The following is a 111,373-nucleotide window of genomic DNA, read 5'->3' on the forward strand; positions in this document are numbered from 1 at the left end:
CTCTCTAAAAAATTCTCTGAAAATATTGTTATTCTAGAGTGGGGGGTGACCTGCTTTTATAGGTCACTAACACAGTCTCAATGGAAATCTACTTATAATCAGAACATGACTCAAAGCGGAAGGGGATTCTACATATAAATGGAATAGGACTCCACTAGAATAATCTCAATACAACTCTTCCCAAAAATATAAAACTAATAGAATAAAATAAAATAAAAATAATTCTCAATAGGACTCTTCCCAAAAATATAAGACTAATAAAATAAAATAAAAATAAATATTATTTATACCCTTCCCACACCACATTGGTGCAACCACAGTTCACTGCAAGCACCAAAAATGGAAGTTTATCAAATGCACCACTCGTCGAGAATCCCAAATCTGATAAAATTATTGTGCCTGATGTAAGTACGATTCAGTATTTGTGAATTTCTTTTGTGCTTTGAGTTTATCCTACGATTTTGGGATGCTTGCTTTGACGAGTTTAATTCGTAATGCGATTTTAGAGGAGAATGAGAAATAGGATTTCTTTTTTTGGTCACAAGCACTTGTTTGTATTAATGCTTTGTTAAGAAGGTAATATTCAATATTTTCCACATACATCTAGAACACTCGGGTGTTCAACTCAGAATTTGGTTTTTAAAATGAGACTCTGGCTTTCATATGGAGGCAACTTTGAGGAATTTCTATGTTTAATAGCCCAAAACAAAAGGATCATTTGCGTAAGTAGTTAAATAAAATAGTCTTGATAAATAAATCTTTTAATTAATATTTTGATCCAACAAAAATAATTTTTCTTAAAAATTATTTTTTTGAAAAGTAAATTTATTTGTTAATGCTTCATCTAATCTATCTTTTCTTTTTTTATTTCACTTTATTCATGAATAAAATTATTTTTTACGAATAATTTATAGTGCAAAATTATAAAATATTGTGAATCATTTGATATAAAGTTCTTCCATATCTCGTAAATCACTGTGGTACATATGTGAATTTTTAAATAAATCAATATATAATAAATAATAAATAATATTTAAAAATCATTTATCTGAATAAAGTAAGATTTGTTTGTTAACATAAATCTAAATGAGTAATATTTTCAGTTGTCCGCGGTTACCGGTCTAGCCAATAAATGAGCAACACGTGGAACACTAGAGATACATATGTTGAACTTTCCAAAAGGAGACAGATTAATCTGAGTGTACTTACAAATACACCCTAGGTTTCAAATGCGTACGTTGAGATTATAACCATCTTATTACAATCATTTAGAATTCATTCTGGAGTGCTTTTAAAATACACTTCATATATATATAATGCTTTTGAAGAAAAACCACACTTGTGATTAAATTTAGAAATTATTTTAAAAAGGTCAGAAAAAATTCACTCGTAATATTTGTCAAAGAAGCAACAGTTGACTTTCCCAAAAGCGCTCATTCGGAAAGCACATCAATTAAAAAGAGTTTCAAACAAAAACACTGTCCAACACGCTCTTACCATCCCTCGCACTTCAGCTCTTCTTTTGAAACTCAGAACGCAACATGAATTTTGAAACAATCAAGTTACCGGTTGGCATGCGTTTTACTCGTAGTAAAGGAGCTTTGAGGGGAAGAAAAAGAAAAAACTCCACAGGTGTATGGCTCCAAAAAATATAAAATAAAATAAAAGAACCGTCCCTTCTAAAGTAGATACCGCATCCAAGCAGCAGTTTTATAGTTCTCATCCTCGCACCCTCTTTGGAGAGCTTTCTCCCTTTGAGCCTATCCCCCATTTCAATTTGACTCTCTTGCTCACTCTCACACCCTATTTGGGTACAACTCTTAACCATTGAAGAACTGCAAAACTCAAGGTCTCCCTGTATTTTGTGACTCTAATCTCCTCATCTGCCCCTTGACCAATAGAGAGGGAAACTAGAATTTCTGTAGGATGCATTTTGCCTCTAAAAGATAAGCATAAAAAACATTTTTTTTCAAAAAAAAGACACGTAAGAACTACCGGTTTATAACAAGGCTAGAAAAAAGCATTTATGAGATGCCTCTTTTAAAACCCAATTAGCAAAAGAAATAAAAAATAAATAAAAATAAAAGACAAACGAAACTTTCCTCTAACTTGTAACAATCACCTTTGAATATATATGGTTCCAAATACCCTATTTTGGGAGCAAACTCAGCATCCGGTTGAAGACACATTCCCAAGCACTAATGCTTGGCTGGTAGGGGGAATGGGGAAGGAGATGGGCATTCAGAAATCTTGAAGTTGCATCAGAAGACACCCAAACTAACCTGCATCCTAAGAAAAGAAATACTGATATTATGATGAGTAAAGCCCCAAAATAAAGCATTTTAACTGCCCTAATTCCCTGCATATTCATATCATCTGTACAGCAAAGACTGAAACATCTTTAGCATCCTGTTCAAGTTCTTCATCATCTTAATTTATAAAGACCACCACTGCAGTAAGAAAAATAAAATTGGGAATTAAAATTAAAAGTATTTTAAATGAACCTGCTAATAAATCGAGCCTCCCTTGATTGACATACTTTGTTCTTTATGCAACCAATCCAGCTGCATCCTCAAACTGTGACTGAGAGGAAGTCCAACAACCTGGCGCCAATGGCTTCCCTCCAGATGAAAACCAAGTGAGGCATGACAGATGAAAACTTTTCACTGTCATTCTGTGTCATATTTCCTTCTAATTGAATTAAACCAAAATCCCGAATTTGCCTGCCTAATTCTCAACCTAAACCAGAGCTAGTCCCTGATACAGGCCTCATCATTGGATGATTGAGAGTAGGCTGTGAACTACCCGAATTGTTAAACATGGCATTTGGAGAAGGAGTTGATGAGGATGGCTGTATGGCTGCAAGGGGCAGGCGTGGTCCAAATGAAAACATTGGCTGCCGCGGCATGAACGACATGTGTGGATGCATTTGTTGGTTATTACCGTACCCAGAAATGCTTGGCTGTGAAGGTGAGGCTGATATGATTTGTTGCCTATTGTTGCCAGTGTTGTTACTAACCAAAGCAGGAGCAACACCTGGAAGATTCATAGGTGAAGTGACTCCGGTTGGTCCAAACCGGGTCGATATAATGCGGGCTCGCTCAGCCGCAAACCTTTGTCTTGCCCTCTCCACCTGTTCACATTCTTTCATCAACAAGGTTTCCACTTCTGCAAATTGCTTCAGCTTCAGCTCTAATCTCTTCAACTGTGTCAATAAACATGGTCAGACAAAGCTTCAAGTTATTCTGTATAAATCAAACCGATCATGCCAAAAACCACATTTGAGAGGCAACAAAAGTAATCCAAGAGAAATCATAATTGAAAGGAGTAGCAACTCTACAACTTTACCTGATGATTAATAATATTGGCAGAAAGCCTCTGAATTTCCCTTTCTTCATGATCAGCAAACAGTTTTGCCTTCATCGCTGCAGCAGCAAGACCAGCTTTTGCAGCAGCTCTAACTTTTTCAACAGGTAATGAAGCAACCTCTGCATCATTTTGACCCCATGAACCTTGTATTGCTATGTTTCCATCTGAAGTTTATTTCAGAGATATTTTAACAGAAACCACAAAAAATATAAAAAGAAAAAATATAGAATCAATGGACTACCTTGGTGCTGACTTGAATTTGTCAGCTCTCCATGTGGACCACCTTCTTTCATCCTTCATGAGTGAGGGGAAAAAATTAATTTGTTTTCTATAGTTTATAAATTAACAATTACACTATGCAGCATTTCCTGATCAAAAAACCTCCTACTCAGTTTCTCAAGCCATGGCCATACTCATTATTACAAGTAGAACACAAGCCATAATTCAAACTGGCAGAAGAGAAACACTAGTAGAAAAGAAACTATAACCTCCATCCGAATGATGAATCATTAGAAAATGATAACACTCCTGTTGAAGGATAAAAGGGCATTAGCAATATATACTGACCACTACATAGAAAAAAAAAAGGGAATCTAGGCCTTGTTTGGTAACTGTTTTTTAAAACAGTTATGAAAAACAGTTTTTTAAAATTGTTCTTTAATATTTTATAAAACAAAGGTATGTTTGGGAACATTAAATTTTTTAAATTTGTTTTCTATGTTTTTAAACATCTTTTAAAAATAACTTTCATATATAGTAATTTCATTTTTAACCATTCTACATATTTGTATAATTATTTTTTAAAACAGCCTGTAGAAAAAAAGTGAAAATAATCGAAAACAACTAAAAAACATTCTTTAAAAATAACATATTTTTTGTTTTTAAAAACAGAAAACTGTTTTTTGTTTCCTGGTTGTCAAATGTGTTTTCCTTTCTTTTTTTCTTTTTTTGTTCTAGAAAAGATAAAATTGTCTTCCAAAACAATTGCCAAACAGGCCCCTAACTTCCACCTCCATGATGAGTCTCTTGGAAACCATCTTCATACCATAAAGAAAAAAAAAATAACATAAACAAAGGGCAACATGTATGTCAAGTAGTGAGTTAAAAGAAAGAATACATTACCTATTTCCATGTCCAGATCCTTCCGGCGGTATGATGAATCCAGAAGCAGCAGCTAAAGCGTTTTCCTCAGACAATGCTATCAAGGATGCATGGGCACAGGCTGCGGCAACTCGTGGTCCAACAGCGGTGGCTAGAAAGGCAACCTAGAAAGTTATCCACAAATTAGATCTGTAAGAACTCAAGTTACCCACAGAATGAGAGAGAGAACAACTAAGTGTGTCATCTGCCAGGCTGCAGAGCCTGTCAAACTAAAGCCCAAAGATAGCACACAATCATCAGCTTCAGAACCCAGTATGATTTGCATTTTCCATAAATTGCATCCATACTAATTGTTCGGTTTTTCCATCAATCATTGTCAAAATATTATAAGATGGTAAAAGCATACTGATTCTGTTTTCTAAAAATTCCAATTAAAATATTAGAAATATAAGCAAAAAAATTGATCTTTTAAGAAATTGTTGACTTCTCTTCATGAATTTGTTCAAGTGTAAAATTTTAAGGTAATGCAATTTTAATGAATAAAAACTCAAGTGTGCTCTTTGAAAATTTTAATGAATAATGACTAAAGGAGATTGCTTTTAAGAGAAGAATTTCACTGTGGCTAAATTAGATTCCCGCCCTCCCTCCCCCACTCCCTTTCACAGCCCTGCAATCAAGCCCTATAAGATGATTGGTCTCTCTCTAATCAGAACATTATATGGTTAAATGAGAATGACTTCTTTCAAATAAATTTCATTCTCATTCCCTTTAAAAGTTGTAAATCGGTCCCAGCTGGTGGGGTGATACACCTTCCTCATATCAATTTGCTAATAATTCTAGGATCAACATCCCAAAATTTAAACTTCCTTGTCAGCTCTAACTGGATTGTCCATTCTAAATTAGTTAAATACTGAAGCTCACTCAACTTTCAGTTGTACACAATTCTTCCAGAAAAACATAAAAAACAATTAAAATTAAGATTTTTCTTTTTAAAAAATGGTTTTTCCTTCTTGTACTCTTTAACTTGTCAGTTGTTGCTAGTCCCAGTTAGCAAAGACATACACACCCCCTAGATAAATTTGCTAATTATATTAGGATTAGATTTCCTACATCCAACAATTAGATCAAATTTCCATCTGGTACTCAAGCATTACATGCAATTAACATAGCCTAATGTATATTGTCTTATTTACTTATTTTTCACCAGAAAAAAAAAAATATATATATATATATATATATATATATATATATATATATATATATATATATATATATATATATATTATTAATCAAAAAGGAGGAAAAAAAATTACAAGGATCAGCACTCCAACAAAAGGAGAAGAAAATGAAAGAATAAAGAAGCTCCCATAGCCTACTACACTCTACAATCACCAAAGGGGAAGAGAAGTCCCCTACAAAAACCTACAACATAGAAGCTCCATGCTTTACAAACCATTCCACTGCCTGTTTGGTTGATCTAGGCCTCCAGTAAAAAGAAACTCCCATCTCTCCAGAAAGATCCAACATTTTGCACATCCAAAAATTCGATTTTCAGGCACCCTGCTCCCAGAGACGCACAAGAAATGAAATAGTTGCATCCAGTTCAACAAGAAGTCTATTAATACCCAGAGACTTCACCTCCCATAGACCTTCCAATAAAAGCTCAATCTATACTTTTATAGCCACCCAAGAAGCTATAGGTTTTGAGTCAACCTTATCGTGCATAGCTATTGCAATCTCCGATGAAACCCACAATCCCCGTCTAGCCTGGATTTCACAAAGACCAGCCATCAAAATTAAGCTTACACACCTCCAGGGAGAGAGCTCCCAAACTACTGAAGCCTCAACCTAAGGCCTAACCTAAGATCACACATCACCTTAACCTCCAAAATTCTGGAAATTAATCTCTTTTTTTAAAACAAAATCTCAACAGCAGTTCCCAAAAAGAAGGGAAGAAGAGAAAGAAGGAAGATCTAGTGGACCATGCAACCAAGATCTTTTTTCTCCTTGTTTTGAATAGTCTCCCCTTCCCCCAAAAACATGTTTGCTTCTACCTTCTTTTTAGTGTCTCACAAGCTAATTAAAAAAATGAATCTAGGTTAGCCCAAATGGCAAAAGAGGATAATTTTTGTCAGCCACATAGCCAGGACTTTAATATTGTTGATGGTCCAGGACTTTAATTAAAGAAATAAATCAATTAGATTATTTGATGGTCTAGGACTAATTATGATCAACTAAATAGCAAGAAAAATCAGATTTCGGGAACCATTTGGCATGCAATCAAGAACAAGGTGTTGTACAAGCCAAAAGAAGATGGAAAACCCTTAGAAGGATTTGCTATGAAGCACCTCCCTTCTCTAGTATATTACGAAATTAGGCAATATTGCATAAATCTCAAGATACATGTACCATTATCTGATAGAAAACCCATAAGGGTCGAGAACCAAATCATGTTATAACATACCACAAGAGTTGATCACAAAGGCTCATCAAGTTTGAAATCCCCTCTCTCTCCCTCACATTAGTCACATCCCTGGCAATCATGCTCTACAAGTTTCTTTGGAAATGAAGTCTTATCTTTAAGGTTCATAGAGTATACCATTTATTGGTTAAATGACAAACTCAAGATACACTTCTTTAAACGAGATTGTTTCAAAGGCTGATAGAGCAATGAGTAAGCCTAAACTGCCCTGGTTCCTGCAGTAACCAAATTTTCCTTTCTAAATCAATTAGATACTGATACCATTACTGAATTTCCTTGGTTCATACTTCTTTTAAATATATATATTCTCCTCGTTTAGTTTACACTTGTCACATCTCCCAGTTGAGGAGGCCATATGCCTCATATCAATTTGCAATAATAGTAGGATATTTTTTATTAGAAAAATCTCAATAGCAGGATTGTCCATTATATATATATATATATATATATATATATATATATATATAGGTTCTATTTTTTAGCAGGCAACTTATACTTTTTCCATTTTGGTTTGTGGTGTATGCATGTGTGCTTTAATAGGGGAAGAGGATTGCCCATTATATACTAATTAGATTCTGATGCCTCATCAATTTTCATGAGTTTAAGATTCTTTAAAGAAAAGCTTCTTCCTTCTTGTTTGGTTTAATAGGGTTAGCTGTCAATACTCCCAATAGGCAAAATAATACACCGTCACAAATCGATTTTTCTAATCATACAAGGATTAACTTCCTTGAACCTAGGACCCCATACCATTATTAAATGGCAAGCAACTTCCCTAATTATATTTCCTTTTTAATATGAAACAAACATTTCATAAATCAAAAGAAGAAAGAAAATACAGTGGTCAGCTATCCTTCAGCAAATGAAGAAGGAAAAGTAGAAATCAAAGAATATAAGAACTCCCAAAGCTTCTCTTTTTTTTTTTTTGACAAGCAAAATGAGAAAATATATTAAAAGCATCTGAAAAATGGCACACCAAAATACACCTGACCTATAAAAGAGGTGCCAACAAACAAGCAAAAAGGAAGAGAAAGAACAAAAAACAACCTTCATCTCCCCACTTGGAGCCCAACCAATCTACAAAGTCTATCATGGTTAAGGAATAGCCATCTATGCACACACTAATCTCGAGCCCAATACAAAAAAATACATATAAGGGGAGATTTGATTGTTTGATCCAACACTTAGTATTTGCAAATGGCCTCCTATTTCTTTCCATCCAATCATCCAAAACAGACATAAAGAAGCAGCCCTCTGAAGAACTCCGAAAGCCTTTTATACTCTACAATCACTCAGAGGGAAGGAGTCCCCTAAAAAACCCTCTAACATGGAGGCTCCATCCTTTACCAACTGATCTACTACCTGGTTAGCACATTTAGACCTCCAGTAAAATGAAATTCTAGATCTCTCCAGGAAAAACCTAAATTCTTCAAATTCAAATATCTCCTTTCCAAGCACCCCTCCTCCCTAGAGAAACAGAATAATGATAATTGTTGCATCTCCTCCCACAAGAAGTCTACTGATACCCAGAGACATCACCTCTGACAAACCTTCCCATTAAAGATAGAATGTCTACCTTTATAGCCAGCCTAGATCCTACAGGTTTCGTGTAAGCTAAATCACACTGCAACTGCAACCTCTAATGCATCCCAGAATCACCATGTGGCTTAAATTACATAAAGACCAGCTGCCAAAATTAAGTTTTAGATTCCTCAAGGGAGTAAGCCTTAATTACACTACCACTGCAACCTTTGATGATCCCAGAATCTCTGTGTGGCTCGAATTGCATAAGACCATCCATCAAAATTAAGTTTTAGACTCCTTAAGTGAGCAGGCTCCCAAACTGAGGAAGCCTCAACTTAAGGTCTACTACCCCTGCAGACCTCTCTCCACACAGCAAAATCAAGTGAATAAGAATTTATTATCATAAAGCACCTGGGAGGATGACATAACTGAGTCCAACGGACCCCTAGACCAAGATCTCCAGAAGAGATTCTTTACTCAGCTCACAGTGCTGATAGAAAAGTAATCCTTCATTATACTAAATGTCACTTTAAGAACTAAGTGCTGAAGTGCACCTGAGATCCTCCAACTTACTCTTCAAATTCCAGAACTTGTAGTATCTTTTTAAACAAAATACCAGCAGCTGTTGCAAAATATAAACAAAACAAAAAAGAGTATAGAGCATTTGCACCCAAGATTTTCTCTCCTTTTAGAAAAGTCTCCCCCCAAATCCCTGCTTGCTTTTACCTTCTTTTAGTGTATCAAGCACTAGCTAAAGAAATTGATTTAGGCTTGCTCAAATGACAAAGGAGGACACATTTTGTCAATAACAGACTTGGGAATTAATGTTGATTTATCCAAGCAATAAGGTAATGTACTGTCTAGAATTAATTATGAATAAGGTAGCCATTGAACTAACAACTTTCTTAAAAGTTTAAGCTACTCAAACATTCGCCTAAACAACTGTGGGAGGCAATAGTTGCAAACAAATCACACATTTGTGATCACAAATAATTAGACAAATCAGGGAACAACTTGAACCTGGGCCTTCTAACTAAATTGAGCTTTGATATCATGTTGAATTACCAACTTTACTTAAAGCTTAAGCTGATTGGATTTAGCCCAAAATGTATATCATGCTCTAACAGTTTTCTTATAACGACTATAACCGTCTTTAGAAAAAATGAGAGGCAAACATGCAGGAGAGATGGAAGAGATAATGTGTCTTCTTCAGTATATTGAAAAGTTCATTTAGCCCACCCCAATTTTAGTTAATGTTGCATGAATCCCAAAATATGTGTGTTACTGCATAATAGAAGACCCAATATTGGTTTAACAACAAAAAATTTATCCTAAAATACCACAATATTTGATCACACATGCCCATCAAAATTTGATGTTCTCTCTCATTCAACAATGTTTGATATAACTTTCAATCAACTTTGACTAGCATGAAAAACCATTTTAATGTATATTGGGCAAAATTTACATGAGCAGGACCAGCTCAAAGTGAGAATTATGGTGATATGGTGCATATGTTATCCCCAAATGGTTCAAAAGAATGACATCTTGCAACAAAAACTAACACTAGGAAGGCACTTGTCATAGATGCACCACCAAACACATAAAAATAAAAAATAAATAAAAAAAGCTTTCAGTGGGACCAGAGATTTCCAAAAGTGCAATTCATGAGAAATTGATCACTTCTTTTGGAACAAGGGGAGAAATTATCTTATCATAAGTACTCCAAATTCAGCTCTCTTATTAAAAAACAAAACCCTAGATTTGACTAAAAGACCATCTCTTCACATCACCTGCTCCAGACCCAACCTTACACTCACCAAAGAATCATGTTAGGTGTTTATGAGTCAAAAATTATGAAAATTGGCATTTTACACAAAGGATTAAATTGTACTATAGCGCCAATGTGCATCCTCTGTTCCAATCCATTAAGACTAAAGATTATGAAGAGAGCAGTAACACTGCATTTGAAGAGGATTCACCAAAATTTTAATTAAGTACCATTCCTAGCAAAGCCTTTCCAAGAGATTTAATCATCTAAGTGCCCCCATTGTTTAGGTGTCCATTAAATACTGTTCTCTTCTGCCTATCAAAGATATTCACTTAGATATCTTTTAAAGAAATTTAACTCAACTTTTGGTTCCAAAAATAACATTAGGACCATTGCTAAGTTAACTTAAAACTCAAAATATTTTTGTTTAGGCCCTGAGGTTTTAAATTGAATAGGGAATTTTGGACTGGGGTGAAAACTCGGCCTGGTTTAGTTGAACCCTACTTCAATTAATCGAACCCTTGAATACTGTTCCATTGATGGAGCCAAGCCAACCATTCTTATAGAATCTATATTTTGCCACAATGACTCCTGCAATGCCTCTCACCTCATTCCCAAACTTCAAAAACTACTTGACAAGCAAAGCCACATCAAGGGACACCTAAATTCTAGGGCCCCAGACTTCTCAAGTTCACAAACTTTACTCCAATTGACAACATAATATTGTTGCCCCGCCCTTGCCAGCATATTGAAAATCTCTTTGCATTTGTCTAATTCTTAGAGCTCCAGAAACTAGAGAGAGAGAGAGAGAGAGAGAGAGATGTATAATAAGTACACAAAAGAAAAAGAAGCTGGATCATCATATCAAGCTCTTATTGAGCATGTGGAGAGCTTCATTAATGAAAACCATCTTTAACCAATAACAAATTAGATTATTTTTGGCAATTAAATCACTTCAAACAGTGTATTAACACTCAAATGCTCTAAGTAAAATACTATTAAATCCAAAACCACGTATAGTATAGGATAGTATAATCACATACCATGGACATAACTGGATTTCCAGAATTTGCAAAAGGGAGCCTACTATAAGAATCAAGGCCAGGGAGACAAGATCCTGGAATGAAAGAGAAATGCAGATATGAAATGTTATAGATACGTCATTGTTATGTAAAGGGAAGAAACTATAAGAGCGTATAATCACCTGCTAAATTCCCATTTGAATTTGAATGTGATCTTTCCTGATCAACTTTATTCAAAGAATTAGATAAAGTTGGCATGCTTGGAACTTCAATATTCTCAAGTAGGCCATCCTCCATGGGCATACGAATAAAATGAAGGATGCATTGTGCTTTTGACTTGGTACCAACATGCTCTGCAATGTCATTCCAGTTCTCATTATAAGATTCCATTGCTTCAAGCAGGAGTAAAGTCTCCTGATCACTCCAACTTTCGCTATCAACGTCACCATAATCTTTTGTGGAATCCAACCGTATAAAATCTATACTTGAATGACCAGTTACAAACCTCCCTTCATAGAAGCAATCTGTGCATAGCATTACATCGACCTGTTCAACGAAATCAAGTTCCAGGTTTAACACACTACTCATTTCAGAGCTACAAAGCTTTAGATAGTATGTATAAATGGATCAAGTCTTTTTAGGTACAACCATCAAACCAATTTACACTAGAGTTGTTCAAGGTGCACCCTTTCTGCACAAAGAGTATGCAAGAATCAACAAAAGAAAAGATTTAAAAAAAAAAAAAACACCTAGCTGCACCAACAGCAGCAACAAAAAGACACTTAAACCCAATTTAAACTAGCAAAAAAATCCAATAATGAGCAATTCATCATCCCTCATGGTGTGCATCCTTGACCACTCCATAAGGGAGATTTGATAAAGGCCTCCTTCAATTTTGATTCCAAAGCTCCTTCTGAAGTCTGACTATTATGCTCTCTCTCCAAATGCAACAAAACAAGCAAATGGGAGCTATTTGTCACACGTTCCTTCACTGCTTATCCAAACCCTAAACTGCATCCATAAGAAGTTCCTCAACTGACTCTAAAAAGGCCCATTGCATTCCAAAAATGGTCAATAAAAAGTCCCATTGCATTCCAAAAATGGTCAATAAAAAGTCCCTTAGCAACTGGGCTCTATCATAGTGAATTAGAATATGATTTGTTTATTCACTAGACTTGCAAAGAAAACATTTACTCGCCATTTAACAAGCCCCTCCTCATCAGGTTGTCGACAGGTAAAAAAGCTTTCCCCACATCATCCTAAGCAACAAGCATGCCCTCAAAGGAGCACCAGCACCCTATACATTGTTAGCAAGGAAATGTTCTAAAGTCCCACAAGGAGTTAAAGTACGATCTTGCCTAGAATTTCCCACCCTTCCCCTCCCTCCATAAAAGGCTATCCTCCCCTTCTCCATACAAGCTCACTTCAGGAATGCACGCCATAAACTACCCCTCCTTCTCTAATTCCCAATCTTGGAAATGCATATGAAAGTTAGAGCATGAATCCTTTAGCCTCCCCACCTCTCTCTCTCTCTCTCACACACACACACACATGCACAAAAAAAGACCAACAACTCCTCTAGCATTTTTAGCACATGCAATTCTAAAGAGTGATGGAAAGGTCTCTTTCAAAAAGAAAGGCCCTACCCATTTTGAATCTAAAGGGAGTAGAGCTTCTCCTCAAACCACCCCATCCAACAAAATTGGCGAATGATTTGACATTGGTCTAAGCAAGATACATTGCATTATTCCACTGAAATGGCCTTCTCACCCCCTTTGATACCAAAAAATGGTCTAATCTCAACTAGGACTAATTATTTAAGCTCCCACTCCAAGTAAAAAGCCCCCTAAGCAAAGGAAGGTCTCTCAACTAAAGGCCCTCAATGACTTCTAAAAATCTTCTCATGGCATGGTCTACTAACACCACTTCACACCCTTAGAAATTTGACGATATTTTTTTTTTTGGATCAATAAGCAAAAGAATTGTATTGCAAAGAGACGCTAAAATAGCAACCTACAGAAATACAGTATAGAGACACTCACCCCCTTACAATTGGACCCAAAACAAGGAAAAACAAAAAACCTTCTCCTCATCGTGAACCCACCCAATCTACAAAATCTATTAAGGTCGAAGAACCATCTTTCATCCACAATTTGGCTTCCGACCAAAGTAAATACACAAAAGAAGCTTTCAGCTTATAGATGGAAAGCACGTTATTTTCAAAAGCAATTTTATTCCTTGCCTTCCAAATGACCCAAAACAAGCATAACGATCCCACTTGCCACACCTTCTTCCTCTTCTTACCCACAAAAGAGCCCCTCCACCCTAAAAAGGTTTCCTTTACCGAAAAAAGGAAACACCCAAGATACTCCATGGGTTGTGGAATGACCCGTGGTGCATTGTAGGTGATTTTAATGACGATATTAAAATCACCTACAATGCACCACAAGTCATTCCACAACCCCTTGATGACTCCCAACTCCTCTCATAAGCCCTCTCCATCTTTTCCAAGGGAGACCATACACCCCATGAAAAGCAAAACAAACCCGTCTTCACAGTTCTTAAAATAGCACAAAATCGAATACCCCCCTACTTCCATGCCCACCAAATCAAACACTCTAAAAGAGCTTGTATATAGGAATGATAGGGAAAAGGAATGAAGCTGGAAATCTAGTCACTTCCTCCAAAAGGGCTTTCATTTTTATTTTTATTTTTATCAAAAACAAACAAATGTATTAATAAATAATAAAAACATAAGAAGAATAAGAGGTTCTCGTCATGAAGTACAAACCTAATCAAAAGCAAAGATGAAAATATCGATAATCATGGATATATTGGTACTTCGATTTTACCTATATATCGGATATATCGGCGAATATTTTGCAAAAAAATATCGATAAACCTAAAATTTATAAAAATATAAAAAAAAAACTTCATAAAAATGTAATTAGAAGTATAATGATATTTTTAAATTGTTTTATTAAAATAATTTGGCTAGCAGTGTGCAGTTCCAATGGGACGGTGTAGTGTCATGTTATTTTTTTGTGTTGTTTAGTTTTACTTTTGGCGGGAGGATTTTTCATCCTCCTTATGTACTATTTTTTTCTATCAATATATTCATGCGTGGTTTCCTATCAAAAAAAAAAAAAAAATTGTTTTATTAAATAATTTGATATATGTATAATATGATTTATCATATTTGATAATAATATCGTATGTGCTAATAAAAAAACTATAAATTTCATAAGTATATATTTATTATTAAATTATATCAAATATTATTCATAATAATATTTGTGATATTTGATTATAATATGTCTAATTTTAAAATATATTTAATATTAAAATTATAATTCATTTAATTTAATTGTATTAAATGATATAAAATAAATGATGATATATGTATAATTTTTAATACTTAATTAATATAGTAATGGTATTAAAAACACTATGAAGAAAATTATCACGATAATTTTTATATTTTTGGTATTCAAATAGATGAAAAAAAATTATTTAATTATAAAATAATTATAATTAATTTGTTTTTTAAAACATTTGTTTAAAATTATGTCTATATGATGAATTTGACTTTATATATATTTGGTGCACGTTATATATCAAGGGGCAAACTTGCCCCAACGGTTGGCTCGTTGCCAGCTAAACCTTCTGGCTTGGGTTCGAGCCCCCGCGACGGAAATCTTGAGGCATTTTTAAAAGTTTGACCGCATTGACCCTCATTTGACCGCCTAAATTATCGCGATATATTGAAGATAAAATGCTAATAAATCCCGAGAAATAGGTGAAATTCACGATAAATTGATAAATATTGTGGAAGCAATATTTCTCTTCCATATATTGTGTCGAGATGCTCCGATATTCGATATTTTCCTCCCGTACAGTAAGCCCAAAAAGAAAGAAACAAAAAAATGAAGCAAATCCCAAAACAATTATGGCGTCCTCCAAGTGTTCCACTCTCTCCACATAATTCACAACAAAGAGAGACATGCTATCCTTCAAAGGACTTTCATCAATGAGCCGATAACGGTTTGCTAACAACGAGGGCGCCGGTAACAGTTTGTCGATGACGAGGGAGGCGGTAACGGTTTGTCGACAACGAGGGAGCCAGTAATTGTTTTCTAACGACTAGGGAGGCGGTAACGGTTTGCCAACGACGAGGGAGTTGGTAATGGTTTGCCGACGTCGAGGGAGCGGGTAATGGTTTGCCGACGACAAGGGAGTCGGCACTGGGAAATAATAGACATTCTACCAACATCGAAGGACCCATCCACAACCCTAAACTCCAACCAAACCTCTTAGCCCAACCAGACCCAACCCAAGCAACAACACCCATTTTTTAAAAAAAGAAGCAACTTCTTCTCCATTGGACCTGTACAACACCATTAGGAAGACAGGCTCTATTTAGATCTTCAAGGTCCTACCCTTCTCTTCCAAAAACAATCTCCCCTTGAGGATCCTTAAAACACACCACGTCCAAACAACCCCTGTTACTACCAATTGGTCTCCCACTATCATCATTACCTAACTCCTTCGCAAGCACCTTTTCAAGAACATCAGTTGTCGCCCTTCCTATCGTCCTACTCTAGCAATCAAAAGACAACATGCCCCCTACTTCCCTTTGCACCAACAATCCTTGCCTTCTCACACCCTCACCAACACGTGTTTCACCCTATCTTTCACCCCTAACCTTCAAGCCACTGGTCACACCCTTCGACACCACTTGAGAAATCCATGGCGGTACTTTCCACCATAACTAAATAGTGAAAACATTTTATCTCACCAATACTCTGGCCCACTGCAAATGATGAAGACGAGAAATTTCAACATCCACTGCAACAAAGCCTCCATGGCAATCTCCATTCTTTTTTAAAACCTCCCAACGCCAAAGGTAAAAAAGGAGCCCCACCACTCTCAACCACACTCCCTTAGCATGCACACCTTTCTAAAAGCATCCTACCTTTGAAGCCCACCGATCCAAATGCAACACCTTTTCGATAAACCTTCTTAAGCCTCTTGAGAGCACCTTTTTAGCATCAAATCTATCCTCAAAGTCAAATAAAATAAGGGCTACCCTAACAAAAAAATCTTCACTCCCCTACTTAGTGGTCAGTTAGTAACCCCCCATCTGTTCAGCAAGCTTAACTCTAGACCTGGATCTGAACACTCAACCCACCTCCCAACCAGACAGCACGCCAACTGTTCCTTTCTACTCTGAACCTCCTCAGTCCCAACCTAAATCCAAACAGCTTCCCCCACCCTACCATGAGAGTTTTTCTTGTAGCATCTACATGAAAACCTTTCACCGCCTCCACTTAAATGCCCCCTATCTCCACTTACTTTGACATGACTGTGAATGGTAGCAATCTTGCCTCAAAAGAAGAAACTACACCGAGATGATGAAGCTTTTCAGCCAAGATAATAGACCACCCCCTAAGTAGACTCCTTAGTTCAGCAAAAAACAGAGAGTATCTCTTAGCCTCCACAGAACTAACCGTGCAAAGAATGTACCTCCCTACCCTATTTAACCGACTCTCCAACCTAAACTCCCTACCATTTTCCACTTACACTTTGTTGCACTGCTTCCCATCAGCTTCCACACCTTCCAATAGGTGACACAAACTCAGCTCCCCTATCCTAATCCAAGAAGAGACACCTTTGCTTCTCTCCAAGATCTTAACTATTAGCTTCTCTCCATCCTCCCTTATTGAGATTTCAAAAGATTTGGATTCCATAACAAACCAACTTCTTCCTCCTCTTGTCTATTCCAATGTCATAGTTGCAAAGAATTGATGATGAATAGTTCTTTTTAATTTTTTGATAATCCAACTTTTGTCAATTTATTGATAAAGGACACAAGCAAACATGTGCATTGCTTCTAGTTCCTAAAGTGTGGACATACTTTGCATGTGGAAAACCAAGAACACAAAACCTAAGCTTTAAATATGAAGTAAATTCCATAGAGCAAAAACCCATAATCTTATACAATAATAACAATAATATGAAAATTAAAAAATTAAAAATTATACAGAAAATTTAAATTTTAAAATTAAAAAAAAAAATACTAATAAAACCATGATCAAAGGTAACATCTTAAGATCCATAGATCCAAAATCTCAAGTGCTTCATGCATAAGGTTCCCTTTGCCATGATAAGCACTTCCAAAGGTTTAAGAACCTGACTTGAAATTGAGCTCCGGCTACAGCTTTCTCTTAATTAAATTCTATGCTTTACAAGAATAATACATAACTATCATGAGCTTCACAAAAACAAACTTATGACTTGTCTTTTACTCTTGCCCAAGTAAATTACACATTCCCTTCGCATTAGTCCACAAACAATAATTCTCATGAAATGCACTGAGCAAGTGAATTATACTATGCCTTTGCTAGCTAAAGTCATAGGATATTCACCCAATATAAGGCTCCCTAACTTTTGATTGAAGTTCACACTAACTCAAGATGACCAGATTTAAAGAATTCCATGTGTTTGTGTGCATGCATCTCACGGTAATCATATATGCTGAAAATCAAATAGATCTCCCTAATTTCAAATGGTTTATTGAAAAAAATTAAAAAAAAATCATCTCCCAAATATTCAGTGCATAGTGCATGGAAGGAAGAAAGACAGACAATGAGAAGATAATCAAATTAATGAAATAATGAAAAGAAACAAAATAAGGAGATAAGAAAATAAATAAATAATGAAATTCACCTCCTTCTGTGATTGATAATACCCAATTGGAAGAGGTCGAGAGCAATAATTGCAACGATTATCAGATAACCTCTCTCGAATTTTGCAGTCCAAGTCGGAGTCCTCGTCACCGTTACATGACAAGGATGAGTACACCTCAGCCGCCTTGAGCCTACATTTGGGCTTGTCGAATTTGATCAAACTATCAATGGACTTCAAAGCAGCCGATGGCACATGAACCTCACCATTCGAATCCTCCCTTAGGTAGGATGTGCTACTCCAAGGCTCACGATTTGGCACAGAAGAAGCACAGTAATTAATGATTCCCCAGTGATCCAGGAAACGAACAATTCGGGTCAAGTCTTCCTCCTGAATGCCAGCCACAAGGCCCTTACAGTCAGAAACCGATAATCTTTTCTCTGGATATTCCATGTACTTGGCAACAATCAAGTTCCTGCATTCCATGTATAGCTCTGCCGTATGGTCTGGAGACTTTCCAGAGAAAAAATGCGGAACCACTTGTCTCTCCAATCTGTGCACTGTGTTAGGCGAAAACCAATCTGCTCACAAAAATAGTTCAAAAACAGCAAATCAAAATTAAATCACAATTAAACAAACAAACAAAGACGTGTGTTTGACCTAATCCAGATTTCTTGAATTTGAACTCGGTTTGACCAATCTATATATCGATTGCACGGTTTTGCTTTAAATTTAATTGATTTTACTCGTTTATATGTAGAGATAGGCACGAAAAAAAGAATTTGTAGAGAAGAGGCCAAAACCGAATTAAACAAAATTAGGGCATAAATAAAGACCATGTACAGAGAGAAACCAAATTTGTAAAGAGATAAAACCTGAGTGCATTGGAACAGCATGAACCCGACCATTCCAAAACCGCTTAATCACACCACGCCCCTCCATGATCTGCGGTGGCGCCACCACGTAACCACCTCCATCCGATCTCTCCTGATCCGACGTCGCCAAAGACGGACTATCCGCCGGCACGGCGGACAACGCCTGGAGCTGCCCATGTGATATATTCTCCAAAAACATGGGGCTTTGCTGATTCCTAGTGTCCCCAAACTGAATCGCCCGCTCCGTCCCAACAATGGCTAGCACGGACGAGTGTGGACGATTCACGGTGTGCTTCACCACGCTAGGGAAGTCGGAAATTCGAACGGCGCCATCGGAAAGCACCTCCCTCATCAAAGGGGCAGGATCGGGTACGGCGCCGGACTGCGGACCATGCTGAGGCTGTTGCTCGTTGTCGTCATCCGCGTCGGCGTCCAATTCGTCGTCGACGTCGTCATCATCTTCCTCGTCCTCCTCATGCTTCTGACGGCGGGAGACATGGGGGTCTCGCTTCCTCTTTCTCCATTTGGTGCGAGCGTCTGATGAAGGAGTCATTGGGGGAATTGAAACGTTAGGTTTTTGAAATTGGGGGTAATGGAGGGTTTTAGGTATGCTTACCAGAGGGAGAAGCTGGCATTGTTGATTCGTGGGGTCTTTGAATGGAGGGTTTTTGTCCTACAGCCTTGGGAAGAGAGGTCGGGCAATAGGGCACGATTGGGGCCTGCTGCGCCTCTGCCTCCCGAGAGATTTGTAAATTGATTCGAATAGCTGTGGCTAAAAAACCCAAAAATAAAAAATAAAATAATGATCAAAAGAAAAGGAATATAATACTTTATATTTAAAATATCTATGCTTATTTTTTAAAATGAAATCATAATGTTTTTATTTCCTCCATAAAACAAACATTCATTTTTTTAAACATAGTTGTACAAAAATTATATGAATTACAAAATCCGTTTTCTCTTTTTAATAAATCTCAATTTAATCATTAAACATTTTTTTAATCGATATCACCTATAAAATAAACTCAAATGTCCAATAAACTCTTCTATTGAGATTGCAATTTTAGTGGTTTGATAGAGTAGAAAACTATAGTTTTATTTGATAACTTTTGGTGTTATGCCAATCGGATGCAGGGTCATCTAGCTTTCACTAAGTCACACAAATTATTTCCTTGTACAAAAAAATGTTCGGACAAATGGTCTTGACATGCCCCTCCGAAGCTTAAGTCATAATCTAACGATAATAAATCAAACTTTTGAATGGCTATGTACGCATACCTTTTTCATGCCTCTAGAGAGGTTTTTGTAGAACATATGGCATTATCATTGCAACTTAGATTGTGCATTCATGTATTTATTACATTGATGATTGTTGTCATGGCAAATATTATACCTTAATAAGGCAGTCGACGTCATTATCTTAGCGCGAATTGGGCAATCATACCAAATAAGAGTTACTGATTAGCGTCATTTATTATTTGTCATGCAAGAATCCCAGATCATGTCGTTAACTGTACATTTACGTTTGTTAATGTCACTGATTGCACGTAACGATCGAGAGACATTGATTTTTGGGTGTAAATGTTGTTTTGAGTGTCGCTTAGGCATTGGCGGCGATTAATCATCCGCTTAATGCCTGAAATTTCCAACTTGTTTGGTTTGTTCGTTTGAAAGTCCCCAGTCGGCTTGGTCTGTCTATTTCGTTTGGCATTGGGAAATAAGGAAATTTGTTTTTCCTCTTACGCTAGATGGAGTTTGTCTTGGTCCAGACAGATTATTTGTTTACCTTGGACGACCAAAAGGTCTTGAGCCTGTGAATGACACGTGGAGGGAAGCTTCCCATAATGTTCCCTAATCCATTTACCTCTGTCTAGTCGAGTTGTTGATTGGTTGGGGTAAGACAAAATGTCTGTTTTTTCAAGTTTATGGGTGTCGAGGAATGTGTGTCATTTAGTGCTTTAATGATAGGTCACATCGATCGAGGTCGGCTGCCAGGCGACGTATCATTTCACTAATCTTGGTAAGCATTCCCAGGTGGTGTGTCTTTTGGTTTGCTTAGGTTTTCGTTCCCTATAAATAGCAAGGTCTCATCATTTGATTCATATTTTAGTTTTCCTCTACATAGTGTTCTCTCGCTTGCGCTGCTCATTCGTCATTATCGTGTTTACTGTAGGTTGTGCCTTTTCGCCTCCATTGCCATCGACAACTGATCTGATACTAGAGGATTTTTTTCATCGCATAAAAACTTTTTGGTTTTGGCTTTGGTAAGTTTTCTACTATCAGTTTGCTTATTTGTTATGTTTGTTTGTTTTTTTTTTTTCTCAATTGTGTTAGTGTTGCTTGTTTGGAGAGAAAATGGACATAATAATGTCCAAATTTTGGGTTTTTTTAGATTTTTTGCTTGCTTCTACATTATGATTGTATATGTGTTGTCGTTTCATGTTTTCGTTGTCGTCGCGATGGTGCAATATGTGTGATTATGTGTTCATCATTGGTAAAGGAGCTTGCTCTGGAAGTTTTTGCAGTCAAATCCTTATATATTCAGATTATAATTCGTTTAGGTTTAGATGTCCATCACTAGGGTAACACCACACGGCCGACAAACCGGGTGATTAGTTCTGACAACTGCGTTAATCTGCGTAGGTTTCCACATGGCCCAGATTCGTTTGATCTAATGGACATAGTAGGGGTTACTTATACTAGCGGAAGGCCTCAGCAAAGTAGACAAAAAAATGCTAGAGTTCGACGCTCTAGGCCAGATAGCCCAGTTGGTGACCTATCCGAGTGGAAGTTTTAGGCTCGTTTTCGCATTCTAAATACCATCTCGATTCAGTTATCAGACGATGAAGCTTTATCATCAATCGATCTCACGAATAACATGATATACTTTACTAAGTAGCAGTTTTTCGCAAGACTCCATTTTCCTTCCATTCTTAAACAATTTATTCACTTCACACAAATTTCTCATGTCTTCCTCCATTCAAACGTCGTTTGGATCCTAATAGGGTGCAGTGTGTTGGACATGTTTTTCCAATTAGATTTTTCTCTACTGGAAGTCTTGTACATCTATACTATCAAAATGAACCCAAATGAGAGGTTTAGTTTATATGCCTACATCTCTTATCTCCAGTTCATGACCAATCTTTCATACACAAGCAAATACTAGGCTAAAGGACATGTTTTGGTGTCCGGCCCCTAGAACGGTTCGTCTGAGGGTCTAGACAGAGTTTTTGCTCCTTAACGTTCGTTGAAGATTCCAAGTAAACTATGTTTTACCACTTTTATTTTGTCTTGTTATTATTCCATCATTGTTGCTAACTTACTCATGATCTTTATGTTCATATAGTGTAGGTAAGGAGAGACGGGGACGTCTTGTAAAATGGGTGAAGAATACTTTATTTGCTCGTCTAAACAAGTTCTTCAAGATTGACATTGTTGAATGGGCTCACAACGTTCTTCTATCGGATAAAAACCTCTAGGCCCTAATTGAAAATCCAAAGCCTTTCATCATCTCGGTGTTTCCTTGGCTAGCTCATCCATCTTTAGTGCTTAACAAACATTTTGTACTAAAGGATCTACCTTTCTATAAGGTTGCTCGTTTAGCGGATTCTGAAGTACGTCAAGCTCATATAGAGGAATGTGAAAAGAAATGCTAGTAGGGAACACTGAGGTAAGCTCAAGTTGCTAGCCATCTAGTTTCCATTTATGTTGTCCATCTTCTTGCCCAAAAGAAGAAACCCGTGACTCGTCCCATTTAGAAAGCGAGAACTCCGCCTCTTGCCTCGCCGTCTTCATCGCCTTTTTCGTCTCCTTCTTTCTCTTCGTTCTCCTTCTATTCCAACGATGAGACAAAATTAAGGGAGAGTTGGTTAGTGCCCCCAATTATTTGCGAGGAAGAAGAGAAAATGGCTACCAATTTGAGAGTCGAATTCTGCAAGAGGTAGCATAAGTACCTATCCGAATCTATTGATATGAACCACTCTCCTTCAAAAAAAGTTCGTCCGGCGCTTGAATTGGATTCTCCGTCTAAGTCAACACCATCGACTCCTACTATAGTCATCGTCTTGGATTTGGATAATAAACTCTCTTCTGTTGGCGACATTCCCTACTACAATATGAGGAAGCCCTTTGTCGTCTCAAGGAGCATCAATGAGGATTCATTCAAGTGTTTAAACATTTCTCCTCATCGCCCAAAGTCGGCCTACATTCCCGGTCGGGAGGAAGTGTCTGAGCTTTTGAGGGGTATTATTTTTTTTTTTTACCGAAAGTTAACCTCTAATACATGACATAGGGGCACTCTTTCCGACTATGCAATGAATTTCGATTGAGGTAGATGAAGACCTTCACCAGTATTTCATGGCACAGCTTTCTTATAGTACTCTGAACACTGCTATTGTCTACATCATCCATATGAAGGATTATACTGCTTTTGAGACAACAGAAGTGGTAAGTCGTCCCATTTTTTTCACTTGTGGTTTTTCTCATTTTTTCTTTAGTTTCTTATTTCATAATGATCTTTGTTGCCCCCAGATGATAGCCAGAGTTCATAACTGTGAAACTAAGGTTTGGTTAATTTTGATTTTGATGATAACAAAACAAGGTTTAGAACTAATGATTATATTTTAAGTGTGATTAGGCAAGATGATTTTCAAAGTGGCAATTACAAAGACATATCAAGCCAAAGAGAAATCATGAAGAAGAAGACCACCTCAAAGAGAAGTGATTTTCAAGACCCAAGCTTCATAAGATCTCTTTGTAAGGTTGTTGGTGCACTAGGTTTTTTCACGTATTACATTCTTTACTTATGCACCAAAATCATCCAAGAATTAATTCATTTTAAATCCTTTTAAAATTGGATGATTTCATGTTTTCAATTAAAACCTTGTGTCAAATATTTTCCAAACTTGTTTTAAAGGTTTTAAGTTGAAAAAGTTGGGTGTTGAGCCAAAAATGGCTCAATCGGTTGAACCGGATGAACAGTAACCGGTTGACCCCCAGCTCAACCGATTGAGGGGTATGAACAGTAACCGATCAACCATTCGAAAAATGCAAAAATTTTCTCTTTCTTCCAGAACGGTTGTTCAACCGGTCAAGGTTGAACCTCGTCCGGTCGAGGTCCGGTCAAGGTCCGATCGAGGCCCAACGGTCACCTGCCAAACATTAAATGCTAACGGCTAGTCAACCGGTCGAACCCCAAACGGCTAGTTTGGCTTTTTTCTTATATAAAAAAGCTCTAATCTTCATTCTTTCAAGAGCTTAACCTTCCTAAACCTTTCTTGAATATATTTGAGCCTTTGAAGAAGTGTTTTGAGTGCACCATTATTCTAAAACTTGCATATCATTAGTGTACCATTCAATCCTAGTTTCTTGTATCATTTGAGCTTAAAGCTTTTGTACTAGGATTTTGTGAGATCTTGTAATTGTAAATCTTTGAGAGGAAGTTTTCCAAGAGTGTGGTATCTCTTGAGAAGTGTAAAGAGTGCTTGGAGCCAAAAGTCCAAGAGGGTGGATTGGAACCATAATCCAATTGTATTGCTTGAAGGCTTGGTTTGGAAGCCTTGAATTAGTGGAACCTCAAGCTTGGGATTGAAGCTAGAGGAGAGTGGATGTAGGCCGGGTTGTGCCGAACCACTATAAATCTTGTGTTTGCATTCTCTCTTCCCTACTCTTTTAATTTATATGCAATTGTTTTTATATTGTTTATTATATATACTTGTGTATAATTATCTCCTACATTCACTTAGTTTAAATTTGCAAAAGAGACCATCACCCTATTCACCCCCCCTTTAGGGTGATTACCATAGGTTGGATTAGCCTAAAATTCCTAACAATAACCTCATGCGACAATGAGTGCATCTCTTCCAACAATTGGAAGCAGTCAAAACCATGAAGACATACATTACCCATAACATGGACGGAAACAAAGAGCTCTTAGCCGACTTGGAAATGACAAGAAGCGAGGTTGTTGCTGCCCAAAAGCTAGCTAAGGAAGGTGTATGTCTGTTGAGGAAGGCCAATGAGGAGAAAGAAATGTCTCAAGTCGAGGCTCGTCGACTAGTTGAGGAAAAGGTGACTATGGTGGCTAAAAATGAGAAGACTGTCTGGCTAAGGCGATAGTTACAAGACCTCCGGGTAGTGCTTGTTGCTCAAAAGAAAGATCTAGAAGCGGACTACCAGAAGCAGATTGATGACATATTCTTCTATGCCTACTAGTGTTGTATGAAAAATCATGACATTGCCAATGATACTTCCATCTTCTTTTCTGATGATGAGGATGATGAGTTTTTGGGTGGCCCTACCTAAGGAGACGAGCCTGCACTAGGAGACGGACATGTACCAAGAGGCGGACTTTCCGCTAAAAACAACCACCACGACAAACAAACTTTACTTATTTTTCATTTCTTTTATTTGGCTAGTTGTGGCTTGGATTTTTATGTCTGCACAAACAATGTATGTTTTTTTTAGTTTTTTATTCAATATGATTGCACTTACTAATTTTTCTTCAAGTGGGTTATATTTGACTATTTGTTGTCGATTGTCTTGTCTTCTACCACCTTGCCTTGTTTGGTTAGAAGGCTTAGAACTCCTTGCCTTATCATTCTTGGTCGGCTGATTGGTGACCAAGACTTGTTGAGAAGATGCTTGCACATCATTTTTTAGTATAGAATACTTGTCTGCCTGCTTGAAAAATGGACTGCCTAAGCTGATGCTTCGCTTCAGGATCTGCAATATGACATCCATACTGCATGATTCAACTTGAAGCATTGCTTGCCCGAACCGCTTCATGAAATCTCTTAGTGTTTCATTTTCTTACAACTTGATGTTCTGCATGGTGCTTATGTTTTGTTTTTGGCGAGCGAAACATAACTAGTGGCCTATAAAGACTTCTATGATGTCCCAAAATGTGTTCACTGCATTTTGCAGGAAGTAGTGGAACCAGAAAAAAGCTTGACAATGTAGGCTGGTCGGAAAAACTTTGCATATCAGTGCATCGTTCCCTATATTGAGGTCATGAGCTGCCTAAAGTGCATGATGTGGTCAAACGGGTTACTCGTTTCGTCGTACATTATGAAGTTGGGCACTAAGAACTCTTTGGGTGACTCATAACTAATGATATGAGGGTCGAACTACATGGATAGCATGTCATCCAACCGTCGACTTATAGAGTTGGGCGGGCTTGCGTCGCTAACACTTCTACCTATTGCTGCCTTGGTGGTTGAGAGAGTCATCCAGATGTGGTTAATGCGGTTGATTGACCTAAATGTGCCTTTAGGGTCTCTGACATGTGTGGTTGTCTTCCACGCCCAGTGCTTAGGGTCCTAGTCGGGCTTGCATCGCGTCAGATAAATGTGACCCTTTGGCACGCCTCATTTTCCTTGATGCCCGGGTAGAGCTGGTGCTTTCGTCCAGCTATGTTTGAGGAGTTGACGAAGACTCTTTCTATGATCATCTCGAGTAACTGTCGGATGAAAACTCTATGCCCTTGAGGAAATATGCCTCAACAGTTTGTCGTGAGGCTGTTTGGCGGCTTTGAGTGTGCCGACTTTAAGAGAGACCCATTGTTAACATTTAAGCCCACAACTCTTCATTCTTTTCTCTTAATCTTTTCATTTGACATAATATAGTTTGCGTCTGCCGCTCATTTTCTCGTTGGCGTCTCTCCATCATTTCACGTCATACAAAATAGTTTTCGTCATCCATGGCTAATGATTGGTTTCTAGATGGTGTTAACATCCTTAGTCGATTCCCATAGACAGCGCCTATGTTGGTGTTGTGCCAATTGGATGCAGGCCCGTCTAGCTTCACCAGAGTCAAATGGATTGTTTCCATGCACAAAAGGATGTCCGGACATGTAGTTTAGGCATGCCTCTCCGAAGCTTAAGTTATAATCTAGCGATAGTGAATCCAATTTTTTAAATGGCTATATATGCATACCATTTTTCATGCTTCTGGAAGGGTTTTTATAGAACATATGGCACCATCGTCGCAACATGGATTATGCATTTGTGTCTTTCTTGCATTGATGATTGCCGTCGTGGCAAATATTATGCCTTAATAAGATAGTTACCGTCATTATCTTAGCGCAAATTGGGCAATCATACCAAATAAGAGTTGTTGATTGACGTCATTTATTATTTGTCGTGCAAAAATCATGAACCATGTTGTTGACTATGCATTTACGTTTGTCAATGTCACTAATTGTGTGTAACGACTGAGGATCATTGATTTTTTGGTGTAAATGTTGTTTTGATTATTGCTTAAGCATTGGTGGCGGTTAATCATCTGCTCAGTGCATAAAATTTGTGACTGGTTTGGTTTGCATGTTTGGAAGTCTCTAGTCGACTTGGTCTATCCATTCCATCTTACATGGGGGAATAAAAAAAAATGTCTTTCTTTTTACGCCAGATGAAACTTGTCTTAGTCCAGATGGATTGCTCCCAAACGAATTATCTTCTTACCTTGGACGACCAAATGGTCTTTATCATGTGAATGACATGTGGAGGGAGGCTTCCCACAATAACTATTTTTAAACACAAATTATTATTTTTTTAAATGAAAAAAAAAACACGTTTTACAACCTAAAAACAATTTTTCTTTTTTTTCTTTTTAAATGAAACAATATACTTTCAAATAACATATTTTAATTGTTTTTACTCGTTTTCTTATTGCTATTTAAAAAAATAATTATACAACATATAAGAGTTATCTTTAAACCATAAAAATAGGTTAACAACATTTCAAATTCTCGAATAAACGTTTATTTTATAAAACATTTTATAACAATTTTAAAAATTATTTTTCATAACTGTTTTAAAAAACGGTTACCAAAATAGGGTCATACTCACGTCAAACTTATTATAAATATATCCAACTTACATCAAACCTAACCAAGTGTTGTGTTGGGAATTCTCAACCCACAAGTCCATGCACAATTTGAGTTCTACCGATAATTAAGCAAAATAATTATTTAATATTATACGACATGTAAATAATATCATACAATAACATTTATTATAACCCAAAACTCATATTTCAACATTATATGATAATCTAACAATTAAATAAAAACAATAAATATATTAGTTTAAGACAATTAAAAGTTGGAAAATATAAAAGCTTGTTCTTTGTCTTTTTAATATATTTGTGTATGGTGTAAATAAATAAATAGTATAATTTAAAAACAATGATTAAATAATAATATATGAGTTTGGATTGTCGATGTTCAATAAACCTTATTGAGAATAATTCAAACCTCAAATTGTTGGTTTTAACTTATCCAAATTGCAATCCTACTTCGAATAATATCTTTTGTTATAATTTGATAAAAAAAAATATTGAAAACCAAAACATTTACATAAGCTTTTATCTAATATGTTGTGTGTACCCAAATTATTTACATATTCATCATGCAAATTTCTTCTTTAAATATTTATAAAATATGTTAAAATAACTTATTTTACATTTTGGCATTACATAAGAATAAAGTTGATTGAAACAAAATTTGTGTGCCCTATGCATGTGATGTGAGAGTATAAAGGTGCAAATGTAGGCACGCACAATCATTAAGTTTTCCTTCTCTAAAAAGATGAAGTGCTTAAAATAAAAGTAAATATTGTATAGATGATACCAATCAAACCATTGATACTTAGTTCAACCATCATGAGCCATATCATCTCAGAAGGGGTCGAGCCGTCTTTTGAAATAAAATTTTGATAGTGGAAAGGGAGGATACATGAATGATGTGAAAGAATGCATTAGATAATGTTGAAAATTGATATATTTTATTTTGTAAATAATATTGTATATTTGTATGGGATGTTTCTTAAGTTAATATATTATTATAATATTATATATATTTTTAGAATAAATAAAGTTATTAAAAATATCTTATTTGATATTACATACTATGATAAAAAAAGTTATGAAATGAAGATAAGTTTATAAAAAATAATGAGATTGAGATGAATTTATCACAGGGATGCACCAATGTATCGACGAAGCTCGTGATTCAATGTGTAGGTACAAGGAATAGGGAGATATGAAATGTTTTGATAATTTAATAGTTATGTTTAATTTTTGTCCTTAATTTATGATATATTCTCTATCATTCGGATATATAAAAATAGTCTGGTTGAATCACATTAAAATTCTAAGTGTCTTTGTGTGAATTGTTTTACATTTTGTATTATTTAGTTAATATTATTCACATTAAAGCCTATATTGGCACAACAAATTGGCATCCAAATTCGAGTAAAAGTTTTTGGGAAGAGTGAAAGATAATATAACATATAAGAGGATGATAAAAATAATTTTAGTTGAAAGTATAGTTGATTGTTATTTGGTCGAGATGTAATATAAAAAATGTGTATTACGAATAAATCAAAGTTTAACGTAATGAAATTTGATTTAATGTGAAGATTGTTGGAAAACATCTTAATTTTATAAGTAATTTATAATTTTTTTTTTATAAATAATAATTGTATGAAATATTTTATAAGTTGATATATCACAATAATCTGTAATTTAATTCTAAAACAAGGAAAGTTATTAAGAATATACTTGTAGACATTTTATGTCACGAGAGGAACATGGAAATGGACTTGTGAATAAAATAAAACAAATATATGATACAATTAAATGACGAAAAAATATAGAATGTTTTTAAAAGACAATAATTGTATTTAGTTTTTGTCATTTTTAATATTATCTATCACATGGTAGAATGATCATCTCTCGTTCGTGATGTATTGGTCAAATAACATTAAAACTCTACGTACCTTTGTATAAATTGTTTTTGTATTTATGTTGTTTAACTAATGTATTTGTATTGAAGTTTTAACTAGCACAACAAACTTGTATTAGAGTTCGAGTTAAAGTTACTAGGAATATCCTTATAAATATTTTAGAATACAATTGGAAAAATTATGAGATGAAAATAGATTTATAAATATCATAGGAGGTGGATGGAAATGTAAGAAAGAATAATGGGAGACATCCGATGGAGTGAGGAGTACATGGTTTAGGATAGAGATATAAAGAGTATAAAAATATGAAAATTTATAGGAACGTAATAGTTATGTATAGTTTCGTGCTATACAATAATGTATGACGGTAAATTGTTTATTTCTCATTCATTATTATAAGCATGATTAGTTAAAACATCATGTTTTATCTTTATATTATTGAGTTAATATTGTTTATATTAAAGTTTCCACTAAGATAACAAATAAAGTAAGCACGATAAAAATTTATGAAATACGTATAACATATATGATAAATGTCAATAAAAAAGCAAAGATACAAGAAAAAACAAAAAAACCATCATCGATTCACTCAAAATTCAGTTATTTTATAAAGGCCACGATATTTATAAACAATCATTTACTTGCTTTATAACTCAATAAAAAAAACACACACACGTAATGGAATATTCGAATGTTTGATTTAATTGTATCTTCGAATGATTTACAGAATTCAGAATATATACAAGTGAGGGACGTTCAAAACATTCTTCCTCTCCTTTCCTGCGAAAAATTAAAAATGTCATTCCCCCAAAATCTTTTATAGGCACAATAGCCAACGGCTCCCATTCCCCAAAATCCCACTTTCCATATATATATATATATATGCTCAAGGTTCTAGAACTCGTTTCCTTACATTGATGACGCGGAGAGAGACGAGTGGAAGTGGAATTTATTAGGGTTTGAAATTGAAGGCAACGGCCACTGGAACTCACGTCGATTCAATCCATCTTCTCTCCCAAATTCCAATTAACAACACCTATTTGATGCACTCACTGAAACTGCCGCAAACAATGAAGAGAAGAAGACCCATTCCACAACCGCCTTCAACCCCTCCAACCCCAACCCTCCTCAAAACCCTAGCTTCCAACAGCAAACCCACTTCAAACTCCTCCAAGAAACCCAGGATCCTTATCAAGACCCCACAAACGCCACCACCCACAACCCCAATATCACCCAAATGGGTGCCTCTCAATATTGCCAAATCGGAGCTCTCCCTTGCACTTACCTTCCCAACTGGCCAAACCTTCAGGTGGAAGCAAACCACCCCTCTTCAGTACACTGGCGTCATTGGATCCCACCTCATCTCCCTCAAACACCTTCAAAACGGCGACGTTGCCTACCTCATTCATCAGAGCCCGTCGGAGGAGAATGCCAGGTCGGCTTTATTGGATTTTCTCAATGTGGGTATTTCTCTGAGCGAAATGTGGGAGGTGTTCAAGGCTTCGGATTCGAGGTTTGCGGAATTGGCACAATATTTGGGTGGTGCAAGGGTGCTTAGGCAGGACCCACTTGAATGTTTGATTCAGTTTTTGTGTTCATCGAATAACAATATTGGGAGGATTACCAAAATGGTGGATTTTGTTTCGTCGTTGGGAAATTATCTGGGGAGTGTTGGGGGTTTTGATTTTTACGAGTTCCCATCTCTGGATCGGCTATCCATGGTTTCAGAGGAAGATTTTAGAGAGGCTGGCTTCGGTTACAGGTTTAATGTTTTGCTTCTCTTGAGCTATTGCCTCTCTTGATATGTCAGATTTCTAAAGAAAACTCTAAATAAAGACGCATCATATTTTAATTCTTGTGAAATTTAAGATCTTGAATTTCTTAGTCTAAACTAGTTCCACCCCAAATGGCAAATGGTAGTCTTCATTTTTTTTTTTTTTTTTGCATGGAAGGGAGAGACCTAAATTCCAAATCAATAGTTGTTTGTTTTATATGGCATTTAATTTTTATTGAATTTGAACTCCATGAACCTTAAAGCAAAGTTATTCTCCAGTAAAAGCAAGCTTTTCAAGCTGCAAGGAATTTGAATCCAGAATCAATCAAATACATCAGTCTAATCGAGGAAATGGGGACCTGGATCCAGGGATTCATTCCCTCGGAAGTTGAATTAGCAAGAACGTGTCCTAACTTTGTTAGTCTGTTATAAGCAATTCAAGATTTATTGACTTCGCTTATGCATTGAATAATATCTGGTTCTGTTATATTTCACTTTATATAATCTTAATTAGTAGGCTATAACTGTATAATGCCCATGCACAATTTTTTATGTTTTTCATGTATTCAGCAAAGATTAACTACTCTCTCTCTCTCTCTCTCTCTCTCTCTCTCTCTTACATATATATATATATATGGATTTTTAGCCATGTTCACTTTATACTTTTCCCGAACACATCTGGTTTTGATAAGGGCAATTTTAACTTATCTCAAGTTCATCTCTGAAATGATTGAATAGGGCCAAATACATAATTGGCACTGTAAAAGCTTTGCAGTCAAAGTCTGGTGGAGGCATAGAGTGGCTTGCTTCCCTTCGTGAAATGGACCTTCAAGAGGTGGTTGATGCCCTTTCCACTCTACCTGGTGTTGGTCCCAAGGTGGCAGCATGCATTGCTCTCTTTTCACTGGATCAGCATCATGCCATTCCTGTTGATACGCATGTGTGGCAGGTGAACATTTTAAGGATTTGCCTTGCTATTATCATAAAGGTTCTTATGGAGCTATTTCATTTATCACTGATATGGTGCCTTTTATAAATGGTTCGCTGCTATTATTCTAACTTTGGAGTTCCACTTGATGATTTGGTTAAATCAGGACCTTGGACCAACCCCTAGGGGATGTTTGGAAAACCATACTTTGTCCAATTGTACTATATTTTGAGACCTTTCTTTAGGTGGTCCTTGTGTACGCCCTATGTACTTTGATGTACCTTTTTCTATTACTAATTTATACATACCTATCTTTTCCTATCAAAAGAGAGAAAAAAAAAAAAACACTCTACCCAATCCTTTTCTTTTTTAAACTTTTTTACATTGGAAACAAAAGATGTATCAATTAGGAATAAAAAGTGCATAAGAAGGGTGAGGGTTCATCCCCACAATTTACAACAAAATTGATCCAAGTACGACTAAGCTTCTCCACTATACAGGGAGACTTATACAAAAAGGTTCAGTGACTTTAGTCTATGCAAGGACATACATAGGTACCATCTTCTCAATCCTAGATTAAGCTCCTCTCATTGCTTTCCAAACCTTTTTGATTTACGCATCGAATGTCAATTGTGTTGAATAACATTGAAAATATGTGGCTTAAAGCTGACGGATTCACGGATCTTCTGAGGGGTTGGTGGCAAGGAATTGAGGTTAGAGGGAGGGCCAGTGTCAGACTAGCCACTAAAATGAAGGTGCTGAAGCATAAGATTAAACTGTGGAATAGAGAGGTGTTTGGTAGGCTGGAAATTAATAAGAACTTAGCCTTGCAATAAGTGGAATTTTGGGACGGGGTGGAAAGGGAAAGGAGCTTGTCTGTAGATGAAACTGAACTGAAGAAAGAAGCTAAGGATTCTTTTAAAAAATGGGTCTTACTGGAGGAGACACACTGGAGACAATTGTCAAGGGAATTGTGGCTTAAGGAGGGAGATAGAAACACTGAATTCTTCCATAGGATGGCTAATGCTCATCGAAGGAACAATTCTATGGATAGAATAAAAGTTAATGGAGTTTGGATGACGGAGGAGCAGGAGATGAGGGAGGGAATAGTGAGTGCTTTTCAGCAGGTGCTTTCTGAAGAACCTGGCTGGAGGGCGGATATTGAGGGGGTGCACTTTAAATGTCTTAGTTCTAGTGAAGCTGATTCTCTGGACGTGCAATTTACTGAAGAGGAAATTTACGCAGCCTTAATGGGTATGAATGGGGATAAAGCTCCGGGCCCGGATGGGTTTACAATTGCTTTTTGGCAATCAAGCTGGGAGTTAGTGAAGGAGGAGATTATGGAACTGTTTAGAGAATTCTATGTCCAGCGTTCTTTTGCCAACAACCTTAACTCCACCTTTATAGTCCTCATTCCTAAGAAAGGAGGGGCTGAAGATTTGGGTGATTTCAGGCCAATCAGCTTGTTAGGGAGCTTGTACAAGCTGTTGGCTAAGGTGTTGGCGAATAGGTTAAAGAAAGTGTTAGATAAGGTGGTGTCCGGGGACCAAAACGCCTTTGTGAGGGGCAAACAAATCTTGGATGCGTCTCTTATTGCCAATGAGGTGATCGATTTTTGGCAAAAGAGAAACGAGAAAGGGCTGATCTGTAAATTGGACATTGAGAAAGCCTATGACAGCATTAATTGGAACTTTCTCATGAAAATTCTGGTCAAAATGGGTTTTGGGTCGCGGTGGGTGGAGTGGATTTGGTGGTGCATCTCAACCGCCAAATTTTCAGTCATGATCAATGGGGTGCCGGCTGGTTTCTTTTCAAATTCTAAGGGGCTAAGACAAGGAGATCCCCTTTCCCCGTATCTTTTTGTGTTGGGAATGGAAGTTCTTAGTATTCTAATTAGAAGGGCGGTTGAAGGGGGCTTCGTATTAGGCTGCAGAATGCGGGGGAGAGGGGAAGAGGAGATGATAGTTTCCCACCTACTCTTTGCTGATGACACGATCATTTTTTGTGAAGCTAGCAAAGAGCAAGTGTCCGCTCTAAGCTGGATTTTGGCTTGGTTTGAGGCGGCTTCCGGTCTTAGAATTAATCTTGATAAAAGTGTCCTAATTCCAGTTGGTGAGGTGGAAGACATTGAGGAGCTGGCTGTGGAACTTGGCTGTAAAGTGGGAGTGCTGCCCACTGTTTATTTAGGGCTGCCTCCATTTGGGATGGGGTGGAAGAGAGAATGAGAAAGAGATTAGCTCAGTGGAAAAAACAGTATATTTCAAAGGGAGGGCGTATCACCTTAATCAAATGCACTATGGCCAGCCTTCCTATCTACAATATGTCCCTTTTTTGTATGCCGAAAAGTGTTGTAAAGAGGCTTGAAAAACTACAAAGGGACTTTCTTTGGGGAGGGGGCAGCTTGGAGAGGAAGGTCCATTTAATTAAGTGGGAGGTGGTGTGCACTAGAAGGGAGAAGGGTGGCCTTGGCATTCGGAAGATTGACTCCCTGAACAAAGCTTTGTTGGGCAAATGGGTTTGGAGATTTGCAGTTGAAAAGGATAATCTTTGGAGGTTAATGATTGGGGTGAAATATGGTCAGGAAGAGCTTGGGTGGAGAACCAAAGAAGCCCGGGGTACTTATGGAGTGGGGGTTTGGAAGGAGATTATGAAGGAAGCCAAGTGGTGTTGGGAAAATACAAAGTTTAAGGTAGGGAAAGGGACTAGAGTGAAATTCTGGTCTGATCAGTGGTGTGGGAATGAGAGGCTGTCCCATTCTTTTCCCTTACTGCATGAGATGGCGGTCAACAAGAATGCAACGGTTAATGAGATGTGGGATCATAGCAGTGGTTCAGGAGGTTGGAATCTTAGATTCCATAGAGACTTTAATGATTGGGAGCTGGACTTGATTAGAGGATTGCTTATTATGCTCAGGGACTTCAAACTATCTTCAGAAGAGGACGTGGTGCTTTGGAAATGGGGGGGCCATGGGAGGTACGGGGTGAAGGATGCCTACAACAAGCTGGTTGTTATCAATGCTTGCGACTTTCCGTATAGAGGCGTTTGGGTGGATAAGGTCCCAACCAAAGTGGCGTTTTTTGCTTGGGAAGCCGCGTGGGGGAAGATTCTTACCTTGGATAGGCTTCAAAAACGGGGATGACAATTTCCTAACCGATGTTTTTTGTGTGGTTGTGAAGAGGAGAGTGTAAATCACATTCTTTTGCATTGTATAGTGGTAAGGGCCTTATGGGAAATTATTTTTGCCCTAGTGGGGGTTCAGTGGGTGTTCCCAGAGTTGGTGAAGGAGGCGTTATTCAGTTGGAAGGGCCCCTTTGTGGGGAAAAAGAGGAAAAAAATTTGGAATTCTATACCGTTGTGTATTTTTTGGACGGTATGGAAGGAAAGAAATAGGTTAGCTTTCAAGGGAGGGGTGTTAAATATACAAAAACTCAAAAATTCTTTTGTTTGTACCTTGTGGAGTTGGGCTAGGGTGTATATTGGAGAGGAGTCCTCTTCACTCTTAGGTTTTTTGGAGTGGCTAGCGGCCACTTAGGGAGGGTAAGGGTGCTTGTTTTTTTGTGCTCTCGTTTTGAGGCAGATTGTATACGTCCTGTATGCTTGGTGGCCTTTGCCCTTTAATATATTCATGATATTTATCAAAAAAAAAACATTCAAAGGAGCGCCTTTAAAGTCATTGGTACACGAGGTTCAAAGAGAGGAATAAGAGTGAAGTATATCCCACAACGATTCCATCTTCCTCCACTTATTCTCAAAGATTCTTGACATTTCTTCTTTATTACACATGCCAAATCATTATGGGATAAACAATTTGTTAGAGAGTTTTGCTTCTAATGGAACTTGCCAACCCCCTATACGAAATGATCATCGCATTTACTCCTTGGTAGAACCCACATCCTAGCTTGTTTGCATAGATTGTGCCGTAGCCCTAAAGTTATCGGGCAATGTAGAAAGAGATGGTCAAAGGGATGTACCGATCAAGACTAAGGGATTTGGAAGGTTTTCTCAATTTTAGCACGTCATTGATGTTTACCTTCTTGTGCACCACTAGTCAAGCCAAAGCTTTGACCATAGACGAGACTTTAAATTTCCATAAAACTTTGGCTTAAGAGAAAGGAATTAAATGTGATATGTTAGACAAAGCCACAAAGAATGATTTTATTGCGAATAAGTATGAAGAGGATAAAGACCAAGCTTTCATACGTGAAATGGATGGAGAAAAGTGCAGAAGAATGAGTGAGGACATGAATCTTTAAAGGTTTTCAATTTCTAAATTAGTTAGGTTGCAACGAAAGTTTAGGTTTTAAGAAAAAAAATAAGAGTTACCAATGATGATTGATGTGATGAGATTTTTAATTATGACAACTCTGTAAAGACTTGAAAATTGTGCATATAATGGTTGGTTTCCCCACCACCAATTTTCCTAAAAGATGAATTCTCACCCCATTGCCTATCTTAAAGCGAGTGCGTGTAGAAAAATCCTGGAATTTTTGTGTAATAGCCTATTAAGGATACCGATTTGACCAAAACGTTGGCGTCCCATCAATTAGGATGTGTTGCATAAATGTTCAAAATAACCTGATGCCAAAGAATAAAACTTTACCTAAGGAACCTTTAAAGCCACTTTCCTAAGGGATGGAATATTTGTTTGTTTGTAATCTTTGATCTTGGTCTAAGTCTTGTTTAGATATAGGACCTTTACCTTTAATAAACATTTTTTATTGGTTGGGTTCTAGGTGAGGGTTGGTGAGTTTTTTTGTTTCTTTTTGTTCTTGCCTTTTGATGCCTCTTGTATGCTTCCTGTATGTTTTGGGTTGCCTTTTAGGCGTCTTTATTTCTTAATATATTTTTTCTGTGTGTTTATCTATTAAAAAAAGAGAGCACAATTCCTCAAAGAAGTCTTCCTAAACCTCAAACCTTCAGACTCCTTAGGCCTACACGCTAGATCCTAAATTACAAGATAATCTTTATTTGCTTTCCTCAGGCCCCCCTACCAAAGAAAATCTCTTTGCATTTTCTCAATCTTTAAGGCTACTAATGTTGGAATCTTGAAAAGAGATAAGTAGTTGGGGGATGTAAGACAAGTATGCATGAATTAGCTTATAATAAAAAAAGAAAAAGAAAAAAAAAGTGTGCATGAATTAGAGTTATTCTACCCCTTAGTGATAAAAAAGCTTTTTTTTTTCCACCCATCCAATCTTAAAAAAAAAACCTGTTAAATCAGTGGATTCCAAAACGCACTTACCTTTGGATTTGCCCCTAATGGAAGACACTAGTAAGCTAAAGGGCAGTATGAGATTTCAAATTCAAGCATTGAAGACAACTTGGAGATCATGTCCTAACTTGTATTGATATCAATGATAGTACTCTTGCTTAGATTGATCTTAAGCCTTGATCTTTGTTCAAAAACCAATAAAATTATCTTGAGGTTTTGCAAATCTTTCATAGAAGCTCTAGAGAAAAAAAATGTTGTTATCTCCAAATTGTAAAAGAGACACTCTAATCCAATTTCTTCCCACTATGAAGCCCTTTGGAATGGTGTCATATGCAGTTTGAGACTTGTTTTATTTTTCTTCTTCACTATGGGTTTTTACCAGTGAAGCTTTTGCTAGCATCTCTTTAAGCCTTATTTTGCTAGATTGGAACATAATTTGCAGAACCACAAATTGACTAAGGAGTCACCTTGTGAATAGCTATCACCATTAGTAGGTTTTGTGAAGCTAAATTTTGATGAATGTTCTTTGGGCAACCTAGGGCAGTTTGGGATTGGAGGGTTGATCAGAGATCATTTTGGTAGAGTGTTAAGAGCATTCTCTAAACCTACATACTAGGGTTTAGCCATTGAGGTAGAAATTCTAGCCCTTCTACAAGGGTTGTTATTGGCTTAACCTTTAGGTTTTTCCAATTTTTAGTAGAAGGTGATTTTGATGTTGTCATATCAAGGGCGACTAATAAAGAAAGAAGACCATGGAGGTTTGATGGGTGGTTGCACCAAATTATTGACATTTCTTCAGAGTTAGGATGTTCCTTCTTATGAACTCCTTACTTAGGCAATGATGCGGCATATGTGCTTGCAAAACATGGAGCTAGACATATGGTGCCTTTTTTAAGAAATTTTGTTGTGAATTTAGTTGGGTTTAACCTTTTGGACTAGTATATACTCATTGTCTTCTTTATATAGAGGATGAGGTACTTTGTGGAAAGATTTCTTATCCTTCTTTGTATCACAATGAAATTATTATTTTTTATCAAAAAGAAAAAAGAAAAAAAAGAAACCCTTTGCTAAAGCGTTGTGTTTTGCTCTCAATAGCATCCTATTGAAGACATTAGTTGCAATGGTGAAGAGGAATGTGGAAAGAAGATCTATTTGTCTTAATCCTTTTGTTGCTGTGAAGAGAGAGAGAGAGAAAAGGGAGAATCCCTAATTATTGTTATTGAAAAACTGTAAAGAATACACATTGGACTTGGGTATATATATATATGTTAGTGGGACCCACAATACAATAAGGAAAGAAAAGGAAAAGGAAAAGTAAATAACCTAAATAACTATACACTATCTAACACTCCCCCTCAAGCTGGAGCATATATGTTATATGCACCAAGCTTGTTACAAATGTATTTAATTCTAGGACCTCTGAGAGATTTAGTAAAAATATCTACTAGTTGATCATATGAATTGACAAAACTAGTCGCCACACATCTTGATGCGATTTTCTCTTTAATGAAGTGACAGTCAACTGCAATGTGTTTGGTCATTTCATGGAAGACTGAATTGGATGCAATATGCAAAGCGGCTTGGTTGTCACAAATGAGCTTCATCTGTTCATCATTTCCAAATCTCAACTCCCGAAGAAGATGTTTCAGCCATTTGAGTTCACATGTTGCCAGAGCCACAGCTCGATACTCGGCTTCAGCACTAGATTTGGCCACTACATCTTGTTTCTTACTCTTCCAAGATATTAGGTTACCTCCAATAAAAACACAATACCTAGAAGTGGAACGTCTATCTATGGGTGGGCGAGCCCAATTTGCATCTGTGTAACCAACAACTTGGGTATGACCTCTGTTCTCGTACAACACACTTTGGCCTGGTGTGCTTTTGATATATCGAAGAATGTGGATTACAGCATCCCAATGGCTATCACATGGTGACTGTAGGAATTGACTAACCACACTTACAGGAAAAAAAATGTCTGGACGAGTAATGGTGAGGTAGTTTAGTTTACCTACAAGTCGCCGATATCTCCCAGGATCTCCTAAAGGCTCCCCCCTGTCCTGGTATAAGTTTGACATTTGGATCCATAGGAGTGTCTACCGGTTTACAGTCTAACATACCGGTTTCTTCCAAGATGTCTAAAGCATACTTCCTTTGGGAAAGAACCACATCGGAACTGGATTGAGCTATCTCAATCCCTAAGAAATACTTGAGTTTCCCCAAGTCTTTAGTCTGAAAGTGGGTGAAAAGGTGTTGCTTTAGTTTCTGAATACCATTCTGATCACTGCTTGTAATGAAGATGTCGTCCACATAAATTACCAAATAAATACACTGCCCCGAAGAGTTATGATGATAGAAAACGGAATGGTCTGTTGTATTGCGGAACATGCCAAACTCCTGAACAACAGAACTAAAACGGCTAAACCATGCTCGAGGAGATTGTTTCAAGCCATATAGAGAACGGCGTAACCTGCACACTAAACCAGACTCCCCCTGAGCAACAAAACCAGGTGGTTGCTCCATATAGACTTCCTCAACAAGATCCCCATGAAGGAAAGTATTTTTAATATTTAACTGATAAAGAGGCCAAGAACGCATAGCAGCCATGGAGAGCAATAGACGAACATAAGCTATCTTGGCAACAGGAGAGAAAGTGTCACCATAATCAAAACCATAAACCTGAGTATAGCCTTTAGCAACCAAGCGGGCCTTAAGGCGATCAACCTGACCATTAGGGCCAACCTTAACTGTGTAGACCCAACGACAACCAACTGTAGATTTACCAGAGGGTAAAACAACAAGATCCCAAGTGCCATTGGAGTGTAAAGCAGCCATTTCATCTACCATTGCCTATCGCCAGTCTGGATGGGAAAGAACCTCAGGGGTGCTTTTGGGAAGAGAAATAGAAGATATAGTAGAAACAAATGCAGAATAGGGTGAAGATAATCGATGGTAACTCAAAAAATTGTAAATGGGATGAGGATTACGAGTAGATCGATTACCTTTCCGAAGAGCAATGGGTAAGTCAGCAGAAGGAGGCAGAGCCGGGGCAGGAGAAGCCGAAGGGATAGGAAGTGAGTCAACAGGTACCTCGGCCAAAGAAGGAGGAACAGCGACATGATGACGGCGATGATAAACCTGAAGTGGGCGAGAAGGCACTGCATCAGGTGGGGAGATAATGGGAAGGGGTAAGACTTCAGAAACAGGAAGAAACTCAGAGGTGGAGAAGAACGGTGAGTCCTCAAAGAAAGTGACATTAGCGGAGAGAAAGTAGCGATGAGTCTTAGAGGAATAACAACGATAACCCTTTTGAAGTCTGGAATATCCTAAGAAGATGCATTTTGTGGCTCTGGCAGAAAGTTTGTCATGTCCAAGAGTGAGAATATGAACAAAGCAAGTACAACCAAAAACACGAGGAGGAAGGAAATAAAGTGGTTGGTCAAGGAAAAAAAGGGAATGAAGAATCTGATCGTGTAATACAGATGATGGCATACGATTAATCAAATAACATGCTGTAAGAACAGCGTCCCCCCAAAAAAGAAAAGGAACATGACTATGGAGAAGAAGAGTACGAGCTGTCTCAACAAGATGTCGATTCTTACGCTCAGCTACCCCATTTTGTTGAGGAGTATGAGCACAAGAAGACTGATGAATGATCCCATGTTGGGACATAAATGAAGTAAATGGTGTAGAAAAATATTCCCTGGCATTGTCACTGCGCAACACACGAATAAAAATATTGAACTGGGTTTGGATTTCAGCATAAAATTTTTGAAAAATAGAGAATAACTCACCTCGATTTTTCATTAAAAATAACCAAGTACATCGAGAATAGTCATCAATGAAAGTGACAAAATACTGAAATCCTAAAGTAGACGCGGTCCGACAAGGACCCCAAACATCAGTGTGGACAAGTTCAAAAGGAGACTTTGCCCGATTATTCAAACGCTTTGGGAACGAGACACGAGTATGTTTCCCAAGCTGACAGGATTCACACGCAAGCGACGACAAAGATGAAAAACTAGGGACCATTTTCTGGAACTTGGATAGACTAGGGTGGCCCAGGCGACTGTGGATGAGAAGGGGAGCATAAGTGGAAATGCAAACTGCAGGAGTTGAAGGCGTGGTGAGGTGATAGAGGCCTTGAGACTCACGTCCTATGCCAATCGTCTTCCCCGTACTCCGGTCCTGCAAGGCACAAATTTATCAGAGAAAGTGATAGAACAGTTAAGAGTGCGAGTTATTTTACTAATGGAAATAAGATTAAAAGGACACTCAGGGGCATAAAGGACAGAATGGAGAGGTAAGGAAGGGAGAGGATGAGCGAAACCAAAACCTTTAGCCATAGTTTGAGAACCATTAGCTAAAGTAACAGTAGGTAAGGTAGAGGTAGTAGTAATAGAAGAGAAAAGGTCCTTACTACCAGAATCTAGAATTCAAGGTTCAAGAGAAGATGTGTGGGTAAGACAAGCAGAAGCATTACCAATCTGGGCAACAGAAGCAACAGAAGCTGACTTGGTGGCCTGATAACGGAGATAGTCATCATACTCACTGTCAGTGAGGGAAATACCCTGAGATGTGGAGGAACTAGGAGGTTGAGGCGACTGAGGATCAGATGACTGGGCCACGTGGGCAGTGCGGGGAGGCCGCCCATGTAATTGATAACACCGATCACGAGTGTGGCCAAGCTTATTGCAATAGGTTGAATGAGGACGTTGGCCTCTACCTCGGTTACCACTGCGTCCTCCTCGAGAGCTAGTTTGAGAAACTAACACAGAAGAATCTGAAGTGTTATCAGATGGCAAAGTCTGAGTGGAGGAGATACGGAGGAGGCGAGCAAACACATCATCCAAGGATGGAACAGAGGAACTGCCAAGAATCTGATCGCGGACGGTCTCGAGATCTGGACGGAGGCCAATAAGCATAAGAACCATGAAGAACTTGTCAATCTGTGTTCGTTGATCCCCAACATCAGTAGTAAGAGGCATCACGGTCAAGAATTCCTCCTTAAGAGAGGCAATCTAACCAATATAAGTAGATAAATCCATGTCTTGTTGTCTGCCATTGACAATAGAAGAAGCCACCTTATAAAGACGTTGGATATCATTTGTGTATAGCCCTTTCGCCTGATTCCAAAATTTAAAGCATGTTTTGTAGGCCCGAAGATGAAGCAGAATCTTAGGATCAACTGATTGCCATAACACACTACATAACTGTGCATCTATCTTCCTCCATTGTACTCTGTCAACCTCAGGGATATCCGCATCCTGCGTAACAAGGTGATCCTCATAACCTTGACCCATAAACCAAAGCTCCACAGAGGCAGACCAAGACAAATAATTTTCACTCCCAATCAGTTTCTCCGAAGTAATCATAGGAGATCCAGATATGACGGAGGAAAAAGTGAAACTTTTAGTAGCCATATCTACTTATCTGGTGAATGAAACACGTTTGGATCGAAGAGAGCCCTAATACGGCTTATCGCGGACTTCCTAAGGCACGTGTAGGGCTCGGGGTGGAGAGGAAGTCACCAGAGGTCGCCGGAAAGGCGGTTTAGAGGGTCAGCGGAGACAAAAAACCCCCAAAAATGCACTTTTAGGGCTCAGATGACACAAACGCAGATGGAGGGTGGCTAGACGGCGTCAGGCAAGGCTGGAGGTGGAAGTGCGTGGCCGGAAAGTGCCCCACGCGCCCTCATGCGCCCTCACGCGCCGGCGTGTGAGATGCAGGCCGCCGGAGAAGAGACGCGCATGGCTAGGATTCTTCCTCCGGTGCTTTGGGAAAAGTTGAAGATCTCCTCCTTGCGCACCTGATGGTATGGTCGGTGTTGGAAAAGGACTTCGTTGGAAAATTCGCCGGAAAAGTCGCCGACGGTGAGGGTTTTTTGACGGCGATACGGTTGATCGGAAGCTTTAGGAGATGGGAAGGGTGACTGGAATGAACCACGGTCACTGAAAGATTTCCCAGAATGGATTCACGGATAAACCGGAAATAATTAGGGTTTTTTTTCTCCCTAGGCTCTGATACCATGTGAAGAGAGAGAGAGAAAAGGGAGAATCCCTAATTATTGTTATTGAAAAACTGTAAAGAATACACATTGGACTTGGGTATATATATACATGTTAGTGGGACCCACAATACAATAAGGAAAGAAAAGGAAAAGGAAAAATAAATAACCTAAATAACTATACATTATCTAACAGTTGCTTTAACTCATCTCTTGGCAGTTCCATTTACTAGGACAACAAAACTCTCAGAGTACAAGAAACCCCTCATTCAAGACCTCCATTTTGTGCTAAACCCTTTTCTCTCATGATCCAAAAATCCCTAATCCACATGACCATAGACCTTTTCAAAATCAATTTTGAGGATTACCCTTTCCCCTCTCAAATGCCTTCTCCCATTCTCCATTTCATTGACAAAATCAAAACAACATCCAAAATTCGTCACCTCCCAACAAAAGCTCCTTGGGAGATGTAGATGCTTTTATGGAGGGCTTTTTGATTGCGCCTTGATAAAACCTTAACTATGATATTGTACAGACTAGTGACCAGACCGATATGTTTGAAATATGAGATTTTGTTGGTTTTACTCTTTTTTGGCACAAGAGTAATATAGGGAGCATTAGTACTTTGGTTTATTACCCCATTATTGTGAAACTTTGAAAACACCCTTAGTAGATGAGGTAATTGCATCCCAACGCTCCTAAAACAGGCTTGGGGGCCTTGTATAACTAAAAAATGGCACTGGGAACCTCCTCTTTTGAAAAGGGGTGATGCAATGATACAACACTTGTTGTTATCTATAAAAAAAAAACCATACAACACTTGTTAATATAGGGGACAAATTCAATCCTTTTAACCTCTAAGAATCACTTGGGTGCTTAGAGTATAGCTTTAAAAAAAAAAAAGGAGCACAATCTCTTCCAAAATGTGTTCAGTAAAAATAATTGCTCTAAGTTGCTGAAAAGTGTGTTCAGTTGGCATAAAAATGGGAAAACAGGTTCAAATGTTTCTTTGAAAATACTTTTGAGGCATGCAAAATTTAACTCTAATTTCATGTGAATAAGACCTAGAAAGTAAATATCAGTTCATGGAATAGTACTAAAATTGCAAGGACTCGATCAAGTTTGTTAATTGTAAATGCAAATCACCTCTCACAAAACCCAAAATGGTTGTACTAAAAATAGTTGATTGTTTGTCTTTTTGGTAAGTAATAAAGCATGTATACTAAATCAACACATTGGGGTAAATCTTGGTAGGCAAGGTGTATGCAAACAACCGCTCGATCAAATGGATAAAGAAAAGGAGAGAATAACCCCCCCTCACCCCCCCAAAAAATAAAAAAATAAAAAAAATAAATAGCCCTGTTGCATTAGAGGATTTAATTTAGCCCAAATAAAGGTAACTCTACCAAAAGCTAAGTGCACATTTCTTAATTTAAGGGTAGCAATTTTTGATACTACGCAATAACACAACTCGAAAATGATATGAATTTTAGAAGTTCGAATTTGGTATAATTGTGTTTGTGTTGGAATTGTATCAACTCAAACAATTCGTTTAACAAACAGACCATGTTTGGGTTTGATTGCTTGACCCGTCTAACCCATTTATTTGTTTGTGGCAAAATGACTTATTTACTTAATTGTATCCAAATGACCCATTTATGACTCGTTCAAACCACATAAATTTATTAATTTTATATATTTAAAAATGATAAAAAATTAAAAGTATTTTTTTAATTATAAATATCATATAGATAGAAAAAGGAATAATGTAAGTAAAATTTTATATATTTCATTATAAGGATTAAAAATGTTTTATAGTCTAAAAATGAAATAAAATTATAAACAAGTGTAAAATTAAAATTTTATTTTATTTTATATTACAAACATATTGTAATTAAAATTAAATAATTAACTTAATTAAGATTTAAAAAGAATTAAAACTTAAAAATAAAAGCAACTAAAAAGTATTTTATAATAATACATTTATAAATTTAAAATTTTAAATAGGTTAAAGTGTGTAGAATCGTCTTAACATGTTCAATGGGTTAAAATTCTATCAAGGGTTTAACGGGTTAGAATCATATTGATTGGTTATTTGTGTCAATTCATATACTGTTCAATTTAACCCATTTATTGAACAGGTTAAATAGGTCGTGTTGTGTTACCCTTGTGATAGATAGGTTTTGTTTGTGTCAGATCATTCGGACATGATTGGTAAACAGGGTTGTATTCGAGTTGAGTAAATTTTCACCATTTCTTACCTCAGCATGATACGAACCCTACACGACATAACCCATTGCTACTTTATTTCTTAACCTAAGCTATGCTAGAGTTGACTTCTGGTTTGCTGCTTGGTTATTTGTTAATGCCAATATAATAGATTTTGTATATTATAAATGATATACAATTCTTAGAATGAGGTAAGTCAGCTTAGCCAATTCCTAAGTCAAGCCTGATCTTGCCATGGTTAGTATGTTAAATTCCTGTCTGACTCTGAATTCTTAAAATCTACCTTTCAAGTGAGGATGGTTCTCCTTGCTTTCTCCATAGCTTTTGTGTGGCGAATGTGTTGGGAATAGGTTGGTTTCCTCTCCTCTTCGAGTTCTTTTTATGAGTACATGTAAAACTTTGCTCTATTGATATAAGTTTCACCTCTTTTAAGTCCGTGGGAGAGAAATATTTCACTGATTGAGAAGGTAGGACAACCTGCAAAAACTGGAACATGTTTCTCTTTTTCTTTCCCCCAGCTGGAGTGCTATGCAAGAGCATGTCCAGAAAAAGTTGATATTTTTGAATAAATATACTTTAAAAAAACTGATGGCATTTTTGGCAGTTGCAAGAAAAATAAAATCAAGTATAGGAGATACTGCAATTTAGAACACCTTTAAACATTTCCATATGCATGTTCTTGCTTGGAGCAATATGATGCATCCTTCTAACATGTCTTTTTTGGTGAATACATAGAATGCTGATGTGAAAATATTCTAATAATTGGGGATGGGCAAGATTGCTACCAGATATCTCATCCCTGAGCTTGCAGGTTCCCGTCTGACACCTAAGCTTTGCAGTCGTGTGGCAGATGCATTTGTGAGCAAATATGGGAAATATGCTGGTTGGGCACAAACTCTACTCTTCATTGCTGAATTACCTTCACAAAAGACAATTCTACCACCAAAATTTTGGGTTACTGAGGAGAATAAAGACACTAACATAAAAGCTAGTACAACAGGTAATGGACCTTGTGGTAGTAGCCTGAGTATAACTAAAAGTTGCTAATGACAACGATATCCTTCTTGAAATTTGTTTATTGAGGTTTTGACAGCCTGGTTCATTGACTGTAATTATATCATAACTACATTTTTTATCATGTGTATGATTTGGAGTCACAAGAGGTTCATCCGAAGGTATAGCTCCTTGATGATAATGAGTCTGGAAGACAATTCTTGGTGAAATTTCCAGTGTGAAAGATAATCATTTTTCAATATAATGTCAAATCTACTTTCTTAAAGTACCAATAGAGACTTGACTACTAGGATTACATATGTGAAATGTCATTTGTTGCTTGACACCCTGTTTCTCTTGGTGCTTTTTCTTTTGGGAATCTGCATTTTGAATATGGGTAACACTTACAAATTATTGCTTACAACCTTTTTGAAACTAAAAGAATTAGTAACCAATATCTTGTCTTCTGCAGGTAAAGTGATATAGCGCAATGGTAGGTGGTAATTGTGAGAACTTATGATTGCAATCCGAGTTTCCTTTCCCTGTAGCACAATTATTGGATTTCTTTATATTAAGTCTCTAAGTGGATCTTGTAAGTTAGCCTCAGATAAAATTTGGTTAAATTTCATTCTATGTACTGTGAATGTTGTTGTTTTATCAGTCGAGATGATAGTCTCGGTTGGTTCCATTTTTTTGCTTCCTGATGGAGCATTCTCTCTCACATTATATCTTTGTTATGTCCCTTTTGTTTAGAGACCATTTTGTGGACCCTGCATTTATGCACATGTGTTCCCACTCGATGGCGAACACTCCAAAGAGATCAAATGGCGAAGCAAGCTCGAGCTGAACTATCCCATCATTCTCACTCATACTCATCGCGAACATCTCATCAATGTACTCATCGTGTAGAACAACTCCATCCACCATGTCCCCGATCTCAGCAAATATCCCATGCTCATTTATCTCATATGGGAAATAGAGTGTCATGAGGCTCATACGATCTGAAGATGATGGAGCGGCCAATGCAAATGCGGAAGTGCCAGGAGCCCCATCACTCAACTGCAACTGGTGGACAAAACGCTGAAGTTCACCCTCCTGAATAGTACTGAATCTGTCAATGATCCCATCTGAATGCGTCTGTAGCTCCGGTGCTCTCACAAAGTAGTCTGCCAAGCTCATGTTGTATGGGCGGACATGATAGTCAAATGGTGTGTGAGTCAATCTGGCTATCGCCCTCTCCTTGCGCAGTCACGCCATGTATCGGTAATCAACCTTAGTAGGGATGAACCCGAGTCCAAATAGTACATCACGATCAGGGATAGCTATAAACTCATTAGGCCCATACTGACGTCGCCCTAATCCCATGCTAGGCAGAAAAGACATGCTCCTCATCATGTCAAGTACCATTGTACTGTTGTGCTGATCAAATGACATGCCCACAAAGTCCTCACAAAAATCCTCAATCCATAGAGTCTGTACCTCATCAAACATGAACCCAGTAAAAAACAGGTCATCCTCACTATGACTGATCTGAGGCACTGACTCAGAAGAAGCAAACATATCTCCAATAGACCGCACTGTGATGACCTGCCCATCATGAATGAACTTCACCTTCTGATGAAGGGAAGAATGGATGACTCCAACTCTATGAATCCAAGGTCAGCCTAGTAGCAGGTTAAAGGATGTAAGAATCCTCAAAATCTGAAACAAAGTAAGAAATGTGGTCGGACCTATCAATAACTCGATCTCCAAAGTGCCCATGACCTCCCTCTTAGTGCTATCATATGCTCTGACTGTCTGAGTAGATGAACCAAAGTTTAAGGGCACATAGCCAAAAGTAATGGCAGTAGCTAAGGGACAAACATTCAGGGTCGAGCCATTGTCCAAAAGGACAGATGAGACTCGATGGCTTGAACAACCAACTGAGTTGGCATAGCCACTTGTATTGTATTTTCTGATGATGATTTGCCACTCGAGGGTTCAAACCATACGCGTTCTCCATACATCTCAGTTGGTTGTTCAGGCCACTGAGTCCCATCTGTCATTTTGAACAATGGCTCGGCCCTGAACGTTTGCCCCTTAGCTACTGCCATTGCTCTTGGCTATATGCCCTCAGACTTTGGTCCCTCTATTCAAACAGTTAGAGCATATGATAGCACTAAGAGGGAGGTCATGGGCACTCTGGAGATCGAGTTATTGATAGGTCCGACTACATTTCCTATTCTGTTCCAGTTTTTGAGGATTCCTACATTCTTTAACCTGCTATTGGGCTGACCTTGGATTCATAGAGCTGGAGTCATCCCTTCATTAGAAGGTGAAGTTCATTCATGATGGGCAGGTCGTCATAGTGCGGTCTATTGGAGATATGTTTGCTTCTTCTGAGCCAGTGCTTCAGATCAGTCATAGCGGGGATGACCTGTTTTTGACTGGGTTCACGTTTGATGAGGTGCAGACTCTGGGGATTGAGGATTTTTGCAGACTTGGTGGCCATGTCATTTGATTAGCACAACAGTACAGTGGTATCTGACATGATGAGGAGCATGTCTTTTCTGCCTAGCATGGGATTAGAGCGACGTTAGTATGGGTCCAGTGAGTTTATAGTTATCCTTGATCGTGATGTACCATTTGGACTTGGGTTCATCCCTACTAAGGCTGATTACCGATACATGGCGTGACTGCGCAAGGAGAGGGTGAGGGCCCGATTGACTCACACATCATTTGACTATCCTGTCCGCCCATACAGCATGAGCTTGGCAGGCTAGTTTGTGAGAGTACCGAAGCTACAAACGCATTCAGATGAGATCATTGACAGATTCAGTACTGTTCAGGAGGTTGAGCTTCAACGTTTTGTCCACCAGATGCAGTTGAGTAATGGGGCTCCTGGCACTTCCGCGTTTGCATTGGCCGCCCCATCATCTCCAGATCATATGAGCCTCATGACACTCTATTTCCCATATGAGATAGATGAGCATGGGATATTTGCTGAGATCGGGGACATGGTGGATGGAACTGTTCCACATGATGAGTACATTGATGAGATGTTCGCGATGAGTACGAGTCAGATTGATGGGATAGTTTAGCCCAAGCTTGCTTCGCCATTTGATCTCTTTGGAGTGTTCGCCATCGAGTAGGAATGCATGTGCATAAATGCGGGTCCACACATACCTCTTCTCCTTTTCTGTCTACTTATGCCCATGACAGTTGTAGTTTCTTTGACCATGAGCTTCCATATGTTTGTAGTTTCTTTCCCTACCAGTTTGCTTACTTGGCTCTGTGCCATCATTTTGTTGCTTTATGGTTATATAATTTTTGAATTGAAAAACTTGTAAATGATTAAATTTGGATTGTCATACTGCTAACCAATAAAAATATGTGAATATCTATCTGTGCTCTGCTTATGTGCTAAATTCAGAATTTTTAATCCTGTAGTAAAACTGTGCTATTTTGTTATTCATCAAAGATCTACTACTTCAATATACTCATTCTTTTTTGCCTTAATTTATTTTAGTCATTGCTTGTTGATCTTGATTATTGTTTGAACTAAGGATCAATTCTTTACTGTAATTGCTGAGCCTACTTGTCCTATTCATACACTTAAGATTCTAGCATGTGTGTACAACTGAGTCGCTTCTCCCTTCTTAGATGCACTTTATAAGTTAGCCTCCCAGAAACTGTAAAGGAGACTCTAATCTCCTGGAGGGGCTCATTTGTAGGGAAGAAAAGGAAAAAGATTTGGAAATCCATTCCGTTATGTATTTTTTGGACGGTTTGGAAGGAGAGGAATAGGTTAGCCTTTAGGGGGGGTGAGTTGAATATTCAGAAATTAAAGAATTCTTTTGTCTGTAACTTGTGGAGTTGGGCCAAAGTGTATTTAGGTGAGGAGTCTTTCTCCCTTATAGGTTTTTTGGAGTGGATAGCTTCCACTTAAGGGGAGGTAGTGCTTTTTGGTCCTTTTGCTCTTTTTAAGGCTTTAGCCGTCTTGTATACACCCTCTATGCTTTGTGGCGTTTAGCCTTTTCTAATGCATATCTTGTTTACTTATCAAAAAAAAAAAAAAAAAAGCTTTTTCTAAATGTCAACATTGTTATGTGTAGCACTGTGTTAAAATTAGGATAAAACTACATGTAAAAGTGGTAGGAGAAAAATATTGAAATTAAACTTCCTTGAAGTGAAGTGGATCTAAAGTAGATAATAGTGTTTTGACATGAAATTGAGAGATATTGTTGAAAATTAGAAAAATCTCAAGTATGAACATCTATTTAAAATGATGTTCAACCAATGGACCAGAAAGATGTCATATCTACTTTTGGTACATATATATTAAGCATGCCAAAGTGTGACATAACTATTTTATTGAAAGATTTAAATAATTAATGTAAATGATCAATGAGGAGTCCACAACCAAGTTTTCACCCATTGTGTAAAGGAGTGAATGCTTTGAACCTCATGCTTTCCTTATTGGGATTGCATTAGGTGTTCCTAACGAAGAGTTAGGAAGTTGCTTCTAGAGTGGTATAACAATGATGTGAGCTTCAGTTGGTCCGACCTTGGGTTTGCTCCCCAATGGTCACCAGTTCGAGTCCCCTCAGGGCCGCTGGAGGTTTACCCGGTCGTTAACTTCAAGGCCCCGTGGGATTAGTCGTGGTGCACGTAAGCTGACCCGGACATCCACGGTTATCAAAAAAAAAAAAAAAAAAAACAATGATGTGAGCAAATGGTGCCTCAAGGTGGGGAGATTGGCCCTCCTTTGTTAGTTTTGGTGTGATCACAATAGTAGGATCTTACGAGAGGTTGATAACTTGGACAAGTTGTTGAAAGATTTATTGAACTTTCTTTAATTGGTTAATACATCACCTTTATTTGCCCATGAGAGAGAGAGAGAGAGAACCTGTATGTATTGGTTCGGGATTCATTGGGGGTTTGACTTTGGATTTTTTGCTTTGCAGAAGGCTTGGGGCATGTGCAGCGCTTGTTTTTTCCTGTTTTCTTTTATTTTTCATCTCTTAGCTCTTCTACACTTCTTGTGTTCTAGGCAAGGTTTGAAAAATCGGTTTTTATCGCCTATTTTTTTTTGCAAAAAATCAGTTATTGATATATCCGTATTTACCGATATTTCAAACCTTGGTTCTAGGATGCATTCCTTCCTTTTGTTAGAGAGAGAGAAAGAGACAAAGAGAACCTGTATTTATTGGTCCAAGATTCATAGGGAGTTTGCCTTAGGATTTTTTGCTTTGTTGAAGGCTTGGGGCAGGCTAGCATGTGCTGTGCTTTGTTTTTCCTGTTTTCTTTTATTTTTCATCTCTTGGCGCTCTTTCTATACTTCTTGTGTGTTAGGATGCATCTCCTCCTTTTGTTAGACACTCCTTAATCCAATCATCTTATTTGCCCATGATAAGGAATTAATATAAATAGCAATATATTGGATTAGAATGTAGATTTAGGGTGATAAAAATATAATTAAAAATATTAGGGACACATTAACTGGAGGGCTGCCCCTTTATGCATTGTTTGGACTGTCTGGAGGGAGAGAAATAGAAGGTGGTTTGAGGATGTGGAAAATTCGGATCAAGCGTTAAGATTCTCCTTCTTTTGCTTACTTTTGGAGTGGGTCGGCTGGGCTTAAATGATGTGAATATGTCTATGCTAGACCTAGTCGATGGGCTTGACTTTATGTGAAGGGGCTTTTGGCCTTCCTTTTGTCTTGTATTCTTTTTGTTCTTGCCTTGGTGCCCTTGTATATGACCCGTGTACTTTGGTGGGCTTTTTGATAGGTGCCCTTAATATATTTATTTGCTTGCTTATCAAAAAAGCAATGGTATCGAAGGACAAACAGATTGATTCTCCTCTAATCATCTTTTAAGTTCTGTTCTGTAGTTTCTGAAATGTAGTCCTGGATATGCAAATAACATATTGTGGTGCTTTGTAGCACAAGAATTACTTTAGTTTTTTTAGTTTATGTTATTTTATTGATAGGCAAAAGAATAAAATGCATTAAAAGTGTATATGTTGGACTTTGTGGATTGGTTTGGCTTTAGGTAGGGCACCATTGCTGTTTTTAAGCCTTTTGGCTTCTTTGTATACATTGTATATACTTACCCGCACATTTTTTTTTGTTGTTAATACAATTATTATTTGCCTATCAATTAATAAATGCATTAAAAGAGTCTGAAAAGGACTCACTGAAGTACGCATGGTTATGTTGGTTAAGAAATATGCATTTCTTCAAAGTGAATGAGAGTAGCCTTTTTTCCTAATTGCAATGTGTGTTTGCAAGGAAAAAGGTTATAGGTGTGAGTGTATCAAATCCTGATCATGCTTGGCTCTATATCCTTTGGCAATATCAGGTTGCCCTATGGCATCTTAACTGAAACAGTTTTAAGTTAGTCTTAGGGGTTTGCTTTAAGACTTGAGACATTGTTAGAGTCATTTGTTATTTAACTTTTACCTTTTTAAAGACAATTTTGTCTTAGTGGAAAAGGTGACTTTTATTTTATTTTTATTTTCTTTTATCTTAATGAAAAAGTCACTTTTTTTAGTTTCTCTTTTCAACTTTTAACTTTGTTATAATACTCAAATCCAAATTTTCATACAAAATTAAACCATCTTTATTTTTGAAAATTTAGAATAAACCTTAATTTAAAAACTAGTTAAATTATCCTTATTTTGTGCAATTTGTATGTTTTAAAAACTAGCAAGTTGTCATTAAAAAAAAAAGCCAAATATGATTGAAATATGTTTTGTTTTTATTTATTTTTCTCTTGTTTTTTAAGAAAATATAGATCTAAAATTTTCTCATGTATTGATCACTCAAAAATGAAACCAACAATATAAAAATGAAATTGATATATTTTCTTACTTTTTCAAACTTGTTGACTACTTATAGATTTTTGGTTGCTATACATGCATGCATGCATACATGCATACATACATCCATCCATCCAAACACACACACACACAGCTATCCATCCATACATACATACATACATACATATTATACTTTTCCAAATGTGTTTTTAATCAAAATTCTAAAAATTGTTTTGTTTTCCTTTTTTCATAACTTGCACTTGAAAATCTATTAAGAGATTAAACCAAAAATGTCCTTAGTTGTGCAAAATGTATGGTTGAAAAATTAAAGGGTATATTAAGATTAGTTGCTGTTTGATTTACAAAGTGACAGAAATTATTGACTTAGATCAACTAATGGTTGAAAAATCACATATTTGTGATATCCAGAGGGCTAAGAAGATATACATTTCTATTCATCTTTTTGGGCATCTACTACTACAGATTTCAAGGGCATTCCTTTCAACTTTATTCAACTTGATTGGTTTTCGATATGTAGTGTCAAAATTGTAATGTCATGATGTTTTGATGTCTTCTGGTTTATTTTTGTTTTCCCTTGTTTTGATCAGGTCTTGTATTTAGTGAAGGACATCCTTCTCTTGTTTACTCTGCTATTGAAAATATCTTTGTTTCTGATAAAAAAAAAGAAGACATATTGACGATGAAACCTCTGCAATATCTCTTTAAAATCCATTGCTAAATGTACAAAGAATTAATACTTTTAAATAGGTTCATATGTCCCCTGCCAGGACATTCTGATCGTAATTGAATTACTCCTTTAAAACATAAGCAAATTATGGTGCAAAATTGCTTACTTTCATGTGCATTGTACATCAACTAAGAGAGCTTTTGGAGTTCCAGGACATGGGTCACCACCAAATCTTTTGTATGAGAGAGGAACTGAACACATCCCTTTCCCTAGACAGGCCTGCAAGTTATATTATAGAAATATTTGTCAATAGAAACATGGTTAAAATAAGTAACTTTATTTTTAGACTTAAAAGCAATAAAAAAAAAATAGAAAATGTTTTTTTGTTTCTGATCAAATAAATAACTTTATGGACTTCAAAAGTGAGGAAGTTGATCTTTGGCGTTGAATATATTTTACTTATGGAATGGTGCAGATAGTTGATCTTTAGGTGATGTATATATTGTACATGTGCAATGGGCAGGTAGCACCATAAGGTGGGTCTTGGGGCTGGATTGCTGTTTTAGGGCTGACAAGCAGCTTTGCCTGATTCCCTAACTTTTTTTTTTCATCTGTTTTGAAAATAAAATTCATCTTTCAAAACAACACCAGGCCAACTAGAGCTCTTTTAAAAGTGAAACATGTCCTGACCTGGTTAGCTAGTTTATAGAATGGTTGAATTTTACAGACCATTTTTTTTTTTTTTAAATATGATGTTAGCTTTCACCATCTTCTGCCATTAAATTGCTGGAAGGATGGAGGAAAAGAAGAACCTTGGAATAACAACACTATTGCAAATCTTATTTTGTTATAAGATTCCAAGTTTTGTTTTCTTTTCTCCATTTTCTGGCAATTCAATCATGTGTATTTTCAGGATGAAAAAGGGATTTAAAGACCTAAAAGGCTCTTTTAAAAAGTGCTCTCACCTTCTCCACATTGGATCGAGAGGTGGATGAGTGACAGCTTCCAACAGCATAACTTTGACAATCACCTGACGGGGTTCCAAAGCTTGCAAATAAAATTCTGGAGATGTTTCTATTTGAAGGACAACGAAGCTGAACTTTAGGTCTCCTGCCATGGTGGTTTTCATGCTTCTTATATATCACCCTTGAAATTACTGGGGGCAGATGAGATTCTGAAACATGCCCGCATATTTTTGGGATTGAAACTTTGCCTATTGAAATCCCAACAGGGTGCCCTGTTTCTTCTTCTAGTAGAACTAATAGGTTCCCTGTAGGTTTGAGGAAGGATCGAGGTATATGGTACCTACAAAGGATGAAAGTCAACCATAATGGCCAGAGTTTCCAGCACAGAAACACTATAACATCATGAACTTATTTGGGAAAATATCTTTAGAAAACCAAACTAACGAGACTGATAAGAATTCTGTAGTTTGAGTGAAAAAGGTAACTTGAAGTAGGAAACTGAAACATGTCAAAAAGAAGGTAAAAGTAAAAGGAAAAGAAAGATACACAAAACACAACCATATGATATCATAACGCAGAAATTATTTGTTTAGCATATCATTACTGCATTATACACAAGGTTATTGGTGTTATCATTGTCTGGTGAAAAGTGGTGTATGGCTGAGTGTATGATTGTTAAATTTTAGATGTATACCATTATATTAAGCAATAACTTGATTAAGAAAATTTGAATAATTGTATAAACTGTATACCATATTTGTGAAGGCTTTCCACTGGGGGTAAGGAAGGAGACCCAATAACGACCAATGCTTTGTCCATTAACCCAAACTTCACCTTTTCTCATGGAAACAAGGTTCAATGCAACTGGTTCATTCCCGGCAGGTGCATCAAATACAGTCTACCAAATTAGAAAACGAACAAGAGGTTAGCATAGGATAAATTGATAATGACGTTCCTTAGGAACATCTACAAGGCCATAGTTATATTTATGTTGCTTATAATCACAAACTGCAGAAAGAGGGAAGAAATGTAGACCTACAGCATAATTTGAAAGGCATACCTTTTGATAGAAGGTGCTTCTCTTATACAAGTTGTTCATATGCTAATAGGGAAATTTTTTTGTGGGATTAGGCATTTAGTTCTTTGTCCAGGGACACAAATGTAATGTCGTAAGGCATTTGGATGTTTAATAGATTGAATAAGTCCACTTTCTCTTCTTCCTTCTCCTGGTCTTGAAATTTCTTATGTAAAGAAAGCACATTTTTTTTTTTTGTATTTTGTTGAGAAGGACATTGTTTGTAGTCTATCTTTCTTTTCTTTACTTTTTGAGTTTGGTTGTTGTATACCAGGTCAGCTCCCCCATCTGGTGCCTTCTTAATATTAGTTTTCTTACCCAACAAAACAAATTTGAAAAAAAAGTCTTAAGCACTTGTAAATCAGTTCACTTGAGGGTCCTGTTTATAACTTACTCTATTTTTTTCTTGCTTATTGCACTACTAAATTGGATATTAAATCGTTTGTCCAATTGTCTGATATGGTTTTAGACTGCATCATATAGAGAGGGCACTTGGTACCCACACCCAGGTTAACTGTAGACAACCTGAATGAACAGGATGTGGTTTCATATTTAGATTGAATTGTCCTTGACACATTTTGCACATTACACATTACACATTTTGCACTGAGTACTTGCAGAAATAAAATTCCTGTACCTTATACCACGTGAGCAGTCCACTTGTGGAGCTTCCAAACTTACTCCATTGAACCTTTTGTGATCCTACATCTGTGTAAATCTGTAATTTCTCTCCCAACAGTCCAACCTTCAGTAAATTATTCAATGAATTAGTTTAAGATTATATCTTATCAATCAAAGTAGTGCCTCAAAGACTATCAAAATTCATGTATGAAGAATAGAACTATATCAGATATGATGAACTTGACTTGCGTTAAATTGTTGATACATTTTCTATATATTTAGTTGGAAATTCAAGCAAACCAACAGTAAGCAAAATTGAAAGTAAATAAATAAAAGCACTAAGATTGCTCAAGTTTCAAAGCACTCTGTCGAAGCTTGTTTCAGATCATGCACTTGTTCTACTAGATGGGGGTGAGTTGAGGAGAGGCTCTGAAATTAGACTTGCAAAATTGGAACAAGGAGATTTTTGACAATGTTTCAATCTGGAAGGAGATCACCTTAAATTGGGTGGGATTTTTGGGATTCTAAGGAGAGGAAGGAGGTTCTTTCTCAAGAAAAAGATGAAGCTAGGAAGGTAGAAAGGAGAAATTTCACAAGTGGGCCCTTTTCCAAGAATCTTCATGGAGGTAGAAATTTAGAGAGATTTTGCAAAAGAAAAGGGGATATTAACGCTAAATTTTTTCACAAAATGACTAATGTTCATAGAAGAAAGAATTATTTGGGCAAGATTAAGATTAATGGGTTTTAGCTCTTCAAGGACAATGAGATAAAGGAAGGGGTAAAGAATGGAGACTTAGCATCAATGGGGTGGATTTTGATATTATGGATGGATTGGCAGCACAAAAATTGGAGGAATCATTCTTAGAGAAGGAGGTATTCAATCCTTTGTCAGAGTTGAATGACAAACCTCATGTTTAAACGAGTTCCCAATGGCTTTCTAGCATTGTAGTTGATTCTTTGGAAGAACGTGGTGATGGGGTTTTTCAAATGGTATTTTGACCTTTGGGTGGGAAGGGGTTGCAAAGAATTTACACCTATTAGATTGGTGAAAGGTCCAAATAAAATTCTTGCTTAAGTTTGGGCATAAAAATTGAAGAAACTGGTGAAAAAAGTGGTTTCCAAGTCTTAGAATGTTTTTGTAAAAGGGAAGACAAATTCTTACTACATTGTTGATGGCTAATGAGACAATAGACTCTTATGTTGAAAAGCAGGGGCATGTAGTGTTTAGTGCAAACTAGATACTGAAAAGGCTTCTTGAAAAGATGGATTTTGTACAGAAATTGATAGGTAAGATTACATGGTGCATTTCCTTTGCAAAATTGTTAGGTCTTCTTAATGGCACCCCTTTTAGATTTTTTCAAAGTTCCAAGGGATTGTGGTAGGGGGATTCTCTCTCCCTCAACTTATTTGTTATAGCAATAGAGACCCTTAGTTGTTTGCTAAAATGGGCAAAGAAATGAGGCTGCTGATTAGGCTTTAGTGTGAGCGGGAGGTCTTTGATTGTTGTTTGGAGATGATACCATTGTTTTTTGTGAGATTTTTCAAAATAAAATGATTCATTTAAGCTGGTTGACTTATGAGTTAGTGTGTAGGGTAGAAGAACTTATGTCTTCTTATTTGGGGCTTCAATTGGGTGCTTCTTTCAAATTAGTGGTGACTTGTGATCAAGAATCAAAGAGATTCTTTTAGGAGGGCATGGATCCTTCATGGGAAGAAGACGCAAGATTTGTAGAGCTGCTTCTTCGTTATGCGTTTTTTGGACAGTTTGGAAGGGGATATGAATCAAAGGATGTTTGAAAACAAGGAGCAATCAGTCCATGCTCTGAAAAGTCTTTTCCTTAGTATCATTTTTTTTTTTGTGGCTAAAGTTATGCATGGATGAAGGCTCAATGCCTTTAATAGATTTTGTTGATTGGTTGGATTCTTGTTAAGGGAGAGAGTATTTGTTGATCCTAGACCACTCATTATATAGGTTCTGTGTACTTTGATGCACTTTTTTTTTTCCTTTGCACTTGTTTGTAAAATATTATTATTGCCTACTATCCACCGCCCCCCCCCCCCCCCCCCCCCCCCCCCAAACAAAAAAAAAAACTTGTTTCAGAGTTAGAGGGATGTGAATTACCTGATACCCCCAAGGGTTGTTGGTGAAATCTTTTAAGATACCGTTGCTTTGAATCCGCACCCTACGTAATCCAGCGACCCTACGCTCAAGATATCCTCCTGAATCCTTTAATACAACAAATAGAAGTGATTTAGTAATATCAAATGAAAACAATGGTATTATGCTTATATTTATTTATGTAGATAACTCTAAGGGCATGTTTGAGAAATAAATTCTATGAGAACATCTATGGTATTGTTGTATAAAATTCTGATTGCTACATTTTCTTCACCATCATTATTTCTAGACTATTGAAGTTAATTTTTTTTCTCTCTTCTTCTGAAAGACATACAGAGATATTGTCAACCTCTTGGGAGAATTTTCAAGTGTTTTATTTAGGTTCAAAGAAATATGTTTTTCTATTTAACATAGAAAAATTTTCATACTAATTTCTTAGGAATGGACAAAAGATGTTATTCAAAATCAGTGTAGTTGAGTTTAGAAGTCATTCTTGCTTGAAGCTCATTCCCTTGTTACTAATACATTAATAAATTCAATGAAGTTGGAGGATTGAGGTTGAATAATTACCGGTAAGCCAACCATTACGCTAAGTAATGAGACATTGTTTATCCCAGCCCTAAAAGAAACAGTATTATACAGAGAGAAACTCAAATTGCTACTGCTTCCATGTTGAGATCCTAAACAACATTCAGAAGATAAGAATGTTAATACTCAGATAATTAAAGTAAGCAATACATAGCACAAATTGAAACTGATATGTCATTCTCATAAGTTGTGGCACAAATTGAAACTAAATCAAAGGTTAAGTTCAATAAGTGAGAAAACATAGAACTCCACTTTTTACAGGATATGAATCTAATCATTACCAGTATGCCTTCCATTGACAAATGCATGCAAAGCATGTGCACGGGAATTTGTACTAAGCACGGATTGTCCATTAGAGGGATCATTGTTATACCTACATTTCCACAATATATAGCTAGTGTGTTAGTAGATGAAATTTGTATTACATAATAAACTTTTTTCTGTTGTAATGAATTAACGTTTAGAAGAAAACTATGAACTTTGATGCCAATTTGAGATTTCAAATTTTGGATATTATCCACTTTCACTGTGCTTTACCTGAAAGTATACCAAAGGTAATCAGATGCGTCCTTTGTTGTATTCGTGTGCTCTAGTAACGTGTTTGCTCTTGATGAAGTATCATCAAAGTTGGGGATACTTTCTTTATATTCTTCCCATTGTTCAGTTGAATTAAACTTTGTGACTGTTTGGATTGATCTTGTATTTTGTTGTGTGCTTATCTGGTCAAGGTGATCAAGTGAAAAAAAAATACTGAGAATTACTTTCTGCAGAATGCAGACGCATTAAAATATAGAACCCCATATAAGAAGAAGATAATTTGATAACAGAAAGTGTGTTTTAGTTTATGAACAGCTCTAAATAACATCAGTCCAGGTCTAAAGCTTGCCTTTGCAGTGTTGAATGCTTCATTCTTGCAGTCTGCCAGGATGCTGATTGATTTTCTAGGCAGTTCATAAGAAGTATTTTGAAAGACCACTGTGACATCTGTTCTACTGTCATTGTTCACAAGAAAGGCAGCACATTTGCCTGATTGTCCCCTAAAAACATAGGCCTGCAACATAACAAATTAACATATATTGTTAGTCATGCAGTGTGTCCGAGCTCAAGAAATCAAGTCAATAGGAGTGGAAGTAACTAGGTGTTACTCTTCTTTTGATGTTCTTACTTCTTGTAGTTTGGTACCCAAAGACAAATTGGACTGGGCTCCCTGAAGTAAAGTCTCTGAGCATAGTTTTACTGCAGCATGCAATTCCTTTAGATGACCCCATGTTGGTTGCTGAATCAAACCTAGAGTTTACAACAGATCCAGGGTAAATTTTTATTTTTTAAAATATAAATTATTGATCAGACAACAGTGTGTAGGAAACATACCGTACTCGTCAAGAGGAGCTTCATCGTAATAAGCTGTCTGTACATATGCAGAGGATGTTCTTCCAAAATTGGTTCCTCCATGATACTTAAATAAAACCACATTGTTAGTTAGGAGTGTGATTTAAGTTCATGCACACGAAGCTATTATCAACCGGTAACTCTGCGGTTGTTCTAGCAAGCATTAGATCTTGAAGCATCTAGTCACATACATGAAATATACGAAACACATTTCATAGTAAAAAATGATTATTGTACCATGTAATAATTTATGAAGCTCCCATTCATCTTAGCAACAAATAGTGCAACATGAAATGCAATGTCTTCCACAGGTCTTGGGCGTGCATCTTCACCAAATAATGGATAGCTTCAGAGGTAACAGAGTTGTCAGTAGGTAAAAGATTTTGGTTAACTGTTTCCCTTGCAAAATGAGTTTAGCAAGCAATAGATGTGTATGTGCTTTCCTAAAATTGAAAATATATTGCTTTAAACTGTTCTTTGAATATCATATATTTTGTTGAAAACTAATAATGCATTTGATGAAAACCTACCTTGATGTCCAGTTTTCTGTCCAGATTGCTGGCTTATTTGGTGAGTTGGGTCCTGCAAATGTTTCTCCGCATATTCTACCATTGCATGAATTGATCTGCAATTTTTTCATGGTAAAATATGGTAAACCGTAGGTTCATTTTAGGCGTATAATGAAAGAAACAACTCGAACAAGAGGTTGGAAATATGCTCTGTTTGCAGCTTGTAAGCAAAATTTCAAAGAATTACTTTCTGACTTTACCAATGGAACACCCTATGTGATCTTAGGTGTGAACTGCTTCTTCTTAGGTCTCTTCAGACATTTCAAGTTGGACATATTAGCTGTTATTAAAAGGGCACTTCTTCCTTCATTTTAGTGCCAAACCCATGAAGCTGAATTAAGAAAAGGAACTAACCACAGGGTCAGGAGCATCATCTTGCTTGCACATCACCCATGGCACACCAGTCTCAAGCCCCACAGCCATATTGGCTGCCCAAAGAACATACCTCTTCCCGCCCTCTCCAAAGTTTGCTTCCACTGTTTTGTACTCGTTCTCGATCTGCATATATGAAACCTTTAGATGGCAATCATGGCAGATACTTAACTGCAAGTCTATCAGCTTATTGGCTTAACCTGTTGTAATATGATAGGACCGCCTTGTGAAGCATACAAGTTCTCTGATTTCATTATTTCCACAATCTTTGTTGTAAAGTTTCGCATATAAAACTGCCATCAACAACACCAGAAATAGTTTTTGCATGAGAATTTGATGCTTCTTGAGATGAACATAATGAACTGTGAGCTATGAACTATGAAGAAGATGATGTACCTTGAATGGTTCGTTATCAGTTCGATAAACAATGCCCGGAACATCATGCAACCAAAATGGAAAACCTCTGCAACCCATCAGAATCCATGAATAATGGTTTACGTTTTAATGTATAAGAGAGTGGTTTTTTGTTTTTACCCATAATTCCATTCAGCCTGGATGAAGGGTCCAATTCGAAGGCATGCATAGAGGCCTTGTGCTTGAACTTCCCTGATGAATCTCACTATATCACGTCTTCCACTGAAATCATACTGTTAATCCCAGAAAAAATAGCATTAGAATATGAAGAATGAGTGAGAATTAGAGGGTGAGAAGTGACCTGTCCTGGTTTGGGCTCATGCTGGTTCCAGAACACATATGTTTCTATCACGTCAATTCCTCCTTGTTTGGCTTGGGAGATCAAAGATGGCCACATCTGCAGATACATCATTTTTAGGTATCCGGAAAAAATGCTCTGGTTTGAATGGCCTTTTTAGAAATGTATATATATATATATGGATATATGTCTTGTTTAAATTGTTGGTTTTGAAATAATGCCTTTTGAGGTGGTTTCTGTTTCCTACCCTTTAACCTTCTACGGATTCCTATTTATCATTTTACGAAAGTTCATTAATATCTTCTTTTTATAAAGCAAAACTTGAATAATTTCTGCTTCTATTGCAACATAAGATTGTTATAAAGTTTTTAAAAAAATTATATTTAGAAATAAGATTTTGACTTGGAAGTAAATTTGAACAAAATTTGAGATAAAAGTATTAAAATTATTCATTTAAAGTTATGATTACAATATCAACTTTTAATTAAAAGTACAGAAATGGTAAATATCTCTCCATGCGAAAATCAAAATCAGTACCACTGAAATAGTCTGGACCCCGAGGCCCATCAGTTATTTGGATGTCAAGAAAAGGAAAAATGGGACATTATTTGATAAATTAATCAATGCTTAATTTCGTTGTACATCATAATAAACAAAATAGAAAATGAGGAAATATGTGATTTTTATTTTATTTGACTTTATTACCATTTTTAAATGCATTTTGTTATTACTAATTAATTTCATGACTAAAAAACAGAAGGAAAGTGCATAATTAGTGCCAAATGCAGGCCTGCATTGCAGCATATGTATGTAACCATATAAATGGAAAGACATTAGAAAATATTTGGAAAAAAATGAGATAAATTTTTGGAAAAATTGGGAGAAATTATGAAAAAAGAAAATGATGATTCACTTCATAGAAATGCAGAAAAGTTAGCCAACAATTAGTGATTAAAAGAAATAGTTAATTTAATGGGAATCAATTTCAAAAATCTAATAAAAATAAAAATGGGACACTTAATAATTTAAAAAAAAAAATTGCACCAAAAATCTAAAGCACTTACTAATTCTTTTTTCAAAACTTTATTAAACCTATATTAATCATAAAATTAAAAAAAAATATGTATTTTATTTCCTCTTCGCAAATTAATGGTTTTATTTCAGAGAAGAGAAAAAAAATAAAATTATTTTTTTAAAAAAATGGGAGATAATAAAGAAAATACCTCAGGGGTGCTTCTAGGATAGTGAATAGAACCAGAGAAAAGAATCTTGCGTTGGCCATTGATGATCAGAGACCTGCCGTCGTAGGTCACCTCTCCGCCGCACACGGAGGCCACAGCCGCCGACAGCACCGCAAACCACCACCACCACCAACAACCCATATCTCTTAGCATCCAAACTATCACTATATACTACCAACTCCTTCCATTCTTCTCATTCTATACGTCCCCCACAAGATAAATATACCGCCCAAGCCCTTTCTCTGCTGGTTCTGTAAATGGAAAAAGAGATATAAATATACACATATATATACACGGAAGGAAGATAATATAATGAACGGAGAAATAGGGTATTTGAAATATGAAAAATCGAATCACGTACCAGTCTCCCTCTCCGAAGAAGATCGATGGAATTAATTCTGGATATCAATCTTCTCAAATGGTATTTGAGAAGAACATAGTGTTTGTCAACAGAAGGAAGTCATATTAATATTATACAGTTGTAATAGGAAAGAAGAGACGGCAGGGCTGGCGACTGTGTTTTTACGTGGACAGCCTGTTTTTGCATAGGAGGTTGACGGTTATTTCAGTGTGGAGACAGATGGAACCACTTCAGGAGTCTTGAGTGGATTTTTTTCTTTTTTCTTAAAGTAGGAAAAGGAAAGGGATTAATCACGGGAATCGAATGTTTGACCATAAATCATGAGATATTTTCATGTATTTGGAATTTTTTGGACTGTCTCTGGGATTTTCCTTTATTTTAATTCATGAGATTCTTGATTTCCTTATTGATAAAATGTAACCTTAATTAAGGTTTTTTTTTTTTTTTTTTTTTTCTTTTCTGGTATCCTCATCATCTTTCTTTCAATTTCAAAATGGTAATTTTTTATTCCTACCATTTTTCTTTCCATCCCATTTTCTTTCTAGGCGACGAATGTGTATTCTTCTCTTCTATCTGTCTTCTTTCATGGCGATGAATGTGTAAATCTGTTTATTGAGTTGAATAATATATAGGTGCTTTACAAATTCAAAATAAACGTACATCTTGGATACACGTAGTTGCCTATTTACATGCTAATTCAAAAATAAAATAAATTCAAATACAAACATAGTTATTATCCAATAATATAGTAAAATAATAAATATATAAAATATACTAAAAGACAAATCAATACACGTCTCAATAATATGTGTATTTTTCTTCTTTATCTATGATTTTTTTTTTTTTTAGGATTTTTATGTTTTTCTTTTTATCGTCTATTCTCAAGGTAGGAAATAATTTTTTATTTTTTATTCCTATTGTTTTGCTTTTCCATTGCATTTTCATTAAAAATACCTAGAAAAGGTTGAATGTATTTTTTAAAGAATTTATTTTTTTTCTTCATTTTCACAATAAACAATAAAATAAAAGAAATTTTTATAATTTTTCCCTTCTCATTCCTACTATTTTTCATCTTTATTTTCTCTCTCAAACTTTTCAAATGCCAAAATAAGCTTAGCTTCTTTAAACAACCAAGATTTAATATATATATATATATATATATATATATATATATATATATATATATATTCATTTTAAGATAGCACATATGTCATTTTCTTTTTAAGCATATAATAATGTATACCGAAGATAATTTAACAAGATGCCACGTCATATTTTCTTTCGTGACAATGGACTCAAATATAATAATAAAGTAAAAGTCCAAGGTGTTTTGTAACGTGTGATATCACTTTCAATTTTTAAGATATTGCACATCAAGTAATATAAAGGGAAATTTCTTATCACTTAATCACTTTTAAAATTAAGTATATATTTTAAGTATAACAATTCCTACTTAATCATATATATATATTGTACATATTATCAAAGGGTCCTCACAATTTTAAAATAAAGGTACAAGATTAAGAAAATGAGTCTATATTTATAATAGTGTCATTAAAATACATCTACAAAATTAAGAGGCGGAGTAAATATTTATATAGTATCATAAACTTTATTCTCTATCCGATATGAGATATCACAAACACTTCTCATGCACATACAACGAGTTGGGGCCCAAACAGACAAACACCTCCTACAAGGTCAAACAAGGGGGTTATAGAGATCAATACTTTCTACAAGGTCAAACAAACCTTCACACTAAGATAAAGGATAAACTCTGACATGATTTTGTAACGACCCACATATCTGCTCTATGTTCAAAAGGCTTTCATGACTTTAAAACATAAAATATTAAGATGAGTTTATATTTATATAGTACGAGTAACTTAATTTCTTTATTATTCGATATGGGATATTACACTAAAAACTTCTACAATTTCTTTTTTTTTTCATAATTATTATTTTTTTTATAGAAAGGATGCTCATACTTTGTGGTATTTGGTATTATTTTATGAGTCTTATTATTAGAACTTTTCTACATAAATTTATCCTATTTTGTCACCCTATATCTCCCTGGGTCATTCAAGCTGAATTTCAATATTAGTGTCCGAGCCATATTGAAAAAGCCGTTAATGATAACTTAAATCGAACAATGGTTGAAAAATCACAAATTCGCGGTATCCAAGAAAAAACATACTAGAATGACAATCAACTTTCTAAATATTTTATTAAGCATGAATGTTTAAAATATTACAGAATTGATATATGCCCTTCAAATTGTAAATTGAAGTACTCCTAGAAACCCTAAGAAGATATGGTTCTGAATTACCATCTCTCATTTACACTGTGCAGCTACCAAAAGGGCTTTAGGAGTTCCCGGACATGGGTCATCCCCAAAACTTTTAAGCGAATGAGGAATGGAACACATGTTCTTCCCTAGACAAGCCTGCAAATCACATTGCCATAGAGAAATTGAAGTTAATATAAGCATAAAATATAATGACCAACTTCTTGCTATTTAATGATTAGGTAGCAGCACAAGGTGGGTCTTGAGACTGATACTTTTAAGGCTGAATCCCCTTCCTTTTTCTTCTTTTTTTTTTTTTTTTTTGACAATTGAGTAATTTTCCATGCTTTAAACCTTGAGGTGTTGATTTCATCGGTCATAACCAGTATCATATAATCTAGAGCATTTAATCAACCATAGAAAGTTTTTTTTTTTTTTTTTTTTTTTTTGAGCTAAGTTCTTTGGACTTTTTATGGGACTTAAGCGTCCAGGTGTTGATTGCACCTGTCATAACCTGCATCAAATAATCTAGAGCTTTACTCGGCAATTCGTGGACATCCTTCATTAAATTTAGTTTCATCCTGGAAGTTGTGATACTGGGTCCGACCAGACTAGCCTACTGTTCCAAATATTCTTCGGTTTTCAGTCTCTTCTCCCATTAAATTGCTGAAAGGATGGATGAAAAGAGAAAAGAAACTTGTAATCACACCACCATTGCAGCCCCATTTGGTTGCAAGATTGCAAGTTCTCCTTTCTTTCCTCCATTTTTGGGCAATCATGTTTGTCTTTTATTTGAGGATGGCAAAAGAGAACTAGTAATAGTTTTTAACATGACTGTTCTCACCTTCTCCACAACGGCTAAAGAGTTAGGAGAGTGACAGCTTCCAATGGCATAACTTTCACAGCCACCTACAGGGGTTCCGAAGCTTGCAAATGTAATCTTGGAGATGTTGCTACTTGGAGGACAACGAAGCTGAACTTTAGGTATCTTCCCATGGTGGCTTTCATTCCCATCATCACTGGTCGTCCATGAAATTATTGGGGGAGGGTGAGAATCCGTTACATGCCCGCATACATTTGTTACCGAAACAGTGCCTATGGAAATCTTAAGAGGGTCCCCAGATTCTTCTTCTTGTACAACTAATAAATTCCCTTTAGGGTTGAGGAAGGCTCGAGGTACATTGTACCTAAGAAGGACAAAGATGATTAGTAAATGATAAGATCGATCCAGGAAAAGTCCATTGTGAATATATATGTACTATAGAATCATGAAATTATTAGGGTTGAGGAAAGCAATCTGATGAACTGAAGGAGGAACTGAATCATGCCATAATCATTTGAAATTAAATTATTTTTATACCAAATTATTACTACACAAGGCTAATTGGGTGATATTTGTCTGATGAAAAGTTGTTCAAAGCTGTGTTTATGATTGCTTAATTAATGCTTTGATGTACAGTATAATAGAAACAACTTGACAAAAACAAAAGTAAACCATTGTAGAAACTGCATACCAGGTTTGAGAAGGCTCTCCACTTGGGGTAAGGTAGGAGACCCAGTACCTACCAATGCTTTGTCCGTTTACCCAAGCTTCACCTTTTCCCATGGAACCGAAGAACAGTACAACTGGATCATTCCCAGGAGGTGCATCAAATAATGTCTGCCAAATTAGCAATCAAAATAAAATGTTAGTATGGATTGAAATCAATATCAAGCATATATATTGATCATAACGTTACAATCCCTTGAAACAGGGAAAAAAAATGTAAACCATGTGAATGTACAGGCACGGCTGCTGTTAAGATAAATTTAAAATTTTTAAAGAAGGAATTTCTGTACCTTATACCATGTGAGTGGTCCACGCCCATGGCTTCCTAACCCATACCATTGAACTTTTTGTGATCCAGGAGAAGTGTAAATTTGCAACTTTTCTCCCATCAATCCAACCTTCATTAATTTATTGGATGGAATCAGTAGAAAACTTAATACCTCTCATTAATCAAAGCTTACCTCTTAAAAGATTGAAAAAGTTGTCATGAGAATAGTATAATCTGAGATTTGGAAAACTTGTGTTGAAGTGCTGATACATCATCATTAATAAGCATACTTTGAAATCTAAGTTTAAAATATCGAGCAATGAGAATAACTCAGGATGATTGGAGGAAAAATTGAAAATAGAGTGAGAAGCCAACCATAATCCAAAAAATAAAATAGAAAAAAGCCTAGAGATTAATGAAAAAAATGGAATGTTAACTATAACATGATGAACTGGTAAAATTAGGAAAGTGTCTCTATAATGAAAGCCAGCACTGCACATATTGATGGTCAAAATTTCAAATTGAAAGTAAAAAAAGAGCTAATTAGGAAAGGTGCATGAGACATCCTGGAGCTAGAGACAATAACCTGATATCCCCATGGATGCTTGCTGAAGTCTTTTGAGTCGCCTCCATCTTGAATCTCCACCCTACGTATTCCAACGACCTTGTGTTCAAGATATGGTCCTGCATCCTTCAATAAAACCAATAAAAGTAACTTAGTAATAATACTGAAGGAAACAGTTGCATTATGTTTGTATATGTTTACGTAGATCAAAAGAACCAATTATACAAGTAAAAGTAAAACAATAAGGGCATGTTGAAAAAATGACTTCTATCTTAACACCAATGTCAATTGTTTCATTCCCCTTTTGTCATTCCAAGAAGTTTCCAAGTTGAGGTTTTTGGAAGCAGATGTCGCCAGCCTCTTGGGGAACCTTAAAATTAAAGCAATCAGTAGGCTCAAAGGCAAGTTACTGCTACTTTTATCCTTAAGAACAGTCTGTCAAATGGTCATATAGAATAAGTTCGTCGGATCTTAGAAGTTCAACTTGCTGAAGCTGCTTCCCTAGATGCATAAATTTCTAATGAGAAAAATGAAGTTGAACACTTACCGGCAAACCAACCATTACACTAAGTAAAGAGATTCTGTTGAGCCCAGAATTAAGAGGAACTTTATTCACCAGAGAGAAACTTCCATTCTGATGACTTCCATGTGCAGATGCTGAACAACAGATTTCGAAAGATAAATATACTACTTAAAAATAAAAAATGAAAATGAAAACAAGGAGGGAGAGAAATGAAAAGAAAGGAATAGAATGGCTGAAATAACGTTCTCAGAGTACACCTTGAAACTAAATCTAAAATATCAAGTTCAGTGAGTGAAAAAATGTTGAAATTAATCTTTTGTTTCAAAATTTCAAATCAGAGTTCACGAAATGTACTAGGTTATGCAGCAAGAGGATTGGCAAGGAGATATAAAGCTTACCAATATACTTTCCATTAACAAATGCAAGCAGAACATGCGCAAGAGAGTCCACACGAAGTACCGGTCGAGCATTAGAGGAATTATGTATAAACCTACATTTCCAAAATATATAGCAGGTGTAATATAGTGTAGATAGATGGAGTCAACAAACTTTAATTTCAATTGTCAAGTAACATTTCAAATTTCGGATACCATCTACTTAACTGTAGTTTACCTTAAAGTGTACCAAAGATAATCAGATGCATCCTTTGTTGTACCCATGTGCTCTAATAACATGCTTGCTTTCAATGGAGTACCACCAAAGCTGGGGATACCTTCTCTGTATTCGCTCCATTGTTTGGTTGAACCAAAAGTTGCCCTTGTTTGGACTGATCTTGTATTAAACTGTGTACTTACCTGCCCAAATTAAATTGAGCGAGTGAAAAATATGATTTCTTCCTAAGATATCTTACTTTTCTTTCATATGATTAGCGTGTGAATAATTGAAATTTATTTAGAATTATTTTTTATATGCTGCAGATGCGTTAAAAGTAGATTTTACCTCATGAACAGCTTAGATATAACACTAGTTCTGTTCTGAAAATTACCTTTGCAGTGTTGAAGGCTATTTTCTTGCAGTCCGGCAGGATGCTGATTGAATTTGCAGCCAGTTCATAATTAGCATTTTGAAACAGCACTGTGACATTTCTTCGCTTGTCATTATTCACAAGAAAGGCAGCACATTGGCCTGATGGTCTTTTAAAGAGATAGGCCTGGAACCAAAACAAATGAATAGATGTTTTTCCTCATGTAAGATATGTTTGGCTCAAAAAGTTAAACCATTAGGAAACAAACACAACCAGGTGTCACTCTTCTATTATTCTTACTTCTTGCAGTTGACCCAAAGAGTAGTTGTATTGAACTCCACGAAGTAAAGTATCAGAACATAGTTTTATTACTGCATGTAATTCCTTGAGATGGCCCCATTTTGGTTGCCTGATCAAACCTAAACAACAGAACTGAATAAATTTTAATATTGAAATTTTATCATTAATAAGACAACCGTTTGTAAGGAACATACCATACTCATCAAGAGGAGCTTGATCATAATAAGCTGTCAGTACATATGAAGAGCTCGTTCTTCCGAAGTTGGTTCCTCCATGGTACTAGAATAAAACCATGCCATTAGTTTGGAAATAATTGATATTGATTATTCCGAGCAATTCAAGTTTGTGTACAGAAGCTACAATCAAATAAGTAACTTGAGCAGTTATTAAAGCATAAACTTTATATCTAGTTTCTAAAGAGTTTGATATACATCACATAATTATGATTAAGATAGTTACAAAATAGAATATCATACCATATAGTAATTTATAAAGCTTCCATTCTTCTTTGCTATGAATAGTGCAACTTGAAATGCAAGGTCTTCTGCAGCTCTTCCACGTTTGTCTTCACCATATACCTCATAGCTTTAAAGGAAATTAAGCAGAGGTGTTAGTTTGGTACAAGATTTCAGTTAATCATATCCTCTGAAAAATCAAGTTTAGCAAGCATATGAAGGCATATGTGCTTTCCAATAGTTAAAATGTTCTAGAAGTATCTTCCAACAAATATTAAAAAAAATAAAATTAAAAGAATGATGTAGACAGGGACCTATGCACCACAGATTACAACAAGAAAGATTTCTGTTCGGTGGGTATTGTTGCCAAAAGAAGCATACTCCAAGCTTCAATTAAGAAAAAGGCTCTTTTGGGAAGCCATCTCAGTTTTTACCAGTTTTCTTAGTATACTGTAATCCACGCACAAAAATGATTAGAAAGCTGGGAAAAGAATATACAAAGCATTTGATAAACACATACACAGATGTCCAGTTCTCTGTCCATATCGCTGGCTTATTTGGTTTGTTTGGTCCAGCAAATGTTTCGCCGCATTTCATACCATTGCACGCATTAATCTGCAAATTGCAGGATTTACGGATTTAATTTACTGAAAAGTGAAAAGCACAATAAAACTAAAGCCCCAAATAAGCATATAATACTACTGTACGAAACTACTCTAAAAATGCCTTCCAATGACTACAATAGTTAAAATGTTTTGAAAGAAATGGACATGTATCTTGAATCAAGGCCATGAGATATAACTAATAAAAGGGGACTAACCACAGGGTCAGGAGCATCATCTTGCTTGCACATCACCCAGGGAACACCAGTTTGAAGATCCACCGCCATTTTAGCTGCCCACCTCACATAAGGCGGCCCTTTCTCATGAAAAGCTGCTTCTACGTTTTTGTACTCATTCTCAATCTGCATATAAGCCAATTTTAGAGGGCTAAAAATGGCAGGATATGAAGGGTGTGTTTCAGTTAACAGCCTTAACCTGTGACAATATGATTGGGCCACCTTGTGAAGCATAAAGATTCTCTGATTTCATCAAGTTTACTATTTTCGTAGTAAAGTTTTGCATGTAAAACTGCCATCAACAAAATGAAAGTAGTGTCAGCAAGAAAGTCCATAATCAATGGCTAAAACAGTTGGAACATTCAACATATTATGCTGGCAAATCCAATTGATGCAACTCACTGTAGAAGCTCGACAAATAATAGTGTTTTCGAGAAATAGAAGTCAGTACCTTGAAGGGTTCATTATCAGATCGATAAATAATGTCCGGGACATCATGCAACCAAAATGGAAGACCTCTGCAACACCAGTAGCAACCCATCAATTGCAATGTGTTTTGTCATGAACAAATATAGAACAAAGTTTGATGAATAGCAGCAGTAGTTTTTACCCATAATTCCATTCACTCTCAATGAAGGGTCCAATTCGAAGACATGCATATAGACCTTGTGCTTGGACTTCCTTAAAGAATTTTACTATATCAAGTCTTCCACTGAAATCATACTGTTAAAGACACGAACAAATAGCATTAGCATATGATCAGTAAGAGTGAGAAATAGAGAGAAAGCTGTTGAGTTGACCTGTCCTTGTTTGGGCTCATGTTGGTTCCAAAATGCGTAGGTTTCTATCACATCTATCCCTCCTTCTTTGGCTTTGGAAATCAAAGATGGCCACATCTGTAAGTATATGAGAAAAATTTATAAAAATAAGTTCTACAATCACCAAAAGTCCGTTAAACTAAGCGCTTAGGTGTTCAACTGTTGTAGCCTTCATCGAATCCATGAGTCGAAGGCCCAATTAGAGTACTTGTAGCCCAGCCCATGTTTTACTTGGGGTGGGTCCAACTGACAATAGACGGCTCTAGGCGATTATGGGGAAATTTTGTTACCTTAAAAACCCAAACTGAAAGGCCCAATTTGATTTTTTTTAATAAAATAAATGTTATCCATTAAAGAAAAGGAAGCACTAGTTTAACACTGACAATTTACTACTTTCTGCCTAGTAAATTTTTATGGGAAAATTAGAAAAATAGATCATTTCAGATCATTTAGGAAATATAATTACAAAAATTTTACTTATATAGTAATATAAGTTTTATTTCTTTACTAATCAGTTTGTCAACGCATAGACAAGCTGTAACATGTGAGAGAAGCGGTAAATACGTATTTACTGATTTAATTAATAATATATTTATATTTTTTTTATTTTATTTGAAGAAGGAGAAATCTAAAATTTAAACAGATATGTGAAAAAAAAGAAGTTGTTATTCGCAACATTCCTTTTGCTAAAATAACACTTTTTTGTCATTTTTTTTCACATATACTATTTTTAATAATAAAAAAAAAAAAAAACCCTCTCTAACCTCCTCTCAACATATTAAACCTAAATTCTAGTTGATTACTTACAAAATAAATTCAATCATTTTTTCAGGTAAGATTTATATATTTATCAAAAAAAAAAAGTGAGTGGCCACCATTGGTTAAATTTTAATACTAATTTTTATTTAAAAAAATTTGAGTTATGAATTTCACATTAAAACATTAAATATAATAAAATCATTTTACATAATATATTTTTGGTGAAAAAATCATTTTATAATTTATTATTTAAATAAATTATTTTGTTTTAAAATATAAGAAGAATATGAAAAATAATTAAGTGTGAAAAAATAAAAGAAATGAAAAAAAAAAAAAAAAAACTTTACATGGGATAAAATATGAGTTGGGAATTGGGAAAATAAAATAAAAAGGGGGTGCAATTGGGACATGAGATTGGAGAAGAGATATGAGAGAGTGCAATGAATAAGGAAGGGTGGTTTAGGAACATAAAATGTTATATTAGTAAAAATGATATTGCTAATAGCAATTGAAAAAAAAAAAGAAAATATTAAAAACATAAACGCATTAAATATGATAAAAAGTACAAAATGAGCCTAAATTTTTGGTGGAAAAAATATAGAAATGTATCTTCATCTTCTTCCTTCGGTTTCCTGCTTTTACGGAGAAGAGCCTAAATGACATTTAACAGGATGAGCAAAGCCGGATTAGATTTGTTAGGAGAATTTGTTTTATGTGCATAAAGTATCTGGAAATTGGCAACGCTTTCTTAGGAAACAAACAAGCAAGAAAAATAAAACATGACGCAACTATTTCCTCTTTAAACTCGGCATTCGGTTTCGAAATGGTTACATGTTTCCAATACCACTTAATTATCTGTTCACACTTTTTTTGTTTTCAACCATCTCAACTGAAGCACATCACTCCTGTCTATACTAGTTTTCATTTGAATTTTTTTCTAATTTTGAAGATGAGATTAGATAAATGAAAGTCGGATGTGAATTTTTTCTAGTTGAAGATGAGATGAACAAAAATGAAAACCGCATGTGAATTTCTTTCTAGTTTTGAAGATGAGATGAACGAAAATGAAAACCGCATGTGAATTTCTTTCTAGTTTTGAAGATGAGGGGAACAAAAATGAAAGCCGAATGTGAATTTTTTTCTAGTCTTGAAAATGAGATGAACGAAAAGGAAAACCGAATGTGATTTTTTTTTTTCTAGTTTTGAAGATGAGGGGAACAAAAATGATGACTATCAAAAATGAAAACCGAATGATTACTTTTCCATCATATAGAACAGTACCTCAGGAGTGCTTCTAGGATAGTGAATTGAACCCGAGAAAAGAAGCCTCCGTTGGCCATTGATGATCAGTGATCTGCCGTCGTAAGTCACGCTTCCTCCGCACACGACGGCAACTGCCGCTGAGAGCACAGCAAACCACAACAGCAGCCTCGACCGCATCTCAAGCGCTTCCTTTCTCGGCATCCAAACACAAAACAGCAAATCTTTTTACAATCTTCTCATTCCCTTCAATATGTATTTATACTACACAAAATCCTCTCTGTATGGAGAAACAAATTAGTATTTATCCAAAGAAAACTAAAATCTTGTCTCATTTGGAAGAAGGAAAATGTATTTAATGCTGAGAATCTGGCGTACGTTGAAGATTGAATTCTCAAGTGTAAAATGGAAAGTCGTAGGGGGAGAAGAGTTGGCAGTGGTTTCGATTGTACACAGACAAATAGGACTGCAAGTCTTTTTAACAAGTGAGTCACTGAAAATTGCGAGCACCCCTTCCCGTTTACCATATTTTCAATTTTCCATATATTCAATAAAATAGATAGGGGCATTGATGAATAAAACTCATAAAAATGCTGACGAACACAAGGTTGGTTCAGATGATTCGGTAAGTCACGTGAGGAAGAAGCATCGTAAAATTCCGAAAGAATCCGAAATTTCCCGTGTTTTTGTTAGACGACGGTACTCTTTGCTGTCTTATTGATTCTTTATTAGTTCCGGGGTGAAACTGTAAATAAATGTAATTAAATATTGGAAAATAACGGTGGTTGCTATATTTAGCAATGACTAATTAAATTTTTATTTTTTAACATAAAAACGTTTATTTCCGAATAAAGAGAAAAGCCACGTAATAATTCAAAATCACTATTTTTTTATTTATTTTTTAGATATTTTAAAATTTAAATCCCAGATATCTTGTTCCAAAATCAAAAGAAAGCCTGACCTGGATCTTAGAGCACGGCACAAAACCTGCAAATTTTAAGAGGAAAACGTGAAAGAGTCTTTCAATCTTTATTAATGGTAATTGATAAATCACCCAGTTGACCTTCTCTTGGTCATCTCTGCTGGCGTGGTGGACTCGTATAAAACGCTGCGTTTAATCGTAGCCAATAAATTAAATTAACCAGAGTTCCAGAACCGGAAGTTGACCATATTTTAAACTCTGTAGTCAAGATGGTTGTAAAATAATAGTTCAAATATTTCCCCATAAGAAATATATGATAATATTATAAGGCTTCAAGCTACCATTTGTGATAATATTATAGCCGAATCTGGTTTTCCCAACTGGCACTAATAAATGTGCATGTGCGGCTATGCCATGCAAAAATTAAAGGAAAGCACGTTACATATTTATTTTAAAAAATAAATAAAATAAATTTTAATTCAAAATAATTAGGATTTTGTGTATGATATATGACATAGGAGATTTGAATGGATATTTCATATTTCCTTTAAAGTGGGGGTTTATTTTTTAAGATTTTTTTTTAGAAAATATATATTAAAAAACATTTTTTATTAAATTATATAATAATTTTGTTTGGAAAAATTTATCCAAACAACTACTCTTCCTCGTTGTCTTTAACGTTGTCTTAAGATAGAGGTAATGAGTTTGCAATTTTGAGACGTATAGTGGATAAAATTTATGGGTTCATCCAATAATTGCATATGTAGAAGATTTTTATAATTTGGGCATATGTGTGACCCCGCATTTCGGCTCAATGCGTTTCCCACTCGATGACAAAACTCATTTTTAATTTGAAAGATGATTTTTATTTGATTAAGAAAATGAGTTGAAGTCGCCACTTATTTTTGTTTTATTTTTAAAAGGGTAAACAAAATAAGAAAGAAAAATCCTAAGGTAGTGTTTGTTTTTTTACTTAATTCTAAATAGAACCTTAATACTTAATAGTATTAAATATTAGGTTGTTTGTTTTTGTAGTATTTTATTTCTATTAAGTATTAAAAAGTAAAAAAAACCATTGTGTTATTTTTTCTATTTAGAAAAAGCTACATATTTTGGATTTTTCTATTTAGTAAAAAGTTTACAATAAGTCATGAAAAAGTAAAAAAACAAACAACCTAAATTCTAAAACTAAATGATTTTCAGCAAAAAGCCAAAAAAACAAACACCACCTAAGTGTGACTATTTATTTTGGAAAAGGCGGTTTGCGAAAAATCAGATCGGGTTCGGGGGTCAGGTTACTTATCGGGAAGGTACGGTACAGACCGTAGCACCCCTTTAAGTCCCTAAAGTCGGATCTCTACTAATAAAATGAAGCTGACATGACAACCAATAGGAAAATCAATGGATACTCGAGTCGATTATGTACATATGAGAATCAGAACATGCATAGAGAATGACCAGAATAGGAACGGATGCATACCTGGACCACAAACGAGCGATGCGCTATCATAAAAACAAAGTCAGTGCACAATATAGAGCAAGAAATATATCACATGCGTTACCAAACATAAATTAAAATTGTTCAAAGGAAAACTAGTTTTTTGAAATTCATTTTGAAAATCGGAGTCTTAGAGATTATTTGAAAATTGGATTTTTAGAAATTAAATATAAGAATGAGAATTTTAGAAATTAAATTTGAAAGGAATTGGAATTTCAGATAACTAAATTTGGGAATCGGAAATTTGAAGAATTATTTAAAGACGGAATTTTAATAAATAAATAAGTGAAAAAATAAATGAATGGAATAATAATAATGATGAAATAATAAAGATTAGGTAAATAATTGCAAAAAAATAGAATTTTAGAGATTGGAGATTGAATTTAGAGATTTAAATTTTGGGAAATTATTTGGAGATGAGATTTTAAATATATGAATAAGTGAATAAATAAATGAACGGGATAATAATAATAACGAAAATAATCATTAAATAGCTTAATGTGAATAGTGGAATTTTTGAGATTGAAAATTAACTTTGGAAAACGGAATTTTGAAAAATTGAACTTTAATTATTGGAATTTGTAAAATAAATTAATGGAATGATAATAATAATAATGAGAATAATATTTAAACGAATGAACGTGAATAGTGGAATATTTGAGATTAAAAATTAATTTCGACGGTCAGATTTTTCAAGAATTGAATTTTAATGATTTAAAATAATAAATAAATATGAGATAATAATACTGATTAACGAAAACAATATTTAAACGAATAAAAATGAATAGTGGAATTTTTGGGATTAAAAGTTAAATTAGGACATCAGATTTTTTGAATAAATGAACTTGAATAATTTGAATTTTTAAATGAGATAATTAAATAAATATGGGATAATAATAATAATAATAATAAATAATAATATTTAAACGGATGAAAGTGAATAGTGGAATTTTTGAAATTGAAAATTTAATTCAGAAATTGGATTTTCGGAGAATTGGACCTTATATAAATAAATAGATATGGAATAAGAATTCTAATTAACAAAAATAAAATTTAGACGAATAACGAAATTTCTAGGATTGAAAAATTAAATTAGTACATGAGAATTTTTGAAGAATTGGGCTTTAATGAATAAGATTTTTAAAAGAGGATAAATAAATACACACGAAATAATATTAATAATTAATAAACATAATATTTAAACGAATGAAATTGAATAATGGAAATTTTGGGATTGAAAATTAAATTTGGACGTAGGATTTTTTGAAAGATTATTTGAGAACGGTATTTCGAAAAATTAAATTAATAAAAAAAACAAGAAATTTTGAAATTTTGAAATGTTAGAAAATTGTCCCAATATTAAAATATAAAGAAATAGTGAAAGAAAAGGCTTGGGATGGTCTTCATTTGCAAGACTTTCCCACGTGCCCAAAGTGGAAAGCAACCCATTCTCTATGCTGCCAATATACTAAAGAAGGCCATTAGACTACCCCCCATATTACAATAATGCCATCCAAAACCACTTTTCATGCAAGTCTCAAACAAAGCCACCGAGAGCACCACAAAGCTATTTTTCTTCATGAAATAAAAAACAAACTCCACTCCACAACGCAGCCACCATCTTACCTATCCACCATTCTCACGTGGTACCATGCACATGGATGTTGGGAGGTTAGAAGGAGGTTAAAATGAAGGAAATGGTGAGAAGATATGGAGAGGTGGTGAGATGAAAAATGGGCAGGTCGGGTATTAGAGGATGGTGAGGTGCATGAAGTGTAGAAAATGGGTATGAATAATTCTAGAGAGAGAAATGGATGTAGGTGTGGAATGGAAAGATGGGTATGAAACTAAAAAAAAGGTGATGAGCAGGGGACGTGCTTGGAACCGTGGTGCATGGATTGGGTGAAGGTGAGTGGTGTGGTGTAGAGAGAGGAATGCATGGGAAAAACATGGATATTGATTAGTTGGATGAGTGGTAGTGTAGTGATAGAAGGAGATATGATGGGCCTCGTGGACGCGGATAGGTGAATTTCAGGATGCTGATGGAGGCTTTGAGAGGAGCTTTGGGCAATGGATATGATAGATGGTGAGGATGGTGATCAAAGGTGGTGAAGGTAGACAATGGGTATAGGATAGAAAAAAAAAAGCTTGTGGGAAATGGGCAATAGAGTGAAATCATCTTTTAGCAAAATCCAAAGGAATAGCAGATATAAAACAATAACAAGCAGCCTATAATTACCTCAAATAGCAACAAGTAGATCAAAAGCATAGCCTCAAGTCCACACTCAACCCAGACAATGTAAAGAAGCTAGTGAAAAGCAAAATAAAGTAATGAAGAAAATGGAGATGCCCCCGCTCACACTTACCTTTTGATCTGCCTGTTAAAAGAGTTTGTTTTTGCTTTGAGCTGGCTGTGTCTCCTTTGGAAACCAGTTCCAAAAGCTCCGCAACCCCCCCACCAGCTTTGTTCTCCCTTTTCTTTCCTCCAGCTCCCTCTGCCCTATTTTCATTTCCCTTTTTTTTTTTTTTCTCCCTTTTTTTGGCAGCCGGTCTATCTTTCTGAGGAAGCCATTACCTGCTTCCCTGTTCCTCAGTCAGCAGCATGGCTTCGTTCACCTACCAACATGGCTGCCCACTCTCCTTCGCCAAACGTCCAAGGTAGTCGGGTTTCATACCTAGAGAGGGGGGGCCCCCACTCTTTAAAAAAAGATGCAATGGAAAAATGAAAAAAATGAAGTTAAAACTCTCCCCCGGGCCCTCACCTTCACAGGGTCTACAATATGCTTATTTTATTTTATTTTTAATTATTTTTGGTATTCAATATATTTTTATAAGTAATTGTGATATTCCAAATCGGATAAATAAAAAAGTTTTATGTATTATATAATTATGAATTTCTCTTAATTATGTACGTGTGTTTTAAAACCGTGAAAACCTTTTTAGACCAGGAGTAGTGTGGACCCCCACAATGAGAACATTGTTGACGTTGTGTTTTCATGTAATGTCTCACATTGGATGAAGGTCTCATTGTGGACATTGTGTTTATATGTGATGTCTCACATCAAATGAATGGGCTATATGAATATGAGCTAAACATATGAGGGTTTTTTTGGTTTAGAATTAATAATATTTATATGGGTAGTATGTGGCCTTATAAGTAAGGTTAGAAAAACCAAATAATAGGAATGGATGGGACCAAAAAAAATGTGAGGAAGGATGCAAAGGGTTTATTTACCAATAACTTTGAAATAGTTCTCAATAGGTAATTTTTTTTTAATAGTTATCTAACATAATTTTTAATTATTTTCAGAAACAAAATTATTTTTCGAAAATTCCTCATATAGTTATGTATAATATAAAAAAATTCAAAATATTCTCCATATTTTTAATTATTTTTCATAATATTTTATTTAAAAAAAAAGCATCTTCTTATTTAAAAAATAAAAATAAAAATAAAGGTGAATGAAGTTTAAGAAAAGTGCATTTTTTCATATTTGTTTGAATATGCTTCTGTGTTTTATTTTTAAAAATAGAAAATGATGGTAATTACTATTAGCTTGTATATAAAATATAAGAACTCTATAACTTGTCTTAAAAAGATGATTTTTCAAAAAAAAATAATAATAAACAAAGATATTAACAAAATTTAAGATTTTAAAAGAGAACGCGACATGCTCAGCATATGTTCTTAAAAGAAACCTAAATATGTGATAATAAGATATGTTTTTTTAACAAGTTTAAATATGGAAGTGATTGTAATTTTCCTTTAAAAAAAAAAAAAAAAAAAAAAGTGTATCCAAAATCACATATTAACGATTTAATTTTTTTCTCTTAACTTTTGCATAATAAACTAAACAAAATAAAAATTTTATAAATTTTTCTTCTTCTTTTTTCCTTTCTTTATATTTTCTTCTCTTAAAATTTTTGAAACCAAACCTTTAAATTAAAAAAAAATTAAATGAAAGAAAAATAAATAAAGGAAAATTATAAAGTTAGAAGTGTTGATTTGAATATATATCTTATTTTATATTTTTAAAATAAAAAATAATAACAATGTTTATATAATACATTGAAAAGTAATAATTTTCTTAATATTTTTTTTTCTTATCACTTTTCAATAACTAGTATTTTTAGTTTCCTTTTATAAATATGTTTTATGAAATAATTTTAAAAAATATCCTCCCTCTATTTCTTATTGTTATTTTTTTATTTTTCCTTTGACATTTCTTTTAATATGCTAATGTATTTCTCATAAAATTTATTTAATTTCAATTTTTTCCACTTTTTAATCTTTTCATGTTTATTGATTTTAATTATTTTTTTAATATATTAAACTTAAAATGATAATATATAATAAATGGTTAGTAATAGCAAATTAATTAAAAACATAATCATATAATTGAAAAAAATGAAAATATTGTCCCACAAATAATGTACTTGATGATTTTAAATTTTAATTATAATAATACATTTGATTTGATAGTTTAATATTTAAATTTAAAATTTATATTTTATTATTTAGAGATTTATGATATAAGATTTTTTATATTAATGTTAAATACAAACATTTATTTATTCTATAAATCTTATCTCATGTAAAAGTAAAAATATATTTGTAATAATTTTGTTATTATTTATACTATCTTTATTTTATTTTAAATTTATCATATCAAAATTAAAGTAAGTGATGGTGTTTTTATCTTTTTTTCTTGTGGTCTTAATTTGATCGTGGATCTAACTTTTTGTTTGTTTAAAATCTTTAATTTTTTAATTGACATAAAATATAAAAGAAAATGTATTTTTTTCATAAAAAATTTTATATTTAACGTTTTATATTAATTTCATAAGTAAAAAACACACACACACACACACACAAAAACACAAAAATAAGTACATTTATTTTTAGGGGAATTGGACCCCTATCTCATTTATTATAGCCTACATATTTTTTGGGGGATCATTGGAAAGTGATTAGAAATCCTTTTCCACCCGAAACAAACTTTAAAACTTTAGGTACTTTCTTAACAAAAATAGGTACATCTATTCTTAAGATAACCAACATCATTATCTTCCTAAAAGAGTGTATATATTCCTTTAGGGACCATTAGAAGTGATTGAAAGGCCTCTCCCACCTGTCAACGAACTTTGAAACCTTGAGTACATTTTTAAGAAAAATAAGTATATTAATTCTCAGGGATACTCTCCTCTCTCCCATCTCATGGTTCATATATTCGTTTGGGAACCCTCATGAAGGGATTGGAGGCTACTCCCCACCTCCGAAATGGATTTTGTAACTTTAAGCGCATTCTTAAAAAAAAAAAAAAATTAGTACAACCTTAAGAAAAATTGGTTCCACTCTCATCAATTTCTTAACAAGTAAAGGTTCCACTATCCAATACTTCAACCCAAGCCTTTAATGTTTACAATTGGACCCACCAGCTCCAACGAGCGCTACAACTTCTTTAAGTTTTCAACTAACTTAGGTGGTGTTTGGTTTTTTTTTTTGCTAAATAGAAAAAACCAAAATATTTGACTTTTTATATTCAATTAAAAGTAACATATTGACATCGTTCAATATAACTAAAATGAACTTATTATCAATATGTTCAATTTAGTTATCTTGGACGATATCAACAAGTTACTTTTAGTTTAATAGAAAAAACTAAATATTTTGATTTTTTTTTTTATTTAGCCGAAAAACAAACACCACCTTAATGTCTATTTTACTAAAGAAATAATAAATAGAATGTAGGTTTTGATGCTCTCAATCTTAATACAACTATAGCTTAATATACCTAAATACTATGATGGATTTCAAAAGTGTACTAAGAGTACATTTGGTAGTGATTTTAGAAAATGTTTTTAACATTTTTAATACTCGAGTGATACAAATTTTTAAATGTTAAAAAAAGTATAAACACTTCCTAAAATAATTGTCAAATGGGTTCTAAGAGTATATTTGATAGTGATTTTAGAAAGTGTTTTTAGTTTTTTTAAACACTTGAAATTTTTTATTTTTCAAGTACTAAAAATATTAAAAATACTTCAAAAAAATCACTACCAAATGCATTGTAAGGAATTTATAAGTTTTGATTAACTGCACTTAAAGGTGGAGCTTTAAAAAAAAATAAAGAAGTTAAAAAAATCAATCAATGCAATTGTTTTCTTGTCTCTAAATGCAATAGAGGTATTTAATTTATGGAACATTGAGAGCATCTTATACGGCCCAAAAAATAACCATCACTCAATTAACATCCCTCTTAAAAATATATTAAATTATATATTTAAAATATTTATTTAATTATTAAAAAAAGAAACAAGATAATTACCTTAAAGATAAACATAATTTATTTGACATACAACACATTAATAAAAATAAACAATTTAGCACTTGATAACATTTTAAAATTAATACTTATTAATATTAAGTCTCGTTTCTTCATTGGAAGATGGAACAAAAAATCTCACATAATATTTTATACTTTGAAATATTTTTAATATAATAAACCCAATGAAATATTTTAATAATGGGGGCTTTTTTTTTTTCTAATTACCAAAAAGCCATTCAAATCAAATGAAAGTGGCTTAAAAAACGAAAGAAAAAGAAAAAATTAAGTTAAAGAAAAAAGGGAGAAAAAAAGGAAACAAAAAAAAAACAGGGAAACCGGTTGATGTATGAAGGGTTCAAACACGAACCGGCGCCCGGTTCAAAGTTTCAAGAATTGAGTGTCGCCCAAGCTACACATACTTTCTTTTTTCTCAGGGAAGACCCTCCCGAAGCATTTTAGTTTGTCTCTCGGAACTCAGTCGCATATTCATCGTCACCGATGTCGGTATGGTTTCTCTTTCTAACCCTTTCTCTTCTATTTTACCTTTTCTCATTGACTCAGAAACCCTAATTTGTCTGTTCCAAATCCACAGATCTTCGAGTACAATGGCAGTGCGCTAATCGCCATGGTTGGCAAGAACTGCTTTGCAATCGCCAGCGATCGCCGGTTCGGCGTTCAGCTCCAGACCGTCGCTACCGATTTTCAGAAAATTTACAGGATCCACGATCGGGTTTTTCTTGGTCTGTCCGGACTGGCTACCGATGCTCAGACTCTGTATGAATCACCGATTGCTCTCTCGCCTTGCCTTCATTTTTTTGTTTTGTTTTGTTTTATTTCTGGATTTTTTTAAAAATTTAAATTTTGATGTGTAGATATCAACGGCTTGTTTTTCGGCACAAACTGTATCAGCTTCGAGAGGAGAGGGATATGAAGCCCGAAACCTTTGCAAGCCTTGTATCTGCTATTCTTTATGAGAAAAGGTTACTCGCTTATTACTGAAGTTTTTGTTTATCATATTTTTTTTTTCTGTTTGGAATTTTGAAATGGACTTATCATGCAACATTTACTGGTTTTTCTTTTTGTACTACTGTGATGTATTGTTATCACATACTTATGGTTAGTTGACATGTAGATGCTTTAGGGTATTGAATCAAAGTGTGCGAGATTTCAATTAATAATTTGAAGACTTTGGTTAAATGGGTTCCAATTATATTATTCTTTAAATGCTTCTATTTGAGTTTTGGGGAAAAATGTCATTAGTATATTTTATTTATGCCAAAGCTCTTTGCATTTGTGAAGGAAAGAAATTGATGAGTTTTGCAATATAACTTGGATATGTGGTTATGTGTATTGCATTCACACTTGTGAATTATAAATGAGACAACAGTCACAAAATATAAAATGCTTATTATGGTTGCGCTCTTGTTTTGGATATGCTATACCATGTGGAAGTTTCAAGCATGCTATTTATCAAAGATTCCCCTTATCTATCAACTGTGCTATGTAGAAGCATGTTGGTGTTTGTTGTTCTGCATATGGGCATTCAAGGCTTGCACTCACATCAGTATGCAATATATCAAACATGTTGCTAAAATTTAGCAACTTAGCTGTGAATTTTCAATGAATATTACATTAGGTTGAAACTTACAAACTGGATGCTTAATTAAATGAGGTATTTTCAAGAAGGTCAAACAAATTAAGGAGAGAGAGAGCTCAACAAAAAGAAAAACATTCTACAATATCCAAAAGGAAAGTCTAACAGATGGAGTTGAAGATATACATGAAACTAAGAGAGATCTAAAGAAGAATGTCCTTAAATTTCAATACAACCGACTCCTTGTTAGGAATGATCACATTCCTCTCCTTCCAAATATACCAAATGCACAAAGTGGTGCAACCCAATATGAAGATGCTTACTCAATCTCAGTCAACAAATCGCAACAAGGTGATCAAGAGACCCAAAAGTCCCTTCAAGCCACTAACTAGTGAGAGAGAAGAACATGGATTATCATAGCCCTGATATGGCTAAGTATCGATCAGAACACCATGATAATAAACTTTGCAAACCCAAAAAGTATATAAATATAACCTTTTAGCTGTTGCATAGATGAAGCAACCATTCTATTTAATATGATAATGGGTACTTAAAGACTCTTACATGCAGGATTATGCTGGTCCATTACATTGTTATGCAAGGCTTTAGAATTAAAGTTGATATAAACACTACTAATATCTTTTTCACCACCGTTTGTATTGTCACTGTTAAATTGCCATCATTGTCACCCTCCCTTTATGAGCACTGTCTTCTTTGGTGTCTGTATGATTTCAATGAAGATGATATGCATTTCTGACTATAATGTTTTTTTTTTAGGTTTGGTCCTTACTTCTGCCAGCCTGTTATTGCTGGATTGGGAGATGAAGACAAGCCATTCATCTGCACAATGGATTCAATTGGAGCCAAGTATGTTGAATTTCTTTGCTTGTGTAACCTTCTCGTGGACTCATAGTTGTACATATGTCAGCATACTGAGTTGTACATGTGTCAGCATACTGAGGATTCTCAGCAGCTCCAAAATTTAAAATTGTTCTATAATTTTTTTTAGATGGAGATTTGGTTGTTCTTTGAAAAACTGTGTGCTTACACACTTTGGCAGTCAATTTGAGCTTGTTTGTGCTAATTTCTGGTGCATGTGTTGAAATTTATGTACTTAATGCTGATAGTTTATGTTGGCCCAAGTATGAAATTATGAATTCGACCCATAAATGTGTAGGATGTTAGTGACAGTGAGTTTTTTGGGTGTATTTACAATTTATGACAAGTCCTCTCACAATATTGCTGGAATATTGTGTCAAAGTTTGATTTCTAAGTAGTAAATGGTTGTCATCAAGGTTTTGCAAGAAAGAATCTATTACATATCCATATTTTTAGTTAGAAGAATCCCACAATTAAAGATTGTAAACTGCATTTTAAGTTTGATAAAACTAGAAAAAAAATGGTTATCCTATGAAAGAAACGGGAAGTGCATAAGTACATGATCAACATGGCACCAAAAGGAGGAAGATAATGACTTTGTACTAGGTTGTCTTATACCCATGGAATTTATGGCTTATTTTGTCATGCGATGCAATATTTGTTGATATTCATGCTCAATGTTTAATAATAATGCTTTGAAAATGCTATAGAACTATAGAAATTCTAAAGTTAACAACATGGGCACTTAGAACCCTTATAGAAAAAAAAAGTGCATTTAGAACCATGCATAATCTTATCCATGTTTATTTACCTGCCCCCACCCCCCAAAAATAAATAAATAAATAAATTCACATTTTGATGTGTTTTGTCTGATTATAGGTTGATCCAAGCTTTCTTTTTGGGTGATATTGACATTATGGTGCTTTACATAATTTTCTTTAATTTTTCTTCTTCCTCACATCCAGGGAGCTTGCTAAAGATTTTGTTGTTGCTGGTACTGCCTCTGAGTCTCTTTACGGTGCCTGCGAGGCCATGTTCAAGCCCGACATGGTTTGTCTCAATATTAAACTTGAATTAATTTTCTATTGCAATCCTATTTTATTTTTTTAAGTTAAGTTCCATATGCCTAGAATGTGTGAACTCACATATGCATCCTTGAAATTAGAGCCTTATATTTACTTTATTTTTTCCCTTTTGTAAATATAATGAGATAGGCTTGTATTAGCTTGCTCATCAATGTTTAGAAATCAGGCTCAAGCTTAAATTTGAAGATTGAGATTTTAAAAAGCCAAGTTTGGGCAAACAAAGTTTGAGTTTAGCATATGGAATCATGGACTGTTGATGTTGGCAGTTGGAATGTCATGACCACTTCAGTAACTCGGTCAAAAGGAGCACTTAAAAAGAGAAGTTGACTAGTAAAATAGAGTGGGGGGTGATGAGGACTTGACTAAGCTTTTTAAAGTGTTGTAGTTGATGATTTGAAGTGATGTACTTTGGCATATGGAAAAATTTGTTGTACTTGGACCTGGAAATGCATATCGAGTTACATAAGGAACTAAACCCATGCATGGGCAAACCTGTAAAACCATGTTTCTATTCACCACTCTAAGCTTTAATCAATTTGGAGGCCACCTTGATCCAATTCCATCCTGAATAATCTTGACCAGCTAATATTCATTGTTGTTTCACAACTCTCTCTCTTCATTATGCTATCCTGAAAAGAGATAGGGATGTGAAGCTTGACTTGAAAACAGGCAACTAGTCCTGCTCTGCACCAAAAGTTAGCTTTGCTTTTTTGCATCCTTATGTCCTTCCATTCCTATAGACCATCCAAGGACTAAAAGAATATTGACTTGAATTGGGAAGTGGCTGGATTGGGAACTCAACTAGGAGTAAATCCTTGGCTGACACCCAGTTTTATCTATTGACTACAATTTTCCTAATGTTATGATTGTGGGCCTAAATGGGATTCTAGTACCAGATTCTTAAGGTAAGTTCAGAATCTGCTTGGTTGGAATCTTAACTGGGAATATCCGATCACGGACTTTCACCTGTCTAGTGACTAGTGTTTTCCTGAAACACATTCAAGTCATATGATCTCTGGGCTTGTTAAAAATGAATCAAATAAGCTGTCCAATGAAACTGCAATAGGAGCAGAAAGTTCTATTTTTATTTTGTTCTTAATGTCAGATAGCTTGGTCTCAAGTAGACTGACATGATTTAGATCCCCTATAACTCCAATCTGGATTCTACAGAGTCTCGAGGTATGCTGTTTTTTTTTGCCCATGTATGAGCGTCTGAAAAGTCACAAACAAATATGAATCTCTCTGCATCATGTGACATAATAATCTATGATTATGCTTTATTATTAGGAAAAAGGGTATTCTGTTTATATTTTCATTTATGCTATGTGGATACTTGAGCATATCTGAGTTATACATGTTGGTCAGTAAATATAGGCATGAGGAACGTAGAAAAAAAGGAACTCGTTCTTAATTTGCTAGATTTCCCTGATATACTCCTTTTATTGGTTCTTAGGTTACAGCAGATTTTCAAAAGAAGTGATATATCCATGATATACAATCTTAGATTAAATCAAAGATTTTATTTTACTGAGAGTATAGTGGAAGCAATTTGTCACTTCCACCTGAAAATTTTGAAAATTTTATGCTAACGTCTGGATTAACCATATAAAACCGTTAGAATTTTTGGTTGCTCTTGTTAAGTATTTACCCTCTTCAAATCATCCTTTGTATTTTTGGAAGGATTTGTGCTTAATAATTCATAGCAACAAATTGGTTTTTTTTTTTTTTTATCAACTCCTTTGATACACATAGCTGACTCACTAAAACACAAGATTTGTTCTTACAAATTCATGTAATAGAATCTACAACTCATCATCATAAGCAAATTACGTTGATTTTCTTGGCTATGCTACCTGAATCCTCCGATTTCGCCAAGCTTACCCATATCAACATGGATGTGGGTATGAGTCCTTATGAGATACTCCTTTGCTTTGGATCTGGCTATTGGATTTTGATTCACTTATTTCTGTATTTTTAACTTCCTTAGCAAATAATTGCCTGAAAAAAGAGTGTTTGCTGGAAGAGATCTTTTATAAAAATATTTACAGATCAAACAAGAAAAGGTAGGGATAAAAGAGAAAAGAGGAAGAGTTTTTCTCAAAGATATTTGTGTTTTTTATTGATATTTATTTATTTATTTATCTATTTTGCTTTTATTATGCTGTGTTCAATTTTTCATACTTGTTATTGAGATCTTTTTGAGCCAAACCTTGTATGCTAAAATTTGTTGGTGTAAAGGATCATCAGACACCTAGGCATGTACCCACACCAAACCAATGCAAATAGCTTCTTGGCTACCAAATGCAGCTTAACCTGAAACAATAAACCAAAAGACTATGGGTTTTCATTCCAATTCACCAGTAACCAAATTGAAAAGGTGGTTAGGACTTTTTCTTTTGAGCTGATTACATGGTTTGGAATTCTTTCTTGCTACGCAACTAAAAATTATTGTGCTAAGATACAGCATGCTCCTTTTAGTCATCTTTCGTTCCCATGTCAAGCTAATGGGATCAGCTGCATTGACTCTTCATTTTAACTATTATTCAGGAACCTGAGGAATTATTTGAGATCATCTCTCAAGCACTGCTCTCATCAGTAGATCGTGACTGCTTGAGTGGTTGGGGAGGACATGTCTATGTTGTGTAAGCTTCTCTTGCTCTGCTTTCTACTGCATAGAATATAATAATGTTCTGAGCTTAGTATTTTATCCATCAATTTGATAATAATGGAATCCAAGTGTGCTAGTCCAGAGAGATGAATTTTTAAGGTTGGTTTCCCTTCTTCTTCTTTTTTTGGCATTTTAAAATATTTTCTTTTCTTGTCCCATTCGTTCAAAAACCCAAGTTTCAAGATTCCAAGTTAGACCTTGTTTGGTAACTATTTTTTAAGATAGTTTTTAAAAACGGTTTTCGAAAATTATTTTTTGATGTTTTGTAAAACAAAAGTATGTTTGGGAATCTGAAGTGTTTTTAACCTGTTTTTAATACTTTTAAATATGTTTTTAAAATAATTTTTATGTCTAGAGCTTTATTTTTAATCATTTATACATGTTTGTATAATTATTTTTTAAAACAACTCTAAAAAATTAAGTGAAAACAATTAAAAGATGTTCTATGAAAACACCTTATTTTCTGTTTTTTAAAACAAAAAACAGATTTTTGGTTGCAAAATATGTTTTCCAATCTTTTTGTTCTAAAAAACAGAAAACTATTCTTAAAACAGTTGTCAAACATGCCCTTAGTTTTCCTTTTTTTCATCTTGTTGACAACCAAAGTAGTTTCTGGGTTTTGTCTGCTCTGTTTGAATACAGAGTAAGGGAATGAAGTATGTTATGCTATTGCCTATTTACCCCTGTTGAAGCCTGTTTCCATCATTTTGAAGAATTGTGTGGGGTTCTTATAAACCCATCCTACAAGCACAGCAGTGGTGGTTTTTGTTGTGGTTGTTGGGGGGGGGGGTTGGTTTCTCTAATGCCATTTCCAAAGTACTTCTCCCAAACACTAATGGAGCCTTATGGTGGCTTCATTTGATTGCTTGGAATTGTAGGAAAAGAGAACAACTCTTGATCTTACTACTGCTAATCAAACTCAACTTCTACAAAATTGACTTATTTAGGTCTCACTTGGATACACTTCCTTTTTTTTTTTTTTTCTATTAAAAGAAAATAGCAAGTAGTAATAACTTTTATATAAAATGTGGAACTCTGTAGTATAGCCTTAACTTCTATCTTTAAATAGTTTAAAAAATTCTAAAATTTGAGATAGTAAAAAAATTTGAATACCTTAATTTTTTTAAAACAATTATGAAAAACTATTACCTTTTTATTGTAGGTCTCCAAGAGTTTTTGTATTTATATAAAAGTTAGTACAATTGTTTATTTTTTTAAAAACAGAAATGAGGAAGTGTATTCAATCTGACACTGATTTATTTTTCTGATGAGTTGGTGGTAATTGAATGGAGAATTAGCAAACTTCTCTGTCCTTCCCAATTGGAACTTTCTAACTATTTCATTAGATGGCTTTTCATTCATCAAAGGAAATACCTATCCATTTAGTAGCTTTACAGCTTTTGCTTTCTCAATTTTTTTTCCACGACTTCGTTTACTGTTTTCCCAATTAAACCAAATTCGACAATAGTTCACATTAATAAGATAGCAGATGGGTATATTATTTTCAACATTTTTTTTTTATGGTCAATTGGTTCCATTTTAATCTGCTTCTATTGCTACAGCACACCAACTGAAGTGAAGGAGAGCATCTTAAAAGGAAGGATGGATTGACCTTTCTCCACAGAGCTGATAGTTGATCCCCTTCTATATCTGCATTTGGTTACCTGTTTTCTTCCTTCCCATCTGTGGCCTGCATTTGAAGTGGAAACCTGTTATCATGTCTTTAGTGATTTGTGCTGACTTTTTCTGCAGTGCTCTAATTGATGTAAACTGATAAATTTTAAAGTCACATCTCCCCAGCAATTCCAGTGGAAGGATAGGTCCTTTTGATTTATAAAATTTGTATGCTATTGAATATTTCTTCCAAGAAAGACACGTTACTACATGGATTTGGCCATTGTTTTATCAGTCTTTCCTGGTATACTCTCTTATTGACATTATGCTTCCTCATCAATCTTTTATGTAGATTAGTATTGTCATCTTTTACCAGTTTGGTTTTACTAAAGTACCTCTTGCTTCATCTATCCTTGTCCAAAGGTGGAGATAAAGGAGTAATTCTTTCCCCTTCTTGCTTGTTTCTTTTGTCTTTGAATTTGGTGATTCTATATGCCATCATTTTCTTATTTATTACATGGGAGGTTGAAAGATTGTTGTTTGATTGAAAGATTCTCACTTCAACCATGCGGCATGTACTCCTGCATTTCCTTCTTGAAGTAGCAATACTATAACCAGCATTATCCACACTTATTATGTTGAAAATGGACAACTTTAGTTGCATGATGATTTCTTTAACTACCCATACCATGATTCATGCTAGTCTGAATTTTTATTTTTCCCCAAAGCTATTTGAGATCCATTTGTTGATGGGTGATCTGTATTCAAAGCATCATGTCTTGAGAAGGGCCAAAAGGTGGCCATCAAGAGCTCAGTTTGTTTGTACATACTTTCAGTTGGTTCATAAAATTTGATCAACTTTACCACAGTTGTCTTATCTAGCGTGGATATTTTTCTTCCACCCAAATGTTGGATGTTTAAAATTTTAAATTGCATGGAGATTAGTGTTGAAGTTGGGAAGTTTGAAGGAGATAATTTGGTTCTGGTAAAGAATTGGGCCCTATACAAACCCCATTCCTCCCTTCCTTGAGAAGTTGGGCTCACGGCCAAGTTTTATTATATTATTTTAAAAAAAAAAAAAAAATTGTCAAAATGGCATCTTTGCCTTGTTGTCGGAACAGGGAAAAATTTTGTTAAGAAAGCACATGGGGTGCACCCCGGGGAGCAGATCTGTGAAACGGACCTTTGAAAGGCGGTTAAATGTGTCTCTCCTCTCTCTTTCACTTTCAGTTATGTTCATAACTTTGAAAATAAGAGGCTCTCGCTTTCTCCCCCCAACTTCTACCCCGTTCTCAACACCCATCATACACTTACCTTTCTTGCAAAACCCTTCCAAAGTTCAGAGTAACTTCTCTCTCATACTTGCTTTCAATTTCAATGTATCTTAACTTTCCAGGCCTCTTTCCCATATTCAGTACTTAATGCAAATTCTGGGTACTTACTTCTATTTAAATTTCAGATTTGTCCATTTCTTTGTTGGTTTTATTTCTTCTTTTCCATAATGATTTGGAAACTGGAAGACAGGCACGAACCCATAGCAAAATTAAAGCAATATCATTACTCAACTTGAAAAAGGCCAAATGTGTTTCCCAATATTTTAAATACTCACATGTAAGGGTTGATTTAATTTAGTGCAATTTTCTTTTTCCAACATTTCCAGAGGATCTTATGATTGCATGATGGTGATTATCATGTAGAAGTTGAACACACAGAGAGTATAACGGTATCTGTAGATGTCCTAGCAGCTGTTTGGCGCAAGGGAAATTAGTTTCCTGAGTAGATGGGGAATGTAATAGGTTCATTTTTTTCGGGGTTCGCTAGAGTTGTCGGCGATCTGTTTGGCTCTCCACTCGATTTCCTTTCTGGAAAGTCTTGCAGGTAATACATCTTCCTCAGTAGTGTGTTATACAATCAAGTCCAAAGTGTTCACCAGGGTTTAAAGATAACCAGTCAATTTTTATAGCACAACTGTACATGCCCTTCATAAAAAATCTAATTGTGTTAGGAAAGAATAAAAAATATATAAAGAAAAATAATTTTTTTATGTGAAAAAATTAAAAATAAATAAATTATAATTAAAATTTATATATATTTAAATTATTTAATCTTTACATCAATAAGTTAAAAAAAGAAATAAATTTGAAATAACAAATAAAAATAATTTATTGACTTTTAATCTATTTTTTTATTTTTCTTTGCTTTTTCTTTTCTTCTACTTTTCCTTTATATATTTTTTTTTCTTATATTTTCTCTTAGATTTTCCGGGACCAAACATAGCTTAAATATATTATGTTTTATTATGATGGAACGGTAAGTTTTTTATTTATCTATTTATTTTAAATTTTCTTGTTATTATGGCTGAAATATTTGTTATGTTTGGTTTGGATGATTGCATAGCTCGGTTTGCGGAATAACATGGGATTTCATCTGTTACATCGAAAATTTCTGCGTTGCCAATCTGCTGAAGATAGCCATGGTGTCTTTTCTTCTCTACATAGGTGAGTCACATTTGAAGATCAGAATTATTAATAAAAGCTTTACCAAAAAAAAAACGTTTTTATTCCTCTTCAGCAAATCTTGATAGGATTTGGATTTAAGTAGTGGTGGCACCCACAGTTGTTATGAAACATGTGACCATCCAGGCTGGGATGTCCTATTAACCCAGAGATCCGGTGGGCTAATAGGCAGAGAAGGTTGGCCCATCCAACAGCCTTTCACATGTACGATGTGTCTATCCTTGTTTTAACTCTAAACCTGCGATCTCCTTGTTTGCTTTGACAATTTCCAGTTCTCTTATTCTTCTACCTACTTTACAAACTGCGCATTTGCAATTGCATTGGCCGGAGCCTCTGCAAAATGGTGTGGGCATGCTTCATTTCATGTTTCTCTGCATGGGAATACTGCTGCACTTTCTTGTGTGTTAAGCTTCCAAGGCTCAAAAGGACAAACCGAGGACACATAAAAGACTTTCAAGTGTCTGATTCAAGTTGTGATGGAGAAGGTGACAGTGAAATCTTTTCATATAATGCACATAGGCCTATGGAAGTGAGAAGACCACCGTCTCGGCGATGGAGGGATCATAGAGCAAGTCACTTAAGAAAGTCCTTGAGGCCAAGAAGTCATCAAATTCGAGTAGGGATTAGCAGAGACTCGGTTAACAGTTCTAGAAGAAACTCAATTAAGCATGACAATTACATTAACACACTCCATGGCATTAGGGTGACACAAACATCGAAATTCGTGCAAAAAGGCCTTAGTTTCAAGGGCACAATTCGTCGGAGCCGAAGATGGTGAAGATCTTGGATACTTACATGAGACGAAAAATAAGTTTTGTATGTGTTGTTTGTATTATTTTAGGCATTGGGGCTTGGCCTAAACATTAAAATTTTGAGTTTGGAATATGGAATATTGTACTTGAGGAGAAATGGTTTTCCATTGCTTTTGCATGGACGTTGCTTTCTCTATGAATGGGGCTAAAAGTATGGTAGAGTATTGAATGAGGAATATGGAATGTAGTCATCAATGAGAAGTTGTTTTCCATTGCTTTGCATGAAAGTTGCCTTCTCTTTAAAGAAACCTTCTCCAAAGAAAGGTGGTTTAACATTCCCCTCATATATCTTAATACAATTGATCCAAGGAGTACTCTGCTCTTATTCCGAATTTTCTTCAATGGACAGTGATGATGAGGAGACCAAAAGGGCATCCAGGATTGTGGCCTTCACCCAACTCGACCAAGTCGCCTCCGATTTCGCCCTTGCAATAGCCCTGCAAGAGCAAGAGAGGAGGGCCTTCACAACTCTCCTCCCTACGATATTCCAAACCAACAGTGATGAGCTCGAAAGCGATTCCTCAGATGAAACAGACGATGACGAGGACAGCGATGATGACAGCAATGACTTCTTCCCCAACAGCCATGAAACGGAAGAGGGGCTAGAGTTCTTGGAGGGAGAAGGCAGCAACAGCGATCAAGACATGGAGGAGGACGACATCGACCCGGACCAACTTTCTTACGAGGAGTTGATTGCCTTAGGAGAGATTGTCGGAGAAGAGAGTAGAGGATTATCAATGGAGGAAATCTCCGCTTCCCTGCGTCCTTACACTTGCCATTCTCTCCGCTCCAAAACTCTGGTAGATCGATGTGTGATTTGCCAAGTTGAGTATGAAGAAGAAGAGAAGCTCGTGGCTCTTCCTTGTGAACATCCATACCATGCAGATTGCATAACCAAGTGGCTTCAGATTAAGAAGACATGCCCAATATGCAGCACCGAGGTTTCATCATTGCCCTAGAACATTCTATCTACCTCTTCAATTTATAATGGTTTGGGTTTCCATTGTCAAGATTTGTGTAAGTGTGTGTGCTGAATGAAGATGTTCATGTACACCAAAAAATGCAATAAATTGACCGTGAAAATAAACTTTATTGTCTCTGTCTCTTTAATTAATATGTTGCAACACGGGGAGAGTTTTTAGAAGTCTATATATACAGACTTCTCTTAATCTTATAAACGTATTTTAAAGTTATAGTTGTAATATGCTTCAACCGTTTATATAGACTTCTCTTAATTTTATAAACGTATTTTAAAATTACATATGTAATATGCTTTAACCGTTAATAGAAGTGTGTATATTCGGGTGTTTCTTCATTTTATAAATATATTTTAAAGTTGTAGGTGTCATACTCTCATAAGGTCTAACCGTTTTAACCTAATTGAAGCATGTCTTAATAAAGTTTATATAATATATATATATATATAAATTTCAATTCACTTTTACGGCTAGGCCCATTTGTAACATTCATTAATGATGATGCAGCATTTTATGACTTTTTCATGGAAAATTTTTCTTATAAAAATGGTGGTTGAATATCCAAAAAAAATGTTGATTGTGGTTTTGACTAAGAAGATAAGCCTAAAATACCAACAACCCACAAATTTGATCAGTTCCACCTAAGTCATCATCCAAGCTTTCCACCCAGATGACCACAGCCTCCTACGTCTGGGGGAGTTCATACTAACAATATCCAATTCATAGAAAAGAAAACCCACATGAAACAAATAAAATCTTTGAAACAAAAAAAATATCTAAAGTTGAATATTTCATTGGGCAGCCTTCAATTAGAATCCACCTCCACCATATAACATATTCTCAACTTGTTCCAATTGCATATTTGAATATGATACATTGCTTTATCTAGGAAAAATCCAATTGGAAAGAGACATGCCATGGGGCCTAGGCCAATGCATGCGAAACATAGATTTTGTCACAAAAAACAAAAACCCCGAAAGGGAAAACTTGAATCTACGGCTGACAACGTTTTACACGAAGTTTTTGTTGACTTTACTGTCGGGGGACACGACTTTATTGTCACCTGTCACAATTATTCCTATGTTTTCACATTTAATCTGGTTTTTTTCACGTAAGATAGTAAATTTCTTTTTTTGGGAAAAAATGTAGAAGTTCAGTGCTATAAGACCCAAATCCTTCTTTAGTCAATATGTAGAATATGCAGGTTGACCCAAAATATACAAGTTGTTAAAATTTGAATGGAATTAAAATTTTTGAATAGAATTAGGGTTGGTGGGTCGTTCAAATAATAAGCTTGTTTGTATCATATGATTTCTTTTTTTAATAATTTGTGAGAGAAATTAGGTCTAAATAATGTACATTTTATAGAAATTTAAGTATGTTTTCAGTTGAATAGACCAAATATGAAGTTGGTAGCACATTGTTTTTGATAATTAATAGAGACCATCAAGACCTTGACATTTTGATTCTAATTAACTCTAATTTATAATGAATTTAATTTATTATAGATATTATCCATTTTGAATTTAAAAGAATTTTCTCACCATTTTAAAACACATTTACATGATTTTTTATTATGACTTTAATTTAGAATGAATTTATGTTATTTTATTTTTAATTTGATTATCTCAAAAGTAATGACCTACATCGTGGATATTATCCACTTTGAATTTAAAAGGGTTCTCTCACGACTTTAAAACACACCTACATAATTAAGAGGAATTCATACTTAAGCTTGTATAGCGTTAAGAACTTTCTCTCATGTCCGATGTGGAACATCACAAACACCCCTTCATGACTTCTTGTTTTATTTCATAGAATTATGGGGTCAAATAAATAAGCATATTGCATAGGGCCAAACAAACTTTCAAACCCTCACACTAGGGTTGAGAAGATCAGTTATGACCCGTACCCAACTGTGTAGATATTATCTACTCTCAACCCAAAAGGGTTCTTACAGCTTAATAATATGTCTATATAATTAAAATGATTTTATATTTATATAACATCAAGAACTTTCTTTTCTATCCGATATAAGATATCACAAAAAAATCTATAGATTAAAAATAAAATAATATATATATATTGGTCTGGTTTCGAGTACAAACCCGTTTTGCTAAACCCTAATAATGAAAAAAATGGAACCTTCAGATTTAGTGGGCATAAGCATATTTTGAACTTTGGAAAGCCTAGAGTTGAGTTTTGGTTGGTGGGGAACATGTGGAGATGCAACAAGAGTTTTAGCCAATCTTATGAGTCGTTGAAGTCGTACACTAGATAATATAGTTTTTATAAATTAATATTTATTAATAAAAATTATCATAATTAATAATTGTTAATAGAAAGATACCACAAGTCACATGCAATTTGCACTAGCTACTTTTGCTAGATAACATCATAGTTTTGGAAAGTAATTAAATTAATTGAGGAGCTAAGTGCTTTGAATTGAAAAAATTAAAAGTAACTACAGTATGATAATTAATATGGTTGAAAATATAACTTTAAAGTGGAGTGGTGACAATTTTTTCATACATAGTGCGTGCACTTAGAATATCAAAACGTATACGTATTCTTCTTTTGTATGTATTGTACACTTATTTTATTATTAGAATATTTTTACAATGTTTATAATCAAAGTGTTTTGATAAAAATATTTTATTAGAGAGTGTTTTTAGGAAAATCATTTTTATCAAGGGTCTATTTGGTAATTGTGTTCAAAAATATTTCTAAAAAATATTTTTTTTTAAATTGTTGTATGATGTTTTGTAAAATAAAAATTTATTTGAAAATCTAAAATATTTTTAACCTGTTTTTAATATTTTTAAATATATTTTTAAAATAAATTTTATGGTTGGTATTTTATTTTTAATCATTTTAGATATTTATATAATTATTTTTTAAAATAGCCTTCAAAATACAAGTAAAAATAATATAAAACAATTAAAATATATTTTCTAAAAAATTCTATTTTAATATTCTTAAGAATAAAAAATATGAAATAATTTTTTGTTGTCAAATCATGTTTTCCCTTTTTTTTTTAATAATAGAAAACTATTAAAAAAAAAATTACCACATAAGCACCAAATGTTTCTCAAAAAAACACTATAAGTAATTTTTCAAATTTTTAAAAATGCTTCAAAAACTTTACCAAATATCTTTTTTTTCTTCAAAAATATGGTTTAAACTAAAAGTATTTCTTAAAATCACTTTCAAATAAACTCTTAGTTTTCTATAGTGTAATTAATTTTAAAAATAAAATAAGATATTAAATTAATATACATAAAAAACTTAAAGATGTATTATCTTAAAAATTGTCGTAAATAAAAAAGAATTGTTAACTTGGAAAATAATCCATATAGTATCAATGTATCATAAATTGGAATATCCACTTATTATGCTTATTAAGTAGAATATTATATACAAAAAATTTTTATTAAAAAAAAGTAAAAATATTATAATAATGTTAAACATTATATTAATTACATATTTCCAACCAATTAATTTCAAAAAAAATTATTTTCTATGATTTTATTTTAACTTCAAAAACTAGCATATTTTTATTAAATTAAAAAAAAAATTGATCAAAACATGTTGAATCGTAAAATTTGAATCAGTTTTGTAGCATTTCACTCAAGTGGAACTAGCCAATGAGAAATATATTTTTTTTATATAACAATAGATGAGTTTATATTTAATCATTTAGGATTTTATTTTTTTTTAAATGTGGTCATAAGAGTTTTTCAAGGGTTTCACAGTAACTTTTCTCATTATTTTTTATCAATGGATTGTTAAATATTGATGTGATCATTTAGTCGTTGAACCATATTTATTTATTTATTTATTTTAATTTTCCACTCGTGTATGCGTGCAAGTGGTTTATTATATTGCACCGTCTCAATCAGAAGTTCATTACAAGTTTCAAACTCTTAACAGTGAAATAACACTCTCCTATAAATAAATAAATTTCTAGAATATTTCAAATTAATTAAAATTTAAAAAATAAATAAATAAAAGAATACGACGAGCCCATAGTCTTGGTGGGCGCGATTACAAGAGGGGTGAAACATGGGATTTGTTGACGTAGGCGTGCAGCCTCCAACACCATCATCATTATTGTTATTATTATTGTGATTCAAAAGAGACAAAAGTAAAAGGTAAATGTTCAATTCACGTAGACGGTAGACAAGTGACCTTAATTTAATTATAATATTAAAAAAATAAAAAAAGCAGAGAAGTCACGCCCACCCACTAATTCTCTCTTTAAGCTTTAAGCTTTAAGGAGTAAGTAATTAAGTGATTTGATGTTTGTGAGCCACATTCGTATGGGTTCACACCTAAAAGTCAATGATTTTAGTTCCTTTCCTCTTAATTAATTCTTAATCTCTCTTGTCTTACTAAAGTGCTATTTTTATTATTATTAAAGTTTTTTTTATTTTCTTATGCTTTCATGCTTTTGGTATTAAAATAATAGAGGGATGGATCGCATGCTGAGTCACACCTGTTTCAACACCTACACCACTTCAAAAAAAAAATAGTTTTTTATTTTTCAAAATTTAAAAATTAAACACATATTAGATAATTAAAAAAAACAATAATTCCCTTTTCAAAACTTTGAAAAGACAAATTTACCCTAATTCATCTTTTCGATTTTTTTACACTAAATTTGTATTTTCAAAATACGAATTCTACTTTAAATCCTAAATTACAGTAGTCTCATAATTATTTAAAAAAAAAAACAATCAACTTTAGTTTTTATAAATTTAAAATAAATTTATATAATTAAACTAAATTCATCACATATATTTTTTATTTTTTTACCCTCGATAAAATTACTATTCATGTAATATCAAAAACTTCATTTTCTTGATATATCGATACATCAAATTTTTTTTTATGATTTTAATGTTTAGAATCAAAGAATTTAAATATCATTGAAAGTACTAAGAATTCAATCATTCAATTTGGAATTGAAACCTTACTTTATTTTAATTGAAAAAAAAAATCCACCTACCCAAAAAATCAATTCATAAAATAAATAAATAAAAGCATGAAATTTGTAGTGATAAGTCCGAAATTAGCCTAGCGACTCATTGACCCAACTAATTACCAAAATTTCTAGAACCCAAGGACCTGTTGCCTACGAGTCAATTGGGCTGACCCATTGACCTACTATGCAAATTGTAATAATGTAATATGAAATTAAAAATGTTAAATTTTTAATTTGTAAAATTTAATAATTTTAAATTTATAATTTTGCTCATGGCACCACTTTATGGAGGTAATTATAAAATCATTTTATTTAATGATTTAAGTTAATTTTAATCTAAATTATTATTAAATTACTAAAATAAAATTAAACACTTAATTTTTACTTTAATATTAATATTGTTTGATAAAATTGATTTAAATATTTTTTAAAATCATTAAATTAATATAAACATCTTTATTAAGTTTAATTAATATTTACTCTCGTTAAATTTATTTATTAAACATCTAAAATAATTACAAAATATTTACTTTAAAAAGTAATTATAAATGTAAAATGATAGAAATAAAAAGAAATTCTCATTGAATATGAATAAATAGGGTAAAAGGATTTAAAATTCGGAATAAATTAATTATTTTAGTTTCTTATTTTTCATTTAAAATTCAGTATAATTTTTATGATTTTTCCTTTTTAGAGAAATTGTTTTTAGTTTTTACACTGTAATTTAAGGAATAGTGCTCATGCGTAGATTTTTTATTTTTTATTTTTTTAATGTTTCTAAAATTTGAAAATACTCTTGATTAGATCAGCTCCTTGGGTTTCTCTCATCGTGGCGTGGCGCCAGCTGCGCCGAACGTGGAAACTACATGCTGACGAGGAAATTAAGAAATAAATTGAATTCGATAACGGTGAATTGACCAAAAAACCCCCGACTGTGGTACGGCGAAAATGTGATTCGTGAGTTGCGTCAATTAATAGAAACCACGCCAGCAGAGACTCAATCCCAGCAGTAGCTTTCACCGAAAGTAAAAGACAGATAATTCCACGTAGAAAACTCATAATTCCACGCCTTTTTTCAAATTTTCTTGGGTGGACGTATTAATCATGCATACGACAAATCATTTTTTGGAGGACTAGAGAAAGCAAGCGTGGAAGTAGCATCATTTTTGGCGCCTTGGCCGCTTCCCTCTCGGAGCTTCCACCAAACGACAATTTTTGCTATGTGCTTGCCACGTAGGCCTCTGTTTTTTTTTTGTCCTTTACCAGTTTTAACCCCAAACAGACATAGAGAGCCTCACGTTATCCATGCTGGACCCCTTTGCCTTTATACATGTAATTCTACGTAAATTTTGAATTTAATAAAGTAAATATTTATTTTCTATTTTATTTTATTTTGTTAACAATAACTGTACTATAATCAAAACTATCTTATTATAAATTAATGAGTATTTAATTTTATCGTATTAATTTTAAATTGTCACTATCCCAACCACAGCTTACCTGTCATTTATTGAGGCCAAACCGTTTTGACGTGTCTAGACGTTTCTTTGCATGATGTTGAGCATTCAATGCTTCCACCATTCTGTAAACCAAGACGGACACGTGGTATCTACGTGGCCCTTTTTTTTCTCTGGTAGTGTCTTACTCTGACAATATTTTATCTGCCTGGTTTCTAATTTTCTTTTTTTTTTTAAATACATTAAATTAGATTAAAAGACGACCTAAACAGGATGTTGGACCATAAGATAAATGAAAACAATCGTTATCAACCCAACCAGTACCTCAAATAATTAAATTCAACGTGCACATGAAAAATTGATAAAATCGATTTAAACGCCGTCATAACTGACAATTGCATTTTTTTCAAACCACAAGGTTGAAAAAAAAAAAAGGTTTTATGAAAAATAAGTCACCGGCGCATATATTTATTTCCATATGGGGCCCACAGGCTAAACCCAGGTCTAACGTTTCACGACACACGTGAAGGCTCCCACTAACTTGCACCGGCTGACATCAGCGTCGCACGTGGATGTTCCACGATGACGTGGACATTGAATCCACCGTTAAACTGTCGGCTCAGCGACCAAGAGAAAAGAGGAGGAAAACCAAGCGGAGCCGTCGACTGCACACGGTTCCCCATGACAGTTGGTCCCCAGATGACTCGCACGTGCGTCCAAAACAGGTGACGCAAGCAGTGACTAAATCACAGAGTGTGGGCTCTCGACACGCATACACTCACACTTCATAATCCGCCACGTGTCCGGCTGCGGTCAGAATGGTGGCTATTCCCCTAGAACAACCGAAGAAATATTATCGCCCACGTGTATTCTAATAACCACCGTTCCCATCTGCCACGTGTCCTCTTTTTCTCTATAAATTCCTCGCTCTCCCTTCCGGTCTAAGTTTCAAGCGCCGTCTTGGCTCAGAGCAAAGCCGTGAGAGAAGAGAAAAAAAAGGTCAGGGAGAAACATTCATTCAAGAGAGGAAGGAGAGAGAAGCTAAGATGACAGCGGAGTTGCAGTTACCTCCAGGCTTCAGGTTCCATCCGACGGATGAGGAGCTTGTGATGCACTATCTGTGCCGTAAATGTGCATCGCAATCGATCGCCGTGCCGATCATTGCCGAAATTGATCTCTACAAATTCGATCCCTGGCAGCTTCCTGGTAATTATTATTATTTTCATTTTTTTGTTATTTTTTTCTGAACTCCCAAAATTTGGATTTTTATTTAAGGGGGATTTGGTGATTTGAACAGAGATGGCCTTGTACGGAGAGAAAGAGTGGTACTTCTTTTCGCCGAGAGATCGGAAATATCCGAACGGTTCAAGGCCGAACCGGGCAGCGGGAACAGGGTACTGGAAGGCCACCGGAGCGGATAAGCCTATTGGGCATCCGAAGCCGGTTGGGATTAAGAAGGCTTTGGTTTTTTATGCCGGAAAAGCCCCCAGGGGAGAGAAGACAAATTGGATTATGCATGAATACCGGCTGGCAGACGTGGACCGGTCGGCTCGCAAGAAGAATAATAGCTTAAGGGTACTTAGCCTTGAACCGCTTCACCAATATTTTAGGGCTAAAATGGGCTTTTTAATAAAAATCATGAACCGTCAGATCTTGGACTGAATACTTAGTTTGACTTTGTATTTTCCTCCATCCTTCGGTTGAGATTAGGATGGCCCTGTCCGCTTAATGATCACTATCAACGTCAAACGGGCGTCTTTATGATCATCGAATCGGTGGAGGGTGGAGGGTGGAGATGTATCCTATGCTAGATTTAGGAAGTTCTTGACCGAGTGGAAGCGAGGTCCCACTGGAAAAACTGTGTGGTGATGAAATATGGTGGCCCATTCCGGCCCTTTGTAGATCAACACAAACCGTATGAATGTCATTTAAGATGGTATTTAGATTTGATTAGGTTTTAAGCTAATCAAGCATTATTGCTTTCTATATACGCATATTATTCCTTCTTATCCATTTGTGACGTCTGACCAGATTAGGAAAGATAGACCCTTGATTGAGATTACAACCTAACGGTCTTGATTTCATTTCACAAAAATATCATGCTCCAAGCTTTCACTGATCTAACGCTCACGGTTTTGCAGTTGGACGATTGGGTTCTGTGCCGCATATACAACAAGAAGGGCATTGTCGAGAAACAACACACCGCTGCCCGGAAATCAGATTGCTCCGATGTTGAGGATCAAAAGCCTGGACCTCTTGCTCTAAGCAGGAAGGCAGGTGCGATGCCTCCACCTCCGCCGCCGTCGACTACGGCACCAACTGCGACAGCGGCACTGGACGATTTGGTGTACTTCGACTCATCGGATTCGGTGCCGCGCCTCCACACCGACTCGAGCTGTTCGGAGCACGTGGTGTCGCCGGAGTTCACGTGCGAGAGGGAGGTGCAGAGCGAGCCCAAGTGGAAGGAGTGGGAAAATCCCATGGACTTTTCGTACAATTACATGGATGCCACAGTTGACAACGCATTTTTGTCTCAGTTCCCGAATAATCAGATGTCGCCATTGCAGGACATGTTCATGTACCTGCAGAAGCCCTTCTGATCTGTCATCGCATCAAAAGGCCAACACACTATCTTTCGGTGGACACTGTAGCACGCGATTCCCGCATCGTAACACGAGACTGAAGACTCAGGTCCATGAGTGTGCACGTGCGAGAGGTTTGGCGGCTACCAAGCAGTTAGGTTATTGGAATTAGAGTAACTCGGTCCACCTTGAAGCGTATCAAAGTGTTTTGGGCCGTTGATTGCGGCGATCGGACGGTACATGTTAGATTTTGCCTATGATAATACACAGTGATCACCCCCACAACGTGTATATATGTCGATGTGTGTATATACATGAAAATTCTGGGATGGGACAGGGGCCCATGAGTCCATGGCCCCTTCTAAATTCTAATACTTGTACCAGTTCTTTCCTTCTAAAGTAGGTGATTTTATATTTAAATCATTTAAATTTACACTCTCACTAAATGGGCCGACTTTGTTCAAAATGGGCCATACAGGCTTTTGGCCCATCCCCACTATGGACAAGTTGGGCAGCCTGGTTAAGATCTTTATTCAGTGAACACTTGCTGAGACGACATTTGCGGATGTGTAGTCAGTAGAATACAAAATCCCGATTTCCAATGTCATGTGGCTCAGAAACAGGTTGACCCACTGGGCCCAGACTGCACTCCGATCCATTAAATATTCTTCTGTCGACACTCAATTATGGACTGCATGTGGGCTGAAGTGGGCCCTGAACACATGAAACATCATACTCCCCAGCCCATGAGGAGCCCAATGCTTGAAAAAGATGCATGTCTTGTTGCTGTGAATAAATCTTCTCATCTATCCCTTTCGCAGAGCTGCAGTGTGAAACTCCAGTACTCCACACGTCAACCATCTCAAACATGTTGTTCAAGCTTTTCACGTGGTTAGCACGTGCCTGTTTTCATTAAAAATGTGTTTATTTAATAAAAGTACTTGATAAGAAATTAGTTGAACTTGACATGTTTAAAATATATGAAAATTGGATCATGCAGATCAAGAATAAATTTCAGTTTGGATAAATGTATCCAAGGAAAGGTGATTGATCATTCAGTTTGGATAAATAAATATACTTTTGTTCTTTATTCTTATATATATATATATATATATAAAATATTTTAAAAACAAAAAAAAAATAGAAAGTATATTTAACCGAAAAGTAAGGGCCACTTGACCATGTTTTTTGAAACTTCTTGTTAAAAACAGTTTTTTAAAATAAGTTTTAGAAGACATTGTCAATTTGCCTCGTATTTTTCTTTTGGTTTTAAAAACTCATAAAAATAACTTCTATTTGTTTTTTATAAATTATTACTTATTTCACTTTTTTTTTTATTTTAAATAGAGAATATGACCAAACAGTATTTTGTTTTTAAAAACATAAAGTGTGATTTAAAAAACAAGTTTTAAAAAATATGATTAAACAGGTTCATATTTTATTTTGTTTTCAAAAATTGGTTAAAATAATTCTCATTTGTTCTTTAAAAATTATTTTTTATTTCGCTTTAAATTTAAAAATATCTTCAAAAAATAAGGATTAAATAGTATTATAAATTTTTAAAAATAATTTCTTGTTTTTAAAAATAGAAAACGGTGTGACTTAAAAACAGTTTTGTGTTTACATCACACGTCCTGACACAAGTTTCATATTCAAATTTGGATGTATTTAATTTTAAATGCAGAAAAACAAAACAACCTAATAAGCTTTCTCTACAAATAAATTTGTTTGATAGTGATGTGACTAATAAAAATATAGAAATAATTTGAAAACCACATGTTGAGAATTGAAACAAGTCATGGGCCACTCAACCACACCTTCTCCTTTATTCCATTTCTTTCCTTCTTCCTCAGTACTTCATCCCACCCCACACCCGTCTCTTCTTTCTCTTTTGTGTCTTCAAAAGGAATAAAATAGCAACTTCACTTTTTAATTATTTTTAAGAATTAAATTTTCTTTCAAAACTCAAATATAAAAAATGAAACATTTTTTCAATATTTTTTTATATCTTCAATTATTATTATAGTATGTGGTTCGTATTGAGTGAAAGACATATGGAGAAAAAAACGGTAAATGTCATCACTCTGCTCAATTCCGGTATTTGTCATTAAAGTTTGTATTTTTATTGTTGAGGCCGATCAATCATTCGATACGGTTTAGGGGTATTTTTGGAATTCCATTACCTAAGAGTTAGTTTAAATATCATTTTATGTAATTCTAATTTGAGATATAGTGAAAATATTATTCCTCTGTCTCGTTAACCTAGACAATTTATCGACCATGTTAAATCTGTGTGTTTTTCTTTTCGTTTTTCTCTAATTTTTCAATTGTTACACGAAAATCAACAATTACATATTACTTAAAATGGTTCACAAAAAATATATTAAAAATAAGTCTTAATTTTTTATTTATTTTTTTATATTAACTTCTCGCATATATTAAAAAAATATATATTTCAATTCAAGATCAACATTAATGAAATTTTCTTTTAGTTTTTGAAATTCTTTCAACTTCTTATTAAGACATATCATGTACATACAAAGCATGAAATATTTATAAATGACAATATACGATGTGAGTGTTAAATAGATAAAATTATTGTATTCTACATTTATTTATTGTATTTTGTTGCATTGGAAACAGTTTGAAACTGAAAAGGCATACTCAAAATAATCGTCCTAACAACTCTTTATTATATCAAGGTTAAAAGGGTTGTTTTTTTTTCAAGTATTCAGTGAAGCTGCTTTAAGATATAATTACAACTTTTTTAGAGCTAATTATTATTTTACTTGGGAAAAGTGAGTTTTTGTATACTCATATAAAAAAAAATCACAAAATAAGAACTAAAATTTATAAAATACAAATTTCAAACAGTTATATAAAAATAATTAGTATTTTAATACACTTTTTGATCACCATAAAATAGGAATTCGAGTTTATAAAATACAAATTTCAAGTAGTTATATAAAAATAATTAGTATTTTATATATTATTTAGTCAAATATACTATCTTTGAATGATATAAATACTATTTTTTACCATTCTAAGTATTATTTTTAACGGGTGAATATATGAAACTTTAATTATTTTTAGAGGATTTCTATTTTATAATTATTTTAAAATTAATTTATGAAAACTCACTTTTTCTTATGTTGATTTTAAAACAGAATATATATATATATATATATATATATATATATATATATATATATATATATATATATCATACATGTGACAACTATTTTTGTCTCATAATTCATTCAATTTTCAACAAAATTAAATTTCATAAATTTTTGTAGATTTTTCATTTAAGATTACAATAAGGGCATTAAAATCATAATTTTTTTTGTTTGAAATTAATTTATAATAAATTTTCAAAATGAACCTTTTTCAATGCACAAAACTTTTAATTAAAACTCTAAAACATAATTCATATACATATAAGCATTCGCTATAATCAATAATGTCAATTAATTCTGAAAAATAAAAAATTATAATTTAATATTATTTTCCAAAATAAATTTTTGAAAAAAAATAAATTAATTTCAATAATGAAAATTATGAAATACATACTTTCAATCACAAATACATATATATATATATATATCACAATGCATCTTATGAAACTAAATTTTAACTTACTAATTTTTTTTAATATTTTTTTGTAATGAAATAAATAGAAATACTAATAATTATCCAATTTTATAACTAAAATAAAAAAATGTATAATAATTAATTTTATAAATGTTTCTAAAGCATGATGACATAAACAATATCCAACATTTTCAGATACTTATAATAAACAAATAAATTAAACGCTTAATGACATTAAGTTTATTATTTATTTAGATTTTAAATAAATAAAAAATTAAAAAATTAAATTAATAAATGTTTAAAATATGAATATAATTAATGATACTTCATAGGCATTACATGATGTTCGATCAAATGTGGCTGCAAAAACTAAAGGCTATGTGAAACCCTTGATTAGTTCTTTATTTTTTTTTTCACCTTATTTTCTTATATTTTTTATTATTTTAAATTTTCATTTCATTTTTGGGCATAACTAACAAAATTATTAAAGTCCCATTCATTTTATTAGAAAAAACAAATATTTCTTAAAAATAATTTTTATTTGTAATTCTTCATTTTCAATTATTTTTTATGTTTTATAATTATTTTTTAAAATAATCATAGGAAATAGATGAATATAATTAAAAACTATTAAAATATATTCTTAATAATCATCTTATTATCCGAATAAGTTTTCAAAAAACTATTTTCATATTGAATTTAGGAAATAGTTATTTTTTAATAAAAAAAAATTAAATAGTTCCAAACAATTTTATATTTATAGGGGGTGTTTGGTACACGGGAATAGGGAGTGGGAATAGACATCTCATTCCTTTTATCCCTTATTCCTATGTTTGGATAAATGTTAAGAAGGCGGAAATGAAATAAAAAATTATTCCGGCAGAAATCAAATCTAACTTATGAGTCGGATTTGCATTCATTAAAAGTAGGTGGTATTCTGATTCATTAAACCTATTTGATAATATAAAATAACCTAAATTACTATTTTACCTTCTTATTTTGTTCTTCAAACCCGATGTTTATCCCCAGAGGATAAGGAATTTGGAAATGTTGATTTGCAGTCGAAACTAGTATTTTCGATCCCCGATACGCCGGGGTTTAGGAATAAGGAAGGTGAGCTTTTACCAATTCAGACGTGGGATCAGAAGACATCCAACCACATCCTCCCATTAGCCAACCAATGCGTTGTAATTATGGTTCAGTTAGCGTCTGCATCACCCAATAAAATCAATAATAATAATTGCTTCTCCCCCCGCAGGGGTCCTCAATGCACTACAAATATGGTATGGTAGAGCTGACAAACCCACTTCTTATCTTCTTTGCAAAGCTAGAGACCCACTCATCATCCAATTCTCTGCAACAAGTGATTCTTCCAAATTGAATCAATTAAACCTTCCACGATATTTAAAAAAAAAAAATCAATTTCTAATTTATAGGGTTTTGGATGTTGATTTTGATTGTTGGATATAGGATTAGTCATTGTTTGCTGCAACTAGGTTCTGAAAACTCCCTTCTACATCTTCGATCAGGTTTACCTTATTTTCTCTTTCTTCTTCTACTTCTTTATATGTGTTTCTTCTTCTCTATAAATCGATTAATTTTTTTTTTTATTAATTTATGTTTGGAATCTTTGATGTTTCTTTATCTTGTATTAATGGAAACTGGAGAGAAAAATTGAAATGGTTGGAAAAAGATTTTTCGATTTCACGTGTTTACAATATTGAAAATTTTTAATGGTTAGGAAAAAAATAAAAAGAAAAAAACAAACAAAAACAAAACGTTTGGTTTTTTTTTCCCCTTTGTTTATTATTATCGGCGTCTTCTTTTCCTAGTAAATAAAAATAATAATTGAATATTTGTGCATTAGGGTTATACGATTTTTTATGGTTAATTTTTTATTTATTGAGTATATATATATTTTTTTTTAGTCTTATTATTTAATAACAAAAAACCTCTCAAATTTTATTTTTTAAAAATAAAAGTAAAAATAAAAAAATATTTTAAATTATATGTAAGGATATTATTGTAAATTTATTTCTTTTTCATTTCCATTCCTATTATTATCAAACATTGGAATGGAAACATATAATCATTCCAATCTTACATTCCTAAGTTCATCCAAATGCTAGAAATGGAATCATCAAATTCATTCCATTCCACTAAGAAATAGGAAAGGAAACAAAATATTATTTCCATTCCCTATTCTGATGTACCAAACACTATTTTCCGAATAATCATCTTATTATCCGAATAAGTTTTCAAAAAACTATTTTCATATTGAATTTAGGAAATAGTTATTTTTTAATAAAAAAAAATTTAAATAGTTCCAAACAATTCAAAGTAAATAACATGCCATGTGTCAAAATTATTATTAATTAGTTAAAGATTTGAGATTACGGTATTGATTTTAGGAAATATTTTTAATTTAACAACGTATTAAAAAAATTATAAACTTTTTTTAAAATTACTACTAAATGCACTTTTTTATTTTTTTTTTAAAAGCTCTTTTTAAATTTAAAATATTTCCTAAAATCACATGGCATGCTAAAATACTACCAAATTGTTTGGAACTATTTAATTTTAGGAACGTTTCAAGATATTTAATTTAAAAACGTTTCAAGATATTTTAGGAGGTTTTTTTTTGCTTACTTAATTCAAAATATAATTTTAATGCCTAATAATGTTAAGTTTTAGACTATTTGTTTTTATAATATTACTTATATTAAACATTAAAAAGTAAAGAAAAATCATCATTTTTTTTTTATAAAAAGTAAAATATTTTGACTTTTTTTATTCAACACAAAGTTTATAATAAATCATAAAAATAAATAATAAATTATCTAAAATATGAAGCAAATTACTTTTAACAAAAAACTAAAAAAACAAATACCCTCTAATTGTTTGACATATTTTATGAAACACTTAAAAAAAATAAAAACCACTTATAGTGTTGAAAAATTACTTATAATGTTTTTTATAAAAATGTGTGATAGATGATTATTTTAAAAACAATTTTAAAGAAAACACTTTCATTACAAGCGCGTAGGAAT

The 111,373-nt window shown here is 34.5% G+C and overlaps 8 protein-coding genes across 10 annotated transcripts; 5 read left to right on the forward strand and 3 right to left on the reverse strand.

Moving 5' to 3' along the window:
* Positions 1-1,689: 1,689 nt before the first annotated feature.
* On the reverse strand, positions 1,690-19,580 carry LOC117906813 (SWI/SNF complex subunit SWI3C). 2 transcript variants are annotated; one of them, XR_004649895.1, is made up of 10 exons: positions 19,448-19,580; positions 18,832-19,368; positions 17,999-18,537; positions 11,452-11,815; positions 11,291-11,364; positions 4,492-4,634; positions 3,611-3,663; positions 3,349-3,533; positions 2,505-3,205; positions 1,690-2,289 (listed from the first exon to the last, which is right to left on the reverse strand). XR_004649895.1 is itself a non-coding variant. In XM_034820027.1 (9 exons), the coding sequence occupies exons 1-9, from the start codon at positions 19,464-19,466 to the stop codon at positions 2,735-2,737; spliced, it is 2,385 nt and encodes a 794-aa protein (XP_034675918.1). In that variant the 5' UTR covers positions 19,467-19,580; the 3' UTR covers positions 2,316-2,734. The 2 variants fall into 2 exon arrangements, 1 of the variants encoding a protein (XP_034675918.1); XM_034820027.1 differs by lacking the exon at positions 1,690-2,289 and having other exon boundaries at positions 2,316-3,205.
* Positions 19,581-30,373: 10,793 nt separating this feature from the next.
* On the forward strand, positions 30,374-50,111 carry LOC117906608 (N-glycosylase/DNA lyase OGG1). Of its 2 annotated transcripts, none has more exons than XM_034819708.1 (4): positions 30,374-31,338; positions 32,089-32,299; positions 46,504-46,726; positions 47,473-50,111. In XM_034819708.1, exons 1-4 carry the CDS (start codon positions 30,620-30,622, stop codon positions 47,706-47,708), a joined length of 1,389 nt encoding a protein of 462 aa, XP_034675599.1. In that variant the 5' UTR covers positions 30,374-30,619; the 3' UTR covers positions 47,709-50,111. The 2 variants fall into 2 exon arrangements, with proteins under 2 accessions (XP_034675599.1, XP_034675600.1); XM_034819709.1 differs by lacking the exon at positions 47,473-50,111 and adding an exon at positions 47,192-47,420 and having other exon boundaries at positions 30,377-31,338; positions 32,080-32,299.
* A 4,216-nt stretch (positions 50,112-54,327) lies between these two features.
* On the reverse strand, positions 54,328-64,282 carry LOC117906607 (beta-galactosidase 16). Its single transcript, XM_034819707.1, has 20 exons — positions 64,224-64,282; positions 63,845-64,113; positions 62,625-62,720; positions 62,444-62,556; positions 62,306-62,372; positions 62,110-62,202; positions 61,892-62,035; positions 61,499-61,593; positions 61,206-61,314; positions 60,951-61,035; positions 60,745-60,866; positions 60,466-60,630; positions 60,117-60,298; positions 59,861-59,952; positions 59,562-59,671; positions 58,995-59,099; positions 56,889-56,996; positions 55,929-56,074; positions 55,177-55,516; positions 54,328-54,490 (listed from the first exon to the last, which is right to left on the reverse strand). The coding sequence occupies exons 2-20, from the start codon at positions 64,013-64,015 to the stop codon at positions 54,380-54,382; spliced, it is 2,454 nt and encodes an 817-aa protein (XP_034675598.1). The 5' UTR covers positions 64,016-64,113; positions 64,224-64,282; the 3' UTR covers positions 54,328-54,379.
* A 2,143-nt stretch (positions 64,283-66,425) lies between these two features.
* LOC117906331 (beta-galactosidase 16-like) lies at positions 66,426-75,271 on the reverse strand. The gene is made up of 20 exons (XM_034819318.1): positions 75,188-75,271; positions 74,831-75,089; positions 72,773-72,868; positions 72,583-72,695; positions 72,424-72,490; positions 72,172-72,264; positions 71,955-72,098; positions 71,655-71,749; positions 71,156-71,264; positions 70,874-70,958; positions 70,680-70,798; positions 70,401-70,565; positions 70,028-70,209; positions 69,814-69,905; positions 69,440-69,549; positions 68,914-69,018; positions 68,350-68,457; positions 68,025-68,170; positions 67,355-67,697; positions 66,426-66,669 (listed from the first exon to the last, which is right to left on the reverse strand). The coding sequence occupies exons 2-20, from the start codon at positions 75,011-75,013 to the stop codon at positions 66,559-66,561; spliced, it is 2,466 nt and encodes an 821-aa protein (XP_034675209.1). The 5' UTR covers positions 75,014-75,089; positions 75,188-75,271; the 3' UTR covers positions 66,426-66,558.
* Positions 75,272-83,952: 8,681 nt separating this feature from the next.
* On the forward strand, positions 83,953-91,763 carry LOC117907853 (proteasome subunit beta type-3-A). Its single transcript, XM_034821516.1, has 7 exons — positions 83,953-84,062; positions 84,151-84,332; positions 84,431-84,538; positions 85,930-86,019; positions 86,997-87,081; positions 89,664-89,758; positions 91,347-91,763. Exons 1-7 carry the CDS (start codon positions 84,057-84,059, stop codon positions 91,393-91,395), a joined length of 615 nt encoding a protein of 204 aa, XP_034677407.1. The 5' UTR covers positions 83,953-84,056; the 3' UTR covers positions 91,396-91,763.
* Positions 91,764-92,470: 707 nt separating this feature from the next.
* Positions 92,471-94,713, forward strand: LOC117906389. The gene is made up of 4 exons (XM_034819391.1): positions 92,471-93,009; positions 93,096-93,276; positions 93,796-93,896; positions 94,187-94,713. Exons 2-4 carry the CDS (start codon positions 93,179-93,181, stop codon positions 94,690-94,692), a joined length of 705 nt encoding a protein of 234 aa, XP_034675282.1. The 5' UTR covers positions 92,471-93,009; positions 93,096-93,178; the 3' UTR covers positions 94,693-94,713.
* A 127-nt stretch (positions 94,714-94,840) lies between these two features.
* Positions 94,841-95,836, forward strand: LOC117906388 (E3 ubiquitin ligase BIG BROTHER-related). Its single transcript, XM_034819390.1, has one exon. It carries the CDS (start codon positions 94,921-94,923, stop codon positions 95,683-95,685), a length of 765 nt encoding a protein of 254 aa, XP_034675281.1. The 5' UTR covers positions 94,841-94,920; the 3' UTR covers positions 95,686-95,836.
* A 7,253-nt stretch (positions 95,837-103,089) lies between these two features.
* On the forward strand, positions 103,090-105,170 carry LOC117907115 (NAC domain-containing protein 2-like). Its single transcript, XM_034820503.1, has 3 exons — positions 103,090-103,353; positions 103,445-103,722; positions 104,289-105,170. The coding sequence occupies exons 1-3, from the start codon at positions 103,194-103,196 to the stop codon at positions 104,745-104,747; spliced, it is 897 nt and encodes a 298-aa protein (XP_034676394.1). The 5' UTR covers positions 103,090-103,193; the 3' UTR covers positions 104,748-105,170.
* Positions 105,171-111,373: the final 6,203 nt, after the last annotated feature.

The sequence above is a fragment of the Vitis riparia genome, chromosome 18, assembly GCF_004353265.1.
Source record: "Vitis riparia cultivar Riparia Gloire de Montpellier isolate 1030 chromosome 18, EGFV_Vit.rip_1.0, whole genome shotgun sequence".
Lineage (NCBI taxonomy): Eukaryota > Viridiplantae > Streptophyta > Magnoliopsida > Vitales > Vitaceae > Vitis > Vitis riparia.

What these genes read in the sequence shown, in the direction of transcription:
- LOC117906813 (XM_034820027.1), bottom strand. An exon ending in GAAATCCAGTTATGTCCATG is followed by an intron (nt 4,635 to 11,290) that starts GTATGTGATTAT and finishes ATAACTTTCTAG; the next exon opens with GTTGCCTTTCTAGCCACCGC. An exon ending in CCAATATTATTAATCATCAG is followed by an intron (nt 3,206 to 3,348) that starts GTAAAGTTGTAG and finishes TTATTGACACAG; the next exon opens with TTGAAGAGATTAGAGCTGAA.
- LOC117906608 (XM_034819708.1), top strand. Translation starts at nt 30,620, where the DNA reads ATGCACTCACTGAAACTGCCGCAAACAATGAAGAGAAGAAGACCCATT. An exon ending in GAGGCTGGCTTCGGTTACAG is followed by an intron (nt 31,339 to 32,088) that starts GTTTAATGTTTT and finishes ATGATTGAATAG; the next exon opens with GGCCAAATACATAATTGGCA. An exon ending in TTGATACGCATGTGTGGCAG is followed by an intron (nt 32,300 to 46,503) that starts GTGAACATTTTA and finishes GGGATGGGCAAG; the next exon opens with ATTGCTACCAGATATCTCAT.
- LOC117906607 (XM_034819707.1), bottom strand. Translation starts at nt 64,015, where the DNA reads ATGCTAAGAGATATGGGTTGTTGGTGGTGGTGGTGGTTTGCGGTGCTG. An exon ending in ATGAGCCCAAACCAGGACAG is followed by an intron (nt 62,557 to 62,624) that starts GTCACTTCTCAC and finishes TGGGATTAACAG; the next exon opens with TATGATTTCAGTGGAAGACG. An exon ending in TGGGTACCAAACTACAAGAA is followed by an intron (nt 60,631 to 60,744) that starts GTAAGAACATCA and finishes GTTATGTTGCAG; the next exon opens with GCCTATGTTTTTAGGGGACA.
- LOC117906331 (XM_034819318.1), bottom strand. Translation starts at nt 75,013, where the DNA reads ATGCCGAGAAAGGAAGCGCTTGAGATGCGGTCGAGGCTGCTGTTGTGG. An exon ending in ATGAGCCCAAACAAGGACAG is followed by an intron (nt 72,696 to 72,772) that starts GTCAACTCAACA and finishes TGTCTTTAACAG; the next exon opens with TATGATTTCAGTGGAAGACT. An exon ending in CTGATAATGAACCCTTCAAG is followed by an intron (nt 72,265 to 72,423) that starts GTACTGACTTCT and finishes TGTTGATGGCAG; the next exon opens with TTTTACATGCAAAACTTTAC.
- LOC117907853 (XM_034821516.1), top strand. An exon ending in CCATGTTCAAGCCCGACATG is followed by an intron (nt 87,082 to 89,663) that starts GTTTGTCTCAAT and finishes ACTATTATTCAG; the next exon opens with GAACCTGAGGAATTATTTGA. An exon ending in GGAGGACATGTCTATGTTGT is followed by an intron (nt 89,759 to 91,346) that starts GTAAGCTTCTCT and finishes CTATTGCTACAG; the next exon opens with CACACCAACTGAAGTGAAGG.
- LOC117906389 (XM_034819391.1), top strand. Translation starts at nt 93,179, where the DNA reads ATGGGGAATGTAATAGGTTCATTTTTTTCGGGGTTCGCTAGAGTTGTC. An exon ending in CTTTCTGGAAAGTCTTGCAG is followed by an intron (nt 93,277 to 93,795) that starts GTAATACATCTT and finishes ATGATTGCATAG; the next exon opens with CTCGGTTTGCGGAATAACAT. An exon ending in GTCTTTTCTTCTCTACATAG is followed by an intron (nt 93,897 to 94,186) that starts GTGAGTCACATT and finishes GACAATTTCCAG; the next exon opens with TTCTCTTATTCTTCTACCTA.
- LOC117906388 (XM_034819390.1), top strand. Translation starts at nt 94,921, where the DNA reads ATGAGAAGTTGTTTTCCATTGCTTTGCATGAAAGTTGCCTTCTCTTTA.
- LOC117907115 (XM_034820503.1), top strand. Translation starts at nt 103,194, where the DNA reads ATGACAGCGGAGTTGCAGTTACCTCCAGGCTTCAGGTTCCATCCGACG. An exon ending in CGATCCCTGGCAGCTTCCTG is followed by an intron (nt 103,354 to 103,444) that starts GTAATTATTATT and finishes TGATTTGAACAG; the next exon opens with AGATGGCCTTGTACGGAGAG. An exon ending in AGAAGAATAATAGCTTAAGG is followed by an intron (nt 103,723 to 104,288) that starts GTACTTAGCCTT and finishes ACGGTTTTGCAG; the next exon opens with TTGGACGATTGGGTTCTGTG.